Here is a 131,895-nt window from a genome sequence, read left to right on the forward strand (position 1 = left end):
CAGTGTGGGAAACTGGTGTGTACAGCTTCCCCGACAGTGGAAGGGAGCTATTCGTTAACTGTTAACCTACACTGACACAAGTCAGTGTCTCAACTTTTAGCCTTTGGTATCTACAGTTGAATGCCCACCAGTTGTCCATCTCCGTCCTTCTGGAGGAAAGTCAGAGGTTAGTTAACATCATAGCATGAATGATCTCCCATGGAGAAAACTAAGGCCAGTAGGCTGCCCACTCAGAACTGCTTAGAAAATCAGCTGCAGAACTGGGAACAGAGTGGAGGGATGTTGTCCTGTACATCAAACTAGCCATTACCCAGCCAAGAACATCTTTTGCCATGTCAGCATAAAAGGCCAATACATTTACAACAGTGTGAGTAGGTACTTGTCTGCTGTAACTCCTCTGAAGAGAAGAATGGATTGCAATCTTTTTAAGATACAGAGTTTTAAGGTCTCTGAATACCCTGTTTTCTGTGGAGTGGGGCTCCTGCTCTGAACTGTCTATGGAGGAACCTTTCCCTGCACATAGGCTGAGAGAGAAAATCTAGGAAAATTATTAGACGACTGCTAACCTTTGTGAATACCCTTATAATGTGGTTTTATTTCTTCTCGATGCTGTTCACACTACTGTCTCTAGCAAAAAACATCCACCAATATGGAAAAAGGGCAGTAGGGAAATTCCATTGAAATAAGTAGAATTGGAAACTTCTGTCCTTTTTTGCATAGGGCTGTTCCCATTATGATTTCAGAGAAGAGAGTGTGTGAGTAAGAAGAAGATGAGGAAGAGGTTGGGAAAAAAACAAATAGTCTGGGGTACACCCTCAGCGGATGGATAAAATTTGAAAATAGTTACCATAGAATGGAAACATTTGGGAAACAGAATGGAAGAAAGTGAAACACAAATACTGATAGACTCATGGTTTAATGCTGGAAAACTTGTGATGAACAGGACAGTCATCTTTGCTTATATGTTTGTTATATGTTTGTGTATATGTTAAATCTATGCTAAGAATCTAACCAAAAGGCAAAATATTGTAACATGAAACCCAACCAAATACACCAGGGTTTATTTCTTTCAGATTGAAACTGTGATAACCAAAGCCTATATAGGTTTCAGAGTCAGCACAGGCCAAAGAGTTGCCTGGGACGTTATCATTTTGGCTGCAAATGTTGTAGGCTGATATGAATTTCAGGAGAACAGAATATGAATGTTTTCTAGGCCATGTGTTATTATAGAACATCAAATACCAGTAGATTGTACATCAAGTGGTCCCAATCTGCCCTTGTCTCAAACATATTCCCTCAGGCACTAGGGTTGAAAGGGTACAGGCATCTTATTTCTCACCATAGGATGCTGCAGAGCCAAACTACATTAACATACAGCAGCTAAGATTAATGTTTGGAAGTGGCCCAGTCTCTGAGTCAGACTGATCCTTTCCGTTCATAAACTTTCAAGTGCCAGGAAAAAAGTTAAAAAATCCAATTAAAATAAAACCCGGATATCTCCACTGCAGGCTTATCATCACTTGTGAGCTGGGCAGCATTTCACTCTTCTTCTGTGAGCTGCTTGAGCAAGAATCTCGAAGTGGCCTCACAAGAGACAGGCTGAAAGGGGTCTTCTTTGTTGAGGGTGAGTATGGAGACTGAGGGGCCTGGCTTCCTTTAAAGGCTAGGAGATTTTTCTGTAAGTCTTTGTTGCTTTATTCAATTTGGTTTACTTATGTCTCCTCATGCGCACTCATTTCAAAGGGATCTTTCTCTTGAGCTTGGTTTCTAATTAACCAGCTTTCCAACATACACCTCCTGTTAGCTCCTGCCATAGCATGAAACTTCTTATTCTTACCTCTAAGCTCCTAAGTTGTACAAGCCCATCTGTATATCTGCTCTCATTTCTTCCCAATTCCCTTCTGATGATTATTTACATCCCAAGCAGGCTCTCTCTTCATTCTTTCACATCTTTCCACTCTTTTTTGTGTGTTCTGTATTTACAGCACTTTTTCTCACTATCTCCTTCAACAGTAAAAGATAACCTTTGGAGACCATCACCAATCTGGAGTCTCTCTTTGGCCAAACAGCAGATGGCTGCAGTCAGCAAGAAAGATAGATGCCAGATTGGATCCTATGACATCTGAAATTGGCCACCCAAAACTAACCCCCTCTTAATCAGAGGCCCTAACAGTGGTGTTTCAGAGATGCTGAGCCCACAGACTCCGGGTGCAATCAATATAAGGCAGAGACAGCCACCTCTGGCTTCATTCTTGCGAGGTTACGAAAACCTCTTTTTGGAAGATTTTCTCTGGCCACACCCTGACTTCTGCAACAGATTGTTTAGCACTGAGAAAACCTTCCCAATCCACTGACCATCATCGTGCTGGCAAACAACCAAAGAAGAGTGGTGAAAACATAAGTGTTAGTTGCAGGAGAGGCCACCTGCTAGCAAATCACAGAAGCAATTAAAAATCCATATTCTCATTATGACAGAAATGAAAAAGAGTAGGATTCTCTTGTCTGAAGAGTCCCACTGGGCTTATTCAGCTCCTCAAACGCTACACAATATCTGGAGGAAACCCCTGAGAAAGCTGATAAGGCAACACAGATTAGCATGCCAAAAGTAAACCGGTGAAGTGCTATTCAACATCTCACTCCAGTTCCAATGGATCCAATGATGGATGAGAATGCTAAACTGCAATACCATGACTGGGTGCCCACGGGTTGTTGCAGAAGGATTTGGCAAGTTTTCCAAGTAAGCTTCCAGTGTTTTCTTTGAAAAATTCCTCCTTGCCAAGATTTTGACTTGTTTAACTTGATCACTGCTGGATGGGGCATTGGGTGGCCCAGTGCTGTTGAATGCTTACATACACATTCCACTGAAAAGCACCATTTTCCATACATTGCTGAGCACAGAATAGCATTCCCTCTGTCTGGGCAGCCACCTGAGCTCAGCCTGACCTCACACTCAGGATGCTCAATCTGACTTCTGCAGCCCATGCTGAGAACAAACCCACCCACTCTGAGGTGACTGTTAACGCAACAAACCAGGCACTCGGCATCACCAGTCCCCACTGAGCTCTCACACTGACTCCCCACTGACACTACGCTGCTACGAGGGCTCTGGGAGAGATCCAAAATAGCACTCAGGCACCGAAGTGCAACTTGTGCAGACTGCTGGCGCCGGTGCTCCTGAGAGCAGCCCCAGAAAGCCCGGCCTCCCCTCCTGCAGCTACTCTAAGAGCCTACAAATCCTGGGGAAAGCTTCTTCTGGCGCCTAAAGGTCTGCTGCCTCTCTGTGCCCAGCAGCCTCACTGTTCTGCCTGGGCTGAATCCTCATCCCTACTTCTTGCCTAAGTCCATCCTGAAATACGGTGGGCTTTTTTGCCAGTAAGGCCTAAAGGAGACAATTTGCTTGGCATGTTGTGATTGAACATGACACCGAGGACAAGACTGAAAAGAAGGAACTCTCAGAAGTGCTTCTGTGCTTATATGTTTTTAACATTAGTAAGTCACGGACCCCAGCCCAGTATCACCAGTATCACAGTTCTACCATCACCACTGTTTCCCAGAGAAGAGCCCTAATGAGGCATCCTATTCCAGCATGACGATTCACACTCCTGGTCACAAAGTAGTTCAGCTTTATGACACTGGGAGAGAGCCCTCTCCTTTCTTCCCCTGAATGCCTGAAGTTTCTCACAGCACTCCCTGTAAGTTCAAAGGTCCATATGTGGACTTAGGAGTATGTAAAACAGAGGCGGTGGCTTATCTCCCAGGGAAATTTCCATGAAGAAGTCTGATTCAGTGTCTATGCTAAACGAGTGACTTACTTAACGCCACAAACAATCACTTTTTGGTTCCATGTCAGGGTTTCCTTGGGACATCCTCAGACAACCCCTTCTCCCAGGTATTTCCTGCTGGCTGATGCAGGCATCTCACCACTCAGTGTACTAGCCATGGGCAAAAGTCCTTAGGCTCCTACTGATTCCTTTCCCAAGTACAGGGAATTTAGGCATTTAACTCACTACAGAATATTCTTCCTTTGAATTACTGAATTATTGAATTAATTGAACTCCTTTACGTGTTAAACTTGAACTCTTTGTTAGTGATCAAAATCTCTTTGATTTTTGGCCCTCTGTTTTTGTGTTCAAAGTCCTTGATTACACTGCTTACCTCCAGTTAATGGTTAACGTGCATCCGGTTAACTCCATCGCCTTTGGCCGTGACCCTGTGCACGATTTCAGTCTCCCAAACTGCACTGGTCACTGATCAGTACAGAGGGACTGTGTGAGGCAAGGCTGACAGCAGCTGGAACTTGTCCGCAGAGTTCATTTCCACAGTGGAAAAGGAAGCAAACACAAAAACTTAGTGTTCACTGTGGCTTTGCCATAGTAAATACCTGACATGCCGAAAACTAAAGTAAACAAGCAAGCAAAGAGAAACCGTATTAAACACAGGGTACATTTTCTGGGGCTATAAAAGCTGAAGATTTCCATTAGCGTTGCCCAGTTCAGTGCTCACTCAATGTCATGGGGCAGGGAAGAGGCCGTGTGGCTGTGTGGGCCCCCTCCCAAGTACACACACACACAGTGCCTGCGGCCAGCCCTGGGATCCATAAAATGATCATGTTGTTACCTCTGTGTACTGAGCAGGAAGAAGAGAGGTTGTATCATGTTGTAAGGGAAAAACTCAGACACTCAGTGAAGAAGGAGCTTTGTATAAGTTGAACAGATACGGATTTATTCCACTGTCCATTCAAGATGCAGTCTCATAATAGATTGATAGCTATAGGATATAGGATAATGACAACCACATCCTACACTGCATGAAGACTTAAAGCTCACTTTTTTGTTCCCTGATATTTGGAAAATGCTGCCAAGAAGTAGCTTACTAAAATGCTAAGAGGAAGGGCTGAGCTTTTATTGCTGATTATACTTAGCACAGCACTTGTGTTTGAATTCTTCACCTACAGGCGCATCCTGTTCCTTCAGAAATATTTCCTCACATGCTGTTATTTATATTTTATAACTTTTTCTGTCCATTCTCTGAAATGTTTTTTCCTTTTCCTGAACGGCAGTTGTGTTCAGTGCTTCATGCAGCCAGAGTCACGCCCTGCAGAGTACAACACATAATCAAGTAAACACGCCCTGCGTAGCAATGTGCTCACTTAAATCCCAAACCCACCCTGACACAAGTGCTGCAAACATATCCTGTGAATACATGCACAATGGCAGAACGTCGCAGAGCACATACCCTGTCACACGCTGTCCCAAACAAAAAGCTACAGTTCAGCCATGAGCAAACACTGCTGTGGCAGAAGGGGCGAAGTGAATAAGCGCTGCACCTTCCTTCACAGTCACCGCACATTCCCAATTGATGAACCAAATGAAGGTGACCTAAACGATGACTGTATGCACCCTGCTTTACCCTTAGCAAACAATGCTGCTCGTGACCCAGTCACAGCACTTGCAATACGTTCCCAGCTCAGGAGTGGTAACACAAGCCAGGGGCTAATATAAAGCTCAGCCATGTGTAAGGAATCACAAACAAAACAAAAGAGGAAATCATACAAGGGCATTTTAGATGTTTTGTTGAAGTGTTATGGTGAATGGGCAAGGTCCTATTTTGCACTTTTTTGGGAACAAGGACATTTTAACAAGTTAGAGATAAAAAAAATCATCACAGATTACTATAAACTGCATTAACACGAAGTTAAAAGCAAAGAATAGCATATCACCTAGAAACCGGGAAGATTTAGGAAAACCAGAGAAACAAAATGTTACTTGTAAGAGCAAGTTTATGGGCTATCAAGATGATTCAAATAAAGCATGTGTGGGTCACTTGTTTCTAGGAAGGAGCCAGCAGGTTTTTTTCTACAAAGCATGAGTTAAGAATCCTGATAGAGTCAACTATGATCAGATCTATTTATAAGAAAGTGAACGGAAATCAGGACAATACTCCTTTTTGTGAACAGAACTGTGAGCACAGAATTAGGAATGGGGAGGTGGGGAAAGGCTGGTATTTGCTAATTTTAGAGGTGAATCTGACCTTATTCCGTAGCCTTAGGTCATCCAATTCACCCCTTTGCTTCAGTTTCTTCCCTGGTGAGAGCTCTAAAAAATTTTACTTGCTGATTTCAGAGTTGTCTCAATTAATGTTACTAATGCTACTTGAAGAGAAACAATGGATAATTTTAGGGCTGCTGTTATTAGTAAATGCTCATCTATTAGCTACATGAAAAAAGATAGATAACTTTTAAATCAGCTGTCAGTATCAGTTTATTTATTCCAGCTCTAACGATATGACAAGCACCTCGAATAAACCCAGGCTTTCAGTTCTCATTCTAATACACAACATGATCTAAGCAGCCGCACCCAGCTGGACTGAGGACAAATTCCTGTGCTTATCTCAGGCTCACTGGAAGTCTTATGTAATTAAACAATATTGTGATGAGGGTCTTATCTCAGGGCATTAACTTCTTCTTCCCTTGGCAAGGATGTAAGTGAACTGGATCGAATTGGAAAGCTGTCTTGGCGCTGCTCTGTGTCCATCAGTTTCTTCAGTTTGACCTTTCAGTTGGGAACAAAACTTCCCAATGCGAGCTTTCACTGCATTCTCAATCCTTGGGTCTGACAGAGGAATGAGTGTTCAAGTCAACCTCCCAATTTGTCTACCCTACAGGTTAAATACTTTTGTAACCACTTTAGCACTGCCTTGGCTCCTGAGTTGGTCTTTGCACAAGATGGTTAATAACAGCTAACGACACAGGGGCCTTGCCAGGAGCCCAGACTAGCACTGGGTTGTGCAACTATAACTTGATAGGCACAGTTTTGTTGCTGGTTTTTTGTTTTGTTTTGTTTTTCCACTACAGATAGACCCCCTGGCACAATTAGTTTGACCTGTTGAGAGATGAAACTGTCTTATTAGTTTCAGTGTGTTGTTCAATTCGGGAGCACAATGCACAGTGCAGCAGGGTTTGGTGGCTGACCAGTCTGCAGTGTGCTGAATGCACTTGCACAATGCAATTCGGGTAATTTAGATGTCTGAGATCAAAAAGCCAATTAGGCTTCTTTATCTGTTCCCTGGGGGCTTTTGAGGGTTCATCTCACCCCAGGACTCCTCCACTTTATTTTTAAATATCCCCATCAAGAATTAGCTCTTCCTTTGAAAGACTACGGCATTGATTAGCAGCTCTGACTGTTGGGTATTTTTCTTCTACTTATTTCAATCTGAATTATTATTTTTTTCCAAGTCTGGGTCTGGCTTCTGGGTGAAAGCGAAGAATGTAAAAATGTGGATCTCTAAGCAAGGAGATTACGACAAGAGGTGGAAGAGGAAGAAAGCTCCAGAATCAACAAGAACAGCAGTATGCTTTTCTAGGTATGTATCTAAGTATGCATATATCTAAGTATTTAGATTGCTGCTGTTTCTCTCTTTCTCTGCCTTTAGGCTGAGAAGATAAAAGCAGCTGCGTTCTACTCCTGTGTTACGATCTAACACGCAGTGTGAAGGCACCACTTCACCCTTAACGCGGCATCGGTCGCGGTTTATCTGCGGCACAAAGTCCCTGGCTGAGGCTACGATGTGCAGACGCGGAGAGAGCAGCGTGCGGTGCAGGATGACGCGTGCAGCGCTGCATTAAATCCGGCAGGGATAGAGTCAGACAAAAGCATGAATGCTTCGGGCAAAACGGCAAGACAGCAGAGCAGAGAGGCTCGGGTGATGGGGAGACGCCTCGCCTGCGAAACAGCGAGCTTTTCTTACTGTAACTCTTTGTCCTCCAATAAAAAAACGCAGAAAGCTTTTTAAAAGAAAGCCAAAGAGCCAGGCCGGCACCAAGGGGCTCATCCGGCCCCAGCGCCGTGCGCGGGCAGCGCTGCCAGCCGCTTTTCTGCTGCTGCCGGGCGGCCGCTTCGAGCCCCGCGCCCGGCACCGAAGGCGCAGCCGCCGCAGGCCTCCTCGGCTCCCGCCGCTGCCCGTAACCCGGCGGCGGAAGCGGCGGCCGGCCCGGCCGCCCAATGGGCTGAGCGCTGCGCGGCGGCGGGGCCGTCACTTCCTGGCCCTGCGGCCGGCGGCAGCGAGGCGAGAGCCGGGCCCGGGGGGCGGCGGGGCCCTCAGCCTGCCCGGCGCCCGCCGGCACCGCCAGCACCATGCCCTTTGACTTCAGGAGGTGAGTGCGGCCGGGCGGGGCTGCCCGCAAAGCCGGCCTCGCGGCCTTCGCGCCTCCCGCCCGGCCGGCAGCGCCGGTGTGCGGCGAGCCGGGCCGCAGCGCCGCGCGGGATCGGGAGGAGCGGCTGCGAGAAGTGGGTCTGGGCGTGGGAACCCGTGCGATTATCCTTATGTAATGGCGTTGTGCAAAGCAGAACGAGGCGTGAGGAGTTTCGAACGGCCCCGGGCGGCGGCGGGGAGCGGGCCTGGAGGGCGGGGTGAGGCCTGCGGGGCGCTGGGATCCGAGCGCAAGGTGTGCGCTACCGAAACGAAGCCGAGGGACCCCCGGGCTGCCGTGGGGCTGCAGCGATAACCGCGGGTTTGAGCCAGTCCCGAGGCAAAGCTGTGTAAGTGACGCCTCCCATCTGCAAATGCACTTATCTATAGGAGTCTTTTCACGAAGGCTCTACCCCAGCGTTAGGATTACATCCACGTGCACCGATCTGGGAACTGAGGTCTGTGAGGCCTCGCTTCGGGGTGCTGAGCTCACGTGTGAACAGCACGAGGCAGACATAGACCTGTTTGAGTGTGTCCAAAGGAGGGCCACAGAAATGATCCGAAGGATGGAACATCTCCCCTGGGAGGACAGGCTGAGAGCTGCAGCTGTTCAGCCTGGAGAAGAGAAGAGAAGGCTCCAGGGAGACCAGAGAGCAGCCTTTCAGTGTCTAAAGGGGGGCTGTAAGAAAGAGGGGGACAGACGGTTCGGCACGGTCTGTTGTGATGGGACAAGGGGAAATGGTTTCAAACTAAAAGATTTAGATTGGATACAAAAAAAAGGTTCTTTGTGACAAGGGTGGTGAGGCACTGGCACAGGTTGCCTAGAGAGTGGGTGGATGTTCTGTTCCTGCAGACACCTGAGGTCAGGCCGGAGGGGTCTGAGCACTGATGGAGCTGTGGGTATCCCTGTCCATTGCAGGGAGTTGGACCAAATGGCCTTTAAGGGTCCCTTCCAACTCAAATGTTTCTATGATCACCTCATGTTTTGCATGTAGGACCACTATGAGCCATGCAGAACTGTCCCTTTGATGTGGAGAAAATACCACAGTTCTGTTCTCCCGTACAAAAGCTGTGCACTGTGTTTCTGCTGTAACTCTAAACCAGGCCTCTCATTTATACAGGATGGCAGGATCTTGTATGTGATCCGTGAGGCACTGTTGAACATGGAGCAGTTGCTTCTGAATGAAAACTTGCTGAAGCTGGAAACAGCATCTGCTGAATCATGTGGGATCCGGGTCCCAGAGCACTGTTTCTTCCTTTGTATAAAGTTTGGTAGAAAAAAACTCTTCTCAGCTTTGGAGACATTCTGCCAGCTGCAAGCCCTGTTGCCGTCTGTTTTCAGGCTTGTAGAATACACGAACAATGAGGGATCCTGGGTTACGGCTGTTGCTTTGTAATAGCAGATAAAATGTTATTTCGGATGTCTTAAAAATGTAAGTTCTGTTGGGTCTCAAAATGCACATGTGGAAAGCAGCTTCACAAAGAGTAATCATCCTAAGAGAAAGCACCTGTGCTGTGCTTCAGAATGGTGTAAAATCTCAGTTAGTTTGGATTAAAGAGTTACAGAAAGGTAGAGGCATCAGTTCCCATCTGCACTTTGAAGATTCACAGGTGGAATAAGTTCTTTGTCACTGAGTTGAAGGATTAGAAATAGACATGTCAAAGCACCTACTCGTACAGTGTAAGCTTATTGAAGTTCATCTTTTCTGCGGAGATGAGACTTTAAAGGCTGCACTTGGTATAAGACAAGAACTTTATGGTACAGAGAAACTAGTGTCACATGCACCAAGCTGCTTTCCTCTTTTAGCAGCTTAAACAAAGCTCAGGAACAACATTTTTGCAAAGGTCAGAGGCAGTCTTTTGGCTTTTTTGATCACTGTGCAGTCAGTGGAACAAGATCGGTTGAGGATGGAAAGTTTTACTCTGGTAGGTTAAGAATGATGCATGCATTAAAAATTTGCAGCTACTTCCTGACAGTGATATAACATAGCACAATAGGCTTAGAGAAGGGAAGTTTCCACCTGTAGTATGTTTCTGAAGGTTTTTGTCATTTAAATGCAAGGATTTTCTGTCAGAGATTTCAACTGGATGTTCCCTTTGCGAGGTACAGTTTGGCACTCTGTCTTTACGACGCGCTTCAAAGTGTGTGTTATCCTTATGCATGATTAGAAGGTTAGATTAAAAAAAACCCACACAATTGCACTTATGTATCTTCTAGAGTCCAAAATTTAGAGTTTCCAAGTGGAAAGAAACTGTTTTTTTTCTGAAGGCTGCAGCTTTCACCAATGAAGTCCCTATTCTTCACCAATTGAAGCTGAAGAAAGCATTTCTGGCCGTTTGGCTTAATCTTTTCTATCTCATAGACTGAAGGGTTCAAGTTTGGCCCAGTTGGAGTACACAAAGTGCTTGGATCCGTTTCTTGGAAGGAGTCTCCCTGGGGCAGAGTCAGAGACGTATTGGTTGGTATTAGATGTGGAAACAGCTTGTTTTATTGCTTATGCTGTATGTTACTTTTTCTGTAAGATTTTTGTTTTCTCAGCTTATCAATGATTCTTTTTGCCAATATAAAATGCTTTTAAATTATAAATAAAATAATATTTTAACAGTAAAAGATTTCAAGTGAATAAATAATTGTTTTGTTTTGAGTGTTAGGGTGTTAATCATCCCTAGTACTTGCCCAATGCTTTTCATTTTTCGAAGCATTTCACATGCTCTAATCTCTGCAATCCTTTGATGTTAATAAGGAATCAAGTTTTTATTTTGTAGATTGGAGGCTTTGGTACAGATCTGTTCAGTGCAAGGCACGAGACATCAGCCCTCCTGCAGAGCTTCTGAATCAGTCTGTATGTACAGAAGGCCTGGTTTCTTCTCAGTTTGTAAATCATGTTGTTGCTTCTTGACTTTTTCATCAACACAGTGTTGCTTTTTGCCTTTCCTTGGTTTGGTAGCACTCATCTCAGCAAAGCTTTCATATGTATATGGGGATTTTGAGGTGCACGGGTGGAATACAGAGGGTGCTTTGCCCTTGAGTATTTAACACAGAGTGTCACTTGTTTATTTGCAGCTTCTGTAGTTGTTAAAATCATTATTAGATTAAACTGTATAGCTTGGGTAATCTTGAATGGTGATTGCAGGCCAGAAGGTTTCTCACCTGTTACGTGATCCACTCAGCAAGAAGGCTTAGCTTCACTGGAGAGCAACAGTGCTGGAGTTCAGCTTGCTCTAATGCTGAGTTTACTCAGGAGTAATGAGTGGCTTCATGTGCTGGAAATGAACATGGTGGGGATAAACCTACTGCAAGTTCAGTTGCTTTTGAATGTGATGGCTTTTCTTGGCATCTGCCTATTTGCATAACAGAGTCACTGATGGCTCTAGTGCAGTTTCTGAAACCTCTCAACTATTCTGGTAGCTGCAACTGGACTGAGACAAACTAAAATAGATGATTCCGAAATCAAGTTTTTGTTCTAACTGGAGTGATTCTCAGTTGTGCCCTGACCACTTTTTCAGCACAGAAAGCAAACATCTGCAAATCCTTATTTTTATATTCAACTAAACACTTTAGAGTTTATTTCTCACTACTAATCACAATGTTTTGATTAAGACTTCTGTTGTATTTTTCCCCTTATGCCTTGGTAGCTTAAATGAAGTACTGTTTTTCACCAGTATGCTGTACCTGGATTTTAGAGGTCAGAAGGAAGGAACCAGGCTTAGAAAGGATTTTGGTTTAAGTGCTGATTTAGAGTGGAAGTTCTTAGTGGCAGATTTATTCCCTCTGAACAGCACAATGGGGCCCACAGTCAGCTGCTCCTTTGTAAATCTGTAATAAATGATACGTTCTACATGGGTGTTCTGATTGACTGCTGAATAGAGTTCTGGTTGTTCTGGGCCATGGGCAGCTCTTTGCTTTGGTTCCCATTTGTTTGTGGTTTGTTTTTGTTTTTTTTTAAGTCCAATCATCCAGTCAGCTGAAACTGACACACTTTCAGCATTAGTGCCTTCAGGAGAGGCAGTGTGATTATGAATGTTTTTAATTTCGACCTACAAGTTGTGATGGCTAATAGGCAAACTGATGCCCGAGACAACTGGCCTGGCATGGTTGCGAAACTGGTGATAGAAACTGCTTCAGCAGCATCAGGGAGCTCTGTTTGTCCTCCTTTGATTCCCAGGCAGATTAGTGAGATCAGGCTGGCAGATAGTAGGCAATCTGCAGTCTTAGGAGAAAAATCTTTTTCAGCCCTAAGCTACCCCTTTGACAGCAGTTTCTCATGCACTTCTAAGCTTAAGAAAAATAGCTTGCTTTCAGTCTTTGGGCTTAAGAAAAGGAGCAAAGCTCTCTCATAATCCTGCCATTTTTCTTTTTGATAGATTTGTGAGGCTCACGACTTAAATGCTTTCTTGTAACACTTCAAATCTCACTTCAACTTTTAGGGGAGTTGTTCAGCTTATGTGTGAATGTTTGCCAGTTGTAAAGCAAGAATAAGTGAGATGTTAGGAAGAAGTTCTTTTCTCAGAGGGCAGTGAGGCACTGGCACTGCTGCCCACTGTGGGTGCTCAAGGCCAGGTAAGGTAGGGCCCTGGGCAACCTGATCTGAAGGGGGGCAACCAGCCTACAGCAGGAGTTGGGACTGGGTGATCTTTAAGGATCCTTCCAATCCAGCCATGCTGTGATTCCATGAAAAATGCTGAGTGACATTCTGGCACTGCCTAATGACTATCAAATGCTAGTGGAAATGTACATATTTGTTCAGGAGTTTAATTTGCAATCTCTTTGTGAAGTCTCAAGCAGCTCGGTGTTTCTCATGGGATCGTAGTGCTCTGCGTTCCATCCACCTGTGCTCCCTCTCAGCACATTGTTTAACAAGCTGTGTTACTACATAGTGGTTCATTTGGCAAAGTTACTTGCTGAACTTACTCTACAAATGAGCTGTCTCTCCTGTAGAACTGCACGCTGGTGATTGCAGCAGGTATCACCTGTTCTTGGCTGAAAGATCGTGGGGAGGACACGAAAGAAGAATAAGAAGCCACAGCCAGCTGGAACGGTTTTTCCTGGTTGGATGAGTTGTGCTTAGAGGTGTGCATGCAGCAGTATCGAGAAGGTTTGCATGTGCCCTGTACTGAGTTGTGTGTGGTCACACTCGCTTCCACAGCCACAAACCGCAGCCATTTATAGCCAGTGGCTGAAACACTGCTGTGTGCTGATTAGATAGATGCCTCTTTACACTTTGCAGGGACTGCACTTTTTTGTTTAGCTGCTTGACAGCTGCCTGCTCCTGAGCAACTGGTGGCTCTGTGAGCATGCTCCTGGCAAGCGTGTTCCACCTCAGTGTGTTGTGAAACAAGGCTTCGTGGGCTGCTGCCTTACGTAACCGTCAGAGCCGGGCTGGTGCCAGGCCGTGCCATGACTAACTGCATTTCAACAATAGCCCTTTGAGGGCACCTGAAAGATTATTCTGCAGTCATAGCAGTCAGATGGGCACACAGCAGTTGTACAGACAGAGCCTGTTGATGTCTGTGCCACAAATAACCAATTATACATAGAGTGCATGCGTGTAAATATTTCTCCTTAAGTCTCCTTAATACGTTATTTATCTTAAAATAGCTGGAGTGGAAAATTGTTCTTGAGTAAGTACAGGAGTATTAAATTCTGGCTTTGTAGGAAAGTTCTGTATTGTTCCTTCTGAACTTTAACTGTCCTGCTTTGTTCCCTCGTTGATGACACAGATGCTTTCTTCATGGCATCATACTTCGTTGCTGTGAAAATGACTGAATCACAGTAAACAGAGCTGAAGCAACGCTGTGGAGGGAGAAGCTGTGGAAGTTGTTGAGCTTGTATTTTGAAGTATGCAGGAGTATTTTTTTTAGGTATGTAATTCAAATGTCAGAGGTGGTAAGAAAAGAACAGTCTTGCAATGAGGGAAGAAGTAGTGGAATCATCTGTTTTTTTTGTCTTGTATCCAAGCACAAGCTCTGAAATGTCTAGGTATTCCTGTACCAAGGCAGCTGCCTCCAGAATGGAAAATTGTTGTGCCAAAAAGCTATTAATAACAATCTAGTCGCGATCTACAGGCCTTCCTTACCCTGAAATGTTGGAGTATTTCAGTAGTGATAATGGCAAATGTACACCAGTGAAGACTGCAGCTAGATGGACTGTGTTCTGTGTTTGAATTGAATGTGTTTGGACGGTTTTTGTTTTGCCTTTTTTTTTTTTAAAGAATGTTTGCAAATGCAATAATGTATCTGGTTTAGTCCAGATAAGCCAGAAACACAGATTGCCTTTTAGTACAGGAGACATCAAAGTGCTGTGTTAACGCAGACATGCATGCAGAGCTACTAGCAGAATTCCAGGCTCTCAGGATTGCTTAGTATTTATTTAATAATCATATCCTAAGGCAGACCACTTGTTTTCTTAATTGCTGTCCGCGTCCGTAGAGCACTGTGTACTGTGAATAAAAGGCTGGAGAGCCTACTACAGGACCAGTGCTGCCAATAATGTAAATAGGACCATATTTTCAGATACGTGTGAAATCTCAGACCCTCGCTGATTCCATATCAATAAATCAAATGTGACCATTCTGCACTGGCCTCTGAATCTGGTTGCTGGAGTCTGGCATCTTGACCAGCAAGTGCTGGTCAGCTGGGTGCCAACTGCACATTGTGGGTGTATGATGGGTCTGTCAGTCACGTTTTTCTGGCAGGGTGGGATCACTATGGCTATTTCTTGACAGCTGAGTCAAAACCAGGAACTTCATCTGGAAGCCAGATGTTACTTTCGAGCTGTACTTCCTCATAAGGAGTACAATTATAAACATCTAAAAAATAGCACTAAGTTCTAGAAGTGTGTACAGAAATTCTCTCAGACTGGAACATAAATAGGAGACTGTGAACCAGTCACTTTCATGAATTCTCTTGCTGATACAGAAAAACTTGCCATGCAGTGGAGTGTGGACTGGTCTTCATGCTTTTAAGGGGAAGCCTTATGAAGATGGAGCTGTTTTCTTCACTTTATTGTTCTCCCCTTCCTCTTTCCTTTGGCAGAGGTTATTTGTCTTCAGGCAGCTCTGGGTTATGTAGAGGGGTGCAGTGCCAGTCTCAGATTCACTGTCCTGGCACAGCTGGGGCGTGCAGCGTTCAGAAGGCAGCATTCAAAAAGGAAAGGCACAATGTTCTGATGCTACATTAATCTCATTTAATCTCATTGTGTCTTGTTTGAAGATGTTCAGCAGTAACAAACGAAGTTTTAATGTTTTGTGGTTTCTAGAAACTATGAGAAAAGTATCTTTTATATTTTTCCCCTTGGATGTGTTTTAAATTTCACATAGGTGATTTCTTGGAAATTTGGGTTTTGTGGAGCTCAGGACTCAGTCTGTGGGGAGAGCTGAGGAGAAGAGGGGATGTGCTCAGGCACTGAGGCCAGCAGCACTGGGAGCAGCGGGAGCTGTGGGTCAGTGTGATGGAGCTGGGGGAGCATGGCAGGGAAGAGAAGCTCTGTTCTGAGGGGTCTTTCCTTGGGAAAGGGAGCAAAGTTCAGGACCAGGAGGCTCACAGAGGGAATGGGCGAGGGGCAGGGCTGGGGGATGCTGGGATGTGCTGGGGAGTTGCGAGGAGCTAGAACTTCTGAGCTTAAGGGGGATGGAGGCTCTGCGACAGGATGGCTGCAGTTTACTTAGGGTATTTAAGTATCTGGACAACTTAATTAGCTGGAGGAGAACCATATTTTTGATCCTGTTCCTTCTCTCTTCCCCCCCTCTTTTTCTGATCTCCAGAATACAGACATAAATTGCTTTCAGCCCAACAAAGGGCTGGGTCCCTTTAAATACCAGTCCCCTTACTTGAACATTTTTTCTTCATGACATTTTTCTTCTGTTTTGATGAAGCAAAGTATAGTTTGCTCACTTTATTAAAAATACATTTCTCTTTCATCCTTCATTTTGACACCTGCCTCACTGCCTAAAAGGAAATAAGATGCTTGCTGGCAAGATTCCACCATTGAGCTTCTGAGATTATAAATACATTCCTCTTCCTAATTACCTTTGAAATATGCTTGAGCCTAACGTTTTATTCAGGAAAAAAAAACCAACAAAAAACATGTTATACAACATGCTGCTTCATCTCTTCCATTCATCAGTGGCATCTAAAATAATTTTCACTTTTGAGGTATTTCAGCAATAGCAGTTGCTGTGTATTCCTAGGCAATAGAAAACGAAGTCCTTATGCACCAGAAGAATAAGAGTGCAAAATTTAGAGCACAGTTGACAAAAAGGTATTATGCAGAACAGGACAGTGTAGTAAAGGAGCCTGGCTGAAGGGAGAAACCAACAGGAATAGCTCCTTGAAAAGAAATCTGTATGAATGGAAGCAGGATCTATTCATTTTGTGCCCTCTTTCTGCAAGTGCTGTGGGGATTCATAGTCTTTTGTCCTAGAAGTAAATGGTTTTGTTATTTCTCTATATAAAATATTTCCTGTACCTGCTAAATAACCAGAAGCCCAGATGACATAATGCCACAGAAGCTGCTGCTGAGTGTGTTTCTTTTGGCCCCTTTCTCTAAATGTCCAGTTACTTAAATGCTGAATTATATAATGAATGACAGTCCTCTTGGCTAACCTTGTTTTCTCATTCTTAGTGCTCCTCCTAGTTTCAGAAACTTCCTCTGTTAGTTTCATTATGTTCTTGGAACTCGAATTAAGAGGGAGGAGCTGGCTGGCAAGGAAAATCATTCCCTCATTTCACTCCTTGGCCTTCAAGTGTGGAGAGTCAGCAGGTCAAAAAAAAAAAAAGAAGATACTGGAGTATTATGCTTTGAAAAATGGTGTAATGTGAGGATGAAATGTAAGTCATACAGGATTTAAGAGTTTCAGTCTTCTTGCTTCTCGCAGTATAGATAAGCTAGTTTAAAACTGCATTAGTTCTTCCTTGTCCAGCCCTTTGTGTACCAGAACTGGCTCCAAGTAGTTCAGGATTAAACACTTTCCAGAGTGATTTTGAAGCCTTGTGTGTTTGTGCATCAAAGCTCAACTTCTGCAGTATTTGTGTTAATGCCCCATTGTGTGCAAATGAGGACTAGGTGATTACTTAATGTTGTTTGTGTATTATCTACTGTTACGCAGGTGTTAATCTTATTAAATGTGTTAATAACTGCTTGGTATTTACAAGTATCAGTTTATTAGTTGGGCTTTGAATCTGAATTTGTTCCTTGAACTCACATTTGGGGTCAGACTTTAATAGTTACGTATTATGTGCTTACTTTAAATACATAAACTTCCATTAGCAAGATCACTTATTTTACTTCACACATGCTTCAAAGTTGGGTCCCAGTTCAGGAAAGTGTTCCTAATCAAGACTGTCCACAGACATGCACTCTAGGTACAGCCCTGTGACTGACCAGAGACTTGGCTCTAGCACTGAACATCTTTGTTTTCTTAAACATCTTCCCAGAGCTTTCCTTCTGGAGACCTTTAAAGACACTGCGGCTTTGATATGAAGTAATACTTCATATTTTTGTAGAGTTTTTCATCTGTAGATTTCAATGTGTTTGGTGAAAAACCAACAGATGTCACCAGGTGCCACTCTGCAAAATGAAGAAGCTGAAGTAGAAAGATGTAATTGAGTGGAGCAGCAATTACACAGTGAGTCAGTGCTGGGAGCAGAATAGAATTTAGTTCTGTTGGCTCCCACTGCTGCATCCATTCCCTGGGGTCGCAGTGTGGCTCTGTCCCACAGGCTGTCTTGAGCTGCTCTTTGCACATTATGTTCTCATCTGCTGTCAGACAGGAAACACAGAAATTTCATTTAAACAAGGAATTAACAATCACAAAAAGAAGAGTTCAGAATTGGCAGTTCCGATTCTCTTCTCCTGCCACTGACTTCCTGCAATTGTTCTTTGCCGCCTATAAAAGAGGGTGATAGATTTCTCTGTTTTGTTGGAAGCAGAGTTGCTTCGTTTTGGCTCTGCTAGATTTGGCAAGAGCTAAATGTTCTTGTGGAGGTGTCAGAGAGATACTTGCCTTTGGATGGACAGAAAAGCAGCAGCATCTGAAAACAGGACTTCTGAAAGAAATCTTAAACTAATATTTTACTTGAAAACTGAAAAAATAATGCTTCCTCTGTATGTGTAGGGGAAGGCATTAGGATAAGGCATCTGCCAACTTGCTATTGACAGGTGGAAGTCACTGCTTTTAGAGTTGAGAGGTCCTTACTTAAAAAGGCGTGCTGTTCTCAAAGCTTTTTCGATTAAAATTTAAATTAAAATGGAATCAGCCAAGCACATTAGTTCTGACAGAACTTCTACTCCCTAGATCTTGTTTGGTTTTCATGCTCTTCCCCATGCTCCGTAGGAGGAATCCGTCTGGCATTCTGACACGGCCTGGAGGAAGTGCAGCACTTCAGATAGGTTCCTTCTCCATGTCAGTCAGGGGTCTCCATTCCTTCCTATCACTCAGAAACTGCATCTTTTCTTCTCTCATGCTTTCCTAACCTGGGGAATTGCTCTGAGCTGCTAGTCAGAGCAGGTTTGGCTTTATTTTGTAGCAGCTTTCAGACACTTGGGGTGTATGATCCCACCCACACAAGTGCTGTGTCCTTCTGTGCCACCTGCCCAGCCGGCTGCGCGCTCCTGCCTCACCCACGGGAACCTGGTGACGTCTGTGCCCTATGTGGGTCAGTAGGCAGAGGAGAGGCCTGTCCTCCTTGTTCCTTGATCATCATTGTCCCGAGTACCAGCTCTTCTGGGGCTATCTTCTTTCCTATTTTGATAATTTCCAGCATGCTGTCAGTAGGTACATGCAGTGGGGTAATTGGTCTTTCAGGCCATCTCTCGTACCTTAGGAGTCAGCCTGCTGTTACACTGTTGAATAAAATCAGTTTAATAAGAGAATAATCTTTTTCTCTGTGGATATGGTCACATGGATCCAGGTATGGATTTAACAGCTGCTAATGGTAACAGTCCCCTCAGCAACTTTAGATGGTTGACTGAGATTTTATTTTTAAGTAGATGACTTTTTGTTAATCAGAAGAGCAAACTATGTGTGCAAACCTGACTGTGCTGTTTGTTCTACCTTGATGTTTAATTTGGCTTGAACAGTCAGACTGAAAACTAAATTGGTGGGTTGATTTTTTTCACGATACATAAGCAACAGCTTTGCTTTTAGAGATCTTGCTGTGAGTGTCTGACATGCTTCAGACAAAAGGAACAAAGCTGGAGGGGTCCACCCTGTGTTAGAGGCAGCAGACTGTTTGTGTATAAGCCTGCTCGTTTCCTTGGGAGGTGAGTGGCTCCTAAAAAGGGTAAAAGCTCACAACCTACAGCTGAATGCATGGCAGCTCCAGGCGTTGGCAATTGATATCAGGCCTGCTCTTACTGCTCCGTGCTCGAAGGCTGTTAAGGCAGTATTATTGACAAGCAGGGATGAATTGTCCCTGAGCCATTGTTAGAGAGCAGTGACCCAAGGAAACAGAGGAATGGTTGCTGCCTGTTAAACAGCTTTGTTGTTTTGGCGAATTTATTTTTTTTTTCCCAGCTCTTAACTGGATGATCTGATTTCTTTGGTTAAAATTCTTTTGTTCTTCTGGTAGCACTGGAGTTCGTCTGTCTGTCTGACTTGGTTAAAGGAGCACTGAGGTGTCATGCTCTGGGGCAGCAATTTCTTCCCTTCTCTGTCTTGTGTCTACAGCCTGAGAATCTGTTGTACTTTGTGTTGTGGAACATGAGGAGGTGGATGGGACTGCTGCTTACTGGATGTTTCAGTGGGTGCTTTCAGTAACCCAGCATTTTTGCTAGGTTGCTTCCTGAAACTTCAGAAATGTCGGTGAGCACAGATTCCACAATACCTCAAGCTGCTGGGGAGGCAGGTTTTTGCTTACATGTTTTGTTCTTCTGATTCTTGTTAGGTGATGGACATCTCTGCCCAAGTGGAATATCGCAAAGGTGTAACTATTTCCTGACACAGAGCTGCATGCCTTTGGTGGGAAGGTTTCTGTAGAATTACTGCTGGGACTACAAGAAGGGTATTTCCCTTCTGCCATCAGTTTCCAGTCTGAATGAGCTTGCTCTGACAACAGTGTGCTGATACGTTCATTTTGATTCCATGAATTCAGGAGAAGGTATCCAGTGTAGACTTGGTATTACTGTCTTCTGCCTCCAATGTGCACTGATGGGTGGGGGCAGAAGGAACGTTCTGAGACAAACATAGTCACAAAATGCTCTTCTCCCCTCTGTAACACCTACCTCCTGCAACATTTTCCTGGAGAGATAAAATGCAGTCTGTTTGCACACAGTTGTCTTTGAATGTCAGATGGACTTAGTCCAACTTTATAGTGAGTGAGTTTCTTCCTGCTTCCCATGTCCTTCTTACAAATGATAAAACGTTTCATGCATAGCGGATTGCAGAACTCTAAGTGGTATCTCCGCTAAGAGCCTTAATAGCAGCAGGTAATGAGTGAATCACGGTCCATAAACTCTTCTGCTGTCTCCAGGGATGCATTTTCCAGATGTGGTAGCAGCAGTAATAGAAGGAGGGAAAGTTGTGCAGTACGCTTTGCTGTGGACTGGTGGAAAACTCAGTGCAGTTGTTCCAGCCCATCTTGTGTGCACTTGAACGCGGGTCCTAAAGTGGGGTCAATCATGCTCATTCTCTTCTCCCCACTTGACACCTGCCTTGGTTTTATGGACTGCTAATGCAGCTTTTCTGTCTTTAAATGACAAACTTAAAAATAGATGCAGCTACGTAGACTTATGAGAAGAGCCAGTAGTCTGTCTTTGTGCATCGGTTCTATAGCAGCCAAATAAAGGCAGCTGAACCCAACCATCTCTGCTCATTGAATCATATGTCTGTAACACAACAATGAAACAGAAGGTTTTGAGGAGGCAAGTAGGTTAATGGTAAGAAGAAGAATAAAAGAGCATCAAAAGTGATGAATCCCTGTCTCCAGGGAAAGTTAATCCTTCCAAGAGTTAAAGATGGTTTGTCTCTTCTATGGCATCTGAATAAAAATTGTCAGGTGGCTGAATTCACTGATGTCTGTGTGAAGTAATTAAAGAGTGTAGTGTAATTCAGAAGGATGCATACTAAAAAATGAGTTAATTTAGAATGTCTCAATAGTAGATACTTAAAAAGAAAAGAGGATGTTAGATGTTTTCTAAACTGTTAGCAGACAGAGCTGCCTTGGGATGGCTATTACAGAGCAAGGAATGTGTGCAGGAGTAAGTGTGGCTGTCCAAAGCAGTTTGATGGCTCTGCTGCTCCTTGAGCCCCTTCCACAGTGTATGTAGTTGCCATCAAAAGCAGTCTGTGATGGTTGTTTTGATTCAATACATGTTCCTAGAAGTGCACCATGTGGTGGTTTTCCTACTCATCTGAAAAAAAAAAACCCTGAAATCAACAAATCTAGTGCTTTGTCTTCTGTAGATGAAAAGCACCTCTTTCTTTCTTTCTTTCTTTTTTCCTAAGAATGAGTTTCTTAGTGCCTAATCGGCGTGAGATACCTCTGTGTTGTGTATTTCTTGAACACGCAGCTCCGGGTACAGGGTGTAACGGTAGAAGTTGCCTGTTCTATGTTGTAACCTCGCTTACTGGTGAGTATGCGGTGAATGAAGTAAGGAACAGGCAAGCTTTGTTGTGCTAGTCAGGAATTGGCGTCTGTGTGGAGAAATACTGACATCAAGCCCTCTTGGACTGCTTTTACTTGAGGCCTGCAGCCATACTCTGATTCACTTTTCTTTGGTTGCAGGAAGGACTTGACAAATAGGAAAAAACAGCAGCAATATTGTACTTGAATGTATCTCTGATCTGTAGCTGTGCTACTTACTGTTCAGCTGGGTGAGGGCACTACCAGCACATGGGCAGAAGCTTTTTCTGTCTGCCACTCCTCTACTTCTCTGAGCAGGGATGTTTCTTGCCAAGAAGGAAGCAATTGGGTACAGAGCTCTCACTGACCGTAAGAGCTCTTTGGGACAGTTCAGGGTGGGAAACCTCACCAGCTAACCTTTTCTTATCTCTTTATTCCCTTTGTCTCTTGGGAACCCCAGGGAGCTCTCCCCCACGGCCTTCTTGTCTTTTTAGGAGATGTTGCATACGATGGGTTATGATGCACCCTACTCATGTTGAGCCAGTACACAGGCGGCTCAGCACCACCCAGCTGCTTGCTCACTCTCCCCGGGTGGGATGGGGAGGAGAGTTGGAAATATAATACTGGGAACTCATGGTTTGAGGCAGTTTACTAGGCAGAGCAATAGCCGTGTACATGAGCAAAGCAGGGCAGATATCCAGCCCCTCCCAGGAGAGCAGGGCTCGGCACATGTAATGGTTTCTTGGGAAGGTGAATGCTATCAGCCTGATCATCTCTTCCTCCTCCTTTTCCCCAGTTTGCATCACTGGCTACAGCACCACATGGTATGGGACGTCCTTTTGACTGGACTGGGTCAGCTGTCGTAGCTGTATCCCCCCAGCTCCCTGTGTATCCCAACCCCTCGCTGGCAGGGCAGCACAAGGAGCTGAATTGTCTTTGGCTCTGCACAGCACTTCTCAGCAACAACTAAAACATCAGTGTGTTATCACCACTATTTTCATCAAAAATCCAAAGCACAACATCAAATGAGCTTTATGAAGAAAACTGACTCTATCCCAGCCACAGCCATGACACTTGTCCAACGCCAGGCCTCCAACATGTGACATGCTATATAGCTACAAACTGGCTCTGCAATTCTTCTGATTTCTTGCTGTGGTAACAGCAGAGTCTTTACAGTATTTTCGAAGTTACCTTTCTGTATTTATACTCAGCCCCCCCTTTGTTTAGTTGAATCTGCTGTAGAATCTTTAGTTGCTTGTCTAAGTGAATCACAAAGTCATTTTTCAGCTGTTACGTTTGTGGTGCCTGCGGGTTGCTTCCTGGGTTGCTTATTTGTTAACAAAGCAAATTGGTTCAGTAACACCACATTCTTTTTCTTCAGTAAGCTATCAGAGCTACTGATGTCTTGTAGAATTAAAGTTGTTTTTCACTGTGCACTGGGCCAGCTATTGGGAGTGAGTTAAGTCACCAGAAATTAGTGACCTTGGCATCAAACGTGGAGTCTGCTGAAAAACAGGTGCTGCTTTTAAATGCCAGTTAACATGGGAGGTGGAGGAGTCGAGCATTGTTTAGACACCCACATTCCTCTGTAAATCGGAGCCATGGACTCTTGCTGTGAAGACAACCTGATGTATTTGTGCCACTGTTGACCTGCTAAAGGTAGAATATCAGTGCTTTTCTTGCTTTTTAAAAATTCTTTGACATCAGAAATGTCATTTGCTGTAATGAATGATTGTGTCCTGGAGACAATTTCTACCTTCGGTACGCGCTGCAGATTTACCTGTGACAGAGCCAATATGGTTTGGAGGGAAGACTGGTGCCAATTAATCTGCTGCCAATTTGCAGTGCCTGAATTTTGTTCTATGACCAAGTGCAAAATGGATGTATTGCACTTTTACTTGACTGCTTGTTAACTGCAATTTAAAATGCAGTCCTAAGAGCTGCATAACAAACTTTCCCTTGTCCCCCGAATTAAATCTAGGCAGACAGACCTTGCAGAAGGGTACATGAAAACATTCCCCTGCTCCTAGCTCCAGAAGTCCATTTCAGTGCTTTGCAGAGATAGCTGAAACCTATTTTCTCTTTGCAGTGAGTCAGTGTAGTGGCACAGGCAGATTTATAAGCTGTACTCGCAGCGTACGCCTCAGGTAGTGTGGCCAACACATTGCTCCTCTGTTTTCTTCCTCTTCCTGCCCTGATGAGGGCTGTGCACACTTGAGGTTTGCAACAAATTCTGAGAACTGAAGAACTCTGTTTGTCCTTCTCTGATGTTAGCTCCTTTTTGTGTCAAAGTTTCCCTTTGCTACACAGAATTGAAATTCAGCCATCACCGAGTGCTTACAAGTCTTGATTTTTTTTGTATTGCCTCAAGTTTTTTGCTTCTTACTCTTGAGAAAGATAACAACATCTTACAGAGATGCTACTGTAGTATTATACTGAAGCTCCTTTCAGACTCCCAGGATAATGGAAAGGATTATTCTGTTTAGGGAGGTGGTAATCTTCAGCAGAAAATAATGTGTTTATTACCTAATTTCCTGAAATATTTCAGCTTGAAGAAAATGCGGTGTTTGGGTAGGCATCTTCTGCCCTCTCTGTCGCCTGTCTTGCACTGTTAATCAGATAGATTTGGAAGGAAAGTCAAGAATCACCCCAGGGCTGGTGATGTCAACCTGCACTGTTGTCTTGGACTGACCTACCTTTGCCTCTGCTGGCCTCCAAGCTGGCCTTGGACATAATTTTTTGTGGCTGCCTCAGTCAAATGAGTGCTGCTGCATTTGATTGTGCCTAGTGAAACAACTGGGTGCTGTTCAGGGTCTCCTAGAGCCATAGAAACTCAACAGGAAGAACACATACTTCTGTCCAAAGAAGAAATGTTTAAATAGAAACATCTCATATTAGTCTAGATGTAGCCTGAAGTCCATGTGACTTTTGCTGGTGCTTGAAATACACCGTCCTTTCATTTGGCTCCATTGAATTGCACCCATCTACAGTTTCACACTGCCATCCATTTGTGTCACTGCAGTCAGATGAGAGCAAGGTGAGAGGCCTCTTGCACACCCATCCATCAGACAGCCCTCACTCTATCCCCCATCTCCTTACACCATTTTTGGGTTTGTGGATTCTGTTTGAGCTCTCTGCACAAGGATCATGCTCACAGATGCTGTTTGACCAGTTCATTGACATGCCTGTCAGGGAGATGAGAAAGTTTCTGGTTATGTCCTCAGCACTGGATAGGAAAAAAACTGTAGTATTCCCTGACACTAATCATGAACATTGGTACCATGGAACTCTGACATTATAAACAACTTCTTTCTTTGTTTGCATCCATGCTGCCCATTGAAACAAAAGACAATAGATACACTGGATGTGTCAGGAAATTCCTTTGTAATACTGATGACAGCCCAGTGCTATCTTTAGCCTTGTGCTCTGGTACTGCAAGGTCCAGCCCTCCCTGTGTGAGGATCTGATGACCTGGAGGAAGAGCTTTCCTAGCAAAAACTTGTTGCTTCCATACTTACAGCTATATCAGCTGATGGACTCAGAGGTGTTCCTTCACCTTACAAGTTTTGCCTTTCTGAGCAAAGGAAGAAAGTTGCCAAAAGCCAGGTATAAATAACCTGCTGGCTGGCCTGTGGAAACTGTGCCTACATGCTTTGTAAGTGCAGAGTCATGTCTGCCTTTGTGAAAGCGGGGTTAACTGCTCCACAGTACTGCCAGTTCACTTCACAGTTACTTGAGGTGATGAATGTGCTGGAAATCTATGCCCTGGCTTCTCGTGATTGTTCAGTACAGAAGTACAAGTATGTTGAAGGGTATTCACAGCACAGTACAGTGTGTCTCACTGCGTTGTGGGCTAACTGGTACACTTCTGAACGTCCAGTCTCCCTCCAGTATTAGTAATACCTTCCATTGTGTTGAATATGCTGGTATCAGAAATCTGTAAGCCAGCTTTTGCAATAGAGAGGGCACAAGGTTCCTCTCTGTTCCCAGCATGTAAATACTCTTCCAAGTGACCAATGCTTCAGGAACCTTGAGGCTTGCTGGAATTTTTCCTGCAAGTGCTTACAGGAACATCTGACCTGAGGGCAAGTAAAACCTGTTCACTTTTCCATGTATGTAATCCACATCCTATAGGCAAAATGGATCCAGAGACTTGCTTAAATCTCTTAGCTGTGTGTCGTGGTCAAGGAGGGAGATAGAATGTAATGTAGTTGAAGAGGTGGGAAGCAGAACAGCACATTGAGAGGGTGAACTGCCTTTTAAGCACTTGAAGCCAGCTGATGAGCTTGGCTGGGAACCATTGATCATCAGCTTTCTGTAGCGCCTTTGCCTGTTCCTACCTTACTTGCACCATGTAAAACTTAATTTGTTGGGTTGGGGTGTTATCTGCATGGTTAAAATGGCAGGCAGAGAGGAGAGAAGCATGCTGTGACATCAGCTTTCCACTGAGTTAAAAGATGGGATTATTTTCTTAATCCTGTGATGGATCATCCTTTTAAAACTAGTAAATATTTCTGACTGTAAGAAAAAATTTCCTTTTATAGTATCCCCAGACTACTGCTTTTACTGACTCCAGTGTGGAGGCATTTCCTATCTCTAATTGTTCACTCACACTGAAAAGCTCTTGCATTTTCGTGCACTTTCTCTCAGCTCTTTTAGCCGTGTTGATCTATCATTGTGACCATAGTGAGGTACTGCCAGCTTTCAGCATTTTATGGGCTGTGAGCAGGAAAGATCAGCTACTTCCTCTGCCCGTGAGACCATGATATCACCAGCTGCTCTGGGCTGCTTTATCATCTGCTGCTGCTGTGTTGCTTTGGTGTATGTGGAAAGAATGTAAACAGCACTTTCCAGATGTTCTCAGGGCAGCTGGAGAACCATAAATGGACTCTTTGCTTCAGGAGTATGACTGATCTATTTAGGCGATGGCAGGGAATAGAGTCATGAAAACATATAGCTCTGTGGGCATCCTGTGCAGAGTGCTCTGTCAATTATATCACATGAGCAAGAGCTGTGTGCAGTTAGCAAATGCCTCTCTGTCTGCTGCTGTGGCCGTTAGCTGTGTTTGGAAATGCTGCACATGCTGAGTTCATCCTCACGAGACCCTGAACAGATTTACTCTTCGTATTTCATAGGTGAAGCAGTGGTTCATCAGGACAGTTAAGTGATTGCATAGCGAGTTCAGGACGTGAACTGTGTAGGTGATGTTCATGATACCATCTTTCCTTCTCTTCCTCCAGTTTCACATTATAATAATGAATAAAACAGCAATAGTGTCCTAATCTAGTGTGTTGCAAATGCACACAGTGTGCATCCAGATTGTACTGATGATTTATGTAGGTGCAGAGTAAAGGAAAGAATGCTGATGTAGTTTTTGAGCTCTCAATGTAACATTTGGTGTAGTAGGAAGTACTGAATCAATGCAGGGATGTTGGTGCCATAGAGAGGAGGAATTTGGAAGCTGGTGTCTCTTATGCTTGTCCAGGACTGGACAAAGCATCACATCTCACTCGCTAGTGCTATATCAAAAAAAAGTCTATTCAGGGAGAGAACCAGTCACTTCCTTCTTTAGGGCGTGTGTGTTTTTAATGCATTAATTAATTTTTATTGAGTGGTGGAAAAACTGATGTCAAGAGCTGCATTGCGGCTGGACATGCAACAACATAACGTGGTAGGAAATAATACAGCAACATCATAAGGGCAGTGAGAGTTTAACCATGGAGAGTTTAAAATAGCAAAGCTGAGCCATATGGATATTAAAAGATATGACTGAATCAAAACAACTGTCTAATATTAAAATGGATTTTGCAAACTTCTTAGGTTTATTTTTCCTGTGTATCCGATGTCCAAGGGTCAGTTTCTTGCCTTAACATCGTGATTTCTGGCTCTGGTTTTGGTGAGTTTTGGCTACCATGGAATACAAAACACTAGTTGAAATGTTGGTTGTGTCTTGCTGTTTGTTTTTTCTTGCCATGCCTTTATATTCAGGAGTCTGTAGAGTATCCTTTTCCTTTTACGGTGGTCTGTAAGCTTGTCCAGCCTGACTTCTTCCCTGGCACCTGTAGCAGCTCGGATTGCAAAGATCCATGGCAGCAAAGTCAAGGGAGGCGGAGGGAAGTGCTTTGGAAACTGGAGCCCAAAAGCAGAGCAGTTACATAACTGTACAAAAGAAAGAGGACTTTTTGTTTTGTTTTGTTTTTCCTTCTCATATCCTTCTGCAAACTCAAAAAAAAATGTTGTTGGAAAGCTGGATGGAAAAAACTTCAGCATCATTCATCCCTGTGGGGATGTGAAATGTATTAAAATATTCCACCTGGTTTATGGCTGTTACTTTTCCTCTTTCAGGTTTGACATCTACAGGAAGGTGCCAAAAGACCTTACACAGCCAACCTACACAGGGGCTATTAGTAAGTAGCACTTCTTTTTGCTGTCCTTGCATTCCCCTGAGCTAAAATTAAAGATCTTTTGGTTTCTGTGTCTTACAGGATATTTTAAAAGGAATATAAAAGACTAGGAATTATGTCCTCTGTTGCTAAGACAGCTCTTTTTACCCAGTACCTAAGGTTTCACTAAACGATGGAGGAATTTGTGTGGATTTGGAGTCTCGGCATCAAAAAGTAGCAAAGATATCATATGAAAGGGAGCTCCTAAGAGCTAAAGCTGGAATACCCACTGTGCTAGCTACTGAAGTAGCTGTAGAGTTTTTGCTGGAGTCTTCCCTGGGATGGAAGCTGTGAGTCTGATCCAAACACTGGGGGAGTGAATGACTGCATTTTTTTGCCTGTCTCTCATGGGCATCTCTTCATGGTGAAGAACAGCTGTTGTGTCCACAGTTACATTTCTTACTTACTGAAGAGATTTGAGGAACCAAACTGCTACTATAGAGAATCCAGGTTTTGGATTCTGGTTGCGTGAAGAGCTGAGTGGATGGCAACGTGCAGTGGCCATCAGACAGGATGGTTTGGGGAACAGTTCCTTCTGTCACAATGTACTTAGGGGACTCATCTGACATTGTAGATGGGGCTAATGAGCGGAGATCTTATTTTATTGTTATTTGCCATGCTTTTAAAGGAGAATAATTAGTTTGTCAGAAACCACTGATAGTGATCCACTCTCACTCCTGTGTATCAGTGCATAGACTTCAGCTGATACAAATCTCTTGCCTCGAGCCTCTTTTCCTTCCTTCCTCCTCCTGAGGTAGGCTGTGGGCTGAGTAATGCAATTTCACACAATTATATCCAGTGAGTGCACTGTGCAGAGTGGTAAACATTGATCAGGTTGGTCCTGCCAAGTCTGTAATTAGATGCCTATTGCAGCTTTCCTGTTCCATTGAACAGTGACTTCCTTTGATCGTATAGTTGTGCTCCATTCATCCGTTCTTGTAGATGGGTCAGTAGCCTTGTATGTCATTGCTGACGTGAGTGATGTCATATCCCTTGGTGACAACAGGCACCAAATAGAACTGAGTCAACAGCAGTGAATCAATGGGACACGAAGCACAGCCCTTTGTGAGCTAAAGGAACTCCTCGCTTCTTACTCTGAGGGTTGTCGAGCCCTGGAGCTGGTTGCCCAGTGGCGTGGAGTCTCCAGCCTTGGGATATTCTAAATAAGTAGACCTGACCCTGAGCAACACGCTTCATCTGACCCTTTTTTTTCAGGGGCATTGGATGGGATGATCTCCGGAGGTTCCTGCCAGCCTCAACTATTCTGTGTTTCTGTGAAGATAGCTTGTCACTGTAAATATTTACTTTCAGAGAGTCCTTGTCCTCTCTTGTTATCCTGACCACTGAATTACTTGCAAGTCAATTCCCTCTTTGCTTTGCTGAGACAGTGAACAAAGAGCTTGAGTAAAACTGTTCAGTAATTTAGAGGTATATGAGATTGAGCGTTTTGAAAGAACGCTTTGAACTTGTTTAGTCGATCCTACCTTCTCTTCTGTTTTGGAAACGAAGAGTTCCCACACTATAACTGGGCTGCCTTTGAGAATTTGTCTTGTTATGAATCACCTGCAAAACAGAATGTTTTAGAAACAAAAAAACCCATCAAAGGCCATCCAGCAGCATTAGGCTTTCAGATCTACAGTAAACAGCTTAAGTGATAAGTGTGTTGTGGGAAGGCTTGGAGGCTGTGACTCTTACTTAAAATTATTAGCTGACTTATTTCTCTCTATTGTTATTTGCAGCTTCTCAGGCTTTGATTTTTCTTCTCTAACTGGTTCTCCTTCTTTTTGTCAGAGTGTTTGCAGAGAGGCTGATAGAAGCTTTTGAACCACACAGACAGCCAACAACCTGTGGTAGCTTTGCGTGTGAGGATCCTGGATGCATCTTTCCTAATGGATTTTCTGTCTGACCAAGCCTGTGACTTGTAATTTGAAAGCCAGTAATCTTGAGTGTTGTAGGAGGCCATGAATGAGACCAGCCCATTGCCATGGCAGTTTGAAGCCTGGGAAGGTCTCATGAGTTTGAGATAAATGCTTCAGGGAATTCAGGTGTTAGCCATAATAGAGGCTTGGAGTTAAGGGAAGGTGCTGCTCTTCTTTACAGGGTTGATACAAAATAGCCTGTAGTATCTGACTATTGTAGTCCTTCCTGTGTGATTTCAGCTGAGACTTCAGAGTTGTTTCTGGTGCTTTCTGGAATGGGAGCAGATTAAAGCAGGATTCTTCCAATTGTGTTTGTATTTGGGGGAGGGAAGGCCTTTTTGTGTGTGGGTCGTTTGTTTTGTTGTCTATTTACTTGTTTGGGGGTTGGTTTGTTTTTTCTTTTGTTTTGTTTTAGAAGCTTGAGGTTTATTAGGGAGGAAGGAATAGATCAAATTACAAATGAAAAGAGATATAAGTACCAACACTGCTTCCAACCAACAGGGGTGAAGGGGCCAACTGCTAGGAAAGAGGCAGCTCCAAATAAGTGTGAAGGTATTTTGATGGGGAAGAGTCTGGAATGTGGGCAAGTTCAGAAGCCAACTGTAGGGTTTCTGTTTTGTAGGCTTTTGTAATTTCGAAAGCACACTGCATATAAGATACTTTGGATCTGTGCAACCCTTCTGTCTACTAAAAACTAGTAGGAACAAAGGAACAAAGAGCATTCCCCCATAGTTTAGTGGTGGGGTTTGCACAGAACAGCACACACGAAGACTACTGTGAAAGGCAGGCAGTAGTTAGGCATCCCTTGTTCTTAGTAAAAATCTCTTCTTTCAGACCATGTTCCAGTTCATGTGCTACTAAGACAGTCATGCTGTTGTCCCTCTTCCACCAAGTGTTGTGCCAGTCCTTACAAGCCTTCTGACCCTGGTGCAGTGTGTCTGTGTGATGCCAGCACACGGCCATTCTAACAGACCTGATTAACATGGTGAGGAACTGGCCATGTTTGGGTATGTAGGCAGCAGTGGCACATCCCTGGCTGTCTGACAGCTGGCATCTGGACAGCAGCAGTCTGACTTCTTGAGAGAGAGGCCTCCAACTCGAACAGCTGCTGTAGCAATCCTTCTGCTTAACAGTCAGTGCGGATGCATAGTTTGCATGCATGTCTTGTATGCACACATGGTAATGTTATCCAGAAATACTCTGTGCTGTTTGGAGGCTGGAGTTTTAAATACACATCAGGAAATATCAAAGTTATGATTCACGTGTCATTTGTAACAAGACCCAATCCTTGCACTTCATAGCAGTTTGCTTCATTGTACAATAAATACTATTAATTTTATGCCTTAATATAGACAGAGATTCACTCCTTCAGTCTATGTGTTGTTAAACAGTTTGCATTTCTTTCATTTATTGAAGGGTGGAGAGGGAGAGTTAGGAATGTACCTAGATGGGGGTGTATATCAGAAGGGATATGAACATAAGGGTGAGGATGTAGAAGCCAATGCTGAAAAAAGTGCTTGGTAGAATTTCTCATCATTTTGGAGTTTCTCAATAAAAGCACATTCCAGTGTGTCTACAGTGAGCAATCTGGGATATATTGACCACTTTGTCCTACTAGAGTTTTAAAAAAACCTGTCTTAGATTGTCCTTTAAGCTCTGTGGGAACAGTGCTCTTGCAGTTAAGCTAAGCTTTAAGCATTAATTTTTCCTATTCTATCTGATCCTAGTCTTTAATCTGCTTTTCCAGATGCAATATAGTTATCATACATGAGTGGCTGGAACCATGCATTTGCATGGAAGCAAGTACAGGTCTTCACTATGCAATAAGTAGCTGAATGTGTACATTGTCACACGGAGAGTGTAGTATGTGCCTGCATTCAGCTGTGTACACTAAGGAGAGGGGCACTTTGGCAGCAAGAGACGGTTCAAAGCATAAGGCTTTTGTGTAAGTATGATGCCAGAGACACCCAACACCCCCTGCTTTGGAGATGTGCACGTACAGGAATGCTTTAACACCGGAGCAGCCATGCTAGCAAGGCTGTTGCAAAACTCCATTTAGCCAACTGTACTTTTCAAGGTACTGATCAGCAGTAGATGCTGAGAAAGGGCACGAGGACAGGTGAAACAGTGCCCAGACATCCCTCATTTGGCAGCTCTGAACTTCCTGAGACAGAGGTGGTTCTTTTGTATTTAGTGGCCATCAATGGATTTCTTCTTCTACACGTCTGATTCTCTTCTTTTTTTAAGTCTTTTAGACTTTCTATGGCCAAGTGTCGCGTAGAAGAAAAACTTTCTCCTCTTGTTTTAAAGCTCAGCCTTCCATTGCATTCTTGTACTGGGAGTGACAGTGAGTTGTTGTTCACCATTCATCTTCTCCAGACCTGTCTCGTGTCCACTCTCAGTAATCTCTTTTGTAGGTTGAAAAGTGCCTGTGCAGTTCAAACACTGACAGAAGTATCAAAGGCCTTTGGTAGTCCGTCCCCACCGGGTGTTTCAGGACATTCTTGCAGGACTTCTTATGCACAGGTTCTTGTAATTTTATTGTACTTAGTATGTACTGTCATGAGTCTTCACTGGAAGAGCTGGATTGGAAAATGGACTTAAGGGAGATAGTACTTTGTATACCAGGAAAGGAGGAGGTAATTTGATAATGAAAATGACAGAGAAGAAAGTGAAAAGTTGGAAAAGGGGGAAAGCTCTGGGTGAGAATTGGCATCAGTACCAAGCTTGGAAAGAAGTGATGGAGAGTGGAGAGGTCTGTCTGATGCTGTGCTAAACTGCTACAGAATGAGAACATGGCAAAAGGGAATATGGAAAGCAGCTGAAAGAATTGTCTCAATCATACATTCTCCCCCGCATACTGCCAAGATCAGAGATCTTGTGTATCTGCTGTTCGGTGATTAATGGTGAGAAACACTGGATCAACTAGTCTTGTGCCCGACTGCTTTTCTTTCTGCCCTTATGTAGGTGTATGTGTTCTCATAAGAGTTTGTTGCTGTGTTTCAAGTAAATCCTTCTCCACCCCCATGACACACTGTGCTGGTGGCTTAGCTGGGTTACAGCAGTGTGGTGGTGTTCTGCATCTTCACAGCCAGGACCTGGAAGTGACTGTCTTTTCCAATGAATATCCTCTCTGGCTTACCATTTTCCTACTGGTCTTTGTCTTTATTTTCCCCCTTTTCTTCATCCTACTTAATGGCTTTTTTGGCATCTCTTTTAATCCCCCACACTTCTGAGAGGGTCAGTAAATGAATCCACCCTTGAAATGACTGATGAAGAAGGGCAAGCTGTGTATTTCTCTTTCCTCAGAACTACAGGCTGACTAATCTGAAGAATGAGGCACAGGGCTTTAGGTCACCCTAGGGTCTATCTCAGTATTTGCTTTAAGTACCTCCCCTTTCCTTCCCATGCCTCCCATGCTCTGTACCAAGGGACTGTGGACAGGCGCAATAGTTTGATTAAAATTGCTCTCCAGCCAGTTGTTGCTTGAGCCTTCTGGAGAAAAGGATATTCAGGCTGTATTGGTCATGTGGAGTAAAGTTGAGGAACAGGGTTTTTCTTACACGTTTCTCAATCTTAATTAGTGGCTGTGGTAAAATGGTAATTTCCAAAGAGTGCTTGGTCACTGTTACTCTGCTGGGACTGAGGGGTGAACCAGACTGTGTCTGCTGCCATGCCATTTCCCGGTTTACTCTTTTGTATAATGATTCATGATGGACTTGGATATTTTATTTAATACAATCCCATCTCCTTGAGTTGGCACATCTGTGTCTAATCATCCTTACTCTGTGAGATTCACAGCCATTCCTTCCTTCCTTCAAGCCATTCCTGTATAGGAAACTGACACTGCTGTACGATGTTTTGAACAGTTTTCTGATGAAGAGTGACAAAGAATACCCCAGTAACTTTTGGCTGCCCTCTTTTAACTGTAGATTGGCTTCCTTAGAACTGACGCAGGACTTGTCCACGTTCTTAGCAATGACTTTGCTACAAATTTTTCTTTCCTGAAGAGTCAGTATGTTGGCAAATGGAGAAATAAGAGGAGAATGAGGCATTGTTTAGACTAGTCCATTATCACAACAGTCTCTGCAGTACCCGCTCTGTCTCACATGTAGCGCAGGCTGTGAGACAGCACGTGCATAGCCTCAGAACCTGACAAAGAACCAAAATGTTTCCTAATCCACAAAACACGACATTACTGATTGTGTACTTCTGAAGCAAGGAAATGCCTTTTTTTTTTTTTTTCCCCTCTTCTTAAGGAGGTTTTAGTGTAATAAAATTTAGCATGGAGCAAGGGCTCCAAAAGAAGTACTGCTGATAAGCACTTTTGTCAAAGGGGAGGGAGAGCTGGTTGACCAGCATAGTGTGTTGGAGGTGAAGAACACAGGAGCTGTGGCAAGATGGAAATCGTGGTGGAGAAGGTAGGCCAAGAGTTAAGATACCCAGCAGGACGCTGAGTGTTGGCGTGCCATTGAAGTCACTGCTTGGATGGCCTGGTGTTGTCTCTACAGAAAAATTGTTAATTGGTAGATGTGTCTGGGTGGCATGTTTGCAGGGGGAATGATCTGCCTGTGTGAAAACAGTTTGTGTCTTTGTTAGAGATATAAACTAACCTTTTCCTCAACTTTCCTCTTTTCCAGTCTCTGTCTGCTGCTGTCTCTTCATACTGTTTCTCTTCCTGTCTGAGCTCACCGGATTCATAGCCACTGAAATGTAAGTAATAACTATGTTTTCCTTTGTTTGAATGTATGTTTATATATGATTCTTTACGGATGTCCTCCATTACCTTGGAAAAATGTGCTGGTAATTTCACTAGCCAGTTAGTTCTCTCATGGTTTAGGATTCCTTTTGGTTGAGTTGAAATACTCATTCATTCAGCTTTTTATTTTACTGAGATAAAACTTTGTTCTAAAATATTTATATTACAGAAAATTGTTCCAGACCTGCCCGATCCTTTATCAGTTGCATACTAGATTTGTCTCTTGAACAAGATGGATAAGCATTCCATTCCTTTTCAGTTCTCTGATAATAGATGGGCATAAGGCACTGTGATTGCTAAGAAGATAGGTGCCAACCTGCTGCAGGTTCCCTCTTCCTCTTTAAGTTCTTGATTTATTTTCCTCTTATGAGATTGGTTTCCTCTCTCCTCCTGAATATATTTTTTTCTCTGTACTTGTTTATTTTTCCAGATTCACTTTGAACCAGTGTCTTTTTCATCAGCGATTAAGTTGAAATGTGTGGTGCCTACTGGTTGAAACCACACTACCAGTGCTCTGGGAATGTGGGATCTTGTTGCAGATTCCTGGGATCTCTGACAAAACCTTTTATTTTCCTCTGCCTTAAAGTTGACTTTTCTTGGTAACTATTAACCTAAGTACCTTTGTTTGGGGTTCTAGGAAACGTTCTCCGTAGTCCTACTGACGTGGCAGTGAGCTCACCCAACTGTGATGCAGTTTTCCTGGAGAGTTAGGAAGGGTGGAACTTCAGTCAGACTGGCTTGATGGTCCACATAGCCACAGATGTCACTGCTGAGCACAAAAGCTCTGAAGGGCACAAGACTTATTTTGAGCAACTGTGCTTTGCACTGGTTCTGATCACCTTGTACCTTTTCATTGTTTTTATGCATCTCTGACTTGGATCAAGAATTTAACTTAAAGAATAACTTTAACCTTGAATAATGTTTAACCTTAAGACAACAGTGTAATCTAGCTCTAGCTGATTTTTATGCCTATTGCACTGTTCTTTCAGAGATGATATCTTATGTTTCTTACCCCCTTGCCATTTCTTTGAATTCAATTCCATGCTTTCTTTTTTTTTTTTTTTGTGAAATTCTAGGCTCACCTTATTAACATACTTTTCTCAGAAGCTAAATGTGAGAAATTCTTGGTTTCCTTGTTTTAAAAAAATAGAGAACTCTAGACAAATTACTTCAAGTAAAAAAAAGTACTTTTTGATGCTCATTTACTTATCTGATTTTTTTGTTTTTTAAAAGAGGAATTAGAAATATTTACCTAATTTTGGTCGAACAGAGTGCATGTTTCTTTACGTAGTGATGATTTCCTGACTATGGATTTATTTTTGAACAGCAAAGCTGTATGATTCTCTGAGGCTTTGTGCTTGTTTCATATTGTGACTTTCTGAACAAGACAATGCATTCTCCATGAAGATACTAGAGGTGCTCTGAGTTGTGAACACTGAGGATTCTTGTTGAAACCTCAGCGGGTTGGTAAGCTGTTTTCCCAGCAGGGACTAAGGGAGGAGATGTTTGCGAGCAGTAAAGCAGGGAGGATGTCATGGAAGAATCAGAGGTGAATGCAGGAAACTGCTGTGTCACGGACTGTCCAACACAATAGCTCACTGAATGTGATAACCTCCTTTTGATGAGTTGTGGGTCATCAAATTCTCTCTTGCTGGGAACAGCTCACCCACTGTATTTGTGAATAGGCTTGCTCCGTTACAACGGAAATACTTCAGAATGACACTTAAGAGGTGCTTCCCAGTTCAGTGACTTCTGAAGTAGAAGTACACTCTTCTCTTTCCATTTCTTACTCATTGCTTTCCCTTCTGGGAAGCCCATAGCACTTTAGAGGTGTTCAGAGATGCTGCTGACCTCTCCTGCCCCCTTTTAAAATGTGCTACTGATACTTCATTGTGAGGCTGCATAGTCTCATGGTTCGGAACTTGGGTGCAGATGTGTAGAGTTGTAATGTGGTCTGAAACAGTGTGAGAACTCTGTACCATCGTTAGAAACCGGGTGATGGCAGATAACATGGAGATATCAGAAAAATGTTTTGAGCAGTGTTTGCCAAGAATCAAATACTTTTCAAGATGCAGAAGATTCCTTTTGTGCAAACTGCTCGATACCCATCACCTTTTATTGCAAGCTTCAAGTTTCTTCTGTATCAGATTTCTTTTATATCTTTTCTATCTCTTGCACAAGATACCCTCCCAGCTTGAAATTTCCTAGTGCCAGCCAGAATTTGAATGATTAACTAGAGTGTGCTCTTGTACAGGGTGAGCTTTCCTGCTTTGCCAGTGCCAGCTGAATTAGAAGACTTCATCAGTCTTTGTGTAATATTTCCCCTAAAGCAGTCATGCACTTTACAAAGCCAGATTGTATGAGGATAGCTGCACATTTTTGTTGGCAAATTGAAATCAAGAGCACCTGGTCTGATTCCTTACATCAGAGATGAACCAGGTTTACTGTTGTTAATTTGTGCTTACTTATTTTGTGCCCTGTTATGTCCAGTAATAGTATGTGGAGTGGGTGTGTGCATTGACATCCAGCTTCAGGGCAAATCAGCAGCAACCTCAACAGCAGTGGTACCCACAGGATTAGCTGTCTGACTCTAACCAATGGGTTTTTTGTATCTAGATTTGAAGAGAGTGGTTGGTATGGTTTGCTGAACTCATGTGTTTTAACATGAGAAAATAAGATCTGCTCTGCACCACATTAACCCCTAAGCTTCTGCCCACTGTTAGACTTCCTTTTGCATTCATATGATTGTAGCAGTTTAAAGTCCTGTTATTGTTAGAAGTCTGTGTGGTCACTCTTGCCCAACTTCAAATCTCTTTTTCCTTGACTGGCCCATTGTCTTAGTGCTTGTAATCTCAGCTTGCCTATGTGGCAGAAGGCCAAGAAATTACACCTTCATCTTGAGGATAGCAGTCATAACACTAAACCCAAACAGATTATCGATGTGGGGAAGACTGTGCATAACAGTAGGAATGTCATAACTCAGTGTGTGGGCATGTCTAATGAGCACCCAGGTCACGTCCGTGGCAGGGAAGCTTGCTTCAGCGAGGAAGCTGGATTAAGATACTGGACACATTACAGTGGGCATGCAGGAAATTAATGTGGCGTAGGTAACATACTATAAATGCACATCCTATTTTATTGCTTACCGTGTAGATGAGTCCAGAGCAAGCTAGAAAATTTATTTGTCTTATTTGTCATGTTAAAGATCCATTGCATGACCCTAACAGGCAGTCATCTGAGCAGCCTTGAAGGAAGCTGAAGCTTGGTTCTTAGATGGTACTGCATCCTTTCCAGGAAAAGCACTGTGAAGTGCTGGTGAGGGAAGAGGTTTTTCTTCCTCAGCTCAACCACAACCTGTCATTGCAGTTAAGAGAAAGGTGAACTCTGGAAATCAAGGATGTTCACGATTGTTTTTTTCTATCCAGAGAATGACTGAAGACTTCAGAACAGACAAAGCAAGATCTTAGATCTAACGCCTCAGTTCTGTGAAAGACAGATAAAGCAAAGGAGGTCCATGCTCAACATTTGAGCATCTGCAAAAATGACAGTATCAAACACACTTGTCCCACTGAGCAAATGACTCAGATGGGTGAAGACATGAAGTTCAAGTGTTAAATGTGTCAGGTACTTCTGAGCAGGATGGGCAGTAGGTTGAGAGTAGAGTGAGGGCTAGGAATTGCTTGTGCTACCTTTAACAGCCTTCCTCATTCATCTTGCTGTTATGCTGCAAATCAAGAATGTAGAGATCACCTATCTCTGTTCTAATTAACCCAGATCAGTTCCAGAAGTTAATAGCTGGCAAGATGATAATCCTGCAGTTTTACGACTGTAATTAGGTCATGAATTATGTTCTATATGATCAATAAGAGTTTTCCAAGTATTCCATCATTAGTAGGAGAGATGTAATTAAGTAATCTAGTCTGCGTTGCACTGGCAGCTAGGGGAAGGGGTAGGAGGGTACGAATGTGCTATTTGTGGTATGAATGTGTCTGCCAAACAACAATTCATCTGGCACAGCATACTGTGTAGAAAGCAGCAGACTATTTCTGCTGGTGTTGTTGTTGTGCTGTTGGGTTTTTTTGCTTGTTTTTTTGTTTTGTTTGTTTGAAATGAAGTAGCTGGCACTGAACAGGCTCGAGTGACAAGTTTGTTGCTTGAATGTCTGTGTCCTCCTGCAAGGTAGTTAATTATGCAAGCACAATATCTACAATAAAAATACTAGCTCTCTATATAAGCATAACTTACCAGCAACGTCAAAATCAACTGTTCATTTAAGGTGGCCAGATCATTCACTGAGGACACCTGCCTTGTTTTAATCTTTTCAAAAATACCTTCGCTGATCTGTGAATGTCACACAGCCCAGCTCTGGTGCTGGGGCCGCGCTACATGCAGCACAACTTGTCTGTGCAGGTTATCAAGTACTCCAAAAATGGGAGGAAGCAGAAAGCTAGCTGCTTCTGAGACTAATACTGCTTGATTACAGAGGGTTTGTTTGCATGCCCAAGACTGATCCTGCAGTGAAGCAGAATTGTTATCATACCCTGTCATCTTTTCTGTTCCTTAGGCTCTCCAGGGTATTTGAAATGTGTCTTGTGGCTTTGTCTCATAGTGATTTCTCATAATGACTTGCAGGGTCAGGCTGTAGCTGTTGTGAGCAGCATAGGGTGATCCTGGTGCAATAAACATTCCTCCTGCAAGAAATGGTAGCCTCGGAGCATGAGCTGTCTGCACCGAGAGCACACTGCTACAACTTGTATGTTCTGATCCGGATTCCAGACGCTAAGCTGGAGGTGCGGGTCCAGCTCCACTGGCTCATCCAGTTGAAGCAGATGAAATGGTGGAGGGAGCTCAAACAGCGGGTAGAGTATGGCCTGGTACTCGGTGGGGAATGGAAGTTGTAATCCTGCTCTCACTATGGACTGACCTTGAGACAGACACTTTTCTGTAGGATATAATGCTTAGCTGACTACCTCAGAGATGTTAAGAAGCTTAATTAATGTTTGCGTTGTAACTTGGAGATTACCTAATAAAAGGTGTTATATATTTGTGTTGTTGTGCCATTTGTCCTAACGTCCATGTATGGGTTAGCAGGAAGCGGAAGGTGGTGTCATGATGTCATTTGAAATTTCTGACTCAAATCTACGTCGATGTCTTTGGAAGCCTTCTTCTTCCTGCCTCCTGGAGAGCTGTAATTCCTTCCGTTGTAGGACAGTGTGTTTTCTCTGCTTTACAGCTAAGCCAAGGACATAAAGTGGGACAGAGACCTTCTAAATGGTGAATTGATGAGATTCAGGGCAGAAAAGAAGCTTACAAGCAGCAGAGCAATAGATACGCGCAATTTATTACACAGCAGAGAGTTTGCTGACTTGCTTCTTTCTTTGCACAAATTGTGAAAATGATGTTGCAGTGTTTTTTTGTTTTATTTTTCCTATATTATGCCTTCTCTTGTTTGACACAATTGAGGAGGTTGTACAGGGCTCTTGGTTTAGGATGGTTGTGTCTGTGGAAGGTGGATGATGAGAGCTGGAATGGTAATGCTTGTATTAGGAATGGTGTGGTGAGCAGGACTAGAGAAGTCATCCTCCCCCTGTACTCGGCATTGGTGAGGCCTCACCTTGAGTCCTGTGTTCAGTTTTGAGCACCTCAGTACAAAAAGGATGTGGAGGTACTGGAGCAGGTCCGGAGAAGGGCAACGAGGCAAGTGAAGGGCTGGGAAAATCAGCCCTATGAGGAGAGGCTGAGGAAGCTGGGGCTGTTTAGTCTGGGGAAGAGGTGGCTGAGGGGAGACCTTATTACTGTCTTCCAGTACCTGAAAGGTGCTTACAGTGAGAGCAGGGTAGGTCTCTTCTCACTGGTGACAGGTGACAAGACGAGGGGAAATGGCCTCAAGTTGCACCAAGGTAAGGTTAGGTTGGAAACACTTCTTTACGGAAAGGGTGGTTAAACGTTGGAATAGGCTCCCCAGGGAGGTGATTGAGTCACCGTCCCTGGATGTTTAAGAGCCAGTTGGATGTGGTGCTTGGAGATATGATTTAGCAGAGGGTTGTTAGAGTTAGGGTACTATGGTTAGGCTGCGGTTGGACTTGATGATCCTTGAGGTCCCTTCCAACCTGAGTAATTTTGTGATTCCAAGCGGAGCCAAGAGGACTTGGAGAATTTGCCTGAGAAAGTCCTTTGAGAGAATCTTTGAACTCCCTCAAGAAGAAGTTTTTTTCCCCTCAGGCTTAGGGACCTCAAGAATGCAGAATGCTTCCTGGCAGTCAGAGGATAAGGTAAAAGGCAGCTTGTGGAGTAGGTGGCTGTATTTTCTAGCTTTATGGCTGATGGCTGGGAGGAGGGAGCCTGGCTGTTTGCTGTGAAAGAGGGAGAAAAAAAGTTGCAATTTGAAGCAAAGGCTAGGCATGGAATACAGAGAATGAGGATGAGCACTTAGAGAGCACACAGGCAGAGTGTGAAGCACAGAACAGCCCGATGCTTTGTGGCCCTCTTGTACTCCATGGGCTGTTAGCTGTGGAAGTGCAAAGTGTCTAACATTAGTGGCCAGGGTTGATAGGTGGGAATAAGCTGTGTGAGAAGTTTTGTTTCTGGGGAAACAAAGCTGTTGTGTCATAAATCTAAGCACGGAGAACGGGTTTGTCTGTCTTTGGATAAAATCTTAAAGAAATGCTAAGCTTTCCTGCTACTCTCTTCCCCTCTGTCTCTCTAGCATACCATTGCAAGATCTGCAATCTTAGCCAACTCCTGTGTAATGCTACAAGTTTGTAAGCAAATGGAATGAGCATCTATCTCCCAGCAGCATCGCTCAGGAATGGGAAGTATTTCAAAGTGGCTCTTTCTAGAAGTGAAGCAGATTCTTTCTGTGTGGATCACTGCTCCTGCTGCGTAGGGAAACTTTCCTCCGTTTCCTTGAAGCAGCGATGGGAGGCCCTGCTCAGAGTGAGGTGCACTTTTAAGTGTCCTATTGCTCTATTACACTTTCATAGCTCTGCATTTCACCTCTGCTTTGTTGTACCTCTTTTGTTCAAGTGGACTTTTAACAACAACCAGTAAAATACCAGTTCCTACTTCCTTGCAGTCTTTGGAGAGGAGGTGTGTGCCATCTCTGGTTTTACAATATGATCCTATATGCTGCCACTCTAAAGAGCTATAGAAGCAGCTGTGTTTACAGTGTCCTTCTGCCTGACCTCAGATTTTGTTTCCCTTATGACCATCTCGTATTCACTGTTAGGTACTGTTGCTTAATCCTGGGATACTTTACGTTTCAGAATAGACAGCAATAAGTTAAAGCCAGCTTCTTTTTTTCTGCTGGAGACATTATCCTTTCAGGGGGAGTTGCTAGAGGTGCCAAATGCTGCTTTCCTCGACATCCCAGGATTGTCTGGTAAAATTATAGGAAGGCTGTCTGCAATTTGGTTTCCTGGCCCTGGGGAGAAGGCTAGCAACTGAGACAAGAGCACCAGCCCAGACTTAGGCAGCAGTGGTTCAGGCAGAGATCCATGAAGTAGCAGCCTTTACCCCGGGTATCTGCTTTACCTGTGAAATTTCCAGAAAGCATTTTGGGAATAAAATTTCCAGTTTGTTGAAAGAGGATGAACCTTCTTTTGAGGTTTCCTGTGGCAAGCTTAGCCTGTGTATGTTCCCACTGTGCCCTAGGGTCCCCTTCAGGAGAGGCACCCCAGTAGCAGTCAGGTCAGTGCAGAGTGCAGTTTTGAGCCCCTGCTAAGAAACCTTCTGGGAATGTTGTTAAGGAGAAGAGCAGGATGATGAGGAAAAGGAAATGGCCGTGAGCCTTGCCCAAGAGGCAGGCTGGGAACAAGTGGTTTCATGACCAGAACTCCAAACGGGAAGCCAGTGTCTCTTATCTCTGCGACTAATGGGCCACATGACGTGGGCACAGTGGCCTACTTCTCTTTGCCTCAGTGATCCAGTCCGTGATTGAGTGATCTCATCTCTTTGCCTTCCTACGTACAAGCTTCAAGAGGCTCTGTGTGTACAGTTTATCCTTTGACTTCTACCAGCACCCACTTCTTGCTCACTTATTGCTGAAAGGCCTATGGGCATTTGCTCCCGCACCACACCTGGGGGCCCATTCTCTGACTTGTTCAGAACTGGAAATTTGCAAATACAACTAGTGACCTTCTTAGCGTTTTACTCCGAAGATCTGGGCTGCATCAGCTGAGATGCCAAACCTGATGTTCTTCTGTGTTAGCCTTGACACAGATGATCCTTTTCATCAGGAGCATGGAGTTGGCTGTGGTGCTGGCCAGGCATGGTCACACCTGAGGCAATGAAGAGCTGGGGAGAAACCAGGTGCTGCTACAAAACAGGCAGGGGGCTGGGAGGGAGGAGAGAGATGTGGTGCTTTGGAGGAGTAATGCCTCTGCTGCCTGGAGTACTCCTTACCACTGTATTTGGACGTATGACTTAATTCCAATCACTGCCTAGTCTGCCAGTGATGAGTACACAGAAGATTTAACACATTCCACCTGGAAGGAGAGGGCTCAGCCAAGAAGCTTCTAACTAGGTCGCTGATGAGCAATCTCGCCTCTCCCTCTGTGTCATTTTTGTTAATCACTTGAAAAATACGTTGAGTAATGATTGCAAGCAACTTGTCAAGCCAATTAAAAACAGAGAAAGGTAGGGCTGTGAAGCTGAAGACAAATGCTGTGCTGATTTTAAATGAGTGTCTGCAAACCTCACTGACCTGTGAGTAATTACCTTGGAAAGAAATTGGCAGTTTTGTGTTTCTCAGTCTGAAGACTTGTTTCTTCTGAATCCACAAGGCAGGCAGTTCACTGTGGTCCAGAGATGTATCACCAGAACAGGATCGCTTTGATTCTGTCTTGTTAGCTGCCCTTGGTCTGGTCTGTCTATTAGCATATATACTCGGCAAGGGCTTGTCAAAGGATTTCACACACTTTGAGCATTAAACAAAAATAATACAGAGCACTTAGTAGCAAAGATAATTTATTTTATGCAGCTTGCTTGAACATAAGTTCCCATACCTTTATTATCTATCATGCTGAAAGATAAATTCTCAAATCTTCTTCCTTGAGGCTGAACAGTCTCAGACTTTGATAGAGATGGAGCTGTTGGGTACCCTTCACATCTTCCTGCTTCAGTGTAGTGCATTTTATGGAGTGTGTTCTCTAGGACATGTGGCTGTGCTTGCGTTTGTTCATTTGGTTTATATTTTAGCTGTCAGATGGATTGTATGTGGCAACAATAAATATTTATAGTTCTGTATTCCTTTTGCTCTATATCTCTATTTTGTTTTCTGTGAAATCTGTTTCGTAGCACCCACAGTGCTGGCACATCACTGCTCCTTGGGAGGCTGTTGCGTAGTGTTAGATCCTGCTGTCCAGGATGTTTCATCCCATCTGTTTCCTGACTTGAATCCTCTTCTCAATTTTAGTCGTTGCTTTTGATTACAGTTCATAGAGTGAAATGAAATACTAAGGGAGGAAGGTGCAAGTAAGAGAGAAGAGAAAGAGGAGACCCTGGCACCCAAAAATGGTGCACTGATGATTGGAAGTGAAGAAAAAGCTTTTGTACCTGACGTGGTCAGTTGCACATGGGGGCTCTTGTGCCCTATGGCATGCCATGCTGTCTTCTGCTCTGTGCTTCAAAGTCTCTCTATTCTATCATTTTTTTTTACTTCACATACAAGGCTGATTGTATGGAGTTTGTTTTTTGACCCTCTCACGTGGAAAGTAGCTATATGCATGGACCCACTTGTGTCTTCTCCTCTAGAGTTAATGAGCTGTATGTGGATGACCCAGACAAAGACAGTGGAGGTAAAATAGAAGTGAATCTGAACATCAGTTTACCAAATCTGCATTGTGAATGTGAGTACCTTATTTCTCTTACCTGTTTTAATTCATATTTGAATAGGCCAGAATTTGTACAGTGGCCGCTCTGTAACAGGATGTCACCTCACTGCAGCCTATGCCAATACCCCATCATTTCATATTCCAGGCGAAGCCAGGCCACCAGTTTTCCTGGACCCTGTGCTCTCCCTGCAGCCTGTGTTAGTGGCTGACCTCCCTTGCTACCCTATTCTAAGTCCTTTCCCTTTTTACAGTGACCACTTAATATCTGGGAGCCAGAAACCTCCCAAGTTTTATTTGTAACTCTGAGTACAGCAGACAGTTGTTGGCTTTTCACAGATCACCTGCCTTGTCTATCTGAAGTTTTTCTGTTTATGCAGTTCAAATTGAAGTTAACTGGCAAGGTATAAGATATATGTTTCTGTCAAATAAACAGTCTGCAAAGTTTGGTTACAAAGTTCATTCTGGTATAAGGGTATTTGACATATGATGTTATTTTATTAGCACACTTTAGTCAAATGTCAGGGACAATTATGTGGACTTATTTTCCTGTAAAAGCTGTGCATGCTTTTCCTATGCAACCCTTCTGTTTTTCTCTTGATTTTTTTTTTTGCCTCCTTTCCTCCCTCCCATGCAGTAGTTGGACTAGACATCCAGGATGAAATGGGAAGGCATGAAGTGGGTCACATAGACAACTCGATGAAAATACCTCTCAATAATGGGGATGGCTGTAGATTCGAGGGACATTTCAGCATCAACAAGGTGAGTTGGAATGACGGTGAGTTTGGGCTGGCTCAGGAAGTGCTTGTAAGACCTGTTTGTAAAATGCTATGAAATTTTGTGCGTCTCTTTCTCCCCTTCATGGAGTACATTTAGGGAGTCCCTAATCAGCAGGTGAAGTTGATTCTCTTGGTGCTGCAGAACAGCATGGGAAGAGGAGTCTGTGTAGTTAGAGCCATAGAGGACATGTTAGATCAGGCTTATTCTTAATCTCCAAAGCAGGTAACCCAGATAGCATTCCTTAATAGTAGAGTGGCTCTGTGTTGTGGCCAGTTGTGCCATGTGTGCATTCATGTCTCTATGAATGCAGCAGCCTAACATATAGGGGACGTAGAAATGCCTGATGAATGCTGAATGGCTTCTGTGTTCACTCATCATGACTTTTGCACCTCCAAAATGTGACTCACTATGTAGAAGTCTTTGGCAGTGTCTCTATCCAAGTGCTCTTTAGTTCCAAGAGCTGCAGAATGACAGGAATGTTCCCTGCTAGAGGATGCCAGCGTAACAGAAACAGCTCCATGCTGAGATGTTTGGAACACATGCACGAGGCTTGTGCGCATGCTTTGTAGGGATGCTTTGCCTCTGCCTCAAAGAATGAAAATCCAGGCCTGGAGGAGGCTCCTCTCTGGGATGGGTGTGTTCAGGATTGAATAATCTTGCTATGTAATGCTGGAGATGACTAGATGGGGTGGGGGAGTCAGTGGTGGGGCCCACTGATGTCCTAAGAAGGGCGCACCCTTTATTCACGCCTCCTCGTGTACCACGGGCTACAAAATCCTACTTCCTTCTTCCCCGCCCAGGTCATGTTAAATCTCATCTAAAAATAACAGGCAGAACCTCTTACTGATCCTGTGACATGGAAGGGATTAGGGATTAAAAAGATGATGTTTCTTTCCTCACCTCTAAGTCACCAAAACTACTGGCAGCTCGTAGTCCACAAAACTGGGAAAGGGCTTCTGCAAAGGTAGGTAGGTCTTGTTCTGCTAATCCCAAAAGCACAGTGCTAAAACAGCTGTGGCGTTTTCTGGTGTACGTGGTCTCTTCTGCTCAAAAAACAAAAAACAACAAAAAAAAAACACTTAGAAGGAGGCTGCTGTATGTGAACACAAGAAACTCCCTTCTCTGCTTCGTTTGTGCAAAACCACTAATTGCGCGGTCTCATATAGTGGCTGGGATGAGAAGGAGGGAACTTACACCAGGACTTCTGGCTCTGAAAATCTGAGCCTCTCACATCTGAGGGAAAAGAAAGTCTTCAGTCCCTTGGAATTTTACAGGCTTCTGTGTGAGCCAGCATCTAGAGTGGGATGTGGCCCTGCTTTGAAACATGACTGTGCGTTGCTGTTGGACACTGTTCTGTGGGACTCTAAGCTTACATAACAAAGACACACCCTTTTTAAAGAGCTTATGTGAAGTTAGTTATAGGAGTAACTTTTGGCTTGATTAGAGCCTGGGTATATGGTAGTACATGGCAGGGCATCAAACCTGGAGTAGGAGAACAAGGTAACATTGTGTACTTACTGCAGACTGCCAACCTGTTTACTGAACCTGTGTATGACACAGCCTATGTCCATGCCTGAAAGTGTTCCCAGAGTACACTGCCACACATCAAGTCATTTAATTTAGCTTTCCTGAAAGTACATGTAGTCAGCATGTGGCCTCTCTTGGGCCTGACATTGAAGTCTCTACAGTGAGAACAATGGGCGCCTGATGTGCAGTTGTTTTCCTGCTGTTGTCTGAGACTGATTCTTAGTGCTGTTACAGGCTTTGCAAATCAAGACCATTTAATTTCCAGCCCTTTTCTCCCTAGGAAAAAAGTCTTGCACCTCTGTAACAGTGATTGAGTTGAATTTGTTGAAAGACTTCACAGTGTAGGGGTAGTGACCTGAAAATGTCGTGCATGCTAGAGTGATCCAGTTAGAATGACACCAGTGCTCATTTTCTGCCTTGGAACTGAGTTCTTAGGTGAAATCTGTACTTTTTCAAAACTTTGTATTTCCCTGAATTAAAAACAAAAAACAAAAGCAAACAGAAAATCTTGTATTGGAAGAACCAGGAGCTAAAAGCCAGCTACAAGCCAGGGCTAGAAGATGAGTATCTGGCTTTGTTTGTACAGGATACCCCCCAAATTTTGTGTGTAAGAATGAGTTTTATATACAAAGAAAACCACCAATCTTCTGAAATGTGAGGTATCTTATGATTGGAAAAAAAAAAAATACGCATAGCTGTCTTAGGATGTTCTGCAACAGTGGTCCCATTTACAAATGTGAGATGTGGGAGTGAAATATTAAGCAATTGCTTATTGAGTGACTTGAATCTTATTTTAATGGGAAAGAAAGACATAGCCTTAAGTGTTAGGAATCCTAGAGCTGGGAGTCACTTCCTAGTCAGCAGTTGTAGCAATGAGAGCCTGACTCCTGGGATGTAACAGAGCTTTGATCTGTGTTCAGTATGGTCGTGTTGGTCAAGTGCAAGAAGACATTTCAGAGCCTCTCTGCAACATACCAGAAGTTGTCCACTGTTAAGTGATACCATTTGCTAGACTGGATGGATCCAGGCATTTCGACTTCATATCACAAAGCCTAGCAATGCCTTGAGGGATAAAATGAGAAATCCTGTCTTCCTTGTCTTGACTAATTTTAGGTCCCTGGTAACTTTCACGTGTCAACACACAGTGCCACTGCACAGCCTCAGAATCCTGACATGACTCACATCATCCACAAGCTCTCATTTGGGGACAAGTTACAGGTGAGTTTGCTTCCCTGAAAATTTCCTGTCTCTAGGGGATTGAGTGCAACTACAGTAACTTTGATATTGGATTGTTTGGTTTTATGGAAGGGCCACATACAGTGTGGGGAGGACAAGAATGAGCTGCCTGGGTAGCAAGCCTATCCCTTGCATTCGTGCAGTATGCATTCAGTCCAGAAGAGTTTGCTAACTTTACATGCCATTACTTCAGGGAAGAAAGGTATTCATCATAGAGTAACTTTGCTTTCTCCATTTGAAACTGAAAGTGCCATTGGAAAACTGTGGTTATGTTCCTGCTAGGAGTGGCTCTGTAAAATACCAAGCAGTACTGTTTTTAATATTACCTTAGCAAATGTTTCTTGACCTCCTTTGCAGAGTAGCATGGAGTATTCTGAGGGAAGATGTGTGCTCTCTACTGTCTTACCATAGCACCAGTCAAGTTCTTTTTAATGTACGTCACCATACTTCTATAGCAGACAACTATTAGTCAAATTTGTTCTGTGAAACACAAGCTAAACTTGTGTTTCACCTGTTCCCTGTTGGGAAGAAGCTGAATGCGTGCACTTGCCCTGTGGATAGAGTTTCACCAGGTGTTGCAGGTTATGTAATAATTCCTGATTTCTCAATGAGGACAGATTACAGCACTTCTCTAGCCTACTTCCAAGGAGCTAGCATCACAGGTGGGAGTTGTGTATGTGCACACCCAGTTTGCAACTCACCCAAAACATTGCTTACCCATAGTCTCTCTGTAATCTTCTTTCCTCAGCACAGACGTCTCATTAGTCTGCTTCTTGTACACCCACTTCCAAAACCCTTTTTCATGCTAACAAGTCTAAGCATTGCTTTGTAGTCTTCTGACTCTGCTCCCGGCTTCTTTTAGGAAATATCTTGTGTGGGAACGCTGAAATATTAGCATATAAATAAGCTTGACTTAATGTCTGTAAAGCACACTGAGATTATGAGAAATATTAGGTAAGTGCTAATAGGCAGTTCTGCAGTTTGTGTGGGAAATCAACGCTATAAGGCACTGTTCCCATTGTTTTATCATGGAGTCCTTGAGCTGCGTAGCCCAATTCATGGTATGGCTTTAATTCTCAGTGCTGAAAGTAAGTATCACTGAGATGAGAAACTTGGATAGTTGGGGGCAAAGGAGCAAGCGTCCTCCATGCTGGTAGTGAGAAACCTGTTCAGCAGACATATAGTTGACTCATGATTTGAACAAGCTCTGATTAGTTTTTTCAAAGCCCAGAATAACTACTCATTGTCTAGCATGTAGGTGCTGCTGATCCTGTAGGCAAACATAAGTTTAACAGTACAAATTAAAGAAGGCTGTGTTCACTAAACAGGTGCTATCAAGACTCAGCAAGCAGTGTAGAGAGCCAGCAAGTATGGAGAGCTTTAAAGCTATGTAGATACATCTTTAAATATTTAGCTGTGTCTCCACCTGCTTTGATGTAATATATGCTCATATTTCTTAAAGGGAGTAAGGAGCTTGTCTCATTCGCTTGTGTCAGATGCTGAGACTTCATTCTTTGTAGGATGTTGCTTGCTCTGCCACAAGTATCCACTAAGGTACATAAGGAACAGTCAGTTTGAAACCAAGATTCAAATCTTGTCTGGCATTGAATGAGCTTCAGTTCTTCATAATAGCTACTGTATAATAGTGGCAGGCTTTGTGTTGATTTTTTCCTAATGTAAACAAAGACCAGAAGGTTATTGCATGACAGGTAACCAAGCAAATAAACATATAAAGCAGGAGGTCCCTTCCAACTCCTATGATTCTGTGGAATTGTGAAATTCTCTTGAGTGCTGGATTTCTGCATTGAAAAATAGTAGTTTTTAACCTTTGCAAGAGGTCTTCCCTTTATAATTGTATGGTTGCAAGTAATTTTAGCCTGCTGTTGGACTCAGTCTGATTAGTCAAGTTGTGTATCTTTGAATGCCTTTGTAGAGGCTAAAGCCTAGGGTGCTGAAGGGTCTGGCAAGTATCTTGTGGAGGTCTGTCTTGAGGGAGAACCAAGTGTTGGCTTTAGTGAACAGCTGATTCACTTATTTTTCTTCCAATGTCTCTGCTCAAAGCACTGGATTTGGCCTCAGTAGTGCAGTACAGTCCTGAGAATGCCTGGCTATGCACTCTTGATTGTTTTCTCTTGCAAAGCAATTTTGTTACTGTGGCCAAAGTTTTATTGCTTCTTGAAGTCCCTCCAGGTACTTAACGAGGTACAAACAAGTTAATGTTCCCCCAAGGAATGCACCTGTGCACTTTGTAGCACAGCGATTAATTAGCAATCTATGGCAGCAAGTACTTTAATGGGAATCCAGAATATTCCACAAGGAAAATCATGGTAAAACGTCAGGCTGGGAGTTACAGATGCTGTCCGTGCTGCAAAGGCAGAAGAGGCAGGTGCAGCAAAGGACCTGATGACACAGAAGCAGGCAGCTGTGGAGATGTCTGGTGGCAGTGTCTGTGTGGAAGCCCTGTAACTTGAAGCTTTGCAAACTTGTTCAGAGAGACAACAGAGCAAACAGCTCTTACATGTAAACAGAAGTATGGGTGCTGGGGAGCCAGGAACTAAAACGTGAGCCCAAATATGCAGGTACCTCACAGGACAGACACAGTTGTTTACTGAGCAGCAACTCAAATATTTACTGTTAGAGTGTTTTAAGGGAACTTTAACATCTCAGGCTCGGATATGCAGTAAGCTACTTCTCAGCATCACTGAGAGTGGAACTTAACACTGTAGTCCAGTCTGGTGACTTGTCTTTCTTTGTAAGTTTTTTTACTGACACTGTATATGTACAATAACCAAGGAAAGAATATATCATCTGCAGTTACAGTTTGGAGATGGTTACTGTTGTGTAAAATATTGGAAATCCCTGCAGAGTGGGAGGTGCTGCAGAAGGTTCTGCTGATGCTTTTTCTCTGTGCCTGCAACCAGCACCTTGCAAGTTGAACTTGCCATTAGTTTTGTGTCTTTAGTTTTCTGTCTGGGAAACTAGGTCAGTTGCTTCTTCCTTCAAACCATCACCTACTCCACTGCATTCAGAATAGTAAAATAGCCATTAGGATCGGAGAAATATATCCACATGTTGTTAATTGTTAAGAGGACCTGGGAAGGAAATCCTTATGCATTGTCCTGTCGGTGAGCTCACACATTCATGACCAAATATTTCTTCTGAATGTTTCTTCCCTATTTCCTGGTTTAAGAACAGGAATCTCTAGGTTGTGGATGTATATGTCCTTTCTCTGTAGCTTACTGTGTGTTTTGTGAAAGATGGAACATCTAATCTACAGCTCTTGCTGTGGGGTTTTTGTTGTCTAGAGAGTTCACAAATTGATTATTCTGTTGGTTGATGTTAGATTCCAGATGATCAGAGTATGTGGAAGGTATGGAGTGGAAATCCTGTTATTCTGGGCAAACAGATACTTGCATGCCTGGGACCAGCTGCAGGAAAAGCTGAATAGATGGCAGTGTTGGCATGTGACCTTCTCATCTCCAAGGGCATATTGTGCATGGTGTGAGCGCAGGGCTGATGTGTAAAGCTGTGCAAGCCAAACTGCTCTGACACAAGCTACCTTTGCATGAAAACTCTAGAGTTTATCCTGAATCTGATTCCCATTTATTTCCCTTCAGCCTGATAGGTAAATTTCATAGTTAGCTATGCAAAGCTCTGAAGTAATATCTCTCAGTGAAGTTTCATAACCGGCCTTTTCCAGCTGCAATTCCTTTAGCTTTGCAGTGGCTTTGAGGAGTTTCATCTTAAAAGACATTGTGAAATCAACTTTTTTCCCCTGGAACCAGCTCTTGCTTGGCAGTCACTGAGAAATGCTTCAAGTCATCTACTGCATTGAGGCTTTGTTTTTGGAAAGGCTGAATCAGGCTGATTTCCTTGTAACAGGATAGGATAGGGAAGCAAAGGTCAAGACTGCCAAGTTAGAGCAGGATTTCTTCACATGTCTTTCTTCTTTCCAGGTCCAGAATGTTCATGGAGCATTCAACGCCTTGGAGGGAGCAGACAAACTCAGCTCAAATCGTATGTATTCTTGGTGATTACAGATCTTAGCTGCTCTCTTCAGGAAGCAAAATAAAGCTGGTCATGCAACACTGATGTATCCAGAAGTCCTTAATTTGCCTTTGTAACCAAAGTGGTTCAGACATTACTAATTGTCACTTACATTTTCTCTAGTACTAGAAGAAAAGTCTTAGGTCCAAAGGGTCCTTTGCAGTCCTTTTTTCTCCAGTTTTAGTATAACCATCTGCTGTAGAATACATATATATTTTTTTAAATCCACAGTATATTCTTACAGCTCTCCTTTGCTCCAGCAACTACAACTAAAAGTTTTCCTTGTTCTTAAGTTCTAAGTTTGCTTGTGGCTTAAGTTCTACTCAGAAAATGGGAGGATAGATTTTTTTTTCACTGCCTTTCATGACCAGCAACAAAAAAAAGAAATTTCAATGCATGCTACAATTCAGCCTAGTTTTTCTCCTTAAACTCTTCAGGTTTCTACAGGATATTGGTCTTGTCCATTTATTGGAACAAAATTACTATGGCTGCTCCTGAAGCTAGACAACTTTTCTTTTTTCCCTTGTATGTCTTTGTGTTACACTTAACCAAAAGGATTCTGCAGAAAAATAATTTAAATTATGTTTCAGAACTGTTTCAGTAGATATAAAATAGAAAATGGCCCTAGCCATTTAAGTAATGAAAAAGAATTGAGTAGTTGTTAAGCATCTGTGGGAGAAGGAGGGGAGAGAAAGAAGTAAAGTTGGATGTTCAGAAGAAATGGGACCACGCAAGTGTGGTGCCTCAGCACTTTCTGTCAGAAGCAGCTGAGTGAGCTGCAATTCTAACCTGAGGTAGTGCTTGATCTCACCAGGACAGCTTTTTGTGGTGCCAATCATTTATAGTTACAAACGGGTAGGAATTTTCAAGAGACCCAAATGTACAAGAAAGGAGGAAGGAGATACCTTTTCTGTTAGTTTGCATGTTTTAGCTGATTTCCCATGTTTACTTTGGAATGTTATGGAGGCTGATTCCTTTCTCTGAGTGCTGATTTATACTTTCCTTTTGTGAGCACAGCTCTAGCCTCTCATGACTACATACTGAAGATAGTCCCAACAGTGTACGAAGACATGAGCGGCAAGCAGCGATACTCCTACCAATATACAGTCGCTAATAAGGTAAAGAAGCAGTTCTCAGAAAAGCTTCTCATTGCAGCCCAGTGGATGCATGGAGGATCTTCATTCACCATTCTTCCTCCCTATTACACATCACATCTGCTCTACAGCCATGTACATTTGTTTGTAGGTGAGCAGTAGCCTCTGCTGGGAGAAGGAGGAACTGAAACTCTCAAGAGCAGAGCTTGCTGTTGCTCCTTTTGCTGGTGCTTACTAGGATTAGGATTGTGAGGGCAAGTCAGAGCAGGTACTGGTCTTCTTATAGAGTACAGTGTTGTTATTCCTGAATATGTCGTGTCAATTTAGCTAATGCAGATTTCTGTAAGATATGTAGAAGATTTGTATGTGCTGCAGTTCTTGTGATTTGAGTTAAGAGGGATTTGAATGGAAATTGGAATCCATCTGAACACACTTCCACATAGTTTTGTTAATAAAACAGTCTCAATTGTGATGGATGTGTCAGACAAATAAATTATCAAGACATATGACACTGGAGCTGGCTTACAGAACTGTCAGTCAGTTTAGCTGACCAAGGGGGTAACTTTCTTAAGGATTTTTTATCTGTGGTATCTGCAGCATCAAGTACGTAACACTTACTAGTAAACATCATCTACTTTATTAGTGGATTATGTTAGTTGTTGTAACTTTATAATTCTTGAATAAATTTACAATAAATAGATATAAGTAAATTTCATAATAAAGTGTGTTGGGAGGCTGGAGGAAAAAGACCCTATTTAATTATTAAGGTAAAATTTCTCATTCAATTAAAAACAGTTTGCCATTCAGGTGCTAAGTGAAAGTCTAGAATCTTTTTCTAGTGTCTATGACTACTAATGTGTCACAGCTGAGATTCAAGCACACGCTCTTATGGACTAGTTCTCAGATTAGTGTTCCTGTCTTGCAGCTTTGGGGTTTGCTTGTACAGTGTGTCCCAATGATTTGGATGTCTCTCTCTGTTCAGTTTAAGATATATTTTTTTCTGCTTAATGTCACTATTGCTGTTCTGATAAGACTCTTGTGACACAAGTTCTGAAAGCAATTTGGAGAACAGACAGCAGGAGCTCTTGACACTTCTGTTATGGTTGCAAGTTCAGCCAAGACTGACTCATTGCAGCAGAACTGTTGGTGGGGAAAAAAGGGGAGAAGAAAGAAAAAATGAATGCAGTTCTATCAAAATGGAAGCATGGAAAAACAGTGCTGCTTCTGCAGTTTCTCATTAAAAATAGAAATTCTCATATTACTGTGTTTGGTCTTTGACTCCCATACTCATTAGTGGGAAACAGAAATTGGAAGCCATTAGAACAATCTGCCATAGGTTGGCTAGTGTGATGAGATGAAGGAGGTGTGGCTGGCTGTCTTTTCTCCCCCTTTACCTTCTAGGTCTTCTGCTTCCCCACTTACCCAAATAGCCACTATGTTAACATACACTGCAGAATGTCTGCAGTAAGAGCCCTGAAAACACTCTAACTGGGCACTGCAGCACAGTTCTGCTGCTTTTATTATCTTTATGGGGGAAGAAAACGACTAGAGGGAAATTTGGGAGTTATATACGACCAGTTAAGGAGATTGATGCTGTTTTGTTGATCCCCTCTGAGCTCGTGGAGAGTAAAGTTGTCTTTTTTGTATCGTGCTCATGGGTGTTCTATTGCTTATCGTTTCTTCATCTTTTCAAAGTATATGAGCTTGTCTTTGCCTCTGCAGGAAGGAGAACTGAAACTGAAAAGGTCATCTGAGTTGGCAGTCTTGTCATAGGGATAAAAGAAGGGAAGAACAACTGGGTAAAGATGCAGGGTGTGCTGTGCACGTGCTGCTGGCTCTGTGCTGACTCCTTAGCGGATTTTTTTTCTCGTCTGTTGAAATCAATGCCCTAATCTTTGAAACTGAGAGCACAGGCAAAATATTAGCTCCGAAAGATGTGCCAATTGATGCTAAGTTGATGTTAGTGTTTGTTCTACATTAGCATTGTGCTCTGTGATTCAACAGGTTATTGATCCATTGCTGACAACTTGCACTGTAGCAGTTATTACAGAAATAGAGTAAATGAGGTTATTGCTGGAAATCTAAAGATGTCTGTCTTCAGCCAGCTTGCAATATTTTGGGGACTTTTTGACAAGTTTTTTTCTGTATTTCTGGTTTTCATCATGATTTTCAAATGTACAAAATGGATCTCTAGAGGATTCATTTTAAATTGCTCTACATAATTCATACTGAGTGGGCAAAGCATTCACGTTCGTTTCAGTGTGCAGGGATCTCACAGACAGGAATTGCTGATTGCTGTTCTGAGTGCACAGACAAGCAGGGATTCTCAAGTTGTTGCTAACTAAGTTCTGTTTGTTTGATGATTTTTTTTTATGATTTACATGCTGACAGTGCAAAAACTTCATCTACAACCATTTACAGTCTCGTTGTATTTAAGTAGAACAGATCTACTCTAGAGGAATCAGTGATAGACTCTTTACTGCTAAGCACTATGACTCTGTTCCCAGCTGTATCACAGTCAGAATATGAAGAAATTGCTTTCCTGTTTGACAAGGATAGAGAAAAGAGTGTCATACCAGAGTTAATTGTTTACTTCTTCAGTTGATCTTTAGTACAGAACAGTAAATTAGGGACTAGACACTGTGTGCAGAATGGGATTGTTCACGCTGTGTCATTTTTCTCTGCTTTCTTTTTTAGGAGTATGTAGCCTACAGTCACACTGGCCGCATTATCCCAGCTATCTGGTTTCGTTATGATTTGAGTCCCATCACGGTGAAATATACAGAGAGGCGACAGCCTTTGTACAGGTTTATCACATCGGTGAGTTACTCAAAGTCTGTGGTTCTTCTTTCTCCTGCCTGCTTTCCATTTCTCTTCCAAGCCTTACTTTCTCAGAAGAACTGAGTTTCTGCTTCAGGGCATTGTGACATGATTGAAATAAAACAGTACATCACCACGCCAGTACTGTGAAGTGTAAGTGAGGTAACTGGCTAATCCTATACTCTGACAATTTGATTTAATAGTTAGGCACAAGAAGAAAGAAAATTATCCTATTCCAGAAGAGCCAAACTCTGTCTAGGCAGCGTGAACATGATTGCAACATGCCAGAAACTTGGAACTAAACTAATGAGGTATGCAGTAAAGCAGGCTGCAGTAAGCTGCCTCACTAATGATGAGGCCTAACTTGCTGAGAAGACTGGGCAGTTGTTTAACTCAGTATGGCTGCCTGGTTTAATATGGTATGCCAGTGCCAGGTGTCTGCTCTCAGGCAGAAGTGGAGAAGAGCTACATCATAACATTCCAGAGGTGTTTTCCTACCAGCTATGTCCTGATCCATTCAGATAACATCCTGCAATACTGATGTTGGTATCTGTAGCAAAGCTGTACTGCCCAAACTGCTAACTAGACAAAAAGTTATTTAAAGATCTTCCAGATCTTTAAAAAATGTGTCCTGAGGATACTGGCTTAAAATATAAACTGTGGTCTCTTGTGCTAGTGAGACATGGTAGAATATAAAGTAGCTAATAAATTGGCTGGAATAAGACCTCAGATTTTGATTTTTAAATGGTTTGAGTATGTTAATAGAAAGTAACGTATAAACAGTATGGCTGTGTTGCACTTAAGGATTTTGATTTTGCAGCTTTTGATGAACACTTTCACTTAACATCAGAGATGTGTGTGATCTCTGGGATATACAAATACCAAGACAAAGAGTCTTAAAGCAAAACCTGTCAGCTATTAAGACTTTGTCTTCTTAGCATGTCTGCCTGGCTTCAAAACATAATCTTAAAAAAGATCAAACATCAGCATTTTATGATTTGGCATCTCATACTGCCTCTACTTCTTTCCCTAACAGTATACTCTCATTGCTTTCTCAAGCTTCTTGTTGGGGGTGGAAGTGTGGAAGTGTTTTTAAGAGGAACAATGTTTAGAAGTCACAAATAGGTGGCATTATTCTTTGTTGTGTCCATTGCTTGCATTGAATGCATATCAATGACATCTTCATTGAATGTGATGCTATGCTTCAGAATTCACATATGGGGTCCACAGGAGTGGCTTTTCTCATTGATTGCCACAATGACCTTTGGATTTGATACCACCCTGCTAGAGCTTTGCCCTGTCCCGTCTGTAAAGTTTGGCAGTTGTGTGCTGCCTCCTTGACTGCTAAAGAAGAGTTTTAGAATTGTTTGTTATCTACTTTGGTCTTAAATGGCTGTAATCTGAAGCAGCTCACTTGAGGCCATTCAAGTATAACATCATTCCTATGGAGACATAAGGATGACAATATCTGCAGTCGTTGTTACAAAGTGTGTTGTACACAGCTTTGCCAGGCCCCCTTCAGAGGTGGCTGATGTAGAGGCAGATCCTTGTTACAGATATGCTGTAGCATGGCTATCAGCCTAGCTCACCTGGTGCAGAAGATCTGCTCTTGCACTCATTCAGGCTGGGAATGTTTTACTCTAGGGCAGCCTTGGCTTGGTGCGTGTGCTGCACTTCAAGCTTTACGGTATTCAAGGTGGTACTGACAAAGCTGAAGGGAAGCAGGCGATTAACACACCTTTTGTCCTAGGTTACCTTGCCCTGTTTTGATGACACGATCTACTCTGTTGTCCTTTCCACTGCTCTAGCCCCTTCCTGTGTATCCAGTGTGGCCTTTTGCATCACGGTTGCTCTGGAGACCAGCTCATGACCCGCAGCAGAGACTGCAGCAACCTGGCCCAGGCAGAGATGTGCTGGGGCATCTGGAGTCATTGCTGAGTGGGGCCACAGGAACTCATAATCTATTTCTGAGCAGCAGCTGCTTAATTTAAAAAAGCACACAGACTTGGAGTGGGTGCTGTGGCATCTTTCATTGAACAGATTGTGCTAGGGAACCAAAGCAAATTGAAATGTGTCCTGGGATGTGGGAGACTGCTGTGGGTTTAAAAGAAGCATTAGCAGGATTGGAAATGCAGTACAGTGTGTGGCTGGCTGCCTGTCAGGTCAAAAGCAACTGATATTGGAGGGGCAGTGAGAAGGGACAGTCCCATGTGGGGCGGTCAGGTGAGAGGTGTATTGACTACTCAATAGAAAGCCAAAGGAGTTTCTGTTGCTGGGGAGATTATCTGATCCTCTTTGTTAGTATTACATTTGCCTTCCAAAAAGTTCAGTGCTGCTCAGGGCAGCATGCCTGGTGTTGGTCCCTGGTCTTCTGTATTCCCAGCTGAACCACTGTGCTGTGTGTTCCAGCACTCAGACTCATGCCTGTTCCATGGTTTTTGTGGTTTGGAGAGTTATTTTCTATACCATGCTAGAGGTGCTTCCTGTGTAGGACAAAGGCAGTGGTTTAGGATTTATTTTATTTTACATGCCAGGCTTGAAAAAAATTCAGTTCTAAGTAAGAATATTGCTTGTAAGTCACTGTTACCACTGATGCACATGGTGAATTTGCAATGGATCCCAGGGTTAACCACACACAGCTGGTGCAGTGTTAAACACAGGAGTTTGAGCCTCTTAAACCATACTGCTTAAAATTAAGGTATTTCCCAGTAAAGAGAAGTCATTCACAGATTTGTGGTTGAAGTTATGGAGAAAGAGAGAAAGTTTTGCTGCTGAAAAATCTGTGCATACATATAAGCAGCCAAGCTGAAAGAAGGGTTTTATCACAAGGTCAGTGTAGAGGCTGGAAGGGGACAGCGGGCAGAAAATGAGACAGATTTCTGGTGAAGCATTCAAAATTCAAAAGAAGAATAAAGATTTTTTCCTGATATGAGAGGAGCGGTCAGCCTGCTTGGTATGAAAGGAATTAAGCTGGAAATAATTGGAAAAAATGGTTATGGGGAGAATTATTTCCACTGTGGGACTTGTTGCCAGCCGGTAGCACAGATTCAGTCCATGGAGATCTTACAGCCAAAATAGTGGTGTTCTACAAGATGTGCTGCAGGTCAGCCAGAAATCTCTGGGTGGAATTGTCCAGCTTACCATATTGGGAATTACCTGGTGCTCCTACAGGTCTCCTTTGACCTTTAAAATCATCTTCAGGTTTTAAAACATCTTATGGGATGAGTTCCACAATCACACACCTGACTTTTTGCCTTTCTGTCATCTGTCTTTTTGCATTTCCTCCTCCATACCCACTGGTGTCCTTCAGCATGCACACCAGCCTCTGTACAAAAATAATACTCTGTTAAAAAGCCTCGTGTGTATCCCACATTGCATGATCTCTCCATTCTGTAGTTATTACATTTCTACATTCCTTTTCCTTCCTCTTTTAATGGTTAGGCCTGAATCAAACTCACGGGGACAAACACACATCATTCCCAGTATAAAACTCCATTAAATATGAATAAGTGCGTGATGCCTGACTTCCTCCAGCACTGCGAAGGAGCAGTGCTCTGTGAGCATTCACATGGTGATGATTCGGAAATGCGATGGTGCAGCTTCTGTGCTGACCTGGAGACCAAACCCCAGCACTGCCTGTTTTTGTCGCAACAAAGCAGAGCTGTGTGCGTGCTGGGAGGCAGGCTCCAAGCAAATGCCAGGTGTGTGTGACTCATAAACACTGTGCAGTACACAGAAATACAGTACAGCTGAATATATATTTTTTTCTGTTCCCCCCCCCCCCTCACCCCCCTTGCAGTGCTGCAGTGAAATCAGATTTTCCTACCATATGATGCAGAATCTTAGTGTTGGACAATCTTTCTGTTTGCGGTGTAAATATTGCATCAGCTGAGCTGCCCAGAACTGAAATAACCCAACTGCATTGCTGTCATTTTCCCCCAAAAGTCATCCTGCATCATGCTGGGGGGGGGTGACAGCAGGCAGAGGAGAGCACAGAGGGCTTGTCCCCTAAAATTGCTGGCACTCGGGCTGGTGCTCTGGTTTCTCAAGCCTTTATCTTCTGGAATGCCAGCCTTCCTGCAAAAGTCATGTTTACCTTGCCTTGCTATCTCTGCTGCTTCTCCACATCTCACTGAGCACACTGAACACAAATATCACAGTTATAGATACACGTGTAAATGAGGGGTGCATTTCTTCCAGCCTTCACTCAGCATTAATGACCTGTTTGTTCTGCTGCCACTGCGATCTCCCTGCTGAACCCAATGCTCTTGCTCTTCTCTTACTCTTTTCTGTGTCACTTTGCCTGTGGGATTTCATGTTCTGTGGGGACACGCAGTAGTGGCTCCACTTCCCTTCTGTGCTAGCTGCATTGAATTTCCCTGCTACTCTTGTTTACTAATCTGGGCTTCCTTGCTCTCCCTCTCAACTCCTGGATCACAGCAAGATCCCCTTTCCCGAGGCAGGCCCTTCTCAGGAGATAAGCTCTGTGTCTTGCCCTGCCCTCGCTGGCACAGAGTCTCTTGCTCTGAGAGCCACCTAATCCTACACAATGAATTACGTGTGAAAGACCAAATTCAAAGAGCACCGCAATTATGAAGGCAAAAATGTGGGTGTTACGAAATGCCAGGTCTTGTGTAATTATAACTTGGCTGTTAAATGTTATTGGGTTACATTACTCTGTATCATACTTTCCATGTGAGCATAGCCTTGTTCAGTGCGCGCAGTGGGGCAGCACCCTGCAAGCAGTGTTTCTTCCCATAGCACAGGGTTGTTACTGACAGGTGCTTTGTGTGAACCTGGTCCAGCACACAAGCTGTGTGTATCCACAAGGACAGCTATCGTCATAGTATCAAATACTTCAAAAGCATTTTCCTTCACAGTTTCCTTGGGAGGCAGCTTTGGCATTGTCCTTATTTCATAACTAAAAGAACAGAAGCAGTGTGTTGTGAAGTCTGAAACTGGTGCCTTCTGGTTTAGGGTGCTCCAAGCAGAAGTACCTTTAGTTTGAAATGTCATACTTCGGTGTTTTTCTAGCATTTGAGAACTGACTTAAGCTGTTATGAAAATCAGGAGACTAGTTTTTTCCTCAACTGTCTTCTTGAAAATGATTCTGTGTTTTTGCTGATATTTTTTATATATTTTTTATAATGCTTCCCAAGACGTCTTGTATGGAAAACTTTGGCCCACAAACAGTTAAGTTGGCAGTGCTTTAGTAGCAGCACTTGTAATGGAAAGTGTTAGACAGGCTTAGCTGTAGGTGTCGTTGGTAGCTACGCTTTTCTGTTAGTCACTATCCTTAACATACTATTTAAGTGTCTTTTGCCTGTCTGCAAATGCTGCATCTTGTGAAATAGGGAAAAGACTACAAGGCCGTGATATTTATAATAGAAAACAGAAGTAGGAATACATGAGCAACACTGGACTTCTAGAAAGCTCTATTATGTGGAGCTTAGAAAGGAACAGGATTCATTCTGTACTCTCTTAGGAGCTGGGTCCTATGATTGGCTCAGGCTACAGTGATTCCAGATAGCACTAAGTTATTCCACTGTACAGAAGAGTTTTCCTGAATGAGTGTCATGTAATTCATGTAATTACAACCCCGGTACCATTACCCAATTCTTACTGTGCTTCCAAAAGACTCCCTACACTAGGCAATATCTTTCCCCTCATTTTCAAGCTGCGTAAACGTTTGCCTCATCACTGACATTTCTTTCCTTTTTCGTACTTTTCAGATATGTGCCATCATTGGGGGAACATTTACTGTAGCTGGGATCCTTGACTCCTGCATTTTCACAGCATCAGAAGCCTGGAAGAAGATCCAGCTGGGGAAAATGCAGTAGCAGTGAAACTCTAAACTAGTTTTCAAGAACAGGAGCAAAGATTGAGAAACCTACCACTACCTGTTTTTGTCTTCATTTTCTATTTGATTGAATCAGTGCGTTTTTCTCTAATCAGGCTGTTCAGTGAAGACCTCTTCAACTAATCAAAGAAATCTCCATGCGTTTCAGAGCTCTGAGAGCAAGACAACAAAAATTAATGCAATCATGTCTTGGATTTCAATTCTGTACCCCCAGAAAGAGAAGTTGAAATGCCCTGTATGAAATACACTGTCAGATCTAAGTAAGGATAATAACATCTTCTTGGGGAGGTTCCTATGGCAGTACACAAGCTAGGTAGTAGGTTGCGAAGAGTTAAGCTGTCTTGTGGCACTTTTTGGAATTTATTGGATTTGCATGATTAGACAATCAACTTACATATAAAGCAGAATTGTACATTAGGAAGAAATTCCACCCTTGGTGCCAAAAAGGTGATGTATCTGTTGGTGAGGAATGGAAAGTGTTAGTTCCCATAGCAGGCTTTAGAGACAGAGGGCAGAAATAACATCAAGAAATGTCTTGTGCTTTTATGGAAAACTCTTTGGTTCAGATATGACCTTTTTAGTGAAATGAACAAATTTGAGGAGGAGACTCTCCCCCAGCTACCTTTTCCTGGATAATCTGTGGTCCAGGGAGAGGAGAGCCTTTTACTCTGGATGTAAAAGTGATTTAATTTCTTCCCGGAAACTGAATATCCAGTCTTGTGTTTACAGGTGGCATGAAGTAAAAACCAAACTGAGCAACACAGTTTTATGTGGCCTTTGCTTTGAAAGGGAGTAGTTGTCTTTACAGTGTTAGCTTTTATTCCTTCCTCTGTTGGTTTTCTTCTTGTTCTTTTTATTTTAAACACAGACCACCCAGAAATCTGGACTCTGCACTTCTGCTATTCTGTTATTATTACTGTTGTTATTTTGAAAAGCGGTTTTCCATTCTGTGTGTTCAGAAAAAAAAACAGTGCAGCCTTCTGGGTGAACGAGCACAGCTTACTGTCTTGCTTTGTGTGTGTGTATTGAATACACCTGTACAACACAGAAGTCTGTCTGTTCACGGGTTAAGGTGCCTACCTGTTTCTATACAATTCAGCCAGGCATCTTTTCTGAGCCCTACACTGACACTGTTCACCCACAGGTACAGCAGTAACGGGGCAGGCATTCCTACAAACACCCCTGCTAGTTGTTCTGTTCTATTCCTTAAAGTGGTACTGAACTTCCATGCCCATTTGTTCAGGCCTTGTCTTCTGAACCCTCCAGTAACTTTAGGTGCAAGGGGAGAACTATTGCCAGGTGCGGCTTGCATGCAATGGTTGATGTGAGTTCACTACAAAGTAGACCAATGCCCACTGGTGCATTTTCCATAGCCTCCTAAATGTTCCTTGGTTAGTAACTGTCTCTGCATGCTTTGTATGTGTCTGAGCTGAGGATATATGGATTTTTAAGCGTTCCAGAATGGATAAAAATCCTTAAATCAGTGCTATAAAGTCTAAGACGGGTGCAGGATTTCTCTTGGGTAGTATCTACTGTCCATTGCCCTTCACTGGAGGCAAAAGTATCCAAACATCATGTTGGAATAATATGAATCTTTAAATTATCAGTGTTAATGCTAGAGTCAGATGCATTTCAAAAGTATTCCTAATACCTGTCTGTTGAAATTGTCTCATTGCTTTGGAAGTAGGGAAGGTCTCCAGTTTTATCCACACACACGCGCGCCAAAAAAGAAAAATGAAAAGGCCAACCTCCCCCCCACACACATACACCCGTTCTCTGCCCTGTAGTGACTTCTGACAAGTTACAGCATTGGAATTATTCCCTGTTCTTATTATGGACTGATTGCTGTTCCTTTAGGTGTAAACTGGATTGTGTAACTTCCTGTATCTGTTAATGTATGGATAGATTTTATACATTTTTTCCATTTACAAAAATCAACTTGAAAATGAGATGTTTGTCTTCATTTCACTGTGCGCGTCCGTCTGTCCGTTAGCGGTACCCACGAGGTGGCAGTGATGCCTGCTGGCAGCCTGAGGATTTTCCATTGCAATTCCTGCTGCTGCTGCCTGAAGGATTTCCTCCAATCCACTGCCACCATCTGAAGCTTAAAGTAAAAATGTCCTTGTCTTTCCCTCTTGAATTTGCTGACTCTTTGCTCATATCTTGTGAACCTGGTGGATTACAAGGATGCAATTCTAATGCCTTGTTGAGGCATCTCTTAGCACAGTGGGTTGTGCTCTTAGTTTTCTGACGTTTTTTCCCTGTTAGAATTTCTTCAGAACTAGCAAAGTTGGTTGCAGATGTCTCTGTGTCTCATACCCCCAGCGTGCTTTTTCTGCCCTCCTCCTCCTCTCTCCGGTGTAGCACTGCCTTTTGTGCAGCCCAGTTCTTTAAACGAGATCACTGAGATTGTTTGGCTTTTTTTGGAAATAGCAGATGCATACTTCAGTGTGCTTGCTTTCACTGCCAAAACATCCACTGTAATAATGTAATAAATCACTTTTTTATTTTTGCTAAATGTGGAAATCAAATTGTACTCAAGTTCTGGCAAAAGAAACAGCCTGCACCTTAGTTCTCTGAGCCGGGGCAAAGCCTCTCAGTGCTGCCAAGCCAAGGCTGGCTTTGAGGTCTGCTGTACATTGCGGCACACTTATCCCTTGGATGTGGCTGGCTGCAACACATGATGTTGCTGCACCATTTGTTTACAGAAGAATTCACTCTTAATCTCTCCAAATGTGAAGGCGAGGTGGTTACTGCTGCAGCAGTACTGCCCCGTGCATATACGTGTCACTACATTTCACTTCTGGTCTCAAACACGTCCTAGGGGCAAAATGAGCATAGGTACGCTTCGAAACATCAATGCAAGCAAAAATGTTTTCAAGTTGTAGTAGAAGGAAAACCATTTTTTGTAGGTGTTCATCCATATGCTTGGATTTGCTCCTTCTAATCAATATTTTGACAGAAGTATTTGTGGTTTTCTAAGAGAAATAACCCTGTAGGAAGTAAAACGTGTACAGCTTGTGTATATTCTGGTTTAAATAAACCTCTCTGAAGCTATGCTGCATCATGCAATGACAACGTGCAGTATAGGATGCTTTGCAGCGCTGCAGTTAGAACTGTAGCTCTAGCTACAGAGCTGTGCTTTGTAGGGTGTAGACACTATGTGGGCTGCTGAGGAGCTTTTGGGAGAAAAAAAAAGAAATTGGGTGGAAAGTAAAAAAAAAAAAAAATGAATGTTTGTGAATGTTTGATCTATCAAATATTTGCATTCAGCTGCTGCTCTGTAAAAAATGAAATCTGCAGTGTAGATGGCAATGGTTGGAATTAATTTTCTGAATATTTCCTGTTTAAATTTGCTTTTTATTTGTGTGCTATGCAGGACTGTTGGAGTGGAAATGTCTGCAGTGAGTATGTGCTTTAGAACAGCCGTCTGGAGGTTCAGCTGCAGTGTGGCAGTGGGGTATTTCTCAACAGGCAGGGTTTGTTGTCCTGCACCGTGTCAAGGCAGCGTGTAAAGCACAAATCTTGCATTTTTACAGTGGAGTTTATTAAGGAGTTCTCGCACCTCCCTTTTAATTTGCAACCTTGTGTTAATAAACTATTAGCTTTTTTTTTTAGTTCTGTAATTAAAAATAAAACTCTTCTGTGTTTGGATTGGCTTCTTGTTGCACTGCCATTGCAAAATCAACGTAAAAGGGTTTTTTTTTTGGTTTGTCATTAGTTATTATTTCAATGAACTGAGCGTTATCACACAATGAAATCACTTCAGGCCAGGTCACACTGCGGAAAGTTGCCACGAGGCTCTGTTGTAATCAGCACTGAGTCATGTCTGGACATCCAGTGCTGGGCTCCAACAGCACCCAGTGTCCTCACCTCCTTATTGTTTGTTTCTTTGAATGAGGTGTGAGGTGTGTGAATGATTTGTGCTTGCAGCTCAGTTTTGGCTTCGCTCACTCGGTGTTTAAGTAACCCTTTTTTGTCCTTCCTCTCTTTAATTTCCTTGTAGCCTTGCTTCACAAAGTATTTGGAAATGCATTGAGGCAATTAGCAAAGATTAAATACTGAGATGTTCCACGCAGTGAATTTGGGCATCCTTGGGATGGCTGCTGCCTGCCTCTGGGAACCCAACCTCCCCGAGGTGCTGTGCTGCTCCTCCCTGAGGGTGGTTTGGGTCATTTCTGTCAGCATCTTCTGCCGTGAGATAATTTCCTTGGAAATAAACTCGTGCCTGGGGAGAACAACAGCGAAGTAGTCGCACGGTATCTGTTGGGAGCGCAGGCAGCGCGTGCAGGTACGTTGGGTGTGAAGGAATGATGGAGTGACAGTCACACAGTTGCAGGAAAGTTGCAGCAATGGCGGTCTGGGCTGAGAAATTTGAATCCGAGCGGTTTCCAGAAGGATGTCTCGGTGGGTACCGGGGCTGGAATGCCGGCCGGGACCCAGCAGGTGCCCGCTGGGTACGAGCAGCCCTGCGCGGTTGACCTCCGGCCGCAAGGGGGCGCAGCCGGCTCCGGATCCCCTCGCGGCCTTTGGCGCGGGCCAGGCGGCCGCTTCCGGAAGCGGAAGTACCTCGTCCTCCTCTTTCCGGGCGACCGTCGCGGAGGCAGCAGCGGGTGAGGTTTCCGCGCCCGGGGTGGACCTTTCCAATCCGTCGCCATCCTCCGCGAGGCGGCTCCGCGCTGTTTCCCGGTGCCTGAGGCGTGATGGGGACTCTGCGGCGGCCCCGGTGGGCCGCGGTCGAGGAAGCGGGAGGGGGACAGGAGAGTGCTCGGTCCCCTTGGGCCTTATCGCTGCCGCCGGGCGGCCCGAGCCTTCTCGGGGGCTCCTGGTGGGGGAATGGGTTGCGCCGCGCTTAGGCCCCGGGGGGGTGAGGGTCCTGCGGGCTTTCGGCCAGGGGCTGTGGGCAGATCCGGCAGGACCCCGGCCTGCAGTCAGGCCTAACTGCACTCAGGTACCGGTTTGGGTTGCGGACTCCGGATGGATGTCATTCCTCTGACACGTTCTCTGCTAACGGGTGATTCGGTTAATGCAGTGTGGACAGCCGCCTCCGGTCTTAGGTTTGCAGTGTCACAGCATGCTGTGCAGCCTGGATTGTGTGGCTGAGCAGAAGCACCTGTTGCTGCCTGTGTCAGTTGGGTGTTGGTGTCACAGCCCATTGCTGCGGCCATTAAGAGTCAGAGGAGACCAGATGTGCCCTGTTGTTTGCTGCAAGGTCTGGTGTTACACCTTATTAGAGATCCCTAAGCTTTGTGAGCATCGTGTCAGGGTAAGCCTGCAATACATGTTCACTTCTTAAACAAAGCAAGTGTGCAGCAGTGTGAAATGAATAGAAGTCAGTCAGGTGACCTGACTTGTGACTACAGGGAACTCTGCATTGCAAGATACTGTCTTGTATGTACACAGGCACATCTGTCAGTCCATGGAATCATGGTCACTCGTGGAAGGCTTAAACCTTGTTTGAAATCTAAATTGTATGGATATACAAATTGGGAATGAGAGTAAAAGCATTACGTGAAGTCAAAATGAGTTTTTAAATTTTGCTTTGCTTTATGTGTGTAGCTGGTAAGTGTGACTTACAGGTCTCTCAAACTGCTTTTCTTTGTGCAGCCAAAATGAAGTTCAACCCATTTGTAACTTCAGACCGCAGCAAGAACCGCAAACGGCACTTCAATGCCCCTTCCCACATCCGGAGGAAAATAATGTCCTCCCCGCTGTCCAAGGAGCTGCGACAGAAATACAACGTGCGCTCCATGCCCATCCGCAAGGATGACGAAGTCCAGGTAGCTGTGCTGTCTGATGTTTGAGTCGTACTGTCACATTTTCGCTTTTCATCGTGTTTTGTTTCTTAGGACCAAAGTTGTTCGTAGAACGTTATCACAACTCTGGGAAGAGTAAGGATTGATGTAGTCAGAGATTTGTCCTATGGAATGTTTCCTGACCTCACATCAGTGAGCTGGGAGTGAGAAACCCAAATTGCTGGCAGCAGCAGCAGGACTCTTTAGTTGAAGTGGGTTGATTAGAGTTTACTGCAAGCTAAATGAGGAAAGGGTACAATTCTGATCCGTTATATTTTCCTCCATCGCTTACATTGTCCAATAATTTATCTCTTCTTGACACAATTAGTTTGCAGTTCTGGTTTTCGGTTAGGATAATTATATTGTGTTCTTTAAGGTCTGATAATTGCTACAGGAGTGTTTTGGATGTCCTGGGAAAGAATCCTTTGTGTCTCCTTGTTTAGGTTGTCCGGGGTCATTACAAAGGGCAGCAGATTGGTAAAGTGGTGCAGGTGTACAGGAAGAAGTACGTCATCTACATTGAGCGTGTGCAGCGTGAGAAGGCCAACGGCACCACTGTGCATGTGGGAATCCATCCCAGCAAGGTATGGGCTGTGAAGGGAGTTCTGCGGGGCACTGGGAGACCTTGCTTGCAAATGAAGAAACTGCTGTTTGCATGGGTAGAACTTTGTTACTGCCCATGGAATAATGGATTGAGATTGTTTGGAGTGTGCATTAATAATAAAAAAGGAGATTTTAAATGTCATGCTAACAGAGAAGTAATGGCTGGAAGCAGGAACTTTCTGAGGCTTATTTCGTGGAGTTGTTGCAAACTGGAATATTTCAACAGTACTTTCTGGAAAAGGTTTGAGCTCCTAGAGCGTGCGTAGTTTTTTTTAGATTGTTTAAAACAATCCTTTATCTTTTCTATATGGCATTTGCACTGATTTACTAAGTGGTTGAAATGTTTAAATAGATGCTCAGAATGGTGATTTGTTCTTGTGACTATTCTGCTCTAATCTTGTCTGAATCCGGTTTCAGTCTGGAATGATTTCATAGAGTCACAGAATCACTGAAGTTGGAAAAGACCTTTAAGATCCTCTGGTCCAAACGTGCACCTGTGGGCAATATTTCCCCACTGACCATGTCCCTCAGTGCCACATCTGTATGGTTCTTGAATGTCTCCACAGATGGTGACTCAGTCACCTCCCTGGGCAGCCTGTTCTAACATCTTGCTGCTCTTTCAGAGAAGAAATTTTTCATAATACACAACCTGAATTTCCCTTGGTATATCTTGAGGCCATTCCCTCTCATCCTGTCACTAGTTATAAAGAAGCAGAAGCTAAGACCCACCTCACCACAACCTCCTTTCAGGCAGTTGTAGGGAGCAATAAGGTCTCTCCTGTGTCTCTCTAAACAATCCCACCTCCCTCAGCCGCTCCTCGTAAGAGCTGTGCTCCAGACCCCTCACAGCTTCACTGCCCTTCTCCAGACACACTCCAGGGCCTCAGTGTATTTCTTGTACTGAGGAGCCCAGAACAACAGTACTCAAGGTCATGCTTCAACTCAGCTGTGTATAGGGATGCAAGCACCTCCTGCTCCTGCTGGCAATACTACTTCTGATACAAGCTAGGATACCATTTGCCTTCTTGGCCACCTGGTACACTGGTGGCTCTTGTTCAGTCAAGCATTGACCAACACTCCCCGGTCTGTTTCTTCCACACAGCTTTGCAGCCACTGCTCCAAGCCTGTATGACTGCCTGGGGTTGTGCCAAGGTGCAGGACCCAGCACTTGTTTTTGGTGAACTTCATCCCATTGGTCTTAGCCCAGCCATCCTACAGTATTTGGAGTTAGTGAAAACCTGGCAAAGCCTGTTTAGATCATAATAGCACATCATTCCAAAGTAAGCAGAAAGCCTAGCCAAAAACCTGGTTTGAAGCAGATGAAATCAGAATGCTTCGGACCTGTCGTGTATATTGAAGTGCTGGTTGTAGCAGGTTTTCTGATCTGAATGGTTGTTACTTAAAAGGAGAACAGAGTGATTCCAAAACAACAGTGACTTGTGTACAGTGATAACATTTGAGGTACAAGGTGACATTGTGATGGAACCAGTGTAATTGGATATTACTCCTGTGGTAAATAGTGGATAAAATCAAGGTTTGTGCTGCTCCTTCATTGCTGTGAATGCTCTCCTGCACTGGAAATTGGACTTTGAAAAAGCTTAGTATGAAGATTGTAGTTATTAGTGCAAGGGCGGTGTGTAGTTGCAGACTTGCAGTGGGATGAGGTAGGTAGGAATTAATGGGAGTTAATTCCTGAGAGCTTGCTGTACTGTGGAACAAACCAGGAGCACGCAGATGTACTGAAGCCTACGTAGGTTTCTAGGATTTGATTATGTCAGTGTATTTTTTAAAGTCTTGCTTTCAGTTATACAGAATATTTCTTTGCCAATTTTGTGGGCAGAGAAAGAACTGAAGGGTACCCAGGGACTGAAAATCAGTTTTGTTAAAGCTCATTAAGGATCCAGTAGCAAATGGTTTGCACAAATTATCTTCTGCCTTACTCTCCGTGTTACTAACTTGATAATCAGTTGTCCACGTTCAGCTGTTCAGCAGCAGGTCCTTTTCAAGAAGGTGATGATTTTGAGATGAGTGGATTTCTGCTGTTCCCTGTAGCTAAGCTAGATGGATTGGTGATTCCAAGCAGTACAGCAGTGATATGACAGTGACCAGCAGCAGCATGCAGCCTGGTTTTCCAGCATTCTGAAGCTTAGCGCTGTTTAAAGCATGGACAAGTTTAAATAAACTGAGCTTCATTTAGGTTGGAAAAGACCCTTAAAATCAAGTCCACAACTAAACCATGCCCCCACATCTCTTTAACACCCCCAGGAATGGTGACTCCAGCAGCTCACTGCACAGCCTGCTGCAATGCCTGATCATTCTCTGCACGGAGAAGCGAGTCCTGATCACCAGTTAACCCTCCCTGCAGCAGCTTGGGGCATTTCCTCATGCACTGATGGTCCATTGTGTTCCTGTGCGCTGCTGGGAACAGGCATCAGCTGTGCTGCTGCATTATCCATCGTATCTGAGCAGCACCTGATATAACGGCAAATATTCAAATGAAATAATAAAATCAGATTACTCCAGTGCAATTACTTTGTAGCTGGGTAGAAATGTGGCTGCTCTTCAGTTGGTTTGAGTGTTGTGGCTGTGCATGCAAGCCACTGTGCATGTATTCTGATTCCCTGAATGGAGAAGTTGGGAAACTTGTAGGCAGTTCAATCCCTCCATTCTACTCCAGCAGTTAGGCAGCCGCTGCTGTGCTGTTACTGCTGCTGGCAGGTTGCTGTGCTTGGAATGCTGAAGGCACTGAGTTCTTTTCCTTTCTCTAGGTGGTGATCACAAGGCTAAAACTGGACAAAGACCGCAAGAAGATCTTGGAGCGTAAAGCAAAGTCTCGCCAGGTTGGCAAGGAGAAGGGCAAATACAAGGAAGAAACAATCGAAAAGATGCAAGAGTAGATGGCTTTCTATTTGACACCATTAAAGAACTGCTAAAATTAAATGTATTGCTGCGTGTCTTCTCCTTTAGGAAGTTTTGGTGCAGGGTGTTTGGTCAGTGCTGAAACATTTTCTCATGTTTTATTTATGTGCCTATTTCAAAAATGTTTTGTAAGCCTTTCTTACTTCTGAAAACAAACTTCTGCCACACAGAGGTGTGATTTACCTAAAGTTGGAGTGTAAAGGAGTGGCGCAGTCCTGCAAACATACAGCAGTGGATGTGTCTGTCTGTCTTTCATCTGATGTCTAACACTCAGTAATGCCCACGGTTTAAAATGAACATGTCAGTTCTGCATACTGCACATATTTCATATTTTACGTTGCATTTGAAGAAGCTCTATCTGGCCATGCATGTTTTCATGTCATCCTCTTAAGTTACACGTTTATCCAGTGGCCGCAGGACTTTGAGATGCTTTAGGAGTTGGCTGGGAATGCTGTGCGCCACCACTTGCACTGGACTCTGCACGGCATCCGAATCCCCATCGGTAGCATAAGGAAAGCTGCAGGGCTGTGCTTTGGGAAAGGAAGGGCTGACGGGCTCGCTGCTGTCAGCGCTGTGCCGGGAGAGGAAAGCGGGCCGTTCCAGCTTTGTGTGCGTGACGCTGAGGGCTGCTGCACTGCAGTCAGGTGAGCTCGGCGCGTGCTTTCTGACCGCCAACAGAAGGAGCCCAGCTGCTGTCTGAGCGGCTTTTATCCGCGTGCAGGCGTGCAGCTCCACGTTATTCACTTCTACCCCCGACTCGTCCCATCCCGCTGGCGAAGCGCTCGGGTTCCCGTCAGCGCTCCTCCCAGCGCTCCGCCTCCCGCACGGCGCCGCGCGCTGCAAACGGCGCCGCCTCGCGCTCGGATGACGTGGCGGCCGCTGATTGGCCGGCGGGGCGGGGCGCCGCTCGGCGAGGCCCCGCTTGGGCACCGCCCGGCGCCGCGCTCCGCTCCGCCGCAGCCCCGCCATGGCGTACGGTGGCCTGACGGTGCCGATCATCGTTATGACCGTCTTCTGGGGGGTGGTCGGCGGCGTCCTGCCGTGGCTCGTGCCCAAAGGGCCCAACCGCGGGTGAGTGGCCGGCGGGCGGCGGGGCGCTTCTCCTCCATCCCGTAACCGCAGTCGCGGGCCGCGCCGCTCCGTGCCCTCGGTGCCGCGTGGTTCCCTCCCCGCTCTCCCCGCCGCTCTCCCGCAGCCGCAGCCGTCTCGCCGTCTCGCCGTCTCTCCGTCCCGCCGCCTCGCGCCGCACAGCCGCAGGGGGCCTGGGCCGTAGCGGGGCCTGGGCGGCCCTGCGGCGCGGCTTCCTCTTCCCTCGCGCTGCTGACCTTGGCCTCCCGGCCCGCAGCGCCGCGCTGTCCCTCCCGCATGTTGGGGCTGCAGGAGCCGCCGCGGGGCCTCGGAGCGAAGCGCCGGGCGGGGACGGCGCGGCCCCGGCAGAGGAGCCGCGTGCTGCGTCTGTGCCCCGGGACGCGACGGCTTCCTGTCGCTTCCTCTCTCTGACACCCCTCTGCTCCGCAGGTACTGACGCCGCTCTCTCGCCGTTGTTTATCTAACCCCGAAGGAACTGCCCTCAGCCCCGTCCCTTCTTGTCGCCTCTTTGCTGCCTCTTTTGGACCCGAAGTGGGTTTTGTGCCTGGGAGCTTTTCTGTTCTCAGGGGTGTCTTTGAAGTGTCTTCTAGATGCGTCCCTAAGCGTTGGAAAGCAGGGAAGGGACACCAGCAGATGACCTCCAGTTCTTCTCAAATTTGATCATTTAACAAACAGGACTGGAGCATTGCTGTCCCCTGATGCTACAGTAACACTGTATTCATTGATTGCTCTTCATCTTAGAGGAGAAAATCCAACCAGAAACACCCCCAGAAAGCTGTGTTGGGTTAGGCTGATCCATTTTCTAGCAAAAGACAACGTAGATCTTAACTGGCCCGTGGCTCTCATTGCCTGGGTTAGCATTTGCAGGCAGTGTCTCCTGTCTGTGGCACTGCCTGCAGAGGGCCGCTCCTGCAGCTCTGTATGGGAGCAGAACAGTTGATTGTTGATGGATAACATGTGAGAATTCTTTTAATGTATGTCACGAAGGAGTTGGACGTTGGGTCCTAACAAGAGGTGTTGCTACTCAGTCTGGGGACAGGTGTGTATTGGGAAATCTCTTTTTGGAAGAAAAAAGAAACAGTCCTCCATTTTCCTGCTGAGTTCCATGGGCTGCACAGATCTCTCAGTGTTAGAAACTCTCATTCCCTTTCCTCCCATTTCAAGCTGGTTTGTGCGCAAAACTGCAGATTCACCTTTCTGTCAGTCTCAGGAGCTGAGCTGCTTGGCTGTTCCTTCTCATCTTAGTGCTGGTTTCTTTTGGCAAGAAAGGAAATGCTGTGTCTGCACACAAATCCAAGGGGTCTTTGAGATGTTATTTTGTTTACCAAAAGAAAGCAAAACAAACTTACGAAATTAGAAACTCCTGTAAGCAGAGTTTTGCAGATGGAGACAACAGTTTATTGTTGGCATCAGAAAATCCAGCTTTGATAACTTGCTGGTGTGAATGGCTGTGAGATGGAGCAAGGACACTGCGTAAGATTTTAGTCCTGCTGTACTTCTGCCTGGCCAGGCTGTGTCAGCTGTGCCCAGCCATGGCCCTGCAGCTCGCTCAGCTGGGAGAACTTAGAGTGCTGATGCTGAGTCAGTTCCGTGTGATCAAAGCAGAACTCGTTCATGGTGGTTATTCCTGCATGTCTTGTGGTCAGTCATAACATGAGATCTAACCAGCTGTGTCTTTCTTTCCTTTCTGCAGTGTTATCAACACAATGCTGGTGACGTGTGCTGTTTGCTGCTACCTGTTGTAAGTATAAATAATGCTTTGCCTCTTAATCAAGGCACGATTTCACTGCACGGAGTTTAGGAGGAAACTTGAGCAAATGTTCAAATGAGCAAATCAGGTTTTGACGTGTGCTGTTCTGTGACACCTCTTAGCATTCCCTATTCTAAAGACCTGCAGTCCTGCTGAAGGAAATGTTTTTGTGGTGATGGAGACTGCAGTAAAATGAACCGAAATTCTTCTGGTTGTTCTCTGACACCTGTGTTAGCCAAATTGTACATGCCAGATAATTGTCACGCTTGTGATGCTTTTATTTATTAGTAATCTCTGTTTTAAATGTGACCAGTATGTTCTGACGCTGCCCGCTTTCTCTGTGTGAAAATGAGTAGACATGCAAACTGACTTACATTACTGATCTACTCCTCATAGCATGCATTTGTGGGGCTGAGCCAGCTGTACCTGGGGTCTGGGGGAGAACACAGACTTCTTTCTCTGGATCTTTTTTTGCTGTGTTCCAGGAAAGGTGCTGGGCTGCCTGCAGCTGTATGGCCGTGTGATTTACGTTAGTTATGTGATATCCAGGCTTTATATAGGCTGTGGTGGCCTCCCTGTCCTGCATACAATTATTTAGCCACACCTTGTGCCAGGTCCCAAATGCTCATGTAAGTGTGGGCTCCTGGGTGCTCCCTCTCAGGGCGCTGCAGCACTGGGGTGTCTGTAGGATTCTGCTGGCAGTGTGTGGGGAGTGCTTTTTTTTGGTGGTGTTTAAGTTTCTGTTTCTCACTGAGGTTTTTCCTACGCTGTGTTTTAACAGAAATAGTGACCTACTCTTCCAGATTCCTCCGAGTTCAGGATTTGTTTTATTCTTTTGTCCTTGTTCTTTGGGGTGGGCAGTGGCTGTGAAGCCAGGGCCCTGGGGCAGCCTCAGAACCTTCAGGATGATGGTGTGGGATTCGTCACAGAGCTCTGAAGTATTTCACTTCTCAGTTTAGTGGTTTCTGCACTGAAGCAGATCCATTACAAATCTCATTAATGTGATGGATAATCTGCTTTTACCTGTCAGTGCGTGGGGGCTCCTCTGCCTTCCTTCTTCATCTCATCTGTTGTAACCTGGGTTCTGTATTTCCTTCCTCCAGTTATACCATGATAGAAGAGAAGCAGCAAAATCTTACTAAGCTGTTGATAATTATACCCAAATATAATAGAAGTGATAAGTAAATTGCTCCAAAAGTAATGCCTGCTATTTATTTCCATGGAAACAGCAGCAGCTACAAATAACACAGTAACACTCTTTGATAGAACAAATGCTTGGCTACAAAACTTTCTCAACATGATCACCTCCATTAGCTGTGCGTTCTCACCAGCAGTGAACAAGAGCCTTCATGCTGCACTCATAGAAATCAGACTCTATTTCCATTAACTGATTTTTAAAGTCAGTCCTGTTCACCTTGCACATATTTCTGTGTTTAGATTTAAGGGATTGTTCTGAATAGCTATGTTGATTGCATGGTATTAATTTGCTTATTCTAAATATTCTAAAATACAAAGGTTTTCCACATGCAAGTGTGTGATCTGTGTACAGATGATGTACCACAGCACTTCTTGAAGGAGAATATACAAGCCTCGGAAATCTGATAAAACTAAAATCCAAGTATGTGGAGTTACTGCTGCAGAAATCCTGGGTTGCACCATTTTGTGAGGTGCTTTTAAGGTCTGAATCTATTTTGCTGTTTACAAAGCAGTGCCTGAAGCAGTGCCATGATATCCTGCTGCCAGAGGACAGGATGTCTGAGAAGTGATACGGTTTGCTGCTGATTTGTAGAGGATTAAAAGATGCTTGCCCAATTTGACATTTAAACAGAGATAACAGGACCTGGATTTGTGACACGCAGCACAGACAGATGGCAGTTATGGCAGAAAGACCTTTCAGAAATCTTTCTGGTAGAACAGAAGGGACTTTAATTTCCTCGTTTGAGCTGGGTAATTAACAGTAGCAGTTGTAACCGGTATCCGGCAGAGCTGGAGGACCTGTGGGTGGCTCGAATGCCATACCTGATTTTAGTAGCTCAGAACATGAGCTGTTGCATGCCAAGGCTCGCTTTGTTCTACTTGGAACACTGCATTTTGTGTTGCGTTGTCACGATAAATTGCTCTATCGAGCAGCATCACTGAAGCAATATGTAGGGAAAGCTTTTCCCTGGCTTATCTTGAGTGCCGGGGAGCCACAGGGCTCAGTGCCCGGCTGTGCTTTCGGCCCTTTGGTGCCAGCAGTGTGAGTAGGAGGTGTGTGCTATTGACCTGTGGTGCCACTGTGGCTCAGAGCTTGGGCATCCAGCAAATGGCTTCTGGAAAGTGCCCGGTGTTTGCTGTACAGCTGGGTCATGCCAATACTTGGAATGTGCTTCCAGCTCATTTAATTCACAGCCATGCTGAGCTGATCTTTGGAGGCATGGAGAGGTGAGAGATTGGTGCACAGAGTTCCTTCCTTTGGTACAGCAGGGAGGAGAATAATGTGCTTTAACAGGCTTTTGGTGTTCCTGTCCTCCTCCCACTGCTGTTAGCTCGGGACGCTGCAGGCAGATGGCACAGTGCTCTGGCACCCCTTTCTTTTGCCTCTAATTAACCATTGCAAAATAAATTCCGTTTGATTTCCAAGAGCTAATTTGCTTTTACCTTAATAGCAAAACCTGAAGGATGTCAGCCTGACAGCTGTTAGCTGCTCCCATTGGTACCTTGCTGCTGTTTTAGCTGCTCTGTGAATGCTGCTCTGTCTTGCAAGGCTTGCATGGCCGATAGACTGCTGCAGGCTCCGCTCTTCGTTAACAGGAGCCCTAATTTGTGCAAAAGAAAAAGCAGCATAGAAAATAAACATTTGTCAGCTGTAAGAGGATGGGTGCGTTTTCTTTAAGCCTGGCCAGCATCCTTCCCTGTGGCTGTTCCAGCCGCCTCCCAGCTGACCTGTGCCTCATTCTCTGCTCAGAGCATCAAGGTTTGTGTGGAATTTTCCATGACTGCCTGAGCACTCTGATACATTTGTGGCAGCTCCCATTACAAAGCCGCTCTGCTTTTTCTCCTCCTTACAAAGCGTTCTAGAAATAGCAGATAGATGAACCAGTGTGTGTGCACTAAATGTGTTTATACAGTTAGTATTTAATGTAGATTTAAATCCATGGAAGCATTCACGGCCCTTTCTGAACCTTGTAATATTTACAAAGCAAATGTATCTCGTAACAGTGGAGTATTTATTTCTGTTTAGCTTTCCTGGATGTTTTCCACAGGCTGCATTCCTCTTGTTCTGGGTGGTGGCTGTGGCTCCTGCGGTGCTGCTTTGTGAGCTGCTCCTCTGACAGAATCCCTGTCTCTGACCACAGGGGTTTGTTGTCACATTGATGGATGATTATTTTTTGTTCCTGTGTGTTTTCTCAGTAGTCCTGCTCCAGGTTTGCCAGAGGGGTCTGCAAGACACTGAAAATAATGGCCAGTGAGAAAGAGTAGTTTTCTCGTATATTTTTTCTGTCCTTTAAAGGATGCTTCAAAGGCACCAAGAAAAGAGCCAACTCTTTTATGTTTCTGTATTCTGAACCCACATGTTTCACGTATTTCCTGGCAAAGGAGAAGCACATGGGAGAAATGCTGTCAGGTGGTTCTGTACTGCTGCAGCTGATCAGGACCACTTGTATCAGGTCTTCTTTGATAGTATCCAGTGTGCACGTGAGCTGGAGCATGACTTTGCTCTGATACTACACCTTCCAAAACACTGTCCTTTCCCCTCTGATAGGTCATGTGCTTTGGCCCAGCCCTCCCTATACCATAAGCTGTGTCCTTTGGCTGATGTTCTCTTTCTCGGGTTGTTTGGTTGTCTTGCAGTTGGCTGATTGCAATCTTGGCTCAGCTCAACCCCCTCTTTGGGCCGCAGCTAAGCAATGACACGATCTGGTACCTTAAAGTTCACTGGCCTTAAGGATGGTGGTTCCCTGCTGTGCTGCACTGCACTGACTAGGTGAGTATGGTCAGATCTGTTAATGCATTTGGTGTGTTGAATGGCTCAACAGTAGTGTAAGCAGGGGGTTCAGAATTGCTGGGGTTTGGGACTTAGAAATCTCTCTTTCTAGAGATTGCAACCAAACAAATGTTGGCTGTTAATTGTGACTGTGAAAAGCCCAGGCTGAATTCCTGTGCAGTTACTGCCTCTGCTATCGTGTCGTGTGGGGCTGCTTTCAGCAAACAGGTGTTTGTAGGGAGGACACTACGTTTCTTCACCCTACCAAAAAAGAGCTGGAAGGGAAGCATTCTTCTATTAACAGCTAGCATAAATGGATTTCCTCATTTTTTCCAATGAAGCCCCTCTCCTGGCCAAGCAGCCTCTCATCCAAGCATTGATTCCCAAGGCAGAGTACAGTGTTGTTCATTCACTGGGGAAGTCTGAGTGAGAATTGCAGCAGTGGCTCTCAGTCTCCTGTTGATGCACCCAACCTGCAGGTGGCTGCTCTGTTTCTAACGGTGGTGTGAGCAACTTGAATGACAGATGAACCTGCTGCTCTTTACCTGGCAGTGCTGCTGGAATGCTATTGTGGCATTTCTTGAGGCCTCTCCTGGTGTGACTTTATTAAAAAGCAGCAGGATGACTTCAGGTATCTTTGTGAAGGCAGCATTTAGAAGAGTTCAAGTGAAGGTTTTGTTGTGGAATGATGTACTCTTAACACTGAGTAATTCAGAGCTTTTTTTTCACCTGTCTTGTTTCTGTGGGTTTTCTCCCACTTCTGCAGTTCAGTTGCCTATTCCTTGGCTCTTACTGCTTTAACTTCTGTTCACAGAAGCCCAGCAGCAGCAGACGAATGACAATTGATGTTACAGTTCAGCTAAATGCTGGCTGTAGAGCATTCTGTAAATCCACCCTGAAGCAAAGCTCTGCAGATTCAAAGCAGGATTCATCTGAGCTGTGGTAGTGTCAGACTGTGGGATGTGTGATGCTTGCATCTTTTTTTTAGGCATCAAGCAGAAGCTAAAGGTAGACTTGGTCCTGCTTTGGGTGGAAGCTGTTTTAAGTACATCAGTCAAACTGAACTTCCCAGGTGCATTTCCACTGCTCGTGTGTGTTAACACAACAGTTAGCAGAAGCAGAGAGCAATCTATTCTGGTACCGGGCACACAGATCCCTGAATCCCACGGTTCCCTGAGACCTAAAATTGAACTGTAATTATCTGAACAAAAGATGCCTTGGATTTTAAATGTGGGCTTATCTGGCTGATAGATGAACTGTGTGTTGCTACCAGCAAAGACAAACGGGAGTTGGGTTACAGTGTCTGTAGACTAAATGTCTGCAAAGAGGATCGGGGCTTACCCTGCTCTGCTTTCACCCCTTTGAGAGAAGTGTTTCCCAGAGAGCTGCAGTACCTTTGTGCTGTGCAGGACGGGGATCCAATGCAGTCTGGGGTGGACAGAACGCTGATGTGAGGAGCTGACATTTTTAGACTTTCTAATGGAGAATTCAAGTTGTATGTAGCACTCATTGTGCTACATGTGAAGTATTTTTTTTTAATCTTAGCTGTGTCTGGTTTCGTTGACTTAATTTTGGAATGAAATGAAAGTTCATTTCCTTAGGAAAAAGACTGCTTTAAGAAAAAAAAAAGTATAGGATAATGCTCCACTGTTAGATACCATGTTGTTTCTTGCCTTGAGGTAGAAATAAGCTGCTCCATGGCTGAATTAGAATTACTCGTGCAGTGCTGGGTGAGCCTGGCTGCAAGGAGGGGCTGCAGCGTCTGGCACTGCTGTGTGCTGATGCACTTAAAGGCTCTGGATGAGTTTCTCACCAGGCAGGAGCTGTCAGTTAGATTACATCTGAAGGAGCTGCGTTATCTCTCTGACATTGCACAGCACTCCATAAATGCACCCACCATTTCTGGTTCTGACCAGTTACTTTTGGCTTTTAAGATGTGCTTTTGCAGCGTTCGAGTTGCATACACGTGTTCATTTATGCCTCCAATTCCTCTTTCAGCTGAGTTGTGGATGGATTAGTATGGGCAGGGTGCAGTTACAGAGAACGAAGTGGTAACTACCAGGGAAGAGAGGCTGTGTTTAAAAAGGAAGATAAGTATAAGCAAACCTGTTTCACTTGACTAATAGAGCAGGCTGAAAAATACTTTTGGGGTGCCTACCACATCCTAATGAGGAGTGCCTACAGATGCTGACTTGCTTGGTATTTCTCTGTGGTCGCTGTCCCTCTAATTTAAATGATGATGATGGTGCCTGAGATGCCTGTCTGTATAACCATGTTCATGGCTTGAGAGCGGTACGTAACAACACGCAGCTGTACTAAATATGGGCTACAGCCCATATTTCCCATTAATCAGTGAGATGTAATGCCCACTGTTAGTCTGAAATTTGTCACTGCAGTCTGTATTCTCAGACCAGGAACCGCCTTTATGCGAGTGCAGGAAGGTCCATCATCTAGCTGACTGGATGCTCTTACTGCAGACATATTTAAACCTCTCTGGTGGCTTAATAGTTCTGTAACTGCAGTAACTTCAGAAAACTCAGCCATGAAGAAAGAAAGGAAGGAGAGATTAATCTCCTAAAATAAATTACCTACAGTTCTCGATAATTTTTAGTGCGTCTGTGGAACGCAAATTGTTGTGGATATCTCAACAAGTGGGTCTTCAACTAGTTAATCACCTCCATGGAAGTGAATAATTAAATTGCCTTTTGCTTTGCAGGTACAGAAGAGATTTCCCTCAGATGAAAAACCTCCACAGATCCAAAGATGCCCTTAACACACCTGGTGGGATACCAGTCCTGCATTAATGCCTTAACGCGTACATTGTGCTTCAGATGGCTTGTTGAAAGCCCTCTATTTTTCCTACTTTACCACTAACAGTGTGCCTCTTCTAACTCCTTCAGTACTGTACATTTTTATCTATTAACTTCAGGTATGATTAAAGTTTCTAAAGTTTTTACAGGGACGTTGCCAGTTTCCCTGTGCACTTTACTTGCTCTGCAGGAATGCTGTATCTTTGTCTCTAGCTGTTCATTCCTGTTCTGTTTGACTGCACTTGAAAAGAAGCGTCTTTATAAGAAATGAAACTGTACGAGGAGAGAGAAACAGTGTTGCCACATGTTGATGGCATTTATTTTTTAAAAGGAGTTGTGGTTTTGGGAAATGTGGTCTTAAATTTCTCATACCGGGAAATAAAAGTAATCCTCTGCTTTATGTGGAATGCTCTTGTGCCATGTTTAACTCTTCCATTGTTTTAATCGTGCAGCAGTTCTCTGGCGTTCAGCTGGGACTGCTGCTGTGCTGAAGGAGCACACTGCTGCCTGTAGCCACACTTCTTGGATAGCTCTAAAACAGAACAAAATGACTGATGGGTTCTGCAGGGAGCAGTGTTTGCTTGAGAGCCTCTCCTCCGTGAGCTTCTCACTGTCTGATCCCAGAAGGGCTGACTAGCAGAGATGGTGTGACTGGTTTGAATGGAGAGTAAATAGTGGTTTTGATAGGAGGTGAATGTAATCCCTGGCCTTCTTGGAGGTCATGTACAGTAATGAGCAGCGTGGAGTGAGCAGAAGTCACAGCAGTGGTGTTAGATGGGGTGACACATGCACATGGGATGGGGGGGAAGTGGAGGGGCAGAGCCCACATAGAGGGCTGCTGCAGCTCTGGGGATGAATTGAGTCGGTCATTTGCCAAGGAATAACTTCAGAAATACAAACCCTGCTTTCATTTGCAGGAGTCTACATGTATGCTTTCTTACCTCCTTAAATCAAGTCCAGATAGCTAGCAGTTTTGCCTTGCTTTGTTATATTGTTATGCACAGGGATGGAGCATTTTTTCCTTCTGAATATGCTGTTAACTTGTTTGGTGGGATGGTATTCATTACTGTACAGGAAATTCTGAAATCCTTACAAAAGGCAGTAAGATGTGGTAATCAGAAACAGGCAGCATGAATTGCAGAAGCAGTAATACTTGGTAGTATAAATAAGTACAGTGACTGTTGGGACTGGAATGGTGATTATTTTTTTTCCAAGTTAGCTAGTATTGAAAGCTGTATTTTAACATGCAAGGAGTTGTACTCCACCATGCCATATAGTTTGTGACAAAGAATTCCTAAGAAAATTGGAATCAGTGAGCTTAGTGAAACTTAGGTGTCTTTTAATTGTGCGGGGAGGGGGATAAGATATGTTGATGTCGTAACAGGAGGGAAGGAGAAATGCTTCAAGACATTGTAGGGAGTTCTCAAATACGTTGATCTGCTGTCAGATTTAAAGTCAGGTGAAACTAACCCAAAAGGAAAACGGCCACTGACTAGAAGTGGTATTGTCACATTGGCATTTTAACTTTTTTTTTTCCTTTAAAACAAGCTTTCCATTTTAGGTTTCAAGCGATGGCTGATGAAGATACAGGAAAGTAAACTAGGACCTGGGGTGTGTTTTGATGTTTTGCTGCTGGTGAATCTAATTCTAAGAGCTAATTAAAGCCGGGGCAAACAAGCCATACTTGCATTTATATTTAGATGCTTTCCAGATAAAGAAATTTCCCTTTATCTGAATGCTTAATATTTCCTCTGGAACAGATACCCACAAGTAGCATGATTAAATAAGTTACGAGATAATGTTTTATTTCTGTTCTGCTGAACGTTGTGTGTTCTGTTGTCTGCACTGTGATCGTCTGCTGCATGTGTTAACGCGGCTTCTGAGAAGGTTTTGTTTTGCATGACTGCAGGAAATTAGAACAGACAGATTCAATCGCTGGTGTTTAACACACAATGCAGGTATCAAAGCCTGTGACAGTTTCTTGCTTTGTGACAGCAGAAGACAATGGAAGATGTTAAAATATACATGAGGAAAGCTTGCTAGTGCTTGAAACAGATAGAAAGCCGGCATCTGCAGGGGAACAGTCTGACTTCCAGGTGTGTTTTGCTGTTTTTCAGAAATTAAATATAAAATACAGAGGGTTAAGGAGGCAGACGCTGTAGAGACATCTTGGAGGCTTCAGGTCACAAACGCTGACGGCCTCCTTGTGTTTCAGTCAGCGCCACATTACGTGCTTGTAGCTTGTTCTGTCAGCACCGTTTGGGCAGTTCAAACACCTGCACAGGAAAGTGTTATGAGAACTCCATGGCATTTTGCTTTCCTCCATTGAGAACGATGGAATTGCTTTACTCCTGCTGAGGGCTGGAAGTGGGCAGAGCTGCTGGCTGCTCCTGCATCTGTCCGGGGCTGTGGGAGCACAAAGGGGGCAGTGAGAGGTGAACGAGGTACGAAAGCGTGTTTAACACAATAAAAAAATATCATTTACAAATTGTAAGGGAAGAACTGGATTTTATTTAGTAATGTCTTCTTTTGTGTCCAAGTGACTGGGGCCATGCCGTGGCCATAGGCAGCAGCAAAGCTACAACGCAGTGCTGAGAGGATGCACAGTAAGTATGTAACTGAGCAGGAGTCTCTCATCCTCCTGCCTCGATGCGTTCTCCCAAGCTGGATGTGCAGAGGGGAAGAGCAGGGGCTGCTCTTTGCACTGCCGGTAGCGGAGCAGTCCCTCTCCCCGGGGCTCCCTAGATAGAGCAGCGTGCACCGCACGCACCCAGGCGGCAACGGAACCCGCAGCCCCCACAGCGCGCACTGCTGAGGAGCAGCCCGCCACCGCGCCTTAAATACCCCCCCGCGCGCCTCAATGCCGTCACGTGACGGAGGAGGCTAGCCCCGGTGGCTTCCCATTGGCCAACGCAGAAGCGGACAGCGATTGGCTGGTTTCACCTCCCCCTCCCGCCCTTCCCACGTGAGGGGGGCGAGTCACGCGATTTCCGGGAACCCGTCAGGAAGGGACATAAACAAAACAAACCCCAAAGCCGCATGGAGGGTCCGGGCCGGAGCGCGCGGGGCGGCGCCCCCTGCTGAGCCCCGACCGCTCGGTGAGTGCGGGCCGCGGGGGGTGGCGGGCGGCGGCTTCGCGGAACCCGGTCCCGGTCGGCGGCGGCGCCCCGAGGGGGAGGGAGGGCAGCGCGGAGGGCTCCGGGGAGCTCCGTGTGCGCCAGCCGCTGCCGGCCCGGCCTTCTGATGAAGGGAGCCGCGGTGTCTCGGCGAGGGGAGGCGGTGTTAAGGGGGGGCGGCGGCGTGCGGCGGGCAGGGGGCTCCGGCGCGCGGGAAAAGGGGTGTGTCTGCCCGGCGCCGGGAGCAGAGGAGCGGTGCCGGTGGCGAGCTTACAGCCGCAGAGCCTGGCTGCCGGGGGGTGTGGCTGCGGGCCGGGGGTGCCCGCGTCCCTCTGCACGGCTGCGGGAGGCGGCGCCCGGAGGGCTCCGAGCGGGGCTGCGGGGCGCGGGCTCGGCGGCGGCTGTCGGCGGCGGCGCGGTGGAAGGAGCGCTGCGGCGAGCGCCTGGGGGCGGAGGTGCCTTCCTCGCTCTTCGGAGCGGCTCCGGCCGTGAGCTGCGGGACGGCTCGGCTTTCACCGCCCGGCGCCGAGCAGCGGTTGCGGCAGGACCTGGCTGCCCCTCCAAGCTCTCGGCCGCCTTCTCTACGCCTTCACCTGTTGGAGCGCCCGGAGCGGGCCGCGGCGCTCCGCGCCTTCGGGGCGGCGGTGTCCGGCTGCGGGGGGAGGCGGGGCGGGACCCCCCTGCTCGGCCGCAGGCTTTATGTAACCGCCGGGGGTGTCGCGGAGGCTCACCACGAAGCGGCCCGACCCGGCTGCGGCCCCCGGGACGGGGCTCTGCTCCTCGGGCTGAGGGCCGCGAGCCCCGGGGAGGGCAGCCCCCAGCCCCTTGGAGTGCAGTGGGGCGGAGGCGGCCCCCGTGTCGGGCAAAGGGAGAGCTCCGCGCCCCTCCCGCCGAGGGTAGGAGGGATCGGCGGCGCCCCGCGGGGCGGCGGTGCGGAACCGGCGCGGCCTGGAGGCGCGGGGCCGCGGCGGTCCCCTCAGGAGCGGCGGAAGGGGGTTTGTTTACATGTTGCCTCAACCTAGCTTGAAAGGGCCGCTGGGCGAGTGAGTGTCGTGAGCGGCGGCCAGTGGGAACGAGAGTTCCGGAGGCACGAGCCAATGAGCGGGCGGAGAGGGCGGGGCGGGACGGCGGCCGGGTTAGGCTGCGCTCGGCTCCGGCTGGTGGGGCGGCCATGTTGGCGGGGAGGTGTGTTAGTGGGTCAGGGGCGGGTGCGCGGCGGGGCTGGGGCCGCCCTGAGCGGGCAGCCGAGCGGGGCGAGGTGCGCTGCGCTCCGCCTCTGGGAGTTCCCCGCTTCTGTGGGCTCTGTGCGGGCAGTGGCGGCCCGGAGCTCGGTGTCAGTCGGGCACCTGCCCCTATAAGCCGGTTCCTGCGGTCCGTTTATGAGCTCCCCAGAGCCGTGGCCCCCCTCTCCAGCGCTGGGTTCCCCCAAGCAAATCGGGCCGGGCTCGTTACCGACCCAGGACTTCATGCTCCCATCCCCAGCCTGTGCCTGGTGTCTCTCCATGGCCACGTCCGTGGCATTGCTCAGGGCAGCGCCTTGCAGAGCTGCTCAGACATCAAAGATAATTTAATGGCTCCAGTTCAATCTGTCGTGCTCCAATATAAACACGTGTTCGTTTTCAGGCTTCCCCATACATCCTGCTGAGCAGTGCCAATCTGTCAGCGACAGCAGCTGAAATATTGGCAGTTGAGAGCAGTTTGTTGAAATCAAGCAAGAAAACAGAACCAGGTTCTGGTAGAGTTAGCTTTCTAACGTCTTAAAGTGTTTTAAAGGAGGAGGGTTAAGCTTTAGCCTAGAGTTCTTTACCCAAGCGACTGCTTAGCATCTCTGTGCGTCAGTTATCATTCAGTATGTGTTCCTGTAGTGACAGTCATGAGCAGGCACTTAGAAACTTTGGGTTTTACTTTTGGCACTTTAAATGAGGAACTGGACTTCTATGGAGGAAATAGGTTGGAATCAGAGTAGAATCATGGAATCTTTAATGCTGGAAGAGACTGTAGAGTCATAGAATGTCCTGGATTGGAAGGGACCCATAAGGATCACTGAGTGCAACCCCCGGCTTTACACAGCATTACCTGAAATCCAAACCCTGTATCTGAGGGCATTGTCCAAACACTCTCTGATCTCCAGCAGCTCAGGGCTGTGCCCGCTGCCTTGGGCAGCCTGTTTCTTGCCCACTGCATTCTGGTGTAGAACCTCTCCCTCTCCCCCACATGCCCTCCCCTGGCACTGCTCCATGTTGTTCCCTCGGGCCCTGTCCTAGAGAGCAGAGCACAGCGCTGCTCCCTGTAAGGAGCTGCAGCCATCATGAGCCTCCCCTCAGCTCCTCTGCTGTGGGCTGAGCAAATGCAGGGACCTCAGCTGTCCCTCATACGTCTAAGACCTCTAAGAGCATAAAGTCCAACCATCAAACCAACACCACCATTGGTTTAGCAGAAAAGATTTCTTGTTGAAATCAATGCTCAGCAATAGTTCTTTTCAGAGCTCTCTCAGAGAGCTCAAATGCTGCTTTGTGGCAATTAGCTCACTTGAGCAAATGAATTGCTCTGCGTATGGTAGGAGTGTTACCTGCTGAGGAGAGAGGTCTGCTGCAGAGGCATTTAATTGCTGAACATCTCACTGTGGTTTTCTAAATACTGAGAGCTAAAAAAAAAAAACCCTTTTTGAAGCACAGATGTTGGAAGTCCCTTCAGAATTAACAGGAATTAATTGGGAATGAATAGAAGCTTGTGACTGACTGATAGCGTGGTATGGACAAGTGAATCCATTGGTTTGGGTTCCTGTCCGTGTTAAGTGATTTGTGAAATCTAACTAAATGATCATTTAAAATAAAAGTTTTAAAAAGAAGTGCTTGAAAGTTGGTGTTGCCTTGACAATTAAGCTGGAAAGTTTCTGGAAATCTTAGCTTTTAGGATTCAGACCCTGCAGTAATACCTTCCCTCATTATGTTATGGCAAGAAAAGAAACCTCCTCCTGTTTTAGAACCTTTCCATTGGTGTGTGACTGTGTTGGCTGATGGTGTTGCTGTCTGATTTCTGACTTGCCCTCCTCGTTTCATTTTTTAGCTATAAAAGGTTTTTTAAATGAATTGAAGTACGTCAGTATAATTCTGTCAAGTGTAACATGCTGCATTTCCCGCTCTTGGCCCCAAAGTAATAATAAAATCTCAGTCTTTGTTACAGAATGTACAGAAAAGCCACTGCTTCTAATAGAACATACCATTCTGGGCACAGCTGCTATAAAATACATAGGTTCAATACAGTTGCATACATGTTTTATTTTTAAATCACTTTTGTGCCTCTTGCACTGTGATCAGTTATTTGCATTGCTTATTTGCTTATGCAGTCATGCTGGTCTGGAATACCCCTCTGCAGTGAGGTGCCTGGGGCTGGCGTGGAAGGGTGCAGTGATCCCAGCAATGCAGTGCTGTTCTTTTTGGTAATTCAGCTCTTTGACCTGCAGTGCTGCATGTGCAATTGGAGCTGGGAGGTTCTGTGTAGCTGTATTGCTTTGAGGTCCTGAAGTCTGTCTGCTCTGGGCATGTGGAGCTGAAACATAACATGAGGGGAAGATCAGCAGAGGAAAGGGAATGAAGACAGGGAAGCAGCAGTTTCCGGCCCTGAAAGGAAGAGGCTTTAACAGAAGTGAAACAGTCTTTGTATCTTCACTTCTTTTAAAAGGCAAGACTATCAGACTTAGGATCTGCATGTCTTGGGCAGCTGTTATTTATCGTCCGGGATACAAAAGGCAAAAAGCATAATGTCTGAGGTGCTAGCACTGCGTTTTAATGCAAAAACATGACTGTGGAGGTAGCGGTGCTTTGCTGGGTGAGCAGGGAACGATGCCGGGATGGACAGAAGCTCAGGACCTACAGACAGTCTTTACTCAACTGCTACCACAAAAAGCTCCGAAAAAAAAAAACCAAAACCAAAAAACAAAGTGACCCTCTGAGCAGCTCTGTGGTATGGAGAAAAGGAAATGTGTTGGGTTTTGTGTTTTCTTTTAAGTCTGGTTAACAACTGAAGATTAATGTAGAAATAAGGGGAAAAAAAAAACAACCCAAGAATGTTAGACGGAAACAAAACTAAGAAAAATATGTTCTGTGCTTGAAGGCTGCACTGAGCAGAGCATGTTCTGTAATAGGAAACAGACTGGCACAAAGTGTGACAGGAAAAAAAGTTCGAAGAGAAGCAGAGGACCTGGTGCTCCTCTTTCTGAAGCATCTCCATACAACAAAAGCTGCCTGGTACGTAATCGTTCCTCTAATATACGTGGCAGAGGTTGTGTGCCTTCTCTAAGTCTGAGTTTGGCTCTGAATGCTGTGGCCCAGCACTGACAGGCTCTCACGACGTGCTTTTTATTGTTGTTATTACTTGCGTGAAAAATGTAACTGTGACAAACGGCGCTGTGTGATGCACAGCTACTGCCATGGAAAGTATAATTGTTGCCGTAACGTGCTTGCAACAAGCATTTAGCTGCTGTGATAATAGGCACCGTGCAGTCAATAAAATGGTATAGCTGTGCTCTGCGTGCTTTTCAGGGTGTGCGGAATGCACATCTGAATTGAGACAGAAATAGCGACTTTGGTTATACTGGCAGTACAGATGATTCATACAGGTGGCTGGGGAGGACTTTCAGACTCATCAAGCTGTAAGGTGGCATTTTGGGTTTTTCTCTTATAGGGGCTTCTCTGGAGATAGTGTGTAGTTGCTGGGGGTGTTTTCCTCATCTGGGGAAATGGCACACGCGTGGTAAGTGCCATCTGTCTCCTTAATGCTGCATGTTTCGAGTCTAGGTCATGCTGTTTGCCAGTTTAAAGACAGCTTCATCAGTAATGGCCTGTAATGAGCCTAGCGTCAGAGCTTTGAAATTGAGGCTTCCTGGGCTTTGTGGGACCTCTGTTAGGCTGTTCGGAAGGTGCATTTCCAAACAGTAAATAAAAATACAGAGGATTTTTACTAGGATTTGGCCTTAGATTAAAGAATTATTAACTCTATAGAGCAATTTTGAGTTACTTTTTGACTACTTCTGGAGGCTTTATCCAAGCATGAGCATTGTATATATGCATGCCTCCATCACTACCCTTGGTTCCTAAATGTTCAATGGAAGCAGGCATTCCCAAGGCATCCTGCTCTTTCCCATGCTCGGATCCACGAGCCAGCACTGGGCTGCACCACCTCCACCCACTGCATGGCCGTGGGGCAGCCACGGGATTTCACCCACATCGCCCTGCATATGGGAGAGGCCAACAGAGTGCATTAATGAAAGTTCTCCTGAAGTAGAAATTCCTGCTGTATTTGTCTTTGGTAGTATTGCTGTTGAGCTCTGCTGCAGATGGTGTACTTCATTCAAATCTCATAGGTGATAGAACAACCTGCAGAGTTTCCATCGCAGGCTGTTCAGAGTTTGCAGCTGTGTTCCCTACCTTATATGCTCCTTCAGCCTGGGAGAACACGCAGTGCTGTAAGGTTGTAGCCAGATCAGTTCAGGGAGAGTAAAAGGTATTTTGAACATTTAATGTTTGTTTTCAGGGCTTGGAAACACCCCCAGATCTCCCTTGTCCTAACTCCTGGCAGCATTTGTTGGTTGGTGAAATCAGTGCCAGTAACGGTTAAGTTTAATTTCCTTTTTGTAGCTGTGTATAAAGGACAGTGGAATTTCTGGAGGGATGTGTTCTGACCAAGACGTAGCAGCAAGTGGTGATGACGAAGCAAACTTCTCCTTTCGTTCCCCGGTGTATCACGCAGTGGCAGAATGGCTGGATGGTCTGCCATATGAATGCAGATGTTGTGGCTGTGCCCTGGTGCTGGCATCAGACAGCATCCATCTGATGTGCTGCTGAAAAGATGTTCATCTGCAGCTCTCTATGGAAAGAAAGGAAGATGGTGTTAATGTATTAAATCTGATATCTTTCACACCTCTTTTCTTGCATATATAGTCCATTTGTTTTAAAAAGCAGCTTCTTTCTCCAGCATTAGGCCAGGCTGCGAAGTGCATTTGTCATTCATGCCACATTTACAGCAGAGGAAGGACTGGTTTTGTGGCTGTGTAGCCTTTGCTGTACAGAGGAAGATGGGGTTGTTTAGGCACGTTGCTCTGGGATGCAAGCCTAGCTTTTAAATATCACTTTTAGATAAATAAAAGGAGTTCCCTGGAAGCCTAAGAGCGAAAGGAAGATTTGGTCAGAAGAAGCTGGCTCTTAATGGACACAGGACCCTACGCAGGAGCAGCGTGCCTTGGCAGCAGGAGCTCGGTTTTATTGAGAGCTGTAATTTGTGCATGACTGGACATGCAGCTTTTGTTTTCTTCTTTGTGCTCTGATATTTGAAAAGCAATATGTTCTGATGAGTAAAGATGGTTTTGCACAGTATCTGATAGAATATATGCTGAATTTAACAAAATAGCTGAGATACTATCTGAGAGCAGGAATAACCTCTGCCATGTGCTGGTGGGAGGAGGTGGCTCAGCGGTGTGGAACACTTTTATTTTGCTGTTTGCTTTTCACAGTAAGCAGATAAACATAGCCTGAGCAGATTGCACTGAACTGGCTTAGAAGCAATGTCTGGCGAGGAATTCTATTCAGAGAAACAAATGTATTCACACTGTTAACGCTGAAAAACTGTGCACGCGTGGTGGTGCTGCTTTGGGATTGTGGTCCTCTGACTGTTTTTTTCTTAAAGACACTTTACACAGGGGTCAGGATATCACAGGAAAGCAAGGCAATAGGAAAACAGACTCCATGAAGCCAATGTAGTTACATTAGATACTAATTTGATACCGAGGATTCTCCCTTCCTGTCCTTCCTTCCTTCCTTAACACATTTTTCTACTTCCTGTTACTTGTTCTGTTGGGCAGTTCTCTTCCTTTCCTACACTTCTGGACAGTGTGCTTGCTTGCTGCAATCCCTCCGCCACTAGATGTTGCTGTGTGAGTGATTGATAGAATCTTATCTGAAGCTGAGTGGATTAAACTTTTAAGAAAAGGAGGAGTCTTGTTACTGGAGCAGTATTCAGTGAGCCTGTTCTGAAACTAATATTTTGAGGTGTCTGTCTGAGACAATTTTAGACTTTATTGGCTCACTTGTTAGTCAGAAAGGTTATTAATCTCTTTTGTGTCCCCAGCAGTATGCTAGTCATTATTTCCAATTAGGCAGGCTTTTCGTATGTCTATAGAGTTCATGGTGCTGGTAGTGAGGAAAAAAGGCATTGGAATGTAACTCAGCCAAAAAGGTTTTTGCAGAATCTCTGTTCTGTCACACCTGTGCCCTTTCGTTTGGTGAAAAATGGCAGGGGAGAAAACCATTGTACATTCAACCATGAGGAATAATCACTGTTCGGAGAGAATTTTTGTCTTTAGTTCACTTAGGCAGCTTTTTAAGCCCTGTCTTGTTGGTGATGGGACACTTACCTCATTGGGGTTTGCTCTGTTTATTCTACTCAGAAAACTACAAATAGAAGAGCTCCATAAGAGTGAACTGAAGTTACCATAAGGAAAAATTTCATTACATGGATTGTGTAAACTCACCAAGACTGAGGTAAAGCTGGAAAGAAATCTACAAGTGAATAAAACAAGAAGTTTGGAATTGGATTTGGGGAATCTGGGCTTGGAAATGCCTCAGGTAAGTCTGGAATGTTATGATTGTATTTGCTGCTGTAAATACCATTGCTTTCTTATTTAAAAAGAATGGAAAAAGTGTACGAGCAAATTCGACTGGCATCAACGGGGAGAAATTAGGAGAGACTAAACAGTATACAGCTTTTAATGCCCTGGTTGTGTCTGTGGTGGAAGCTGTGGGGTGCTCTTGGTGCTGTATTTGTTCACGGCAGCAAGAATCAGCCAAGCTGTCTTCTGGATGGGGGTGGCTGCCTGGAGAAGTGCCCGTTCTTACTGCAGTGGTTCACACAGCAGCAACTGAAGGACTTCCTGCAGTACAGTGTTTCTCCATTTCCAACCCTCAGGGCGAGTTTGTCTAGAAGAGAAATAGAGGTCTGGAATTGAATGTAGCAGAGGCTTGTTTTGTATCACCTGTTTGCCTAGTCATCCTGAGTAGTGTTTGTTTGCAGAGTTCTGCTTTGTTCTTAGGAGAGACAACACTCTTGGTTTAATTACACTTTGCTATTGTTACAATCTCAGCTAGAAGCTTTACAAGTTCTGATGGTTCTAAAACCAGCCAACACTCCTCTAGGACACAGTGATTCGTACTGGGGTGAAGGCCTTGCAAGCAGGTAGTGTCTCTTGGTACTCCCAGGTCTTGCCAGTACTCCCTCTCTTCTTCTGCAAATGCTGATGTATCCCTGATCTTGGCAAACACCTAAGATTTTCAAACTGACAAAATAGAATGCTAATCTATAAGGTAAATACCTTCCAGATGCAAGTATAGCACAAGTTCAGACACTTGGATAAAATAGCAATACTCATTGAAGTAAAGAATATGCTTTTTTTATGATATGCTTCAACATTCTCTATCAATTTTGTTGTAGCCCAGTGTGAGTGGAATGGACCCTCCTTTTGGAGATGCCTTTCGGAGCCATGTGTTTTCAGAACAGACTTTGATGAGCACAGATCTCTTGGCAAGCAGTTCAGATCCAGACTTCATGTATGAACTGGTAGGCCCACTTTCTGTGTGCACATACCTCCTTCTCCTTGACTAACACCCTGAGTTCATGTAGTAATAAAGGGGTATTTGCTCAGGAACGCTGGGTGGTTATTCATTACTGCTTACTGTGACTGGGGAAGAGCCTAACTGCTTGTTAAAGCTGGCCATCAGGAGGGACTTGGTACACAAGTATCAAATGGAGCTGTGTTGTTGTTACATTGTGGTGATGGAGACTCTTCCTTACAAAACATCTTTTCTTCAAGAGCACTTATGTGCTACTTCACTCAAGTTGTGGATGTGGGGGAAGCAAAATAAAAGTTGACTCATGAGCTGTTCACAATAGCACTTATTTTTTCCTGCGTGGAAAGTGAAAGGTAGCTCACTGTTGTTTGTTGATGTTGTTGATGAGCTTAGAATGAATTTTTCCAGGCATTGGTAAACTTGAGCAATTTCTATTATTCACATAACAAAGTTTGGCCTAGATTAATGGAAACTAGAATGTGTTGCCTGTGATGTTTTTCATGTTTTAAGTACATGGATATTGGTCCTATTCTAGTTTCTAATGACCAATGTAATAGCAGAAAAAGAATCGAGGGGTATTTGAGTTGTATCTCTAGCATCCTTTCCCCAAAGATCTGCTACTGAACCAGGGAAACTAGGCTCCAGTTGGACCCTCAGAGGAAGTTGTTAGTTGGAAGTTGAGATATCTTCATATCACTGTCTTAGTCTTCACTTGAATTAGGCTTACCACATAAGTTTAAGAAGATGACAGAGATGATCTGATACTACTTTTCTATCTTAATTTTAACTTGTCTTATGTTGCACAGGACAGAGAAATGGACTACCAGCAAAGCTCCAGAGACAACTTACTTTCAATGGAGGACTGCAAAGACCTTGAGAACTTAGAGTCTTTTACAGATATCCTGGACAAAGAAGCTGCTTTCACCTCAAAGTGGGAGCAGTGGGACACGTACTGTGAAGACTTAACTAAATACACTAAACTAACCAGCTGTGACATTTGGGGAACAAAAGAGGTGGATTATTTGGGCCTTGATGACTTTTCAAGCCCATACCAAGATGAAGAGGTGATAAGCAAAACACCGACTCTGGCTCAGCTTAACAGTGAGGACTCCCAGCCTGTTTCAGATTCACTCTGTTATCCTGATTCACTCTTTAGTGTAAAACAAAACCCTTTAAATTCTCTGTTACCTGGAAAAAAAATTGCTAGTAGAGCAGCAGCCCCAGTCTGCTCCTCCAAGAATGTTCAGGCTGAGGCACCTTTGTCGGACTATGTTCAAAAGGCAAGCAAACCCGCGACACAGCCTGCTTCCAGTACACAAATCATGGTGAAGACCAATGTGTACAATAATGAAAAGGTGAACATTCATGTTGAATGTAAAGACTATGTTAAAAAGGCAAAAGTAAAAATCAATCCTTTACCACAGAGCAGACCAGTGTTGAGCCAGACACATGCAGATGCAGCAAAGGAAAATACCTGTTACTGTGGTGCTGTAGCAAAGAGACAAGAAATAAAAGAGTCCCCACATAGTCACTGTACGCCTCCTGTTTTGCCTTTTAAAGAGACTCAAGAACTGCTCCTCAGAGCACCCCAGGAAACTCCAGGACTTGTTGTGGGGGAGAGCAGCCTTTCTGCCAGCACATCAGCATCAGATTCATCACAGAAAAAAGAAGAACACAACTATTCTCTTTTTGTAACAGACAGTGTGGGTGAACAGTCGGCCAAAGGAGACCTTGAAGAAGATGAGGAGGATGAGGAAGATATTGAAGATGAGGATCATGATGAAGGATTTGGTAGCGAGCATGAGCTATCTGAAAACGATGATGAGGAAGAAGATTATGAGGATGATAAAGATGATGACATCAGTGATACTTTCTCAGAACCAGGTACCAGCAATGTTGGGGTTTGTTAATACTGAGGTCAATGAATTTATCTGCCAAGAGGGAAAGAATGCTTTTGAATGCTTTGTAATTAGAGATGAACACTTAAAATCTGATGAACGTTCAGAATTTATAAGTGCTTTTCACAATGTAATTAATGAAAACTACACAAGGCCTTTTGTTTTCCCTGTTTTGGAAAAAAGAGAAAAAAAAAAGCATAAATGGTGGTCATACAGCAGAAGTCACAATAGACAATACAGAAGATTGAGTTTGTAGCCAAAGGTCATAAAGCAACTACCTGCAATTGTTATTTCCCTTTTTGTGGTTTGAGATAGGATGTGCAGAGCTTTCTAGTGCTTCAGTGGGCTGTGCTAAGGTTGTATCTCTTGATAGCTGGCACAAGATCATAGCCTGAGTGAAAGTGTTTCCTAATTATTTAAGTGCTTCTGTGGTTACAGAACCATTTCTCGGTGGTTTTCAACAGTGATGTTTAGTGAGTCTTTGAAGAATATAGAATTCTTCTCTTCTGTGAGTAGAAATGGAGCATTAACACCCAAAAATGAAAGCTAACCTTTATCTAGAAGGTAGCAAAGTGGCAGCATTTTATGAAAAGAAAATCTGCAGGGACAGGACTGTAACCAAGTATTAGCTTAATTGTAGAAGTATTATTATATTCACATTTTATAAATGCTCTTTAGTAGAGTATAAGAATTAAGGTATTGAGACATTTGGCAATGTGCAACACTGGGGGGAAAGGAAAACAGCTGAAATACTCCCTTTTTAAAAGCAGCAGCTTCCCTAAAGCATGCTGTTGTTTGTCATAAAGAATTCTCCGATTAAATTATTTTCTAAGTAGATTTCCTGAGCTGGCGTTAAACTTGTTAAGTATTGTGCTCTTTATGCTACTTTTTCATGTACACACGGCATATATATTAGCATTTTAAAATCTCTTCCTCCCTTCTTCTGAATTGAACTCTGTACTGTCTGAGGTTTGAGTAGCTATTAAAGCTCTGTGCTGATTGCTGTGCCACGCAGCGCTTTGCAGCCCACAGAGGTCTGTTGCACAGAACAACTGGTAATCTTGAGACAGAGCTGTATGAAAATGCTGGGCTTTCAGCTGGTGGAATTACATTAACTACTTGCTGTTTGTTCAAATCCTGATGACAAGCTCTCGCCTTCTAAACAAAACCATGTGCTGTGCTGCAGTAACCAAAGAGCTTGGCTTGCACAAGTCCATGAAGCCTTTCACCTCGAGTGCAGGAGTATTATAAGAAAGCATCAGCAGATGTTTTTGATACATTAGGAGGTAATATCTCCAGGTATTTTAATTATGTCACTCACAGTCTTATGTTTTACCTTTGCAATGGAGATAGATGCTGTGGAATAAGCTTCTAAAAAAGGGCATGTCTCTGGAATACTTAACCTTTCATGCTTTCATTGAAACCAAAGTCAGTTACTAAATTTAGAGTGAAGATAGGACAAAAAGTCTTGTGTTTGCTGACCTTCTGATATGCGTATTTCATACACAGTTAGCTTTGGTTTACTCTTTTTGTTTTGGGAATGCATGATACGCTTTCTTAAAGCACTGAGTTAGAGGAAATACATAGGTACATTGAACTTCAAGGACGTGGGAATAATAACTAAAAGTGTTACTGGATGTTAGCAATGCTAGTGTTATTACTGGGATACAGATTTAGCAGTTTGGGTCCCATTAAAGCTGATTTGTTATGGGAATGATAAGCCCTGGTCTGTTTCAGCACTTAAACTTTCTTTGCCATTACTGGTGTTTTCCCTATCTAATTTAGTTGTAATATATGTAAATGACTGCTTCTGCTAACAAGCAGTCCAGAGATTCCAGAAATGAGAGACGTAACAGTTAATCCAGTTGTCAGAAGCTCTGGGGAAGAGAATTAAAGGGAGATGGCCTATAGAGACAAGGGATGACACTGCGTGAAGTTTTGCTGTGTGTTTGGGTGCTGTGCTGCCAGCTGGGGCTCTGGGAGGGATTTGATGGAAGTCACAATGGTTAAATAGCAATGAGAAGAGGTTTTTTTAGGTTTGCTTTGGCAGAGTTCTTTTTGCATTTAATCTGGTACAATGCAGAGATGTCAGTCCCGTTCTCCTTCTTTCTTAATTCAACCCTGGTGAATTTTAATCTAAAACCTTGGGTTGTGAGCAAAGATTTTTAGGAGTGGCTTGCTAAGGGCTTGAAAAGTAAATACAGGTATTGTTTCAGATTTCACAGAAGCTCGTCCAAGAAGGTGAGAATGCTGTACAACATAGGAGGAGAACTCAGGGAGGATGGATGCAGTGCAGAAGAGCTAGATGGATTTGTTGCACTGCTGCGTGTTACAGAGTAGAGCAGGACATTGTGCACAGGGCTGCTCCATGTAACTGTAAAATGGTAGCAGGTCAGTGTTAGACTTGCAAGGCAGGATGCATTAAGTCAACATAATTCAAATAGCCAACTTAATTATGGTTTGAAAAAGCAAACAGGAAGTCTTGATTTTAACCTCATTTTACATTTGTACACATCAGCTCTTAAAGAGATTGGTTTTCATTGATTGGCTTAATTCTGCTTTATCACAGAGTTGGGCTGAATTTATACCTGCCTATATAATGAGTTACAGTGCTTGACATGTTTTGTAGGTGGAAGGTAAGGAAGAGCATTTGGATATTTACGTCAAACAGCATTTGGGTAAAAGGAAATTACAGTTAAAAATATCTGTGCTATTTCAAACTATATTTAATGTAAATCACCACAATCACTTTGACTCTCCAAGAAAAAAACAAAAGTGTTTTAAAAAACGTATTTTGTTTTTGATTTTTCCTTTAAAACACTGTCCTGTCAATAAACCAGAGAATCAAACAAGTTTAGAAGTGGTTGCATCCTTCTGTGTGCCATTCATGGTTGGGTTATGAGCTGAGGGAGAGTCAGACCAAAGCAAGAAAGTTTGTTTTTCTTCTTTCAGCTGCCTTCTCAAGTGCAAACAGTCTAATTGCATGGACAGTTTTAAAATAAGGAAAGCTTTTAAAATAAAGAAAGCATTCTTTGTGCTGCTGCTCAAAGATGGTGCAGAGCTGAAGCATATAGGCCCAATGCAAATTGCTCGTAGAGTCCATTCAGTGCTTGGGTTTTCCTGAAGCTTCATCAGTGTATGTAATATTTGAAGTCTGTTATTTTTCAATTAACTGTGAAGTGTGATACAGCATTCTAGTACAAAAGGCAATGCTCTGTATTTTTTCTTACCTTAGTACAGGGTGTATTTGTTTTCTAAAGCATAGGTAGGATTTTAAAAACTGTACGTTGTATTTATACAGGTAGGGTCGAACCATTTGTGCAGTGTGATAGTCATTACTGCTTCCATATACTTTAAGAACAGTTTGTCATATCAAGTGCATTATAATACATCTCTAAAATCCTCTATAGCTTTATCGTGGATCATTTGTCTTCGTCCCACTGAATTTCTTCCCCATGAAGAAATTGAACAGGTTGTCTTTAATCCCTTCCATTTAGATGTTCTTTTCTTGTGGAACTGGGTCCATTCCCCATTCCTTCATTCTAATAGAGATGGATAGTATGATTTATTTCCCAGGGGTATGTAAGTTCAAGGAAGAGCTAAGGTAAAGCAAGAGTTTTGCTTTATTTATTAGCCTTTTGCTAATCCATCTTTATTTTTTTAATCCACTTCTATTTCTATGCTTTTGATTGAAGATTAATTAAAATGTGGAGGAGAGTTAGGATTATATTTCTGCTAATTAATGGAGAACACTAAAAGTGGAGGAGTAGTTTCCAACAGCTGTTGTCTGTACAGCAGTGAGATGGCGGGGAGAAGAGCAGCAGAGCTCAAGGGGTCAAGAACCAGACGGGGCTCCCTGTGTGTGAATCATTTGTCTCCATTCAACTGATGAAGCACCATCACTGCCTCGGTGTCTGTCCCTGGTTTTAAAGCAAATACCCAGTGGTAGCTGAAGCTGAAAACCAAGTAGAGGAGATAATGTGATACAGGCCATCTTTTCATGTTTGAGTTTAACACTTGGTCCATGGATAAAAGGCTAGGAACCGTCTTATAAACATTATGTGAACGATGCAATGCATTCTTTTAGGGTATGAAAATGATTCTGTGGAGGATTTAAAAGAAATGACTGCAATAACCTCTCGAAAAAGAGGCAAGCGAAGATACTTCTGGGAGTACAGCGAGCAGCTGACGCCATCCCAGCAGGAGAGGATGCTGCGGCCATCGGAGTGGGACCGAGATACATTACCAAGTAACATGTACCAGAAGAACGGTCTGCACCATGGTAAGAATACAGTCCTAGTTACAAGTCACAGTCTGTCACACTGGCACCTTCAGTAGCCAGACTTCCCCGCCTGAAATTGTGATTCCGCTCACAAGATTTGACCGTGAAAATAAATCACTAAAACACTGCAAGTCTGTTGCTCGATTAGCTGAGTTCTGTGCTGTGTCCAAGGAAGGCACAGTGAATGTACAGTAATAACATTCAGCATGGTTTCTTCCAGAGGAGGTGGATGAATTGAGACTTGTAACTTCCAAAGGCCTTCAGTGGAAGCCGCAGGAGTTCAGAATTTTCTCAGTGTGGTACTGTAAATATCAGGAATAAGTCTCATGACTGATACTTGCCCCTGGCTGTTACACAGATTTAGTCTTGCTTTTGTTGAAGTAAGCTGCAAGTGGCTTGAGGTGCAAAGTTCAGGTTAATTGCAGTGTGAACTAAAGAACAGGCAGGCAATAACCTGAAGCTCTCTCCTATTGTTCTTCCCTCATTGTTCCTCCCACCCATGTCAGTGCGATACAGTGAAGCAGTTACTTTTCTGTGAATAACCTATTTGTTTAAAATACCCTCACAGGAACTTAGCCCAGTTGGTCTAATCACTGTTTTATTCCCATGACTTTCTGATTACCAACTTGCTCTACTTTAAACACAGCTAACATTATTGAGAACTAGTCGCTCATAGGAGTAATATTTGTTTTCTTGTCACAGGACATCTTTTGTAGGCTTTTTCCATTTGATTGCGGCTCTGAAGGAACAAAATTAAGCCAACTTCCCTGGTTGTAATGTTATATTCCCTTACAACTGAAAATTATCTTTAACACTGCAGTTTAACTTCAGATAAATGAACAGATCTTTGTATTTGTTTTATAGATTTTTTTTTTCTGGGAAGGAAACTTTTTTCTTTTTCATGTGCTTGATTTTTACATGCTTATCTTGTAGTTAAATAACAATGCTGAAAGCCTTTATCACTACTCATTGTTGTGGAGGCTTATATCTATATTTGTTATAGAATAACAGATAAATAGGACTTAAGGACTCAGTCTCACTAGACACTTGTAGGAGCAAGTGCCCTTTAATGATGCTGAATTATCAGCTCTCTAATAAATAATTCTGGAGCAGGTTTTGTCAGTTTATTATCACTTGCATGCAAGTATCTGCAACCACTGGCATTTTAATAGAAATCTAGAAAAAACGCAGCAGTAGCAAAAATTCTTAATAAGGATTTTGTCTTGAATGCAAATTTTCTCCATGAAACCAGCTCTTAAATAGCTTCAACTAGATCTAAAGAGGGTTGCCTACCCTTTATGTGGGTCATCAGTACCGAGTCTCTAGAGCCTCTCTTAATGCAGAACTTTCAGAATAAGATTATTTAGGAATTTAATCAGGTTTACTGTCCAAGAGAATATGTTGGCTGAACATATGAAATAGTAAGTTACCAATGGGGCAAAATGCCTGGCTTTGAACTTGTGATGTACATTTTTCAGCACAGTTGTTTGCATACTGTCCATCACATCAAGTACATTTCTTGCCCAGCCAGCAGTATTTGCTCTTATCTGATCTGGATATAATACGAATTGCACAAAGCAGTTTGTCTGGAAATGCTCTTTCTATTGTGAAAGGCCACAGAGATCACATTATGCCAGACCATTCTCTTGTGACAAACAACGGAACTTAAACTGCACCAAAAATAGTACATATTTAAGAACGTTTTTTCATAGGTTTGCATGCATGTTGTGTCACTTGCTGCTCAATTTTCTGCGTATTCAACACAGGTAAATATGCAGCAAAGAAGTCACGGAGGACTGATGTAGAAGACCTGACTCCCAATCCCAAAAAACTTCTACAGATTGGTAATGAGCTGCGGAAGCTGAATAAGGTGATCAGTGACCTGACGCCAGTCAGCGAACTTCCCTTAACTGCCAGACCAAGGTCAAGAAAAGAAAAGAACAAGCTGGCTTCCAGGTAACATATTAGTTAACACTCATTGGATGAGTAAATTTGCATTACTACAGCTGTGCAAGTAAGGCTAATTTTTGTCTTGAGATCCTGCTTTACTGTGGCAGTCCCTATTGATGGGTTTTTTACCCGTTTATCAAAAAGCAGGGCAGCTGTGGAGATGTAGTTTACCTATTCCTTAGCATGTAATAATACTTTCACTGGAAGCTGTCTTACTTAGCTGCAGGGCAAATTACTGTTACAGTAGTAAAATCCACAAATGTAAGCAAATACAAGTAGTAACGCGCTTGAAGTGAAGATGAGTGAAGTAGATACATGTCTGGGAGCATTGGTTGCTAAGTTGGTGTGGCTAACTGAAACAGATGCTCTTAGTATTCTGGAACATTTGTTAAAATGTTCTAATTCTTCCACTCTTCTTGCTATAGGGCTTGTAGACTAAAGAAGAAAGCCCAGTATGAAGCCAATAAAGTAAAACTCTGGGGTCTCAACACAGAATATGGTAAATACAACTCTTCACATGTTAGTTTTTCTTATGTTCTTAAGGCAAGTCTGTGTTATCAGTGTGTGGACAACTAAGCATCTCTTTTGTTCCTGGGCAAATGCAGTGTATGTCTAACCCAGGTGTTTTTTTTTGCAGATAATTTGCTGTTTGTGATCAACTCCATTAAACAAGAAATTGTTAATCGAGTGCAGATGCCTAAAGATGATAGAGGAGTCAACATGGAACAAAGGTTGAACATACTTATTAAAGATACTCTTGGTAAGCAGAATATCTAATGTATTCACCTGTGTGTGAAGAGACGTCATCTGTGGTATGATAGATCACCAACAATTTCTGGAATAGAGAAAGGAAGCGCTTCCTCATTACAGCTGTAACCAAACCTTCTCTTTGGTTACTGACCAAAATGTTCATTCATTGGCTTTGTGTCACTTCCAGGAATGTAAAACGCATATAATTAATAATAAGCTTACAGTGCATTTTCTTACGCTCTGTTTTCAGGACTTCCTGTAGCTGGACAGACATCAGAATTTGTGAATCAAGTATTAGAGAAGACTGCAGAAGGAGACCCCACAGGTGGCCTTGTAGGATTACGAATACCAATGTCAAAAGTTTAAGACATGACTTCACCTGTTCTCATTGCTCACATTCTTCCTGTGTTGTCAAGTACTTCACTGTAAATTGCATTCTGGTCTGCATGTCAGTTTAGCATTATGTAAACACTTACAATTAGGTTCCATTATTTTTAAACAACAACATAGAAAAAAAAATCAAAGCATGGAATAAAATGCCTCGTAGCATTTTTGGAGCATAAAATAGATAGTTCTAAAGCTGCTTTGAGATTGCGTTCAGAGATGAGGGCTCTTTTTAAAATTAAGTTCTAGGACCAGACTTACCACTTTTGTTTTAGAAGCAAAACCATATTTTTGCTAGTAAAATTTTTTTAGCATATGCCAGACATAGTGGCAGGTTTATGCTCCTAGCAAAACAAGAGGAAGCATTTTTTTTATAAAGGTGACAATTCAGTTTTTTCTGTTGTTGTTTTTGTATTTGTTCTTGTTTGCTGTTTTGAAATAATTGGATTTCCTTTGTTCTTCTTAAAAACAGTAAGCTTTCTTTGCAACCATTAACTTGTACATAGCACACGTGGCTTCAGAGCTGGTGTGCCATATAAACTTTAATTTTTCTGAGCTTAATATAGTATTTAAATGTCTGTGCAAGCAGGAGAAAAAAAAGTATATTCTTTGTGCCTTGTATTTTGAGGGGAGAGCTATCAGTGTAAGCTGGTAAAGTTTTGTATGAAGAAAACCCCGAGGGGAAAAAAAAACAAGATGTACAGATGGTGAGATTATAGGTTTTAATGTATTTGTTCCAGCTCTTAAAATTTTTGAATGTATATAGGAATATGTTGAAAATGTAGATATATGCCACAGAGTCTATGTATTGTATAAAAGATGGCTCTAGAAAACTCAATTTCGGTACTTTGGCCGGAAGAAAACCTATACTTGCACATTAATGCGATTGTTTATTTTTGTACCAAAGACAAATGCAACTGATATGGCGAACTGCCAGTCTAAGTAAAGTTTTGCACAGCTTATATGATACTGTACTGAATGTAAAAACAAATGAAAAAAAAAAAAGAAAAAAAAATTACAAGGTCAGGGTTAGGGATCTTACTGAACTGTGAATTTTTTTTGTTTGGGTCCAATTATCTACAGAAGGAGCATTCATACATAACGATATTATTTTGCTGTTCTTGTAGTTCGCTTCCATGGTAGATAAGTTGGTGGCCGTCTCGGAGTCTTTAAATCTTTTTTCTCTGCACTTACTGTAGGAGATTTTAATATATTTGGATTTTAGTAAGCTATTGGTAAAATAGTTTTCAACTTTGAGAATTTAAAGAAATATTTAGCTTGTTGTAGTATACTTCCAACAAACAACCAAAATAAAATTATTTTTATTGTAATGTGTATATATGTAAAGAGAAAAAAGAGCTACAGATATCTAATTCCTTAGTTGCCACTTTTCCAGTTGATGTATTATTATGCATGTGATGTTTCCAAGGATCAACACAGGCTTCAAACAAAACGAGACAAAAAAAAAAAAAAAAGTTTATAGACTTTTATATTTTTGTACAGGTATTTCAAAACTAGCTTCTTCAAACTTATATGTGACTTATTCTTGTTAATTCAGTAGTTTCTATGATTGGGAAATATTAACACAGTTCTTATTTGCTCTTCTGCTAATAAGAGTTGGCTTTGTAGTCAGTGTTAACGTACAGATAAAAAGCTTTAGCCCTTGATGAAAGTCCTTTATCTCAAGGCAAGATCATTCTCTGGTTTCATGGACCCCCTTTTCCTCCCCGTTCTTTCTCTCCCTATTTAAAATGACAGAACACTGTTTACTGAAAATAGAAATACCAAATATTTTCAAATGTAGCTGCTGAAAAAAATGCAAAGTCCATGAAGGCTTTCTCCCCACTCCCTTTGGGGAATCTCTCCACTTCGTATCTAGTTTGTCTGTGTTTGTACTGTGATTCCTTTTTGTTTATATGTAGGTTATTTTTATATCCGAGCTTATACTATAAAAAAGTCTGTAATAGTGCAGTGAGAGTCGCAGATGAAGGTGGCAGTCCTGCCACATGCTGGTGAGTGTGCACACAGCTTACTTTGTATCTAAATATTTTGGAAGACTCAAAAGGGAGGAGGAGGCCAAAATACCACTACTGAGCTGTACAGAAAGTTTTTCCTTCACGAGACTGAACAAATACCCAGAGCAATTTAGGCAAAACTTTGTAAATCCACTTAAGATTTGCAAAATCAGAGTGGGCTTTGGGTGTTCTTATTGCTCTCACAGTGAGGTGAGAGTCGGCTGCTGCTTTACACAGTGGGTCAGATGTATTCCTATCGTAAGCATTGCCAATGTTACACTTATTCCAGAGATGCATACTGCCCATAAAACCCCGACAAAGAATGTTTCTTGTGAAGATAAGGCCACGTCTGTGCAAAGATTTGAATAGTCGTTCCTTTTTGATGAACGGTGTTAGCGCACGGCTCCGACAGGAGGGCTCCTTTTGCTCTCTCAGAACCATGTAGGCGAGGCGGCGTTTCTAAACGTTACGAGCAGTTTTGCAATCAGGTAAAAACTTTTGTGACAAATTGAACTGACAAGGTATCAGAAAGCCCCTACTGCTCAGAAGTGCTGGGCAAATAGAACTTTATAGCTCTTTATTTTTATCTGAAAACCAGAATATGATTTTGGTCTAGCATTTCAAAGTAGACTTTGAATCTTTAGTGAATTCCATACCCTTGCATTTCAGTGTTTTCTATGTATTATTTTAAGTTAAAGCTTTTGAATAGTTGAGCTTTTTAATGTTGACACTTTATTTTGTACCTATTTATATGTATGTATATCTTAGAAAAGCACTTTGTTTAAAAAGGAGAAAAGAAAAAAAAAAAAAAAAGAAACTGCGTTTTATATGATTCCTGCCACTTGCTGCTAACTCTGGGCTGGTCAGAATGCTGCAGCGATACTTGATATAAATAAAACCTGGCAGTAAAATGTAGAGTACAGATAAGACCTTTTGCTGGTTTAACTTTATCATAAAGGTGACATAGGCAAGCTGTGCAGCTTTACATTTTAACCAGGGGACTCTGTGGCATTTAAACCGTCTAGAAATGGTTGTACTTTAATGCCAGTAACAATCTGCTTCCTCTAGTGTCATTACAATATATACATTTAGTGTATACTTATCACAAACAAAATCTTTTAAGGGTATAAAAACCAACAAATGTACATGTTCTGTTTTTTGGCAATTGTGGCATGCGTTTTTGGGTGATCTTTAGAGAAGACCATTTTCTAAAGATTTTCAGTGTTCATACATGGTATGTGGATCTTAATGAAGTCCTGGATTATTTTTTGTTTGTTTGTTTGTTTTTGAGTGTAGGCATTGTGAATATTCACTTTTAATCCTATATCCAAAAACAATTATACATCTTTGATTTAACACAAACAGAAGTTCTTCCTTTTTCTGATACACTGGATTCTCTAGGATTTGTTTCCATATTAAAAGCATGCTGTTATAACTGCTCTTGTTAAAATCTTGTCAGTCTGAACTTAGGTGCCACACTTTCTGACTCGATGGACTGCTTGTTCTACTGTACCATGTATGATTCTTGTCTTTTCCTACTTTCTTCATGAGAGATTATGATGTGGCTTTATATTGTGCCTTACTTGTACATCTAGAACTAAATGTTTTTCATTACCCTTGAACTCTTCAAGCCTAACCCCTCCAAAAGCGAATCTGAACTGGTAAAAGCATCCTGAAGAGAGTTTGGATAGATCTATTTTTGTTTCTCTCAATAGCAGTTATTTTCTATTTATATGGATGACCAGTTTTTGAATGGCCTTGCAGAATGTGGGGGTGCTCACAGAGGGCATTTTTGAGCCCTACACCCCTTTTTGCTAACACTTCTTTTATGGTTTGTTGAACACACTTACTGATATTTGGTGAGTTCTTTTCTTGGATGAGAGAGACTTATTAATAAAACTATTAGGTGTGGGTGGGCTGGATTTTCTTACCATGCCAGCTGAAGCGTGATTTCATGAAGTTTGCATTGCTGCAAAGTTGATGTGAGAGTTGGGCTCAGCTGTGTTCAGTCCCTGATCCTTTCTAGATAGCAGACCCTTTGACACTGTTAAATAAAGCTGGGAAAAAGTTGAAACGAGAAAAATCTAAAATCTGAATGGATGAAGGGTCTGCTAGCTGATCTAAAAGCAACCTGGTGTCATTTTTTTCTTTTATCCAAAAAAGGTCCCCCCTGCCCAACATTTATCCAGTATTTGCCTTTGTTAATAAAACAGCTTATTCATAAAATACAAAGAATGGATGTGCTTTCCTTTTTTTTTTTTTCATAAATGATTTAAATATAGCTATTTTTTAAAGCAAGAGGCTTTATCAGGAAAATTTTAAAGGGTTGTATATAAGTTGCCTTTAACAGAAATAGCAAATGCAGTTCTGTTCCTCTAACTTGCTTGCTAGTCTTCCTGAAATTCTGTTGAGGCGTAACCAGTTGTGTACCATGAATGTTAGGGTCTGTATTCGGCCTTGAGACCTGAATTTCAAGAATGCATCTAATCATTATTTTGAAGTTGGAGGCTTCAGTTGGAATTACCTAGTTAAGTGTGCTGCTAGATGTGGTCTTGGCTTATTGACACAGCCATGCACAGAGCTGAAATCTGTTTTGTTTACCCCAGGGATTGTGTGAAGTACATTTCAGTTACTGCTTCAGTGACTGATTCTTTTTGTAACTGTATTAAGGGCATTAGTACGTTGAGACAACACCACTCTTGAATATCTCCCAATACAACTTGGGATTCTTAAATGTCGTTAATGAAAGATGGCACTTTTAGGCTGTATCTTCTTTGCAATATACAAAAGTATCTCTATCTTTGTGTGATTTGCATTTCACAACATGCCATGTTGTTCCCCAGTGCTTCTCGCGTGTAGAAAAGGCGTGTGTGTGCACTGCGTGACAGCCCTCAGCCTCTCAGACATCCGTCAACTTCCACAAGAGTAAATGCTGGCAGTGCGTTTATTGGCTTTCTAATGAGCAGTGGAGCTAAAAGCAGAACCAGAACTATCTTAAGCCACGCTGTTTTTTCATAAAATGAAAGGCTTTCTGGAAAACACCAGTGTTCCAAGGTTTTCCTGCGAGTAGTTGCTACTTACGTGTCTGAGTAAGTCAAATCGTCCATCTACAGAAGGAAAATTTCTGTGTTGGATTTAGCACTGACAAAAGCACAATCCACCCGAGGAAAACCTTTCGATTAAGAGCCGACCCCGGGAGTAGCATTTAATTGTACTGATCTTTTGTGTGGTATGGGCTCGTTTGAGTCAGCTGTGCCTCAGCACGTCTGTAAAACCTCACTGCTCGGTGTCTGTGCTCAGGTGACCCCGAGGGCTGATGGCACCTGGGGGGAAAAGGCGTTTCCAGCAGAACATGGCATCCTCCATCATCACCGGCTTCCAATGGGAGCTGGGAGAAACTCCATGAAAGTCTCGTCTCTGTTAGCAAATAAATTCTCCTGTTAAAAGCATGATCTGTTCAGAGTTGCAATGTTCGATGTCGGTTAATAGCTGTGCAGTTTTTATTATCTTTTTTTTTTTTTTTTCTGAAAAGAGGCACAATCCCACGATTGACTTTGTTTACTGTCCCCCTCGATCCCTCGCACTTCTATTCGGACGCAAATTTCATCAATGTACGCAACATCCTTTGTAATTTAAAATAAAAATTGTGGAGGAAACACTGTCTCAAATCACGGCGTGTGTTTGTGTGTTCTGGGGGGGCCGGGGAGCCGTGGGGCCTTTCCCTTTTCCACACCGGAGGACTGGAGGACCCGGGCCGGGCGGCGCTGCGCGGTGCCAGCAGGGGGCGCTCGAGGCCCCGCCGCTCCACTCCCAAGATGGCGGCGGCGGCGGGGGGCTGCGTGCCGGTGCGGGTGTGCCACCAGGAGATCGTCAAGTTCGACCTGGAGATCAAGGCGGCAGTGCAGGTAGCGCCGCCCGCGGAACCCCCCTGAGGCGGCGGAACCCTGAGGCGGGGGCTGCGAGGCGTCCGCGGCCCGGCCTTGCCCTGCCCTGCCGTGCCCTGCCCGCCACGTAGGGCCTCGGGCCGCGCTGACCGGGTTGTATTCCAGGACATCCGGGACTGCCCGGGGCCGCTCAGCGCCCTCACGGAGCTCAACGCTGCGGTGAAGGAGAAATTCCGGCACCTCCGCGGCCGCATCCAGGTGGGGTTGCGCTGCCTGCAGTAAACACGGGCTGCCCGCGGGGCCGCTGCCGCCTCGCGCCTTTCCCTTGGAGCTGCAGGTGGCTGCGGTCCGGCTGATTTCCCGTTATTGCTTTTTGTCCAAGGAGCTGGAACAGATGGCGAGAGAACAAGATAAAGAGTCAGAGAAACAGGCCTTGCTGCAGGAAGTGGAGAACCATAAAAAGCAAATGCTCAGGTAGGCCGTGCTGTTTACAGGTGCCCAGACCTCACTGCAGGTGCCCGGTCCTCAGGGGTACCTGCTTTCAGGGCGCTCTTTCAGATCCTGTTTTGCAAACCCGATCAGTGACACCGGGCTGCTTTCAGTAAGGCCAAGAGCAGATCCTGGCACAGGTTGCCCAGAGGTGGCGGTGCCCCATCCCAGCAGACACCCGAGGTCAGGCTGGAGGGGCTCTGAACACTGATGGAGCTGTGGGTGTCCCTGTTCATTGCAGGGAGTTGGACCAGATGGTCTTTAAACGGCCCCTTTCAACTCAGATGATTTTATGATTCTGTGATCAGAGACAGAAAGAGAAGAGCTCCCATCTCCTTTGTGTCTCCTGGCTCTCTGAGCAGGTCTGTCTGTTTCAGTGACTAAGCCTGTAATGATAAACTTAGGAGAAGAAACAAAAGAACAATGTATTGTCACTGTGGTATAATACAGAGAAAGTTTATATATGTATGTGGATCTTAGTTATGGTGACTGCTTTGTGAAAGTGATTGCTGCTTAAAAGGTGTTGCCATCACACTACAACATTGTGCTCTTGTGATTTCAGCAATCAGGCAGCTTGGAGAAAGGCAAATCTGGCTTGCAAAATTGCTATCGACAACTCTGAGAAAGATCAGCTGCTGCAGGGAAGAGACTCCTTAAGACAAAGGTATTAAAGTGTGAACAATGTGAGACTTAAACAATGTGTGCCATACTCACTAGTGCAAATGGGAGTGATGTAATGTTCTGGAAATGATTGAATTGTACACAGCTTTTGTTGTAAAGGAGTGCTGTTGTCTACTGTGGAGGCTTAAACTGTGAAGAATTGTGATAATTCCAATTTTTTTTTTTTAGTGTTGGCATGTCAAAGTGGAGATGAGGTTGTGATAGAATTTATAATTTCTGTGATCGTCTTTTATATTAATTCCAGGCAGGGTCATAAACAAGTAATGGATCACTGTGCAAGTTATTTTCCTTAGTAGAAGTGGATATAAGCTCGTATAACTTCTGAATTGAGAAGTTGGCAAATTTGGTACTGTGGAGCAGCAGGGAGAATAACTGAGATAATGAAGTGGCAGTTTATATCAGTGCCTCCATGCCACCTCATGAAGTTGTGCCATCATGACTGAATGACTGCCATAGCATGAGCTCTGTGAGACTCTGAGCTGCAGTTGTTAAGGCTTATGACTTCAGTATTTTGTGATTTTTCTTTGGTAGTTCAGCAAAGACAATCTCCAGTTCTCATGCAGAAAAACCTGGTTGTATCTTTTGTACACGAAGTACAGCTGCACATTCCACTGTTTTGTCCCTCAGTGTTTTCTTCTTTTGCTTTTTCAGAAAGACTACGAAGGAAAGTCTGGCAGAGAGTGCAAGTAACATCACAGAGAGCCTGATGAGCATCAGCAGGATGATGTCACAGCAAGTCCAGCAGAGCGAGGAGACTGTGCAAACCCTAGGTACAGATGTAGTTGGGGTTGGGGTGTGGGTTGGGTGACCGAGGAACCTTTCAGCTGTTCTGTTAGGATGAAGAGAGCCAAACTGTTGTGATGCAGAGCATAGGAAAATATGTATTGCTGTAGGAGAACTTGCTATGATGATAATTCAAGGATTGTCCAGCAGAACTCCTCTAACATTTGAACAGAAATGGAAAATAAGAATATACATTGCATGAAGTTTTTTGCTGGAGTTTTTGTTTAATGTTTGTTTGTGGATAACAAGGAGGGGGCATGCTGAGGAACTCGGTTTTATATAAAAGTAATTTTAAAAGCAGTGTGAGTTCACACAATATTAACAGCTTGTATGATGTTATTCTGTGCTACTGTCCTGACGTGCCTTTAGCAACAGAGAAGAAAAGAGCACAGGTACAAGTTCATATGTAGAGGAAACAGCCTGGCTAGGAAGACTGTTTTCACCCCTTCTCCAGCTGGGATGACTAAGAGACGAGGCAGCTGAGTGACTTGAACCCAAGGTCACTCGTCCTGTCCACAGTGCATCATGAACTGTGAAACCAAGATTTTTCTCAGTTATTTGGCTTAGACTCCTTAGAAGATAAATCAAGTGACCTCTCAAAATCGGTGATTCATGAACCATTTGGCTCTCTGTTGCCTGGGCCTCTTACTAGCTGTGCTTTTGAGCAGAAGAGAGAGCAGTGTAAAGCCTGGGATAAATGCCACAGCTTTCACTCTCCACTGGGGGTTTTCTGACCCCATCTGAGGATGGCAGCTGGGCACAGTTTGTTCGTACAAAAGTAGCATGTTTCTTCTCTAGTTAAAAAGACAGTTTGGCAGACACTTTGTCACCCTGTTTCTAACTGAGCAGTGCTTGAAGTTTATCGAGGGAAAGATCATTCACAAAACCCAGCTGCAGATTGTGAATCAGCAGTAACCATTTCCTTTTTTTCTGGCCAAGTCCTATCCTATCCAGTGAATGCATGCTGTTGGGAGACTTTGTCATCAGCGATGGAAGCAGCAGGTTTTCTATTGTCACTTAGACAAAATGTCTCTTTAAGATGGGACATAATGGTTTGCAAAGTACTGCAGAAGTACTTCCACTACGCTTGTTTTGATGAACCAGACAGCACAGGGGAAGTTTGAGCATTCTTTCTTCAATCAGTTCAGTGTGGAATGATACACCAGCACTCGCTCTATATACAGTCTGTTATGGAAGAGAAAGGGAACTCCTGGACTTTTGCTTTCTGTCCTTCAGCAATTTGAAAGGAAGGCTGCTGTGTCTCAGGGATTTGCTGGATGGAAAGGACCAGTGTTCCATCTTGCTGTTTTGGCATACTCTCAAATTCTGTCTTTAATCAAGACTGATGAATATCCTTTTCTTCTGTAGTTGATTTTCTCCTTTGGAGAAGAAAAACGAACAAATAAAGAGAACTGTTGTCAAAAAAGATAACCATAAAAAATGTTCAAAATTTTCAAACAGAATAACGAAGGAGCTCGTGCTGTTCCATGCTGCTTTTTCACTTTCTTTAAGCGCAATTCATTCATGCTGGTTTACTGCTCTGGCTTGGGCAAAACGACGTTTTACTTGTCTGTTGGGTGTGTTCACATACTGTCTGCTGCTGCTGCTACAACTGATGCTGACTGTGATGGCAATTCCTTTCTCTTAAATCAGTAATTCTAGCACCATTCTTATTTCACTCTGCTTTCAGAGAGCTTTCAGGTAGCACTATCTTTGTTTGTAAAACTAGATTTGATCTGTAACCTAAAAATTAAAGATTGAATAGTGGGACCAGGGGCCTTTAAGCTGTTCACTACTTTTATTTTGCTTTACATCTTTCCCTATCAGATCAAGACTATTTGTAGATTTGTGGAAGCTTATGCAAGAGCACAGTGTGCATTTGTCTTAGCCATGAATTTGATCCAGAAGGATCTCATAGGCACTATCCATATTGCCAAAAGCTGCATGCTTACATCCTGTGACGTTTGAAGCGCAACCAGCTCAATTCTTTTTTTTTTTTTTTTTTTTTTTTGGTTCATTTCAGCCAATTCTTCACGAACCATCCTGGAAGCAAATGAAGAATTTAAGTCCATGTCTGGGACGATTCAGCTGGGGCGAAAGCTGATAACGAAGTACAACCGCAGGGAGCTGACTGACAAGCTGCTCATCTTCCTCGCCCTTGCCTTATTTCTGGCCACTGTGCTTTATATTTTGAAAAAAAGACTCTTCCCATTCTTGTAAAATTCCAAAGTTAAACTGGACTGTTATGAAAGATCAGAAAGGAATAGTGTAATACTGTTAGGCTCATTAGAAAAGGGATATTGCAATAGCTGACAGAGCATTAGGGCAGGCGTGACTTCACAGTGTCCCTATGGAGTTCACAGCCTGCCAAAGAAGAGCTTAAATGACCACAGGTTGGGAAGAAGTGGTTAGATGGAGGTGTGGAGAGAAGAAGCTCCAATCTGCCTGTGGGTTTGGTTGTCTGGACAGACGCTGGAGGAACTGTGCCTCTCAGAGGTGCTGCTCTCACCTCATCCTTTCTTCACTTTACCATGAAATTTACTTTTGTCTTTGGCTTGAAGTGGAAGCTGCATTGATACCCAAGTGCAGAGTGCTTAAAACAAGTGGAAGGATGGAAGAGAGAAACACACATACATTCCATGAATAAACTATTTATTGTATCCATGTAAGCTGGGTTTTGTTTAAGAACAAGGTCTATTGGATTGAAAGAGCCAGAATAACTTCCATGTAGAAGTCCTGCCTAACACTTGCAGCAGTGGGTGCTTCTGAGTTGGTTTTTCCAGGAGTGTAGCACACTTGCTTTGTTCTCTGGTGTTGGGAGGACTGACCAAAGCAAAAATGGAAGCCTCATTTGTTACTATTAATTCATGCAGTGTTGGAGACTTACGTGGTTAACCTGTTGAAATCAAAAGCCTTTTTTGCTTTTCTGTATGAAATAGTTTCAATTTGCAAAGCACAGGCAAATTCTACATTTGAACATTTTTCTGAAAGTTGGTATTTTTCTCAGTAAAATCTCCAACAGTGACTGCCTTTCCTATCTCTTGTGCTCTCATACTGGGATTTGATTTGATGCAATAACATAAATACCAACATACCACCCTTTGTAGTACCAGAAATGCACTGCAGCATTCTTAAAACTACTGTCACTTTCCCCTAATGAAATGGATTCGTTGCTTTTTCAGGGTTGACCAGTAACATTGGTTTTCTCTTTACAAAGTTCTCATGGAATGGTTAAATACTGCTTTAATGTAGCTGCTAGAAGTAAACTTTTAAAAGGCAGTGCTATTAAGAAATAGGGCAGTAACCTCTCAATAGCACATTCAGAGAGAATAGGTGACTGCTGGGTTATCTTATCATTGTAGTGCTGTTTTTTCTAGGTCTTACCAGTGGTACAGTGCACCCTTTCACCAGCAGCTGCTTCAAGCTTAGTTAAATAAGTGAGGAGTGGTAGATTGTAGTATTCCTAACCACTGTGCTGGACAGTAGGATTGGTTGTGTCCATGGACATGAACAGTAGAAGCTGGAATTCATTATCTAGGTCAAAATCAGGGCTTCTGCCTGAAGAGTTGGAGTGTCTGAGTCTTCCTAATGTAGTAAAAGGGATTTGGAAACCTTTGCACTAGGCCTGGTACATCCCATAGAGGGCAGTGCTGCGTGTCTGCCGTGTGCCTTGTCTGGCTCTGGCAGTCCTATGATAGCCAGGCTAGGCAGGATGGTTGTGGCTCTTTCTCTATCGTTTGTTCATCATATTTCAGTGCAGCCTTCCTTATAGCCTCTCCAGAGATGCAGGAGTATGCAAAGATGGAAATAAAGTGAAAATGTCCGTGTTACTTATTAACCCATGTTATTTGGGTAAGACAAATTACTCTGTTTAAAGAAAGATCCATTACAAAAAGTCAGCAAATGTGGGCATTTTGGTAACAATAAAAGCCGTGCTTTGTAACAAGTCTGACAAATAAACTGCTAACCAAGGAAAGCACTTCATCCACGGGTTGGGGCTGCAATGGAGCAGTTTCATCCAGTGTTGCATTCATACGTAGTGCCTCCAGCATCAGGATAGAACCTTCTCACCCCTTTGTCCTTCTGCACAGGTGTGCAAAAACTTCTGTGTGCATGTGACCTTTGTCCTCCAGCCTTGGAAAGTCTTTAAATAATACTAAAACATAATTTAGAATATAAATACATCTTAAGTAATGATGAGCAATGCAGTTTTATGCAACTTTTTTTTCTACTATTTTCTACTTGCAGGCCAGCTGTAGCAGTGCTGTTCTATGTTTTCAGCCCCATCTCTCTGAGATGCAGTACCTGCAGGTGGTCAGACCCCAGCTGCCTCACTGTTTCCTCCCTGGTGTGGATGCAATATAAAAATAGGTTGTTGCTAATCTCTGAGATACTGGGACGTTAAGCAGATGCTAGAGCTGTGCTGTAAGCAGCAATGCAGTGTGACTGCCTGCAGGAAGTTTCACTTGGTTTATCTTGGCTACGTGCTCCCATCAGAATATTGATGGGCCTTAGAAATAAAGAAGCAGCCTTCTCGTGGTACTGAGGTTAAGTGCACTGTATTTATTGGATGGTTGCTACCACCAGTCTTTGCAAAGGAGCAGTTTTGGGAAACTGAATGTATTAAAAGAACAGGAGTGAACATCTTGTTCTTTTCTCTGTTTTTGCATTGCTGAAATTTTAGCTTTCAGACGTGACTGCTGGAACCAACTGAGAACAAAAAATAACTGCTAAGGACCTTCCCCGGGACATTTATTTTCTGTCACATCCAGATTTCAGTAGAAAAACTCCAGTCCTTTTGTAAATATAGCTACCTTCCCTGCATAAACTGACTTTAAATTTACAGTCTATAGAGACAAAATAAGTGGGGGAAAAAAAGCCAAAGGCAACGACTTTTTGGAGGAGAGGAGAAGCAGCTTCCCCGAGGACCCTGGGGTGATTTGGCAGCACTCAGCACTTGACCTGTTCCTTCCATAGGGAGCCAGAGGCATCCAGCCTCCTGCCGGGCCACAGACCTGGAAACAAAGCAAGTGGAGGTAGCAAGTTAAAAGACATTTCTCCTCTGGAGGAAGATGGGTGTTTTGGGCAGACACCACCTGCAGCACATGGGATCAGTGGTGCCTCAGCGTGCACCTGGGATTGGTACTGGAGCAGAGGTGGGGCTGGTGCTGCATTCAGCCCATATTGCCCACAGCTGGGGATACTCTGACACTGTCCCTCCAGTCTGCAGCATGGTGTCCAGCTACGGACCTCTCTTCTGGCTTGAAGGTAGGTTTTTGTGCCTTGGTTTTACTGAGGAATGGAGTGGGAGTGATGGTAGGAGGTGATTGTGCCTGGCTTTTGTTGTCTATTATTTGTGATGTTGGTTCAGTTAGCCTTGTGTGGCTCTCGTGTGTATGAAGAAGGGTTCTGTTTGTACCTCCAGCCTTCTGGGCAGTGGATGACGTCTCAGGGCCTTGCTGCCTCTGGTTGTATTGTGGTGGAAGGTAAAAGCTGGCATTGCAGCAATTTATTTCAGAGGCGTAGTGTTAGCCAAGGCATTTGACTCTGCAAAGCATAGCAGAAGCTCTGGGGATGGTGAGGACAGCCTTCTCTCCCAAACTGTGTCTGGGGAGCATGGGTTGGAGTGCTGCTGAAACTGGAGTGGGGGGGAGAGAAAAGGGGAAACTCAGGAGTAAGAAAGGAAAAGGTTTCAGAGCTGTGGTTTCTTTGTATGACACTACGTGAGCATGGACACCTCAACTCACCTTCAGTCCCATTTAAGAGGCATTAATTTTGGTGTCAGATGAGCTGGTGCTTGGGCACATGAAGGTGCTGGTGTGACAGCGTTGCTGCCAGTGGTTCAACATAAGTGAATGCACCAAGAGTGCTCCTGCTGCTCTCTGGACCATAGCTTTTCCCAGCAGTATGTGCCAGATGTGGTGGCTGTAAGCTCAATGGTGGATTTCACTGTCAGAAGAGTTACAGCTAAAAAACTTTTTTCTTTCAAGAGTAATACTTCTTTGAAACAAAAATCATGCAACTGCTATGAGCTTAAAAAGGGACTGCAATGCCCTTGCCCTACAATATGGGGAGCTGAGGCAGGCAGCTGGCAGCAATCAGACGGCTGTGGATTAATGAGCACCTCATCAGCTGAGCCTCATTAACGGTGCACCCTCCAACCCAGCAGGGCAGGAGGGGTTGGAGCCATTTGGAGGGTAATAGTGGTTGGTTGTGCTGGAGCAATTGAGGATGGGGCAATTCTGATGATTTGGCAGATTTAGAAGTAACTTGTTTAAAAAGTTTGCTGGTTTGTGAGTTTAATTACAGAATTAACCACGTGCATGGTGAAACAGTACTAATAAATGTGCTGCAAGCAGATAATGGTAGTGGTTAAATGTGAACCTGAGGGAAATGAATGGAAACGGTTTTAACACACAGTGTAACTGTGCTGGGAGGACTTATTTAATTAGTAAGCTGTTTACATTTGTTATAGTATCAGCAAATACAGGAACATTGCAAGATAACTCTCTGTGCAAAGATAAATGAGGAATGTAATCTTTTTCCCCCTTTCTAAGAATTATGGTGAAGCGTGTATTTGAACTTCTCCTTTCAAAATGCTTTCTGCATAACTGGCTTTACCAAAATGGAAGGGTGAATTCATAGCTTGGAAGTTTCTAAAAATGTCTCTGCCAAACGCATGTGGCTGCTATCACATGCCAAGTGGTCCAGAGCGAGCCAGGCTGGAATCTCTGGGGGCTGAGAATATCCAGGGAGCATGTGCATGCTTGTCTGCAAATATGTTGGGCTCTTCTTTTGAAGGGGGGAAAAAATCAGCTAAAAGTATTTGTAATGGTGTGATCCCACCGGAAGGGAAATCTAAAGGAAATATTTTAATGGGATGCGGTGCCTTTGTTGCTGTAAGGTGGGCTGAGCTCCACACAGAACTGGTGCCTGAGTCTCGTTGTTCCTTAAAGGTGGGAAGAGAGCTCCCCAGGCAAGCAGCAGATGTGTGCACAGAGGTGCTCTGCTCTGCTGGCACACACTGACAGCTGCAGCATGGGCTGCTCTTCCTACTCTGGGGGCAAGGGCTGGGTACCCCTAGTGATTTCTTCTGGGTGAAGGTGGTTTGATGCAATTCTTTATTTGAGGATAGTCCTTGAGAAAAGGAGCTAATTTTCAAGAATCACTTTTAATAGGGCTGGAAGGTTGCTGCTGTTCAGTTTCCCTGGTTGTCTGTGTTTCACGGTCTCAGAGTGGTGGAGGTTGGGGCCACCTCTGTAGGTTACAGGTCCAGCCCCTGTGCCAGTAGGACCACCTGGAGCTATGTCTGGCAGCTTCTGGAGGTCTCCAGGAAGGAGAATCTGTGAGTCCTCTGGGCAGCCTCTCAGTGCTCCATCACCTGCACAGTAAAGGAGTCTGTACTGATGTTCAGAGAAACCTCATGTTCTCCCTTACATTTATTGCCCTTGTCCTAGCACTGAGCACCACAGAGAAAAGCCTGGCTCTGTGCTTTCTGCACCTTCCTTTGGGTGTTCCTTGCATTGATGGGATCCCTCTGGCCCTTCTGTTCTCGAGGCTGAAGTGTCTCATCTTTCCAACTGTATTCAGTCCTTGTTTGTACTACGGAGAATGGTATTATTTGCAGCAGCTGAAAAACAAGTTCAGCTTAAGAGGTGGAAAAAGCCTGTGTTCATACTTTGTGTTGAAGTATAACTTTCACTTTTCTAACACAGCAGCTCACAATGTCATTCAATTTTTCTCATTCATGTATGTTTTAAGTCATGCTTATTGAACACTAATGGGATCTGTGGGTGATAGTGTTATCTTTCTAAGACACGATTGCTACTGGATTTATTGACTACAGGAAAATAAGAAAGATGATCAAACCTAAAATGTTCACAGGTGCTGAAGGCAAACTTCCCACGTTTGTTTCTTACATACTGTTTTTCTAGTTACCTAGCACACTCTGAATATCCAGGCTTACATGATGCATCCACTGAGGTGACAATTCCAACCTGCCAGACAAGCAGCTATATAGGGATATGCAAAAAGTCTCTTTGCCTTATGCACTTTTTTTGCTGTTTTAATAAAGTTATTTACCTCTTTTTCTGGTAAGAGGTAACCTGCCCTCCAGTTCTTCCTCTTCTTGTCAGTGACCTACTGAGTTCTTTAGAGGATGTGTATTCCTGCATCTCAGTTGTAACTTCAGTGATGCTTCAGCTCTTGATAGTCTTCTTCCTTACCTGTTAGTTCTGGTACTGCCTACAAATGGGTTTTGTGCAGCCAGCAGCCATGGCCTTGTGCTGTGCAGCAGCAAAGCTCTGACAAAGAGTAAGTCATCATAGGAAAGAGGCATATCCAAGTCCTTTATTCATACTTCTGCAAAATAGCAGAGAAGGCAGTGCCCACCTCCCAGGCCAGGGTACTCCATGAGCTGGGGCTATTGGTCTCCCCAGCATAAGCAGTGTTAGAAGCTCCCAGCTTCAGGCACTGTGCAATCATTACAAAAAAAGCAAATTCTACAAAAGCGCATGCATGGCCTTCACAGTTGCAAATGAAAGCATTTCATGTTATCCCCAAGGAATGTTTCATAAAAAGCAGCTTTTACTTGCCTCTGGTTTGGGGTTTGCTCTGGTTATCGTAGTTTTAATCCGACGATGTAAATGATGAATGCCTAAATCATAACCTTGCAGCTTTTGGGATTGCCAGCTGTTTTTGGCCTGGCTGAATCTTCAGCCACTGACTGTTCCCATTGATTCCATGTGACAAGAATTTTCTGACCCCTCTGTGTTTGGGTGGCACTGAGGAAAAGGGCACGCTTCCAGCGTGGTATCAATGACCATAACACGTGGTGCAGCGATGCTGGCTGTATGTCTATCGTGAGCCTCCGATGCCAAAGTGAATCGTGAGGTTTTTGCAGCTGTGTGAATCATGTTGGAGGGCTCGCTCAGACCTCGTCCATCTGCTAGGGCTTCTTTTTATTTTTAAGCTCCCTCAGTGAAACCGCTCAGATGTTATCGCTGCTGACCTCGGTGTGGTGCTGCGATGCTGGGGCTGAGCCGCGCTCCTGCAACGCGCCGTGCCCTGTGCTGGTGTGGCTTTCTGCATGAAAGGAAAATGGCACTCGGCTGCTGCGAGCCTGGCCTGGAGATAGGGCTGCGTGCGTCCCTGCGTGCCATGATAAGCGCCCAAAGGGCAGGCAGGGAGAAAGTCTGCTGGGGGATCAGCGCACACCCGGCCCTATAGATAGAACCACATATATATAGAACGACATGAAAGCTTTTTGCTTTCTTCTTTTCAACAGCGTGATGGCCGCGTATCGCCAGCAGGGACGCTTTTGGACCTGACCCCTCTAGGGGTCTGGGCTCTGTGCACCCACAGTTCTTTGCTTGTATTGTCCCAATGGGAACAGAGGTCTGCAGCTGAAACCCAAGGCCACTGCAGAGCCTGGTTGTGTAGTCATGATAAACGCACACGGAGCGGAGAGCCACATTGGTTTCCCTTTATCTTCAGAAAGGACAGCAGGGTAAAACGTTTCTGTTTGGGTTATTGGCTTTTTGTAGGTGTCACCCAGCTCCCAAGCAGTCATTGCTGCTGCTGATCTGAGATAACTCTGTCAGTGGCATCTAGGTGCTGACATTATTGCTAGCTAGTCTGAAACGGAGATAAGATTTTCTATATTGAGTAAGTCTATTGATCCAGTTGGCCTCCCATCCTGTGCCTGATAATAGCACATGCTTGATGCTTCCAGGAGAAGAGCCTTCCTTTAGTCCTGTCTGTACTCTGATACAGTGCTGTACACTTGGGCTTAAACAAATGGAGAATTCCTATCCGAGCCGTGTTCTTCAAAGCATTCTTCTTCTGCGTCTTTTCATTTGGATATAACATTGCAAATGCTGTTAAGATCATAATGTTAGTCAGGTTTGTTTAAATGTCAGAGATGATATTTGGAAATAGCTGAAGCAAAAGTGCAAGTAGCTTAATGCACAGAGCTAAGGGCAACTTTGGCCATCACTTAGGGGCTGGTCTGTGCCACTGGTCTGCCTGCTTATTCAAAACAAAAAAAAAAAGAAAAAGAGGGCAGAGAGGGGAAGGGAGAAGTTGTCTTTATCTGCCAGTTCATCTAAAATAGCTGTGTCTTTGTGCCAGTACCTTGGGCAATAGCAGCCTTGGGCCCAGACTTAGCTCCTCATCTTCCGCAATCCTAACTGTAAGCAGCTTTGTGTAGGCAATGAAACAATACAAGCGGGAGTTTTCTTCTTCTCATTACTGTGAATTAATTAATTTCTATAAAGATGTGTGCATGTTCACATTTACGTATCTCAGTGAGAGTGTCTGGTCTTACCACCCTGTCAAATGTGCATTAAGTGATGTCTGTTAGAGGAGTCCACAGATGATAGCAGGCTTTAGGAGACATTGCCAGGAAACTGAAACAAACAGTAAATATAAAGTGCTCCTTTCCAGGAAAGGGGAGAGGAAAAATGAAAACAAACAAAAAAAACCCACAACCTTCTGTGTTAATTAAACTCTAATTAAAGACTTTGATTCTATCCCTGCAAAAGAGCATAGCTATTTCTGTGGCTCGTAGCCAGCGTTAGCAGTCCTTTCCACACTGACCTGTGATGAGTAAGGCACTGCAGTTAATGGCACCCTGGTAGAAACCTGACACTTATTATCAATTAACAATCCCAATCTTGTAAAGTGGGAGAAATCCCCCAGGTGTGTGGAGTCTCACAGGGCTCCTGCACACCTCCAGCTGGCTGCAGTCTGCTCCAGAAATGTGCTCATCAGCCCCAGATGCTGCTGGTGACAAATAACATTACTTTGCACACTGAGGCATATGATGTGGTGTTTCAATTCAAGATCTATTATTTTTAACTGAAGAATGATAGCTGTGTGTCTAAATTATCTTGGGGCTTAATTCACATCAGTTAAACCTTTTCAAAGGCTTATTAAAATTCCTTAAGTGTGTCCAGCTTATCAGCAGTTGAGTGTCAATGGCATTATACAAATGTTGCAATTGGAAATAACTTTAGGTTTTGTTTGACTGCATGTATCTCATATATATGTGTGTGTGTATGTATATGTATACATATTGTGCCTGTGGCTATTAATACTACTTAGTACTTACACGACTCCTTTCATCTGGCAATCAGAGGGCATTGCCCAGGGAAGCCAGCACTGTGCTCCCCTTTCTAAATATGGCATTTTTTCATATAGGGGTTTAACGTCTCCCACCAGATCCTGCCAGACCTGGCTCCCATCTGTTCTGATAGGTTTGAACAAGGCCTAGCCTGTCTGTACTGGTGTCACATTGAGCACTGTGGTTCTCTCTGTGTGTGGACGCAGGGCAATGGTGCGGTCCTAGAATCAAACATTGTTAAGGTTGAGAAGATCTCTGAGATCACCAACCCCAACACACTCCACCGTGCCCACTGACCACATCCCTCAGTGCCACATCTCCACAGTTCTTGAATGCCTCCATCAATGGTGACTGCACCACCTCCTTGGCAGCTGTGCCACTCTTTCTGAGACAAAACTCTTCCTAATATCCAACCTGAACCTCCACTGGTGCGACGAGACAATTCCCTCTCATCCTACTGCTGTTACCTGGGAGCAGAGGCTGACCCCCACCTTGCCACCACCTCCTTTCAGGCAGTTGTAGGGAGCAGTGATGTCTCCCTTGAGCCTCTTCTTCTCCAGACTGAATAATCCCAGCTACCTCAGCTGCTCCCCATCAGACCGGTGCTCCAAACCCTTCCCAGCTCCATTGCCCTTCTATGGACACACTCCAGAGTCTCAGCATCTTTCTTGTAGTGAGAGACTCAAAACTGAATACAGCACGAGGTGCAGCCTCACGGGTGCTAAGTATGGTGCTGTGTCCTGTACCAGGGCACCTGCTGTACAGAAAAAATGGATGGATCCAAACAGAAGGGAGAAACTGGTGCTGGGCTGTGCAAAGGGCAGTGGCAACAGTTGCTGGTCTGTTTTGGGGAGCAAGGGGGAGCTGGAGAGGTTCAGGAGGTGGACAGAAGGACGTGTGGTTACTTCCACAGTGTGACCTGTGCTGGGAGGAAATGTGGGGAAGCACCAAGATATGTCTAAAAACCTCATCAGAACGTGGTGTTGGCATCTTGATACTGAGAGAGGAAAAAGGGAGGGACGGGATCTGAAAGCTCAGAATTCCTATGCTAATCACCACTGATAGCAAGGGAGGATGAACCCTCATTGCCAGTCTAAGGTGCTGCTGTCTGCATCTGGTGCAGCTGCTGAAGTTTATTTTGCTGCTGTGCATGTGTGTATAAACGTCCTGTCAGAAGAGCTTGGGTTCATTATGCATTTTTTTCTTCTCTCTCCACTCTCCCCTCCCCCCTGCAGTGTCAGTACCCCGTTCCTGCTCCTCTTGGGCAGTTGCGGGGGTTTGGATTTACACTGTAAATCTCTATTTGCTACATATGGAGCTTCTGTACGAGGCCAGGCTTTGACCAAGTGATCATTTATTGCAGAAACCACTAGGTAGCACTGTGAAATAACGTTCTGCCCAGCTCTGCGCCGCTCCAGCGCTCACCTACCCAGCTCTGCCTCAACTGAGCAAAGGGAGCCCAAATCCTACAGCGTTTGAGTTAAATACAACAGAGTTAAGGGCTGTTTTAAATCATTCTCATGTTGGCTTGGCAATCACATCTGGGAGAAACCAGCCGTGGTACACATTGCTGTGTGTGCTCTTGGATGTTTGGGGCACTGTGCAGCAATCACTCCAGCATGCATCTGTCGGTGAAGGAGAGCTGAGGTTCACTCCCATGCAAGCTCCAGCAATGCATTGCCCTTTATTGTGCTTCTAAGTGACTGCTGGCACTGAAAAAGTTGCAACGCAGGTGCTGCAAACACTTCCAGAATGATTAACCCTTGTGCTATGGCAGGGACTGCTGCATATTTTAACTGAGATGTACTGCACTCAGATTTATGGCACATTACTCTCATAATAATCGTTTCTGCTCTCATCAAATGTGTTTTGGAATATAATTTTCTAATTATGTATAATTTATGAAAAAAGCCTAATACAGTTTGCTGCTGGATGCTCAAAGCCATTTTAAGTTAAACTGAGTTTCTTCAATCCCAGAGAGATTTATTAATTCCTAAAGATTTCCAATGTCCTTTGGAATATACCACAAAGGAGAATGTATCACCTTGATCTTAATAATTAAATGGTATTCTTCAGAAGTAAGAGTTGGATAAAAGTTGTTGTTTTTTTTATTGATTTGTTTTTATTAAAATTAATTTAGTTAATATATTTCTCTGATATATTAACCTCCAAATTATTCTAAATTAGCAAAAATGTTTGAGGTTCATCACATTAGCAAGTTAACTTTTTGTGCTTTGTTCAACACAACTGTATCATAGCTTCACTGTATATATACATAGCTTATGGACCCTTCCTGTATTGACATACCCAGCAGCCGTAACGTGTGACTGCATCAGAATCCTAGAGCTGCTTTTTACAGTCAGAACTCACTGTGACAGCTCTGGGGAGAGGAGCACGATGAAGGGGCTGGGCATCACGGGCTGAGCACTTGGCATGCAGAACCACAAGCACTGCTCCCGTTTTTGGGGCTGGGGAATCATACCTGGGTTGTGGTCAGACACCGGAAAACTTGAGTGTGGGCATTAGCTGAGGAGCTGGAAACAAGGGCTGGGAAATTCCTTTCCCTGTATCTGCTCTGGTGGTGCCTGCTGGAGCAATTTTTCCATCTGCAGAATAACTGCGTTTGCAAAAGTAGTTTTGGAGCCAGGCACAACCTGAGGCTGTCAGGGAAATAATGCACTGACCAAAAAGGGCAAAGTGTTCCTACCAGATGCTTCCATTTCATGTAGGCCAAAGGCACCCTGGTGCAAGCTGAAACAAATGTCCTTCCTCTCCTCTGACCAGGACCTCGGTAGGTCTGTGTTATCACCTTATACATTTGCCCACTCTGGTGTACAGAAACCAACACTGCAGCATCACCAGGGCTCCAACTGCACCTGCTGGCGGTTGCTCTACCTTATCTGGTTACGTCTGTAACATCTGCAAGTAAGTGATGTGGTTCTTGTCATCCCCCCGAGGATTTACGGTGACCTCCTGTGGACCTCAATCATTGGATCAATACACTTCTGACACCTGTAGATCAACATAAACTTGACCCTTGGTCTTGACGAATCTATCACCACGATGCCCTTTATTCAAAGCATCCCATGGCTGTGAGCAGAGGGGTTGGAGCTGAGCGGAAGAACTGCTGGTGGCTGGGCACCCTGCACCCAGCCCAAGGCCAGGAGTCAAAGCAATACAGAGTGTGGGACGTAGTGTTTGGGGGAGGGCTGCTGTGGGGTGCAGTCAGCTCCCCAGTGAGGCACCCCACAGGCATCCCATAGCCTGGCTGTAAAGCACCATGTTGCGTGAAAGCTTTGCTCCCCTTCCAGGGGGCTCGCTGATAAGATGAGCTGTGCTGCTTTAAAAAGCTGCTCATGGCGCTCATCCTATCTTTAGCTCAGTTCAACCAGAAAGTGTTTTCTCCTTTGAGAAGTCTGTTCCTCTTCCCTGCTCTCACCCCATCCCATCTATTTTTCCATCCATTTAGCATGCAAGCTAATCCCTGCTGCATGGGCTTCTGCCTGTGTCCTTGCAGCCTGACCACACTCACAGGGCTTAGGAGGGCTTTGTTCCCACCTGAACCTTCTGCCACTGCTTGCTGTGCCACACGTGAACTCTCCTGACCACCTCAAGGTTCTGCATCAAGTGGGTGTCAGGGCTGGAATTAAAATAGGGCCTTCCCATATTCAAGATCTCACCAACTCTGAGCTTAATGAAAAATGCAAAACCACAAGAAGTGCATACTGCAACATAGCATAAATGAGGAGCTCCCTGCTATCGCAGTTAATCTGAGAATATCAAATTAATTCCTGTGACCCACGCTGTTTTTCTCAACTAATTTTGAAGGATGGCCTGCTGATGCCCTGCTTGGGACCATAGGAATGCTCTAGAGACATCTGAGGAGAGTGATGCTCTTCAATTGACGCACAAAAATCTGCGAAATCTGTTATTTCATCTAAATTTCTTGTTGCTTTATGTTTTGTTTTTTAAGCTGAAGTAACAAGATGGTGTAAGTGGGAACTAATTGCTTGAATGGCCTCTCCAGTGCCAGACACCTGTACCTCAGTCTGAACTTGACTCCTGTCATTTATGCTCTCTAAGTGTGTCCCATTGACTTCTGGATGAAAGGGCTGAGTAGAGCTAATGAGTGCCAATGGCTTGATTTTGGCTGCAGTTGGGAACAGCTGCACACAGGGAAGGAACCTGCCCAGAAAATGAAAGGAATGGCCATCTGGGAGGCAGGGGGAGGAGGAGATAGGAGGCATTTCCTTCTGCCCAGCAGTTAATGAGGCTCTCTGCCTTTTGAGACAGATCTTGGAAGGCCAGCTTGGCTTTCCTGGAAAAGAACCTTCTCATCTATTATTTTTGCTTTTGTAGAGAGAGTGCGTTACTGCTGGAAGCAAATAAGTGCCTGACTTTGGCAAAATAACCTCTCTTCTATTTTGGTCTTACACTGAGATTTGAGTGGATCTACCCCTCGTTTTCAATGTGAGACAAGGTGAGCATAGTGGTATTGACCCTCACCACAGGGATTGTGCATCCCTGAGCTGCAAAGCTGGAATAGGGTCCCAAACTTATGCTTGGATCTGAATTACATGACATTTAGAAGCATGTTGTATGCAGCCTATGCTTTGGTTGCTTGTGTACTCTTTGAATTTAAGGCCAAAAACTACGATGGTTTAGACTGGTATTTTCCTCCTTATGATTTCTTATCCTTTCCCTGTTTACGTAAATAAAATGATATGGCACCTACTATCCAGTACTGCTGCCCTTGCATCAAACCCCATGTAACTCCTGCCATGACCAAGAGGTCACTGAGCCTAATGCCTCAGAGGAGAAACATTCTGGATCATGAAGTGTAAATAGTCAGAGGAAAGTGGAAATTCCTGTACAACAGGGTTCCAAACAATGAGGGGAACTCAAGGTGTGTAAAAAAAAAAAAAAAAAAAAAAAAAAAAAAAACACTTCTACTTTCCCACTATCCTTGTGGAATGTAGAATGAGGAGAGCATCTGAAGTGGGTTCTCTTTGTTCAGAAATGCTCACTCAGCTGTTGATTCAGGATTGGGGTGTGAAAATTTGGGATTTTTGTCCATAATTTGAGTCAAATCCCTTTGTGTGGGTGCATTGTTTCAGCTATGTGTGAAAAGGGGGATCTCAGTTTGCATGGAGGGTGATGCTGAGATGAGTAACACTGGAGTTTGTGCTGGTTCAAAATGCTAAGTTAAAAGAACTGAAGAGGTATTGATGTTTATTTTCTAATAGGTTCTGAAATAAGTGCTTAGAGGCTGGAACTGCCCAGTTCTGTGGGTGCCCCAACACACAACAGGTGGCTGCTGCTGCACAGGTTGATTTCAGCACGCGTGATCTGGGTGTGCATGGCCAACAGGCATCTGTCATCTCCTGTGGTGACCTTGTACCACCTGTCCATCCCATGCAAGGCCAGCAATTAAAATGTAAGGTAATGAAGACAGCGAGACATGAAAGGACTTTTCACGGGCTGATCAAAGGGACAGAGCGTTGTGTTTTCACAACCGGAATATTGAGACTAATAGGGTGAGAAATGTGGTTGAGAAAGAAAGAAGAGCAAGCCAGGTGTTTGGAAATGAACCTACAGCTATCCCTGTTTCTGCTGGATGTATCTCCTGTGCTACTGCTTCATTCTGTGGGAAAAACATCAGTTGCTCACTTCCATCTTACCTGGGGAATAGCTTTTGTATGTGCAAAAATGAATAGTGGCCACGTTGGTGCCAAGGGCTCAATGGGGAAATTTGGTTTCCAGTTCCGATGCCTCATTATATAAAAAGTTATTTAGATGTAAGTTCTCAAGGAGAAATACCAATGGGCTCTGGGTGGGTGTCCTGGTGCTCTCGTGAGTTGTTTGTGCATCATCTCAAAGGGGGAATTAGCTCCAGACAGGCGTGTGAGCAGTGGCTGAGAGGTACTGCAGAGCATCTCTTTTAATAGCAATTCCGCTTTGGTGCCCTAAGAACTACGGTTGAGTAACGTGGATTTTTGGCATTGCTTTAAAAGGGCTGTCTGTAAAGATGTCAGTAGAAGAACCCGAGCTCTTTGTGTCTGTGGTGGCGATAGCATGGGGCTCTCACAGCGTCTGCTGGAGTGCAGGAATGGATTGCTCTCTGGGCACGTAATTGGAAAGAGAAACTCAGATATACGCCATGCCCCAAAGCAAATATAACCCCTCTGAGCCTCACAACTAGAAATAAATAGCAGGATACGAGAGCCTCAGCATGGGAGGGTGCCAGCAGTGCTGCTGGGTGTCAGTGTGTCTGTCTGCTCCTCCTGTGAGCCCTCGTGCTGTCCGCACCGGTATGGGAACCTTCAGCAGGATTAGCCATGTCCATAAAGTGAAGTGTGTGTAATTGTGGGGTGGATCTGGACGTGTCTCTGTGGGTATGCGGCAGGGAGGAAGCAGCAGCTGACACTGCACAATGCATAAAGCAGTACATGAAACCTCAAGTCAACCGAGATTTATATTTTCCTTCCCAGAAATAGCATAAATCATCCCACTGATATCATTAGAACTGACTTGCTGAAGCCAGACGGTACAAATTTGTTCTAATTTTTTGGTCCTTAAAAGTAAGAAAAACTTTGACTGCAAGACTTTTTTTTTTTTTCCTTTTCTTTTTTTTTTTTTTTTCACCCCTTTTGGTGGCCTGTTTCTTAGTGGCTCCTCTCGATAAGAGCCAGCCAGCACTGCATGCATGTCTGTGTGCTGCACCTCCACTGCTGCAGGGCTGCTCTGAAAGCAGCTTTTATTCCTCACAGATAGTCAGGAGGACAGCAGTCCTGGCCAGGAAGATGGGATTTGGGGCAGTTTCTGGGATCCAGCACTGCAACTTCCTCAAAGCTTATGCTGGAGGACAATGCAATCTATTTAGGAAACATCTGCTATGCTAAAACAAATGGTGGTATATTCCTGCCACAACAGAGTGTGCTGAATTTTATTCCCAATCTGCAGAACACAGAAAATATTTTTGAGATGAGACTTTCCAACTGTGAAACAACCAGATTTGTTGGTTCTAGGAACGGAGCTCTAAAATACCCTTTTAAAACTGTTTGTTTCTTAAGAAACAACAGAGTGGTTCATGGAATATGAAATGCTTGACAAACTTGCTTTTCTTTGCTTGCTTGGGTTTGCTTACTCCTAACCTTACCCGCTCTACAGTAGCATCATTCATGTTTGTTTCTCCTGCTGCCTTGCCATCCCCACAAATAGCAGTTCAGCTCCAGAATGTCTCCCCAAGACCAATAAATGCAATCCAAACCCAAACTTTGGCCACTAGAAGCTTCTGCCCCTTCACAAGTTTGGACAACAACTTTTTGCAGCACATCAAACCATGCAAGCACTGAGCAACCTCTGCAGATCCCGTGGGTGGATGCCATGTTCGTGCAACCCCTGCTCATGTCTGTAGGTGCAGGGTCTGCACTGATCCACTATGGATGCAATGCTCCCCTCTTTAACAGAGCTGGGAAAGCTGTGCTCATCTCCTGCCTTGCAGAGCTGTGTTTTAGCCATTAGCCCCTGCTGCCTGTTTGACACCAAGCAAATGTTATTTTAAGCAGGGGTGACTTAACGAGTGTTTTATAGGCTTGGTGGAGTCGGCGCATCAGTTGCTGAGCACACAGAGCTGCATTAAGAATGTCCTGCTTTGCTCTTCTGAATTCTCAGCTCTCTTCCTGGGCTTCTGTCATCTTTTCCTCTTGCTTGTATTCAGAAAAAAAGTTTATTTTTTGTCTCATTTTGCTTCTTAGTGTATTCATCCAGACACAGCTTGTATGTGATCTGCAGTTCCAGCAACTCCTTTAAGGAAAGACCAAGAAACTCACCCATTTTCTACTGGTTTCAGCCATCCCATAGATGCTGGTCTGCATTTCGGGTGATAATCTGGGCTGAGCACATGCAGCTCTGTGAGATGCTTCAGAGCTGGCTGGTTAGCTGCTCTGAGCACGGCACTTTCTGAAGGTGAGCAGCAGTGTGAGAGAAGAGAGGAGGTTGGGAACCTTAAGAGCCCGTGCTGGTATCAGGAAGAAAAGATCAGTGTGGGTCAGTGCGTGGTGTGGAAGGAGCAGTAATGGTGAGATCTCTATGTAGGCTGGGGTAAAGGTTGCATTAAAATAATAAGTCAGGGTGTTCTGAGAGAGGGGAAAAACGCTGACATTCCCTTTAGTGTGGGAGCAGGAAGAGGTTGGAGGCTGACGGCCTGCTCTGGGAAGACCTGGTCTCTAAATGGAGCTTTCTGCCCAGCGATGCTCCGGAGGAGGCAGGGCGTTAAAGTGGCTGCAGGAGGCAGGCAGAGATTCGCACCCAACCCGTTCCGCACCGCTTTGCTAAGCCTTGGCTGATTGACTTCCACACACGTACTGCTTGTGCTCGTCCTTTTGTGAGTAGAAATCTCCAATTCCTTCTCTCCCCGCTGCAAAACGCAGCATGCAGTCCGCACTGCACTTAGTAACCCCCGGCCAGGAGGCAGAACCAGACTGAGCTCCACCTCCCCTCTGGACACAACAAGGAATCACATCTTAAAGGTGTTGATTCTTCTTAATAATCCCCGCTAATGAGAAATCACTTACTGCTGATAGTGATCTAAACTGTTGTCAGTGAGATGAATTAGGAGCGGGGCGGGGGTTGTTTTTCTGTTGTTTTCCTGCCCGGCTTCTCCAGAACACTTGGGCTGATTCCTGTCTGGACCAAACCTCGTTTTTCAGCTCCACAACGCATGCAATGCAAAAATTCCCCGAATTTAAGGAATAAAGTTCTGGCCAGGGACTGTGTTATTTAGCAATTACTTCCATTTCCACAAAATTGCTAGGGATTTGATAGGGATTTGCTATCAGTCCCTTATGGCTGGCACCTTTATTCGTTATTTACCTTGTTCTCTTACCAGTGGTGTGAGTTTGTACAAACCCACCATGCACCGTTTGTCTGGAAATGAAGTGGTGCAGCGCAGTGCTGGCTCCCATTACCTTCAGGTGGAGTGGGGGCACTGAATTCTTCCAAATGAAGCTGGTGTCGACGGGGAGGGAGATGCTGGTGCTTGACTGTGCCATCCAAAAAAGCTGAGGAAAGGGCACGGATCAGATCCAAGTGCAAACCTTATTAAAACCTCTTTCCTTCTCTCCCCTCAGCTTGCTCCCAAACACTGAGAGGATCTCCAATTTCAGGCTCCCTGGGGAGGAACTGCTTTCTAAGCACAGTCTTTTCCATATTTCATTATAGACCTGAAGCCCTTGGGGCTCACAGTCCTGTGTCAGGTTGGATGCATTCAGTTTTTCTGTGCATCTGTGAGAGCTGAACTCGGGAGAGCATGTCATGGTGCGTGTGTGGATGTGTGTGTGTGACAGCCTCAATGTCACCAGAGTCCTGGGGAAACCTCTCGCATCCCAACCTCACTGGCTCTGGGGCTGCTGGGCTGAGGCAGAGTCAGTAGCAGCAGTGTGCATAGGCATGTGAGGCCAGCGAGCCCTGGGCATTCATTCCTAACGGAGGTTAATTTGATCGTGCTTCTCCCAAGCCCAGCTAATGGAAAGTCTCCCTATCCGTGCTTCATGCTGTGGCTGCTGAAGCAGGGCTGAGCACTGCTCTTGGTTTCAGCCAGCTGTGCCTGTGTCCTCTGTCTGAATCGCTGCCTCCAACTCTTTGGCTGCTGCTCCAAGCCCTGGCTTTGCCCTGCCATGCATCTGTTTGTGATGCAATCCCTGCAGGGATGGGGAAGCATGAGGAGGAGGGGAGCGTGTGAGCAGAGCTGGGGTTACATCCATCCCATTTAGGAATGAGTGTAGCACAGTTCTGGCAATTGGACCCAAAGTCAGTGCCCAGAACAGAGAACATCAAGCTCTGTTCCACTGACAGCTGGAGTTCCTGATAGCAGGAGCTCTGAGATATTCCTGGAGGAAATAAATGTGTAGAAATGAACATGTGAGGAAGGGAAAGGATGTTTGGAGTACGTAGAAGTGAGATGGATGCTGTGTTGATGTGCAGAGTTACTTTTGTTCTGGATTCTTGCTGGAGTCCATCCTGGTAGATCGTTTCATAAAGGTCTAGGGCCATGCTCTGAAAGCAGCAATCCATATTTTAGGCTATTTTAATGTATTCTTTCATGTTAACTCAGGACTTGTCCTCATCTCCCAGGGTCTTGCTGTCAGCTGTGTTTCTGGCCAAGCTCAGTAGCAGCAGCGTGGTCTGACTGTGAATGGTGCCAGCAGGGCAATAGCATTGTGCACACTTTGCAGATAAGGTAAACTGAGGCACAGAATTGGCACCTGGCAGTGGCAAAGCTCAGACCCTGCTCTTCCCTGGGGGCTCTCAGGAAGATAGACACCCTCAGCTCAAATAGAGCAGAAAGTTTCCTGTCTAACCTGCTCTCTCTCTACCTCCTGCTGGGTTCTGCGGGTCTTTCTACCACAAAGTGTGCGTGAGGAAGGCAGAAGTTAGCATACAGCCAGTAGTCCTGGGGCAGGAGAAGTTTCATGTAGAAGTAGTCTTCGCTATCTCCACACTTAGAGGTAGGCAGCCGTGAGTCCATGCTCTGGTTCTCCTTTCTGGTGTCACAAACCTGGCATCCTCTGCCAGGTGAGTGCCCAGAGGCAAATCCCTGCAGGGTGACCGATGCCCCCCCCCCCCCCCCAGCACAGCCCCCAGCCATCAGCTCTGCGATCCACGCAGCATTAGGGGCTCTGGGAGCAACACCCAGGTCTCTCCTTCCATTAACAGAGATAGAAAGGAGATGGGAGCCCCTTATCTGTGCGATCCTATCCGGGCGTGTGTGCGGTTGGTCCCTTCGGGAAGGAGGGGCAGGGGCTACAGAAGGCTCCCTTCACCCGCAGCCTCTCATCCCTGTCCCAGGGCCACAGCCACCCTGTCTCCATCCCTGTTTACTGATGGGACCGATACGGCCAAGACAGGAGAGGTTGCAGGTT

At 44.2% G+C, this 131,895-nt stretch overlaps 5 protein-coding genes and 2 long non-coding RNA genes across 11 annotated transcripts; 6 read left to right on the top strand and 1 right to left on the bottom strand.

The window, feature by feature from the left end:
* Positions 1 to 8,006: 8,006 nt before the first annotated feature.
* On the top strand, positions 8,007 to 65,717 carry ERGIC1 (endoplasmic reticulum-golgi intermediate compartment 1). 2 transcript variants are annotated; one of them, XM_031598098.2, is made up of 10 exons: positions 8,007 to 8,152; positions 28,096 to 28,157; positions 34,753 to 34,825; positions 44,625 to 44,719; positions 45,339 to 45,463; positions 48,122 to 48,226; positions 52,201 to 52,261; positions 53,309 to 53,409; positions 56,083 to 56,205; positions 61,938 to 65,346. In XM_031598098.2, exons 1-10 carry the CDS (start codon positions 8,133 to 8,135, stop codon positions 62,043 to 62,045), a joined length of 873 nt encoding a protein of 290 aa, XP_031453958.1. In that variant the 5' UTR covers positions 8,007 to 8,132; the 3' UTR covers positions 62,046 to 65,346. The 2 variants fall into 2 exon arrangements, with proteins under 2 accessions (XP_031453958.1, XP_031453960.1); XM_031598100.2 differs by lacking the exons at positions 8,007 to 8,152; positions 28,096 to 28,157 and adding an exon at positions 29,304 to 29,486 and having other exon boundaries at positions 61,938 to 65,717.
* LOC149915901 (uncharacterized) lies at positions 8,183 to 16,967 on the top strand. Its single transcript, XR_016471473.1, has 3 exons — positions 8,183 to 8,537; positions 9,309 to 11,030; positions 13,127 to 16,967. It is a non-coding gene; the product is annotated as an uncharacterized LOC149915901 (long non-coding RNA).
* LOC149915902 (uncharacterized) lies at positions 45,474 to 46,864 on the bottom strand. 2 transcript variants are annotated; one of them, XR_016471474.1, is made up of 3 exons: positions 46,676 to 46,864; positions 46,382 to 46,524; positions 45,474 to 45,642 (listed from the first exon to the last, which is right to left on the bottom strand). It is a non-coding gene; the product is annotated as an uncharacterized LOC149915902 (long non-coding RNA). The 2 variants fall into 2 exon arrangements; XR_016471475.1 differs by lacking the exon at positions 45,474 to 45,642 and adding an exon at positions 46,213 to 46,298.
* Positions 65,718 to 66,572: 855 nt separating the features above from the next.
* RPL26L1 (ribosomal protein L26 like 1) lies at positions 66,573 to 71,403 on the top strand. The gene is made up of 4 exons (XM_031598101.2): positions 66,573 to 66,678; positions 67,673 to 67,845; positions 68,304 to 68,444; positions 71,232 to 71,403. The coding sequence occupies exons 2-4, from the start codon at positions 67,678 to 67,680 to the stop codon at positions 71,358 to 71,360; spliced, it is 438 nt and encodes a 145-aa protein (XP_031453961.1). The 5' UTR covers positions 66,573 to 66,678; positions 67,673 to 67,677; the 3' UTR covers positions 71,361 to 71,403.
* An 876-nt stretch (positions 71,404 to 72,279) lies between these two features.
* ATP6V0E1 (ATPase H+ transporting V0 subunit e1) lies at positions 72,280 to 81,405 on the top strand. The gene is made up of 4 exons (XM_031598104.2): positions 72,280 to 72,453; positions 74,165 to 74,212; positions 78,056 to 78,188; positions 80,905 to 81,405. Exons 1-3 carry the CDS (start codon positions 72,350 to 72,352, stop codon positions 78,147 to 78,149), a joined length of 246 nt encoding a protein of 81 aa, XP_031453964.1. The 5' UTR covers positions 72,280 to 72,349; the 3' UTR covers positions 78,150 to 78,188; positions 80,905 to 81,405.
* Positions 81,406 to 83,957: 2,552 nt separating this feature from the next.
* Positions 83,958 to 104,828, top strand: CREBRF (CREB3 regulatory factor). 3 transcript variants are annotated; one of them, XM_031598102.2, is made up of 9 exons: positions 83,958 to 84,096; positions 91,556 to 91,733; positions 92,596 to 92,721; positions 93,539 to 94,616; positions 98,718 to 98,912; positions 100,679 to 100,868; positions 101,288 to 101,361; positions 101,500 to 101,622; positions 101,863 to 104,828. In XM_031598102.2, exons 2-9 carry the CDS (start codon positions 91,725 to 91,727, stop codon positions 101,976 to 101,978), a joined length of 1,911 nt encoding a protein of 636 aa, XP_031453962.1. In that variant the 5' UTR covers positions 83,958 to 84,096; positions 91,556 to 91,724; the 3' UTR covers positions 101,979 to 104,828. The 3 variants fall into 3 exon arrangements, with proteins under 3 accessions (XP_031453962.1, XP_090006728.1, XP_090006726.1); XM_090150600.1 differs by lacking the exon at positions 83,958 to 84,096 and adding an exon at positions 84,545 to 88,361; XM_090150602.1 differs by lacking the exons at positions 101,288 to 101,361; positions 101,863 to 104,828 and having other exon boundaries at positions 101,500 to 101,582.
* A 2,961-nt stretch (positions 104,829 to 107,789) lies between these two features.
* On the top strand, positions 107,790 to 112,517 carry BNIP1 (BCL2 interacting protein 1). The gene is made up of 6 exons (XM_031598103.2): positions 107,790 to 107,916; positions 108,061 to 108,153; positions 108,278 to 108,369; positions 108,947 to 109,048; positions 109,717 to 109,835; positions 111,872 to 112,517. Exons 1-6 carry the CDS (start codon positions 107,827 to 107,829, stop codon positions 112,066 to 112,068), a joined length of 693 nt encoding a protein of 230 aa, XP_031453963.2. The 5' UTR covers positions 107,790 to 107,826; the 3' UTR covers positions 112,069 to 112,517.
* Positions 112,518 to 131,895: the final 19,378 nt, after the last annotated feature.

Source organism: Phasianus colchicus, chromosome 15 (assembly GCF_987193195.1).
Source record: "Phasianus colchicus chromosome 15, bPhaCol1.hap1.1, whole genome shotgun sequence".
In the NCBI taxonomy this organism is placed as follows: Eukaryota; Metazoa; Chordata; class Aves; order Galliformes; family Phasianidae; genus Phasianus; species Phasianus colchicus.

Coding starts and splice junctions, on each gene's coding strand:
- ERGIC1 (XM_031598098.2), top strand. CDS start 8,133: ATGCCCTTTGACTTCAGGAG. Junction 8,153..28,095: donor ATGCCCTTTGACTTCAGGAG/GTGAGTGCGGCC, acceptor TTCCTCTTTCAG/GTTTGACATCTACAGGAAGG. Junction 44,720..45,338: donor ACCAAATCTGCATTGTGAAT/GTGAGTACCTTA, acceptor CCTCCCATGCAG/TAGTTGGACTAGACATCCAG.
- CREBRF (XM_031598102.2), top strand. Junction 94,617..98,717: donor TGATACTTTCTCAGAACCAG/GTACCAGCAATG, acceptor GCATTCTTTTAG/GGTATGAAAATGATTCTGTG. Junction 100,869..101,287: donor AAGAACAAGCTGGCTTCCAG/GTAACATATTAG, acceptor TTCTTGCTATAG/GGCTTGTAGACTAAAGAAGA.
- ATP6V0E1 (XM_031598104.2), top strand. CDS start 72,350: ATGGCGTACGGTGGCCTGACGGTGCCGATCATCGTTATGACCGTCTTC. Junction 72,454..74,164: donor CCCAAAGGGCCCAACCGCGG/GTGAGTGGCCGG, acceptor TCCTTTCTGCAG/TGTTATCAACACAATGCTGG. Junction 74,213..78,055: donor GCTGTTTGCTGCTACCTGTT/GTAAGTATAAAT, acceptor GTTGTCTTGCAG/TTGGCTGATTGCAATCTTGG.
- RPL26L1 (XM_031598101.2), top strand. CDS start 67,678: ATGAAGTTCAACCCATTTGTAACTTCAGACCGCAGCAAGAACCGCAAA. Junction 67,846..68,303: donor GCAAGGATGACGAAGTCCAG/GTAGCTGTGCTG, acceptor CTCCTTGTTTAG/GTTGTCCGGGGTCATTACAA. Junction 68,445..71,231: donor TGGGAATCCATCCCAGCAAG/GTATGGGCTGTG, acceptor TCCTTTCTCTAG/GTGGTGATCACAAGGCTAAA.
- BNIP1 (XM_031598103.2), top strand. CDS start 107,827: ATGGCGGCGGCGGCGGGGGGCTGCGTGCCGGTGCGGGTGTGCCACCAG. Junction 109,049..109,716: donor AGAGACTCCTTAAGACAAAG/GTATTAAAGTGT, acceptor TTGCTTTTTCAG/AAAGACTACGAAGGAAAGTC. Junction 109,836..111,871: donor GGAGACTGTGCAAACCCTAG/GTACAGATGTAG, acceptor GGTTCATTTCAG/CCAATTCTTCACGAACCATC.